The sequence below is a fragment of the Centropristis striata genome, chromosome 2 (genome assembly GCF_030273125.1).
Source record: "Centropristis striata isolate RG_2023a ecotype Rhode Island chromosome 2, C.striata_1.0, whole genome shotgun sequence".
Classification (NCBI taxonomy): Eukaryota; Metazoa; Chordata; class Actinopteri; order Perciformes; family Serranidae; genus Centropristis; species Centropristis striata.
This window is the reverse complement of record NC_081518.1, coordinates 28,098,246-28,242,424: the sequence shown is the minus strand read 5'-3', so window position 1 is coordinate 28,242,424 and position 144,179 is coordinate 28,098,246. Positions and strand designations below refer to the sequence as shown.

General features: G+C 38.2%; 8 protein-coding genes and 1 long non-coding RNA gene across 9 annotated transcripts in view; all 9 read right to left on the bottom strand.

Annotated features, from left to right (window-relative positions):
- The window catches only part of ppfia1 (PTPRF interacting protein alpha 1), a 51,297-nt gene extending 16,201 nt beyond the window's left edge, over positions 1-35,096 (bottom strand). The window contains exons 1-17 of the mRNA XM_059348069.1: positions 33,990-35,096; positions 31,200-31,469; positions 19,066-19,167; positions 17,656-17,820; positions 17,473-17,547; positions 15,658-15,759; positions 14,132-14,365; positions 13,901-14,047; positions 13,160-13,294; positions 10,478-10,561; positions 9,472-9,603; positions 8,141-8,203; positions 7,707-7,786; positions 7,470-7,620; positions 6,061-6,284; positions 4,319-4,550; positions 346-375 (exon numbers count right to left, since the gene is read on the bottom strand). Coding sequence (XP_059204052.1) covers positions 346-375; positions 4,319-4,550; positions 6,061-6,284; positions 7,470-7,620; positions 7,707-7,786; positions 8,141-8,203; positions 9,472-9,603; positions 10,478-10,561; positions 13,160-13,294; positions 13,901-14,047; positions 14,132-14,365; positions 15,658-15,759; positions 17,473-17,547; positions 17,656-17,820; positions 19,066-19,167; positions 31,200-31,469 — 2,226 coding nt within the window. The 5' untranslated portion in view covers positions 33,990-35,096. The remainder of the gene's footprint in view (positions 1-345; positions 376-4,318; positions 4,551-6,060; positions 6,285-7,469; positions 7,621-7,706; positions 7,787-8,140; positions 8,204-9,471; positions 9,604-10,477; positions 10,562-13,159; positions 13,295-13,900; positions 14,048-14,131; positions 14,366-15,657; positions 15,760-17,472; positions 17,548-17,655; positions 17,821-19,065; positions 19,168-31,199; positions 31,470-33,989) is intronic.
- A 1,638-nt stretch (positions 35,097-36,734) lies between these two features.
- On the bottom strand, positions 36,735-43,071 carry LOC131989955 (ZP domain-containing protein-like). Its single transcript, XM_059355341.1, has 4 exons — positions 42,284-43,071; positions 41,963-42,062; positions 37,678-37,882; positions 36,735-37,601 (listed from the first exon to the last, which is right to left on the bottom strand). Exons 1-4 carry the CDS (start codon positions 42,643-42,645, stop codon positions 37,465-37,467), a joined length of 804 nt encoding a protein of 267 aa, XP_059211324.1. The 5' UTR covers positions 42,646-43,071; the 3' UTR covers positions 36,735-37,464.
- A 10,789-nt stretch (positions 43,072-53,860) lies between these two features.
- Positions 53,861-62,799, bottom strand: LOC131981918 (uncharacterized). The gene is made up of 14 exons (XM_059346455.1): positions 62,677-62,799; positions 61,691-61,896; positions 60,633-60,771; positions 60,329-60,540; positions 59,401-60,257; positions 59,184-59,333; positions 58,436-58,577; positions 58,202-58,345; positions 57,950-58,008; positions 56,950-57,140; positions 56,463-56,863; positions 56,207-56,306; positions 54,451-54,632; positions 53,861-54,353 (listed from the first exon to the last, which is right to left on the bottom strand). The coding sequence occupies exons 1-14, from the start codon at positions 62,797-62,799 to the stop codon at positions 54,197-54,199; spliced, it is 3,063 nt and encodes a 1,020-aa protein (XP_059202438.1). The 3' UTR covers positions 53,861-54,196.
- Positions 62,800-70,910: 8,111 nt separating this feature from the next.
- LOC131992174 (CUB and zona pellucida-like domain-containing protein 1) lies at positions 70,911-76,501 on the bottom strand. The gene is made up of 6 exons (XM_059357656.1): positions 76,449-76,501; positions 76,119-76,309; positions 74,500-74,894; positions 74,311-74,407; positions 73,391-73,571; positions 70,911-71,917 (listed from the first exon to the last, which is right to left on the bottom strand). The coding sequence occupies exons 2-6, from the start codon at positions 76,149-76,151 to the stop codon at positions 71,781-71,783; spliced, it is 843 nt and encodes a 280-aa protein (XP_059213639.1). The 5' UTR covers positions 76,152-76,309; positions 76,449-76,501; the 3' UTR covers positions 70,911-71,780.
- Positions 76,502-83,605: 7,104 nt separating this feature from the next.
- Positions 83,606-86,152, bottom strand: LOC131981907 (CUB and zona pellucida-like domain-containing protein 1). The gene is made up of 5 exons (XM_059346444.1): positions 86,087-86,152; positions 85,235-85,629; positions 85,046-85,142; positions 84,610-84,790; positions 83,606-84,147 (listed from the first exon to the last, which is right to left on the bottom strand). The coding sequence occupies exons 1-5, from the start codon at positions 86,150-86,152 to the stop codon at positions 84,011-84,013; spliced, it is 876 nt and encodes a 291-aa protein (XP_059202427.1). The 3' UTR covers positions 83,606-84,010.
- Positions 86,153-88,004: 1,852 nt separating this feature from the next.
- Positions 88,005-89,761, bottom strand: LOC131981896 (CUB and zona pellucida-like domain-containing protein 1). The gene is made up of 4 exons (XM_059346432.1): positions 89,640-89,761; positions 89,451-89,547; positions 89,015-89,195; positions 88,005-88,553 (listed from the first exon to the last, which is right to left on the bottom strand). The coding sequence occupies exons 1-4, from the start codon at positions 89,759-89,761 to the stop codon at positions 88,417-88,419; spliced, it is 537 nt and encodes a 178-aa protein (XP_059202415.1). The 3' UTR covers positions 88,005-88,416.
- Positions 89,762-101,358: 11,597 nt separating this feature from the next.
- On the bottom strand, positions 101,359-106,306 carry LOC131992487 (CUB and zona pellucida-like domain-containing protein 1). Its single transcript, XM_059358092.1, has 5 exons — positions 106,150-106,306; positions 104,639-105,033; positions 104,450-104,546; positions 102,937-103,117; positions 101,359-102,201 (listed from the first exon to the last, which is right to left on the bottom strand). Exons 1-5 carry the CDS (start codon positions 106,180-106,182, stop codon positions 102,065-102,067), a joined length of 843 nt encoding a protein of 280 aa, XP_059214075.1. The 5' UTR covers positions 106,183-106,306; the 3' UTR covers positions 101,359-102,064.
- Positions 106,307-106,748: 442 nt separating this feature from the next.
- Positions 106,749-107,341, bottom strand: LOC131984135 (uncharacterized). Its single transcript, XR_009395525.1, has 3 exons — positions 107,268-107,341; positions 107,022-107,166; positions 106,749-106,861 (listed from the first exon to the last, which is right to left on the bottom strand). It is a non-coding gene; the product is annotated as an uncharacterized LOC131984135 (long non-coding RNA).
- An 8,639-nt stretch (positions 107,342-115,980) lies between these two features.
- LOC131993055 (CUB and zona pellucida-like domain-containing protein 1) lies at positions 115,981-123,747 on the bottom strand. The gene is made up of 8 exons (XM_059358762.1): positions 123,675-123,747; positions 123,410-123,553; positions 122,272-122,330; positions 120,936-121,123; positions 119,910-120,304; positions 119,729-119,825; positions 119,397-119,577; positions 115,981-116,475 (listed from the first exon to the last, which is right to left on the bottom strand). Exons 4-8 carry the CDS (start codon positions 121,092-121,094, stop codon positions 116,339-116,341), a joined length of 969 nt encoding a protein of 322 aa, XP_059214745.1. The 5' UTR covers positions 121,095-121,123; positions 122,272-122,330; positions 123,410-123,553; positions 123,675-123,747; the 3' UTR covers positions 115,981-116,338.
- Positions 123,748-144,179: the final 20,432 nt, after the last annotated feature.

Genomic DNA, 144,179 nt, shown 5'->3' with positions numbered 1-144,179 from the left:
TTATAATATAACATTTTATGGTAAATTTCTTACTTTACTGTAATATGACATTCAGGGGTTTTATTTTGGGAGATATTTGTACCATGAGGATTTTTTTGCAAGGTTGCATGCATTTAATTTATGATTTCACATATTCCAAAAGTCTCTAATGATCTGATTGCAACAGCTTTGAATGTTCGGGATTTTAAGAGGAGTTTAAGTTTATTCTGGATGGTACATTGTGTGATGGGATGAAGAAACTAAAGCTGATTGTGGATTACACTTTGGGTTTTCTTTTGGTTTGGAGATGAAGGGGGTAATAGAGAGGGAGCTGACAGAGCCCAGTGAAGCAGGGCTCTAGTTTACCTTCCTGCGGTGCTTGCGCAGGTCACTAGGCTGAAGCATGGCAAAAAAGGAGAGAGGAGAAAAAGCAGTTAGTGAGACACACAAATAGACCAGCAGCAGAACCAAGCCATGCACAAACACACAAGAGCAGGAAATCAGAACAAGATATACAGTTACCCACGTACACTGGCGCACACACACACACTCAGGGATGGGTATTTAACAGGCCACGGCGCTAGATTATTTAAGACCAGAGGTATTTTATTGGTACTTTAGGTGTTATTTATTATCACAGCAACATCTCCTCTGACTTCGCTCGTTACTCTAAGTGCAATAAAAGCTAACCCTCGATCAACACACCTGTTCAACAAGTGAGAAAGTGATATTTCAATCTGTTCTGTCTGCACTCTCCTATGCACCGCCCCTGTGTTTACACAAGCACAGCGAGAGAGAGAGAATGTGTGTGTGTGTGTGTGTGTGTGTGTGTATGTGTGTGTGTGTGTGTGTGTGACAGTGAAGTTAGCAGTAATGTTATAGCTGTGACCGTAGCAGTTCAGTGTGTGTACATACAGCTCTGGAAAAAATCACTCTCACAAACGTTTCTTAAATCAGCATCTGTACATCTATGGCAGCTAGTCCGTTCCAGTGTTTGTTCCATTCCAACCCAAACCTCCTCATTCTACTTAATGAGACACTGATCAGCTGATCACCTGAATTTTATGAGGAAGATTATAAAAACCACTGCTGTGAATAAATTGAGTGAATTCTTTGCATTATTCGAGGTCTGAAAACACTGCATATTTTTTGTTATTTTGACCGGTTGTCATTTTCTGCCAATAAATGCTAAATGGCAATATTTTAATTTCAAATTTGAGAGAAATGTTGTCAGCACTTTAAGTAAAATTAACATTTTTGTTTCATTCTATAAACGCAAATCCCATAAATAGTAAAACCAGCAAAACTGATCATTTTGCAGTGGTCTCTTAATTTTTTCCAGAGCTGCAAATCCCCAGGATCCGAGCTCAGGTCCTGTGTCTTGCTGCCACCTGCAGGTTAAAGTGGAACGTCAGTGTAGACTCACATAAGGTGGACTGATTATTAAAATGGACTGATCTTTCAGGTGGACTGGGTATCACTCCACCAAGTTTTGCTCCCCACCTTCTACCTCCAGGATAACTGCTGCTGGCTGCTCTAGAAACAGCAGGTAGTTAGTTATGTGATATTCAAAATGTAAATAAATTCTGATCCTTTTCTTAAATTATTTGTTTGAAAAATAGTATAGCTCTTTGAAAAAGGATTTACTACTGAAAAAGAACCGATAACCGTATCAATAAAACACCAAACCAATTACTGAGAACCGATAAGAGTAATATTATCAGTAAAATCCTAACGATACCCATCACTCACACTCACACACACAGTGGAGACCCAGAAAATTGTCAGTTTAATTGTGTAGTAAAGACGTGCAGTTCTTGGGAAAATTAAGTCTGCAGGAGCACCACGGCACTGAGCAGGATTCACTGCAAAACAACCACGCTGAAGGTTTGTCGGGACGGTCGGATGGGTGCAGCCTAACTCAAAGAAACTGATGAAGGAAATCAGAAAGAGGGAGAAGAGGAATCACAGCTTTATGAAATCTATTGAATAATTGTCTAAGTAGTTAGCCAAACAGCTTGCAGGTGAAATCACAGGTGATAATTCCACGAGCTAGTTGGCTAAAAAGAAATCTGATTATGTGATATTAAAGCGCGGGCATTGTGTGACACCAGATGTATGAACCAGCACTGTTCTTGTCATATTTTCCACTGTGCACCTAAAAAGGGGGGAGGGTTTCTTTCCCCGCTGCATTCCTCACAGGCCTGGCATTAGCAGAGCAAATAAACCATCAGCGTGCCACATTTCTATGGGAGTTTCTTTTGCCCCCAGGAGGAGAATACCTAATCACTCATTTCCTCTCCTTGACTGACACACTGAGGCCCGGCAAGGAAGAGATTAGTGAGGTATAAAAGGGAAACAGGAAGAGGAAATTTATTTAATCACCAAAAATGTGCCTTTCCTTTCCTTTCCTTTCCTAGTGTCTTCTTATCCAGGAATTATTTTGACATTTTGAGTCGTTTCACTCTAGTTTACAGTGCATGAGATTAAAAACGTTGTTTCTCAGACATTATCTGCCAAAACTGAGAACAGCACTGCCTTAAGGTCTGTAATGTTTTATCGCACTTGCTCAATATACTTCATGAGCTGTTTAAATTCCTCACTCTCAGCAGAACACTGAGACAACTTTTAATTACAATACTTCTACAACAATTAGATAATAACCGCTCTGCGATCAGGCCAATGCACGATGACAATTGATATCAGTAACTGCATCAAATATGACGCATAAATGAAAAAAAGGTGGTGATTGGTGAGGTTTTTAGCCTCTGGGAAATGGTACTGAAGAAACATGGTACTGCTTGGACTTGAGTTAATTCTTGCAATCACAAGATCACAAATTCCTATAAGGACTGACTCATGAGTAATAACACCTCCAGAGTTCACAGGAAAACCAGTGACGTTTCACTGTCGCACCCTGAGAACCAAAAGTCTGGATGCAGAGGAGCCGGACCTGATGAACAAACTGCTCAGTTATCCAAACATAACAAGACTGCATAAGTTGATAAGTTGAATAAATGTTTTATATTTGTTCTTCTTCATTGTTCATGCTGTGTGGTTTACAGCATTGCAAGATGACTGTAAAGCATGCACGACATTCCCAAACACAGAATAAATTATTCAAGTGCAGCCTTTTACCTCTAGAGCTCTAGTGTTTACATTTTTGTATGAATTTGGCTCCACTTCAGTGTAACACAGGTGAGCAGGAGCAGCTCACAGGTGCAGAAGAGGCATGAGCACTTCAGTTTCTAAACTACAACAACAATGTTTTTGTTCTGCTAGTTTTCACCATAAAAGGGAATTTGGCTCACCGGAGGAATGTCCCTTTAAATGCATGGCTGAAATATCCACATGGATCTATTTTACTGATACAAGATGAAGATTTGTTGAGCATCCAGTTCAAGTCACTTTTAGTTTTGATGATGCATTCACCAACAGCTATTTTAACAACACACACAAAACAGTGTCATGCCCAGTTGCATAAACTCAAGGTAGTTGATGAGTTTATGCAACAATTTAAGTTTGTCCCTTATGCAAAATCTTCCCAAAGCTCAGAGGTACATTTAGGAGCATTGCATAAAACTGTTAGGTTGTCTCCTGTCAAAATACAGCACAAGTGAACTTCAGTCACCAGTGCACAATTTACAGAGAAAAAGTCTATTTTCATTCCAGCTCAAAAATTAATTATATTGGCTATCACATCGGTTATATTTTCCCAACTAAAATCAGTCTCAAAACTCTAGTTTCCTCATCTTTTTCTAAATGCATCTGTGATCTGCAGCCATTCAGATACACTTATGTTTTGGTTAATAGTGTCATAAAACAGGTCCTTCTGCGTAACAAATGCGTCATCACAGTTATTCTTGGTGCACAGTGATTTAGGAAAAAGTGTCCCGTGTGTATTTGGAGATAACAGAAAGTACAGAACGAAGAGGAAGAGGCAGACTGCACCCACCCTGAGGGAAGGAAGGACGCTGTGGAAGATCTGCAGGTACCTGAAAGTATGGTGCATAGCTATAGACCTGAGGACGGGGACTGAAGCCAGTCGCACCATAGGGGAGGTAAGTGACTGTCTGCTGGGAGAGGGAGCTCTGGATGATGTAGGGGTCATAGCAATAATGCTACGAGCAAGGGGCAGTTACATATACACATGGTTACATACTGTCATAGACAAGACACATTAGTCACACTGATGAGGCGACCGCATAAATACACAAAATCAGCATAGAGAAGCACAAAAGACACTATAGTTCTGACTTCATAGTGGGAGTTAAATGTGTTATTTGGTGCTGCTGTATGATCCTGGTTGGGGAACGTGTGAAAGAAAAGAAAGTTTTACCAAGGTCATGACCCCCATGCGGTCCAGTTCTCTGTTAGGGCTGCGGGGAATGCGTCTGGGGGTGGAGTGGCCAGAGCCCGGGGGAGAGCCGCCCAACGATGAGCCCGCACACAGTGACGGGGGGATGGAGCTCATGGAGCGGAAACGTCCTCCCAGGCTATCGCCGCTGCCCACCCTGCACTCAATCTCCTCCGCCCGGATGGCCGTGCTCTCCTTCTCCTCCTGGATCATCCTGCGACGATACAGGATGGAGAAGAAGTTTAATGAACGCACTACACATAACATAAGGTTCCAGGGTATAGGAACCACAGGGTATATACAGAAATACTTAAGTTGAATTTAATACCTTTTAAAACCTTTTTTAATACCTTCACAAAATGTTTTAATACCAAGACAACATTGATCTGCAACTGTATAACGGCAAACTTTTTAACTTCAGTGTTGGAGGTAACTAATTATAAAGTAACTGATTATATTTTTTACTTTTCCGAGTAAGTAAGTGTAATAATGCAGTTACTTGATACTTTTTGCTTTAATAGCAGCACTGACGTAGACACAATTACTTACTATTTCACCCTAACCCAAGAAAAATGTTATTTCATTGTTATGTGTAGGGAGAGTACCACCACTCCACCGATACAAGACAAAAAAGGACTTGTGTAAGTCAAAAGTAAAGTCATGAGTAAAGGAGTAACAAATTCCATCACGATTTAAAGAGGTAACTTGCAACTTATTACAACTGAAACCACAGAACCCAGTGTTTCCTGTAGGATTTTTTTTCAGAAGCAAGGGTAAAGGATTATTTGTCCCCTGGCTGGTGTGAGCGTGGAAATATCAATCAGCAATTTAGAAAATATAAAAAATGAGATTTCACTGCAAAACAAGCTTTAGGACCAGTGTTTCCCACAGGATTTTCTGAGACTATAATGGGGGGACCCAAACAAAGTAGGGGGGTCCAGGGGCATGCTCTCCCGGATAAATTTTTTTACCCTAAAAGCCTAAATTTGGTGCCTCTCGCACATTCTAATGCCACTATTCCATCTTAATCATTGCATATTTTAATGAATTATTGTCAAGGAGAATAAGGGTTCTTCTATGTTTTATTTAAGGCGTCATATTTTGACAGTCTTCTTGTAAATTTTGTGGTGGACTCTGCTAACACATCGATGTGCTCTTATTTTGAAAGCTACATGTGTTTGCTTATTTTGAAAGCGTGTCCTAACACGTTCTTAATACATGCACCATGAAAACAAGTGGAGGCTGACTGGCCACAGTGTGCTTTGTTCACTTCCAGTAACGTTAGCAGCCATCCGCTCTAACAGGCAGTCTAACCCATATACAGTCTATGGTGAAACCTCACTCAGAAACTCAGTGATACTAACAGAGTGCTCGCGATGTTACTGTTGTCATGACATCTCGAGTGTTTGACGTCCTGGCAGTTAAAAAACATAAAATAATCCCCTATTCTGAAGTAGCAGCGGGGATAATATAGCAGCGGCGGGCCGCTGCTACAAAATAAATATAGCGGAAACTCACAGATGCGCACAGAGTTTACTGTCTGTTGCTGCCGTTGCGGTCTTTTGGACGCTGCTGCTGACACTCAACGGCGGATGGTTTGAAAATATAATACCTACTTTTTAATACTTTTTAATGGCCTTTTTTTGCCTAATTTTATTTACTACCTGTTAAAACCCTGCGGCAACCCTGCCTGAAGCTTGAAGGTTTTGGTGTGCTTATGGTACCTGATTTCATTGTTGATGGCGTCCAGCTGCTCCTGCAGCATTAAGGCGAGGGTCTGTGCGTCCGCCTGGCCACCGGGGGACAGAAGATCCACCGAGCTGAATATCGTCTCTCGGTCCTCCTCCAGGTCTGAGGCGTCCATGTCGCTCTCGAAGGCCTGGGCCACGTTGGCCAGCACGTTGGCCTGCTGCATGCGCTCCCACTCCTGCTCATTTAGAGTCTGCACCTGGAACCATTCAGGTGTAAAACAGGGAAGGGAGAGATGAAGATACCAAGAGGAATTGTAGAGAGAAAAGGGAGTAAAAGTTGAAAAAGGCAGGCAGGAGGGGTATAAGAGAAGGAGAGGCAACACAGAGAGATGAGGACATTAGTTTAACACTTCAGTATTTGACAGAAGAAACCGTCACTGTTATCTCCACCACACTGACTTACATGTCGCTGATGTCCAGAGAGGAAGCAAACAGAGAGAAACGGAGAAGAAGAAAATCATCAAACATCAGACAAAGTAACAGGAAACAGGTAGAAGACGGAAAAAGGCAAACGCAACGAAGAACAAATTTAGCCAAAAATAAAGCATGTACTCTAAGCAGATCCTGTAAAAACATTCAATTCTGCGCTCCTCGGCTCAACTGTGAAGCTGTGAATGATTCAGCTGAGACCAACAGTCAAGTGACAAAAATTCAGTGTAATGGGACTGAACTGCAGTGAGAGCAGTAGGACTGCAGTGGAGGAGAAGACAAGAGAGGATGTAAAAATTCAAATATTACAACATGGATTATATTTTTATTTATTATTCTTTATATATTGAATTTTATGTTTTTTACAGTAGGTTGAAGGAGTGTAATATAATTATTTGATCTTATTTATTTTGCTCTAATTTATTTGTATTTATTTTTTTATATATTGGATATTTATGTTAAGTAGTTCAGTACTTATATAAAGATAAAAAAGAAAATTAATTAATGAAAACAAAATCACAACTATTTATCTATTTTATATTTTTTTATTTATTATCTAAATAGTTCAATATGTGTGGAATCTACATTTTTGTATATTTTACATTTTTTTGTAAAATAAAAAATCAAAAGACTTGTAGTGGGTTTTTTTCTTTCTACTTTTACAAGTTATGGCATTATAACATGACATAACATAACATTATAATATGTGTTACACTGAACAAAATACTTTTTTTTCTTAGTTCTCCACACTTTGAACCATGATTATGCTGCTTCCATAGAGATGCAGGATTATATATACTGCAGTGAAAAATTTAACTGACAGGAGCTTCAGAGGGTTAAACAATAATAGAGGAAATATGAATCTTGGTATTCATGTAGCTCAAATTCTACATGAGAGTTGGATGCAAACAAATTTCATTCATTGAGCCAGCAGCAGACAGAACGGAGCTCACCTTGGACGGCTCGTCCCTCAGCGCCGCCATCCGTCCCTTCTGAGGCCGCCTCAGCACCAGAGCGCTGCCGTAGTGATCCGAGTTACTGTCCATCATTGAGGAAGCCGACACTGGATACCTGAAATCTGGAGTGCTGCCCTGCTGAGACCGCCTGGAAAAACAGAATAAAAATCCATCAGAAAGAGTCAGAGGGGTTTAGAGGTGGAAGCTGTGGACTCCAGCAGCTAACTGGCTCACCCGTGAAGTAAGGAGTTACTCCTGCTCCTCCCCTGCTCATTCTCGGCTCTCATGGTCTCGATCTGAATCAGGAGCTGCTCCTGGAGGAGAGGAACATTTACAGACATTCAGTGATCAGTTGGAGGAGATACAAAGTCTGGAGCCTCCATTACTATAATAGATAATCCAGGTTAAAAACATTTCTGTTTTCATGTGCTTATGGACAAGCTCCTTCTCAAATACTTAAAAATGATTACTGTATTAACATACAGTAATATCAATAATTTAAAAGCAAATCTTTATTTTATGCTCCACTCATATTTTATGCCCCATTTTAGTCTAGCTCTAGCTACTTTTCACTTTTTTTTAAAATTGGGTTTTCTTTTCAATTCTATGTTTTAAATTCTGTTTTACGTTAAGTACATTGAGTAGACCTGTGTATAAAATTCACTCACCTTCTCATGGTGAGACTCCTCGATCAGCTTCTTGGTGTGCTCCAGTTCTCTGATCAGGGCGTTCTGAAAAAAAAACAAAGACAAGAAGCTGATGTGACTGCAAATAAACCGTGACAGTGACTGCATCCACACGGATACAGTTGAATTATAACACTGCATTTTATAAAGAAAAATTATCTCTGCCCACGATACAATATATTGCGATTTAACTGTTTAACTGCATTTTGTGTCCACAAAATTAAATTCTGTCAAGAATTGTTTTGTCCAGTAAGAGAAAATCCTCAGTGTATTCATCTCACTTTAGTCTTTTATTTCTCCACAATGAGAGTCAAAGCCACAGCTTCACTGCTCTGAATGTTTTTGAATGAAACATAAAAAAAGCCGAAGTTTGCAGTGTTTTTTCAACAACTTCCAGACACAATATCCTGACACATGGTGCCTATAGATTCCTTACATCTTCAGGATCTCCAGGATATTCATAAAAGTGATTCGATACAAATATCGATACTTTGCGGCCATGAATCAATATAATATTGCCATGCAAAGTATTGCGATACTATGCTGCATTGATATTTTCCCTTTCATCTACCGTCCACACACACACATTTTAGAACCGTTTCAGAGATAATCCTGTCCATACTAACACACCTGACAACACACAACATATCACATGACCAGTGCTTCATGGAGGGCTGATAGCGCCACTGGACACAGAAATTGTCGTGTGAATAATGGCTTGTGTCCTGCACATTTAGACATTATATAAAGGAGAATTTAACTGCACAACAGCTGCTACCTTAAAGAAGGTCATGTCAGCAACGCCTGAAATTTATCATCCATGCTGAATTAAAAACTTGTAATGAGAGCTGATGTTGTTATTGGCAGAAAAGGGCGACGTGATAGCTGTGTGATGAATCAGAGATGGGCATGTCATGACAACGAAGACCCGATCAGGAGGCGAAGACAGATGTCCCTCGTTGTTTTTAAAAAGGCATAGTTTCTGCCAGTCCAGACTTAAACTCAATCCTGTTTGACCTGTTTCCAAAAGTTTCCAAACCAAAAAGAGTTGTTTAAGGGGGTTGAAAAAGACAGGGTAGTGTGGACGCTAGGTGTAAATGTAGCAAATGTATGCATTTTAAAATAAAAACGTGGAAAAAAGTGTGGATGAAGCTGGGGCTGTTAACCATGCACCGTGACACATGATGTCATTACCATGTAGTCATGGGACACACACCGGACAAACAGACAACAAATATTTATTATGACAAAGAATGCAGTAACTGCTGCCTCTTTGCTGCTCTGACTAACTTATGTGTGTGTATATTCTGCACCTTATCCTCCAGAGCAGACATCCTCTCTTTGAGGTGAAGTTGAAGTCTCTCGTTGGACTCTGACAGAAGCTTGTCGACCGTCTCAGACAGACGCTTGTTGTGCTCCTCGTTCATCTTCTCTCGCTGCCGTGCCTACACAAACAGAAAAACAACAATTTTACATGTACATAATGAGACAGTCTCAATTAAGGATGGGAATAATTAAAAGATGGTCTTTAAGCATTTGGTCGATCACGTGGAATTTTTAATCGATCTGTGTATTTTTTTTAACTTTAATTGTATCTCTGGAATTGTATCATTGAACTGAAATACGCCAATAGTTCAATTCTGCAGCTGTACGTCAATAAGCCAATGAGCTGAGAATTAAGTTGAACAAAGCTACAGTTTGCTAACTGAAAGTTGCAATGACAATTATAAAACACACAGAAATACAAGAGTGTTAATTTGAGAGAAACTAGCTTACTGACATTAAAACATTGAACTAATTGACTTTTTTATTTACAGTTTAATCTCACTGAGATTAGTTTGACGATTGACAGGATCAAGTCTCTTTTCGTCCTTTCAAAATAAAAGCAAAAGTTGTAAAAAAAAAAAAAACAGGCCTTTGCATAGTACTGTATAGAGGTGCATCTCAATAAATTAGAATATCATAGAAAAGTTTATTTATGTCAGTAATTCAATTTTTAAAAAAATGGAAATGGCACATTATATAGATCCATTACACACAGGATGAAACATTCCATGACTTAATTCATTTAATTTCTTCTAATTACAATGTTTATGGCTTACAACTGGAAATTGACTTTTCCATCATATTCTAATTTATTGAGATGCACCTGTATATATATCTTTTTTTGCCCTTGTATGCATGCAGCGACTTATCGATTAATTGATTGTTAACGCTATAGATAATGGAGTTGGCAGGTGTCTTCCAAGCGCTCATCCATAGTCTCAATAGCAGTAAAGGTGTGAGTTGTAATGACTCTGCCTCTTCCTTCTTTCTCACCCTAAGCAGCTCCTGGTTCTTCTCCTCCAGCTGGGCCTCCAGCTGCCTCAGTCTCTCCTCCACATTGCCATGGCGTTCCTCTGCCTATAAATAGATTACAATAAAAAAAAAATCATCAGTATATGGGTATATAAAATCCCCTCAGAGCTAATGAGAGTTTCTCTAGTGCTAGCCTTTCATCTCCCCCTAAAGAGTAGTCGTCCATCCTGGAGAAGGACCTCGCTGAGAGAAACTCGAGGTACTGAGTCCTTCAAAAGGAGGAGGGTCACCAACATCACCAGCCCGAGAAGCAAGCGTCTACATGAAGCAGCAGCTGCATCAGGAGGACCGCAGAGCAGCAGAACACACAGAAAAACAAATACAACAACCATAAAACACCACTGTTCTACAAAGGACTACAGGTGTTTATGTGAATACTGACAACTGGCCAATTAATTACATATTTCATCTGCAATTAGGCATGTTGAACAATATAACTACTGGTGTACAACAGCAGATATTATCATGTCTGTTGGCTCTTATTTATGTAATATAAGTGCCAACATGCTGGTAAACATTTCTATTCACACAGTCTGTCCTAGTTTTTAGCAGCTCTAAACGGGCAGGGTCTTTCAGCAAATCAGCTGACACTTCCTGTTTGTGTAAGACAACAAAACATGGGAGTGTTTGACAAAAAAATAAGGAGGGATAACAGCATGAAGCACTGAGCAACACAGCTCACCAGCACAGGAAGCACAAACACACGAAGAGGGCCATGTCAGGGCTCAGAGACACCACAGCATCTTTATACATAATATGGTCTGACACTGAACTGAACCAGGCAGGTCAACTACAAACTAAACATAATGTTTCCTTTAGTGTTTCTGGAAGTGTAAGTCTGTTTCTCTTTGCCTGGTTCAGTTCAGAAACAGAACTAAGTGTTTCCCCACTATCCACAAGGGTTATATTAGGGTTGAGCTCTGTGAGTGACGCTGATCTACCTTCTTCTGAGTCTTATCGCCTTTAGAGCCACACAGAACACACTATGGGGATTGACAAGGAGGCGACATGTGCAGCATGATGAGCAACACAGAAACAGAGCGGAACAGAAAGAGATGAGAAAGAGGAGAAAACATGGTTTCAACATGAACTTTGGCACAATTTTTAAAAAAGTGGTTGGAGAGAGAAAATGGGACAGAAAGCTGATTAAACAGAACACAACTTTTTAATTTCTAGACTTGAAGACAGGTAGACAAACAGATGATATATTGTGTTAGAGGAGGACTAACACAATGAGGGATGTTATATTAGACTTCACAAGATGGGTGGAGAAAAGATTTATGTCAATGTTTTGAAGCTGCATGGAGGCAATAATAAACATACCAAGATATTTCTTTCCATTTCTGAGTATGTCTGGCTATCTGCTACAATCTTTATAATAACTATGTGGCTTTAGCTCATTAAAAGCGGATAAAAAACAGTAAAAAAAAAACACTGAATAATTGCGGTTATATGCTAGCTGAGCTGTTGTTAAAGCTTGCTCAGGTTTGTTTCTCTGAAAACTAAAGATCCAGATGTTCCGGAGGCGTTTACACGGAGTGTCCTCTTCTTCAAAACAAGTAAACAAAGTGATTTAAACTGGTAAAAAGACTGAATAAATGATTTTCATGTTAAAAATCTGTGATTCTTAGATGATGTTCAGCATGAAGATGAAGGGCTGGAACCTTGCTGCTGATAACTTAAGATCCAGACGTCCAATGACTAAATCCTTCATCCCTTCACACCTATAAATCATGTGGTAAAAATGTGTTGTTGCAGATGACCACATTGCTGACACATGCACAAAGATGATGGACACGAAGCATCTCCTTAAATAAAATTACAGATTTCTCTGGTTTGAACATTGTTGGAAACATTTGCGATAATGTCAGTACAACTCAATAATTAATAGTTTAATAGATATATTTTGTAATTGTACATATTATACCTTCAGGTCTGTAATGTAGCACGGGCAGAGTGAAGGTCTGGTTTTGAGAAGGCCTGGTTCACTACAAGGCCTTTTTTTATGCAACATTTTCATGCATTCATGCATTTCAACACATATTGTGCAAATATGCAAATAGGTGTCTTATGAAGTCCATAAAAGTAACAAGAAAAGAAGAACTTAGAGGGTTAAAGTGCAGAATGGAGAGAGATTACATTACTTGTTGAGGCTTCCTGCTTCCTGATAAACTCTAAAACAAAAGACTCACATGACAATATGAATGATTGTTGGCTTAAAGGTCAGAGATGCACTGTGAGCCAGCTCCAATACAAATAAGGTGCTGAGTTGCCAGTGTGGATTCAGCAGCAGCATCCAAGACAAAGACTCAAACTATAAATGGACAAAAACATGAGCCAAATCTCTAAAAATAGGTGCCAGTGGATATTCAGAGAAACATAAACAATGGCTTCCTTTAGCAGCTTCCGTGGGGAGCTCCTGGTTGATGTAATGTAAAGGAAATAATCTAACAGCCCAGGGTATGTCATGTGTGCTGGAGCCCACTGTTTGTTTATGTTGGGATCATAGAAGAGTTAATCAAAGTTGATGCATTTTGAAAGGCGTCTGATAATTAACCTTAAGTGTTTCATTCATCTAAATAAGATAAAACTGTAAAAATGTGGTTGGTACAGAGGTAAAGGGGGTGGTGGTGGTGGTGGTACCTTTGTGAGGGCAGCAACCCTCTGAGCGAGCTCCGCCTCCACCTCAGGCAGAGTCTCTGCCTTGCGGATGGTCTGCTGCAGCTTTTGCTCAGCCAGCTCCAGCTTCTCTTGGAGTTGCCGGTTTCTGTCTTCAGTCTACGACAAACAAAGGATAAGCAAACAGTTATTAGCGAGCATGTTGAAGACTCCGCGCCATTTCCTGGCCTCGGGGTTCGCTTAAAGCTGCACAAGGTGAAGAGAGCGGCTGGAAATGAGACGTACGTCAGGGAGAGAGAGGGAGAGAGACAAAGGCAGCGGGGATGGGTCAGGGTGGGGTGGTCAGGAAGTGAGGAAGAGAGCATTCATATTGACACAAAGACAGACAAAACCCATAAGAAAAGAGGAGAGAGACATCTCCATCTCAGTGGGTACATGTAAAGAAACAAGCCAGTGTCTTTGAGGCTTCTCATTCAGAGCCTGCTGCGCCGGTCACTGTGTGAATACAGCAGGAATTCATTAGCAGGGGTTTGAAAACTGCCAAGGAGAACTGCAGGCGATTCCTGCTGGCACAAAACACTCTGAGAAACACCAAAATCAGCCCATAACTCATCAACTCTGAGTCAGATTATGATGTGTGGATGTGTGTCGATATTATGAAAGTCGACCACACAAATTCAAGAAACCTTGGAAGGAAATTACCAACAAATTGACTTCAGTAAGTCCTAATCTGTGATCAAACAAGTGTTCTTTCTCGGGGCCTACCTGTCTGAAAAGAGACTCCTTGTTGGCCACTTCATTCTCCAGCTTGTCGTTGAGGTCGTGGACGGAGGTGGCCTCCCGCTGAGCTGCCAGGTAGCGCTTCTCCAGGGTGGTGATCCTCTCCTCCATGTCTTCCTTCTGAGCCATCGACTGTAAACACACAAAACAATTGCTCTCATCGTTTCATCTCCACTTTGTTTTATGAGACCAGCATCACACTTCAGGACTTCTCACCTCTCTCAGGTCTCTCTGTAGCCGCGTGTTCATGTCTTCAGACTTGATGAGGTCCTTCCTGGCCGTATCCAGGTCCTCCTCCAGCTCGCTGATGCGTGAAACCATAGCAGCCATTCGCTCCTTCATCTGGCCCAGGTCGGCCGTCTGACGGTCCACCACGTCCTGCAGCTCGCTGACCTTTCCAAAGCCGTGCCCCAACTCCTCCTCCTGACTCAGCGAACCGTCCGAGGACCGCTGAGGGTGACATAACTGTTTACTGAGTGTACTGAACACACACGACAGATAACAAAACTGCCACTGACCTTCTGTACACATCTGACAGGAAAGTGGACGAAATCAAAAGGCAACAAACCAATCAAGAATGTTCTTCAAAGGTTATCCAGCATGTGAAAAACATCCTAAACATAAACTTAAAGACAACAAAGCTCATCAACTACTATAATGCAATGCCACTTAATTTACAGATTTGGTAGCGTAATCAATATAAATTGAAAGACAAATATCTTGATAGCAGTTTATCTGTTTGGTATGTCATAATTTTATATTTGTATCAAGCCTATTATGTACATAATAATCATGAGACATGAGATGATTTTTAATCACTATAACTGCTGTTCCTCATGATTAACTGATGTGTAAGTTGTATAACTTTAACTGCAGAACAAACTGTCAGTTTTCCCTCTTCAATTGTTTATCATCTTACATCATGCATGTGTGTAGATGACATTGCAGAGCAAAGCTAATCATTGCAAACCAGGATCAATTTATCTTTAATAAATAGAAGAACTTAAAGATTACTAATGCAAAGATTATGTGTTTAAAGAGGAGCATCTTTCATGGTTGAAAAATGTTGATCCAATCAGGATTCCTACAGCTTAAGGCAAGTTATATTTATTTATTTATTTTTTTACAATAACCACAAGTGAAGGTACATAACAGTAATCCAAGAGGCATTTAGTACATTATTTTTTTCTAAAGATGTTACTAATTATTTTGAGATTTTACAATGAAACGTAAAAATAAAAAAAAATCATACAATCCAATTTTTAATAACAATAATTATAATAAATTGTATTTATAGGCGCCTTTCATATCACTCAAGGTCACCGTACAGTGACAACAAAAACAATAAATAAATAATAATTTACCAATTTAGTAACAAAATGGGGATGTAATATGATATTTTAGGTACAGTATGCCAGTTTAAACAGATGGGTTTTTGAAAGATTTATTTAAGATGTTTTAATACTAACTAAAGCTTTATTTTAGATTTTTTTTAAGGATCAGGGGAAACCCTGGATCCAATCTGACACCAAAAAGGTTTGCATGATACCCATCACTCCTGCACCACTACGTTCACATTACAAAATATTACAATCAAATGATAATTTATATTGTATATATACTGAATTCATATGAGTTAAGATTTATTTTAAGTAACTGAGCTGATGGTAGACACTTCTCACACTCCTGGTCTCTTGCGTGGCTTTCACACAAACGTCCCAGACACAGTAGAGTAACCTCACCTTGCCATTAGTGCTTGGTGTGTTTTCAGAGTTGTGGTTGACCTCGCTGGTTCCATCTGCCAGCCCTCTCTTTAGGCTGCTCTGCTCCCTGAGGTAAGCCAACTAGAGAAAACAACCGTTTGTTAGCACCTTTCACAGTCATTCATTTTCTGGTGATTACCATCTGAACTATTATCTGGTTAACCGCTAAAACGAGAGCACTGAAGGAGCTTGGTTCCTTTTTATCATTTGTGCTGTTACATTTTCCATTTCACTAAAGCAACTTCTCTGCATTTGTGTGTGTGTGTTTGTGTGTGTACAGAGGACAGAGAAGCGCAGCTAGCAGCTACAGAAACTGAGTGCCCAGAGCTTTGAGTTCAGACCACAAGCATTCTGCAGAGACCGATAGACTCTGTGCCAAGTGGCCAAACAGCAAGAAAACAAAACAGTAAAGAGCGAGCTGCCTCGCCTGAGGAAGTAAGGTTACTAATAAAAGCAGAGTGGCAAGTGGTTGATTTTATGTGCATGTGTGTGTGTGTGTGTGTGTGGTCCCAGGCTGATTCCCAGGGAACAAAAGATGACTGTAGCATGAAGTGCTGCAGCATGAAGCAGAGAGGAAATCTAGGACACTTCCCCAAGATCCTCTGGGCCTTTTGTCAATCTTAATCCCATTCAGGACACAGTGGACTAAAGACCTCTTTGTATTCATGTGCACATGTGTGTACGTAAGAGCTGTGAATCTTTCTCCTAGATTCAGTGTGAAAATGTACATTGAAATTCAGTACAGGAGAGACGTCTCTAAGCTAAATGACCATTGATGCAGTCAGGAGCAATGTGAAGTTGATGTGTTGATCACGTCTGTTTGTAAATGGTCCTTTATTTGCCAGCATCTCCTGGTGTGTTTAAATTTCTTTATCTAGTTTGAGGTAAAGAAAAATACACTTTGACCTGCCGATGCCTGTCATAACATCTCATAAAATAAAGGAGCACATCATTCATTCCTGCATCATGTGTGCAATAAGTCATGGTCGCTGATATGGAACATCTGAATCTGAATACGCTATTCAGGGAAAGCACAAATCATTCGTGAAAAAAAAAAGAACTCTTCTATTTGAAGTTATTATATGAGAAAAAAGCCATGATTGGCATGTTCGTGTGTCAGTATTTTTGTTTCTTAAAATGACCAAAAAAAATTATAACAGGAAGATTTGGAAATAAATATATCAGAACTGATTATATGCCGATATTAAACCAATTTTATTTGCCAGTATAAACCTGCCCGTCTCAGGTCTTTTTTTTTTCCAGATACAGATTTCGATAATTTGTGGGTTGAAAAGATACAAATTCTGATAATGACTCTGTACACATTTAATAACTAACTATACCTTCACTTTATATTTCCTTGACAAACCTTTTAAATCATAGTGCATTTGCAACATTTCACTTGTTGCTTTTGGTATAATAATCCTAATAAAATACATTTTTGTAGTTTGGGGGAAACTAGGTTGTAGTTTAAAGCATGCACAAATACTGCTAAGAGTAATTCCATAGTTCAACAAATGCTATTTAAAAAAAAACGATTTACTATTTTTATTGTGTGGTTTATATGGAAATGTTCAGTCTGGTGTTAAACCTAAATGTTTCACTAACCAGGAGCAAAGCTCAGAATAAAACAGTAAAAGAATACATAAGGGATTTGAATTGATGACTTTCAGCTGTCGAGTTATTCCGGCACATATTCTTACACCACATGAATGGGGTTGTATGAGTGTTTAGTTTGAGTTAAGTGAGTTTCTGATTAGGAAATACTTTTCATGATAAGTTATGTTTGCTTACTTCTTTGTGCGAGATGGTGAGCTGTTCCTCCAGTGCGCTACATCTTTCCAAGGCGACACGTAGTCGCTCCCTTACCTACAAAACATCAAACAAATATAAACAAAGCTGCACAACTTCACAATTTATGTCTCTCACATTTATTTGCCTTATAATGTCAAATATGTGTGTGAGACGCAGTCGTACCTTCTCATCGAGGGCTTTGTGGTGTTCAAAAAGTGACTTAAGGGCTTTGAGGACCTCCACCTCACTGGAGACGCCTGCTGGAGACTGAGCCTGCCTCTTCACCACCGTCATCCTCAGACTGCGCTCATGGCGAGACACCAGGCACTCCAGGTGCTCCAACAGGAGCTGGAGACATACGAGAGACAGTTTAACAGGTTAGAAACACATCAGACTCATCGCACAAGCAGAGAGCAGCAGCCTTGTTGCATAAAAACCTATCCTACAACAATAACTAACGATACAATTATTGCTTATCAACCATTATCAGAGTGCTTTGGTGAAACTGTGATATGTTTAGGGTTGTTATAAAGTTGTGGATCTGGTGTTTTTTCCTTAATAACCACGTGTTCAGGTAGACCAATAGCCATACTACGTACATACTACATAGTTTAACCATTTTTAACTTGTGTTTTCTTGTGTCTATTCTTATATTTGCAAGTCCAACTTTGAATCACATTTTATTTTATTCACACACACATACATTAGACTACGCAAAAGTTAATGAATAAATACGAAATGCATTTGTAGAGGTCATGAAGCTACAGGCTTGTACAGCGGACTGCCTCTCAACTTAATCAAATAAAAACTGACATAATTTAGAACAATACAACAAAAGCAAACAAAAATGCAAGAGTACCAGATTGGCAGAAAAACAAATCAATTAGTGGACAACAATCCAATAAAAACTAAGAAATACAGGGAAAAAAAAGAAAAAGAAAAAAATCTAGACCCATATACATTGGGAAATAAGATCATAAATTAAATGTGAATTAATTTCCTTCCAGTTTTTTGAGCATAACAAGCTCTTGATAAAGTAAACTTTGCTGTTATCTATGCACCATATTTCTGTGGGAGTACATGCCATGTTTCGATTAATTATTCTTGCATGACAGACTGACTCTTCTCACTGCCAAATAGGATTTATATATAATAAAAGCAAAACAGTCTTCAGTGTGGCGCGTGTGCAGGCGTGAACAGGTCCCAGTCAGAGACAGTACGGACTAATAACACGCTCGCTGTGATGCAGTCCTGCTCCTTCTCAGCACAAACAGCTGCCTGTGATGAAATTTATTGTCAGTGGTTGGAATATTTTGCTGATTGAGCAATTTGCAACGCCCACGACTTGTGACAATGGTTTGGATTATAGGATAGAAACTGATTCGTCAACCAGTGTTATGACAACCATCTATACCCAAAACAGAAACATGCAGGAATGTGACGGCGATTTGACTGGAGAATGGAGCCAAACTCTTCTCATCGGTGGTGCACGGTGGAGGTCGAGTCCTGTTTGATTGTTTGTTGCAGTTCGTCCTAAAAGATTAAGAACAGTGTGTGTGTGTGTGTGTGTGTGTATCAGCACATTATACTAACCCGTGTGTTGTTTCTCTCCGCCTTCAGCTCCGCAATCTCCTCCTCCTTTTCCAGAAGCTGCTCCCGGCACACGTTCACCTCCTTTGTTAGTGCAGCAAACTCCTAGAATAGAAATATACAAATACAGTAACATGCAACTGCTACTTACTGAGCTCAGCTGAGCTGTTTCTCAAGGCGCAGTGCATGAGAAATATAAAAACAGGGAGCTTCCAGTTTTGATTGAGTGTAAAATAAATTTTAAATCGACTCCAGCAATCTATCGTCTGTTTCTAGAAAGAAATGCAAGTTCTTAAGACTGCTGATTGTCCAAACTCTTTACTGGTCACATGTTCACAGGTATCATCAGCTGTGTCTGCCGCTGTGCAACACCATTGTTCTGTTTTTACACAAATACATCACACGCTGAACCACCAACTCCAATTACCACACCACTGAGTGTATTAGTTGTAGATGCTGCGGCTGTGGTGATTGGCTGCAAGCAAAACAATACAAAAAGTCATCGTTTTCTAGATCTGGGTAAAAAAAGGGTTGGAGACTGGTATCGTTTGCCTAGTAAAGTAATACTTGGTTATTTATAACTAATGGGTTAATTATAAGTATGGAGGACTGATACTCAGCCTTATCAAACTCATAACAGTACATGAGAAATGTGAAAATATGATTTACTGCTACTTTCTGAGCAGACTTGTTCCAATATACCTCATATCTTTTCAAACAAATGCAGTTGTGCACACACACTCATACACACACTTGCTTTTAGGGATTACATGCATGGTTGGACCTAAAGAATGTGCCATCCTGATTTTTTGCCCTGCAAAACCTCACACAGGCACCCTGAGTAGCGAGGCCTCCTTGCTACGTTTCTGAGGGTGGGATGTGTGCGTGTCTGTGTGCGTGTTGTGTGTGTGTGTGTAGGGGCTGGGGGGGTTGCTGGAACTGATCGTTCTTTTCAGTCACTACCACAACTATTCTCTCTTCCCTTCACTCCAGCCTCGGAGCTTTTCCAGCGACTGGCACAGATTCTGCTTCACTAAAGGAGTAAGTGGGAGTACACTATTGGCTACAAGCGAGGTCTGCACTCTCTTACGGCCAATGACAGAGAAGAAGAGGCAGGCCCAGGGGTAATTACAGAGTGGCTTACTTCCTACATTCCAGAGCAGACGCTGAGGTTGAGTTGTACAGCAACCTTAAGATTTCTCTGTGACTCTAAAAGCCATTTATGACCCTCTTCTTTCCCCCCACAATCCTTACCTCATTTACACAAAATATCATATTGCTGAACCATCCAGGGGGGTCTGGGGACATGGCATCCCAGGAAAAAAAAGTGTACATTTTTAAGTTAAATGCATCAATCTTGTGCACTTTGAGAACTTGAGGTACCGAAAGTACAAACGGGGGCAAACCTGGACCTTCTTCTGTGCTAAACATGGTTAAAAAAATATATTTATCTTGAAATCAGACCCAGACTGGACCATCAAAACCAACCCAGCCACTACTTAACATGCATATGGCCTCCCACTTTACAAACTGGACACAAAACAACAATAATGTTAGATGCAAAACAATCGTCTAATACAATGAACACTCCCCTTATCATATTATCTTCCGAGGTCCTCAATCATGTTTTAGTTGAGAATAGTGTTTACATCAAGCTTAAAACTGTTCAATATATATTTAATAGTTTAATGGCCAAATAAATACATAAAATGTAAATATTCAGATTGAATATGGTGAATCATAAGCTTGTATACATGCAAATGTAGCATTGGGCATTAAAGCCTGATCCCATTCCTCCCTGCAGCAAGGCAAACTGGTGCGTGGCTCAGTGAGCGGGGATGCTGGTTGGAAGTGGACTGAGCTGCTCTGTAAGCCTCAGAACAGGGGAGGGGATTAAGGGGGGTGCACGAATATGTGTGCCAACCTATTAAAGGAACAGCGTACCAAAACACAGAAGAACACACAAAAGCTTTTCAGGGATAACTGTACTGTACGGTCATTTTTCGGCATTCAGCCTCCTGCAGAAGAACACTGCAGAAACTAATTTCTGTATTAATACATAGTTATTAAAACTGCAAGATTGGAAAAATATGAACAAATGTGGAATGTCTCTGCACAGCAATTACATTTTTCTTCTTAATGAATGCAGCTTGCACACATAACATAACGTTGCTAATTTTTACTACATTTTCAAGCCTAAAATGTCTTTTTAAATAGATTTAAGATTATTTGTTCATATGTCATGTGCAGTTATGTATTTTTTAATCTTGTTTCTCTTGTATTAAATGTTATTTTTGTGTGATTAAAACTGCCTCAGAGTATGTCTACTAAAAGGAAGCAAATATTCTGGTGAGATATTCAACTTTGACAAAATGGAGCACAACAAAAAGCAAATAAAAAGCATCGCCCTTGTGACGCTGTGAAGCAAAATGGCAATGTTAGTCAGTATGCCATAACATAAACAAATGATGACAAGATCATTTCATTTAATCATTAAAAGATTATTTCTTTACATGCGTGACTGTGCAGATGAAACAGCAGATCATGTCGCTTTTTTGAAGCTTATTCCAAACCTTGCAAACAGTTAAAATTAAGTACTTTTTAAAACTTTTAAGAATGTATGAACCATACCAGCTTGAATGTTGCCATGAAAAACAAAGCCACAGTGACTAAAACTTTGGGGTTCAGAGGGTTAAAACTATGGTAATTAAAGAGTTTGTGCTCTTGAATTCTGATATGTGCAAGAAAAGGCAAAAAGCTATCTAATTTTATGACATTTTGACAAAGCTTTTTATCTGCAGGCGGATCAGTTAGGCTGCAACAGGCTTCACAGCAGCTCTGGCAACACTGCAAACAGGAAGAAGATCAGGAAACGGTGAAGCTCGTCTCTGTTGTTTCAATAATAAGGACAAGCGTGTCAAACAATATCACGTCATCCACCCCATTGTTCTTTAGGAACTGGTACACTTTATGTATTCTCAAAATGTGGTAACATATCAGAGCACGGTGACGGAGAACAGGCCTGATTGGCTATTTTTCCTCCCAGTACCACAGCGTCGTCAGACTGTGCTGTACTTGGAGCCGAGATCGGAACCAATAGGCCTACCTACTACATAATGACTTTAGCCGTTCTTAAAAGCTTACAGCGCGTGCTGAAATCTGACACTGTGCAGAGGGCATCTGTTCTCCTGGAGGAGGACTCACCGTCAAAAACTAATTAGACACTACAATGGCTCCTATTCAGAGCTGCTTAGCCCGCTGCCCAAACACACACACAGACAGAGAGAAAAAGCCAATCTAATGGAGCTGACTGGATGCTAGTCTGCACCAACTTCCTCCCTTCAGTTTAAAGACGACATCATTGGCATTCCTGTATCACTATGCGAGTGTATCCAGAGTTCAGTCCAACATATGTGCTCCATCACTGTACATGCATGTCCTGTTCATAACCACTATGTCCTCCCAACTTGCTTATAACACTTAAACCACCAAACAACATTAGAGGTCAATGAGCTCCTTTTAATCCACCATTCTGCAGACCAAGTCTTTTTGAATCCCCAAAGTAATTTATTGGTTTTCCATCAGTAGCTTCTCTGCTAGGTCACTTTTGTGCCCATTTTGACAAGAGAGTTTGGCACAGTATGACCTAAAAACATGCATAACTTTTAACCATAGAGTGGGAGACAAATTTCTATGCAGCAGACGTGTAAAAGTTACTCTTATTGAATTCCCAAAGAAATTTCTTAGTCTGCCATCAGTAGTTTTCCTGTTCCTGACAGCTGTGTCAGTTTTCTGCTTATCTCAGCGAGAAAAGGTGATTTTTGACTTTTTTTCGCCTCAAAAAATGCATAACTTTTAACCAGATATAGTGGGAAACAAATTTATATGCAGGAGACGTGTAAAAGTGAGTCTTATTGAATCCTCAAAGTAATTTATTGGTTTTCCATCAGTAGTTTCTCTGCTAGGTCACTTCTGTGCCTATTTCAGCGTGAGAGGCATGTTTGGCACACACAGTATGTCCTCAAAACATGCATTGGTTGACGCAACAACTCATTCACTACTGCAGTAGTTTGCTTGTGTAACAAAATAAGAGCCTCTTACTGTTTGCGAAGACACATTACATAATGACCGGTCCACAGTGACAGTGACAGCCTTATACCTGCTCAAAGGAGACACTTCCAGTTTACATTCATTTACATTCTTTATGTGTGAAACTTTCTCAGCATATGAGTTTTATTCTTAGGAGACATAGGCTGAATTTAAGAGTCCTTTGACATTAAAAACAATATCCAGGGTTGATGAGGCTTTTTTAAAGAATAAAATGCAAGCACTTTCAAAGTACCTTAATCAAAAATGTCCACACTCAAAGTCGTCACTATAAATGCAATTGCAAAAAATGCTCATTAAAAGCTAGATTTAAAGTCAGTCGGAAAAAAATGTATTTTAGGATTTGTATTATCGTCATTATTATTATGATTAGTCCCATTTTATATGGTTTTATACTGTCTATGTAGTACATTCTTCATCTTGTATGTTTTTATTTTATATCTATCATGTATGATCTTTGCTTTGTTTGTATTTTTGAAGCACATTAAGTCCGCAACGGTTGTTTGAAATGAATAGAAATAAACTTGACTACTTGAAATGTCGGTCTATTTACAGGATGGTTTCATTTCAACTATTTTAAGATTTTCGGTTTACCTGAGTGATTGTCTTGATTGAACATCAGATTCTCATCAAAATCAAGAATTTTTCAAGGATCACTTATTAAATTCAAGCACATTCTTGAATTTGAAAACATAATGGCTAAAATTAAGCAGTTTCCAAACTTTCAAGCCTTTGTACAAACCCAGCAATATAGTTTCTGTGACTGTATCAAAGCGCCCACAATTTCATTAGCTCATATAAAGCTGTTATGTTATTTATTTTAGTGTTGCAATCACTGTAAGACTTTTATAGTGAAGTTGCGACATGTTGTAGCCCTCATCACTGATGTTAGTGACTGCTTACTCCTCAGAGTGTCTAAACAGCAGTCACATTTTCAGCATTTCTTGTAAGTGGATGAGCTATACATACTTCAGAGAGGAACTTTAAAACCAGCTGTAGCCACAGTGAGCTGATGGGATGTAGAAGCCCTGACTGCAGATTGGACGACCATCAAAAGTCAGCATATGTGCCACAGGTGTGGGAAACAAGGCAGCTTAGAAGGTCCAGGTGCAGCTTTTAGAAACGGGATAAGGAACATTTTAAAAGCCTGATTCTTCCAATTCTTGGTATGCATACATTTTGAAATGTCTCCAATTTTGAGCAGGTTATGAAGGGCCCGTAGCTATGAAAGTTTTGTTGTTATAGAGTGCACCTGAAAATAAATATTGTTTATAGGTGCAAGAGTGGAAAACATCCTTACTTACTTAAGAGAAAGCAAAAGAGTCATTATTTTAGGAGCTTCAGACCAGGGGTTGAGGGATGTCTACTGAATTAGTTTGTTGAATATTAATTACTATATATACTTTTTAACCTAATCACAGCCAATCCTCACCTTAACACCCGGCCTTTCTTAAGGCTTCTTTTCCTCCTTATTGGTGATGTCAGGATCAGGATTTTTTAGTGCGCATCCAAACAAGCCGTTACGAGAGCCAAACCACAAAAATATGCATTTATCAACCATCAGACTTGAACCGCAAACTTTGTGCATTACAGTAGCACAATTGTCGGGACTGAAGATGGAGACAGGGTGCTTTTAATTCATGATTTTGGGCCTCGTGGTCGATGACTGACAGCCATCAGTGATGCATGATGGCATCATCAATCGGCCCAACCCTATTCAGACCACAAACAGGGGCTCTCTTTCATTGTAAAATACACAAAGTGTGATTGGCTGATGACAGTAGAAAGTGATGTGGACACTTAAAAGGTTACAGCTGTTTTCAGTTGCATGTGGAGAGATCTAGTTTATGGAAGACTTGTATGACTAATTAGGCATTTTTGGGGAACTCCCTAGGGAAAATCTTTACATTTTTCCTATTAAAATTATGCAGTTTCAATTATTTTGGATCAGTATTATGACCATATTGCTGCAAAAAAATTTGGAAAAGCTAGAGCAGATAATAAACAAAAACATAATGAAAGAAGTCTAATACGGACCAACTACAGTCATTTAGATAGTTTAGCTCTCCACGTAGATTTTACATTAATTCAGCTGATGTGGTATTCAAATCGGCATCAGTTCTGCACCTTAAGGTTCTAATGCTCGGGAAAACCCTGAATTTGACTTCTTGTACGGGCTAGCAGATGAAGAATAACTTCCTATTCTAATAGAGAATGAGATGGGACTTAATCTTGAAATTGTTAACACACTGAAACTCTCTCACTCTGCGCAATCTAAAATATCCACAATTTGTTTGTTGAGCAGTGAAACTCTACTGATGCAGTTATTCAATTGGAAATAAAACAATGCCATGTATCATCTACTGTATGGAACTTGGTTTTCTAAAGATAACATCAGACTGACCTACATGTAGCGAGGGGGGAAAGTATGCAATGAAACTGGCCACATTCTTAATCTAATCAGCTACTCAGACACAACATCACGTGCTGCTGCAGGAAATGGCTTTATATAAAGAATCCGTTACAGATTTAAGTTCAGTTTATAAGGCTTGTATGGGAGCACGGCCTTCTCTCTCCTGTCTTGTGTTGGTTTCCTTTAAGTTACTGATTCAGCTCACATTTGGCAAAAGGCAGCACTTGCACTCTGTCACTTTCATGTCACTGTGCAGAACAAGTCCGTCTTTGTCTCTCCGTCTTACCACTGTGCACCCTCAATTCATGCCATTGTGCCACTGACCAGAATATAGAATTTGGTCACTGTGGTTGATCACAAAGTTGCACTCATGATTTTGTTTTTTAAAATGACATAATAGCAAGACTGAATTTTCACTTTTGACACACACGCACTCTCCCAACACTGAGGTCTTTACCTCTGTTTTCTTCCTCTTCTGCTTCTTACTGAATTTAAAAGTTTCTCATCTTGCACAATAGTTTAAGCTAGATACAAGAAAAAGAAAAAGAAGAAGAAGAATTTAATGCTGAAGGACAGAAGTACTTCCTTTCTTTTATTACTTTCACTTCAAAAAGATTTTTCAGACAAAGCACTGCATTGACCAATAAATACATGTAAGCACATAATACAGATAGATGAGTTTATAGCGTGAGCATTACCCCACTATGTATCTCGAGGTTGTGCAGAACAAACCATTTCCACCACGATAACTTCCCAAAGCTGGAAAAATTGTGCTTCATAAAGCGCTGTTGATAAACTCTAAAACTCACATTTCTTCACATTTATTTAGGAGATGTTTTTTTTCCCAAATCAACTGACAATGAAGTCAAACTTTCATAAGAACAAGAGCCAGATTTCCTCAGATAATAGGAGCGACATGACTTAAACTCTCTGGCCTAGGAAGAGCACGGTGCTTTTCTTCAGTGCTATTGGTTTTAGGCTGCTTCCTCTAGTTTCATGCAGGTGTAAACTCAGAGTGCATCCCTCTAAACAGTACACATTTAGTTTTGATCCTGCAGCACCGACTGAGGACCAAAACAGAGAAGAGCCAGGGATCTGTTACCCTTACTAGCCTTCCTGGATTGCATTTCATGCTCTCTACTGTACCTGAAGGCACTGTTTTTTGTACAGAGGCTACTGTTTTAAAAGGGTAATGTTTGGTGCTGAAATTATTATGTTCAAACCATAAACAATGACATGCCTAGTTTACAGCGTCAGACCCACAGGAAGCTCCTGGACTGTTGTACAACAAACAGCAAATGTCAGTTTGACACAGAGAGAAAAAGCTTTGCAGCTACTGAGACAGGAAGTCCCATTACCTTACACTATCTTACAAGACACCCTATCAATTATCTGTAAAGTAAGCAAAGATATTATTTAGGGTCATGGTATATCTGTCTTGTTCATCTGATTTTGATTTTGTATTTATGTCACATGTTGGATAAATCAATGTTTTTATGTATAATTACATCCAAAAGCAACAGATCTCACCTGACATCACACAAAAAACAACACATCACAAGGCCTGTCAGAATTATAAAAAAGTATACATTTATTGTATGATATACAGATACAGATAATTGTGTGTGACTTCAATATCTCCCGTTATGTTTCCATGCAGGTTTGTTTACTTAATAATGTCAGCATCACTTTAGCCAACATGATGTTTGACAAACAGCAGGTTTTACACACTATTATAGACCTGGAAGAAACCTTTGCCCAATGAACAGAAATAATATATAAAACATAATTTCTGCTCTGTTCTTTTATTTATTGAGGATATTTTTACATCTTTTATTTTATTTATTTATTTATTTATTCATGTTGCTATTTGAAAGGTTGTAGTTGCATTAATCCTTTCATTTTATCAGAGGCATAACTTAAATCACAATATTGCTTATCGTTTAAAGCTTGTTCATCAGTTCCTTCATCACACTCACAATGAATTTGACAACTAGACTGACAAATTAGGGCGTGTTTGGTGATGTTATCGGTTTGTTGTTTTGGTAAGCACTTTTCTGGACTTTTACTTTATCTACAAAGCGTGGCGTTGGGAGACGACAGCAGTTGCATAAAGTTTCACTACACGTTTGCCAGTTTGTTCAGAAAAATATGTGTAAAACGTATGAATGAAGCAACATCAAGCGTGCAGCTAACCAACTACTACCACGTCTTTCTCTTTTACTGCCTCAACAATCTTGTAGAAAACAGCTGGAAATCCACTGCCAGCAAACACACACCCACTGAAGCCCACTTCAAGCAGAACTATTATAAGCCTTGGCTGACACAGAAGCACAGAAATTGACTTTACCGCAACATCTGGGCCCTAAAATTGGACTACTAAAAAAATATTTACCATCGAAACTGGTGTCAATGAGCTCTCCACAAGATGGCATTTGACTGTGTGAGTATCAGACAAATTTGGCCTGCACACAGAACACATATAACAAAGAAAGAAAACAGTAAAGAACAAATAAGCACCAACCAACAGAGCACCGCTGGAGTTTGAAAAAGCTGTTGACGTGTGAGCAAGCTGCCCTGGAATGTTTGTGCATTCCAGTGGAAGGGTACTCTCACCAGGAGGGAGGGAACAAGGGAGAAAACTGCACCTCCCCTTCACCTACCTACTCAAGCCTGAAGGGTTAGACTCTCTCCAACATAACAGTTCAAGATGGCACCAGATCCATTCATCTTAAGGGTCCTTGGAATATATCTCACCATTAATCTAAGCCTACAAATTGAGAGTCACTTGCAAAGTGCAAATCATGTCCAAAATGTGGATTCATTCATTCATTCATCCATAAAGGATGAAAACCAGAGTCTAGAGCTAAAGCTAGAGCTTCCCCAGCAACAGACAGCCAAAACATTTAATGCAAGACCTTTGCAGTGTATTGTATAAGAGCTTTTTATTAATGACAACCTCAAATCACAAATGTTTCCATCTGCATTCTGTAAGAAGTTTGCTGACAAAGTGTTCTCTAAAAATAACCACAACAGACACGTAAATTCACAATGTAATTGAGCAATTAGTGGAGTAAAGAAGAAAAAAACACCCTTCGGGTTGGAGATTTGCAGGCAAATTGAGAAAACAAGAAGAGAAAAAAAAGGAATGTTGAACAGTGTATTTTAACAGCAGCTTACAGCATATAAAGTGCTCCGACTTTTTTTTAACAGCTGGATTTTCTCGCCTTCCAGATACAAATCCCAGGAGGCTTGGCAGATAGCCAGATGATCAGCTGACACCACCACAGCAGTGTGCATGCACACGTACAGACACACGCCGAGATGCACACAGAAAAACTCAGCTGCTTCAGTCTGACTGAAGGCCTGGGATACTTCCATGGTGAGCAAAAGGAAGAGAAGATGATTATAGTGGAAGCTGAAATGTGGACTAAAGGTAATTGATAGGGGGCTGGTGTAAAAAGGTTTAAATGAGTTTGATATTGAGCCAAAAAATCTGAACAGGTGCACCAAATTTTACCACTGGATGTTGCCTAATTCAGCAACAGGCAACATAATATTACATTAATCATGTTGTTCTGTTGCTTATTGCTTGTGCAATACAAATTGGATATTACGGCATGATGCTGTTGACGGTTCTTGGTGTCACCTCTTTTTTAATTGAATGTGTCATAATGACAAATGCCAGTCAAACCGGTTCAAGATTGTACACCTTACAGACCAAACTAGAAATCAACCCAACTTCTTGTCTCAATACCTATTATTTTGGCTTCAAGACTGATATTTCCAATCTGTATAAAATAATATCAACACTATATATATATTGTCAAAATAGAAAAAGATCAAAGAATTCAGAGAATTTCCATTGTGATCAGAAACTTTTTAATTGTGCTCATCCATGATTTTTCTCTAAATGTTTACACGTTTACCTCAAAACTAATGGTCTGATTGGTCAAGACTTACGCCTGTTTCTGCAAGAATCTTTTTTTTTTGCCTCATATCCCCCTATAAGTTTTATGCATCTATAGAAAATTAGCAAAACAAACTTATTTATCTAAGAGAAATATTGATGGTGATACAAGTAACTATTTGAGCTGTTGTTTTAGAAAGAAGGCTATTTGTAGCATAAAAATGTATTTTTTGGCCTGGTCAGGGTTCCCATTGTAGAATTATAGAGGATGTCCCAGTATTATATTGTATATTGCGTGTACAGAGATTTGAGATATAATTAATAATAATGAGTGCAGTGTATGTAAAGTCTGGCAGTCTCTGAATACTATTTTACATTGTATGTAAATGTGGTTTAAGCACCTTCCCTCCAGTGTTGTCATCAATTCAACATCCATAAACACCAATAGCTTGTGTGGCTGCGAGTGATGACAGGGCTTTACTTTTACATGTTTATCCCCATATATTTATTCTGCACTACATTAAGTGTCAACTGAATGTATTGGAGTCCGAACACAGTGTCTAAATGTTTTCACTTTGGACGTACTTTCTCTGGCTGTACATCACAGAGCTGCACAGAGAGGCCTTGGCATCCCACAAGTGTGTTAAACATCAGCTTTTGCCATCTGATGTTCCAGGAAAGTTTGGATATTATCAGTTAGAGCAGTGTGTAATCTACTCTGCTTTCTATATGCAGTGGTCCCATACCATCTACAGACAGCTCTGCTTTCAGCACTGTGATCCATCATCTGTCAGATTCTGAGCTGCGATTGCTCACAAGTCCTCCTGGTTCTCTCATTAATTTAATAAAACGTCAATAAAAACTGAAAACCACCAGCATGTGATTGTGAACTTTATATACTGGATGCATAGTCAACCAAAACTACAGCAACGCTTAACTGATTACCGGCCTCTTATGCATCATTAAAAACTGGAAACCTAATCCCCTTGTTTTAAATATTAGACCACAGAGGGTAGAAACATGAGTCCTGCAAGCAGATGGACAAAGTCGGGATCACGATTGCCTCCACAATACGTTATGCAAATAGTAGACATGCTATGACAATTTAATTACTGTAACAGGCTTATTGCATATTAATTATATGCACAGTAGGGTAAAGACATCAGTAAAGCAACGTGGCAGAGCTTTTATGTTTTGCGATAAACATGTAACACCTTCAGATCTATTTGGAAAAGAAATTTCACTTTTTAAAAAAACATAGCTTCCAATGGCAGATGCTGTAATCTTCATATTTAACCATTTCTTAAATCTTCACAACTCACTTGCAAAAACCTTGTTGCACCTTGCAATCAGTCGACCATACAACTTTCAAAACCAGACTCTGGTATGACTTTCTCCATCGAGAGAGCCAAAGATCTGTTAGAGCAGTCATAGCAAAAGGGAGATTGACACTTTGGCTGATGCAGGAAGGGTCCTCAGCAGGGCACTGGTCTCTCTTCCATTAAAATAACATTACAATGCACACTGTGTGTTTTGACAGTGTGAAACTCTGATATTTTTACATTTTTTAAATGTTCATGATGTAAAATGCCAGCATAGGCACTGTGAGAGATGACGAATCTCTATCATCTCACTGTTAACATGTCATATCATCGAACTCTATGGCTGAGTTTTCTTTAAAAACATAAAGCAGTCTCTCTCACTTACCTGTGGCAAAGCGGTGTTAAGTTGTCTCTGCAGCGAGTCCCTTTCATGGCTAACTTCATGCAGCTTGCCCTGAGTCAAGCCCAGATTCTCTTGCGTCTCTCTCAGCGTCTCCAGAAGACGATCCCTCTCCTCCAGCATGGACACCATCAGCGACTCAAAGTGACCCTCCGAGTCTGACTGTAGCGGGGAGCCGGAGCCTCGGCGACCGCTGCCGCCTCCCCCGCCGGGCCCTTCGGCCTCGCTGATGGTAGGCATCACCTCGCACATCATCTACAGCCGCGGTTTGGACAGGACAGAGCAGAGAAAGAAGGATTAGGAACAGTTTGGAGTGAGAAGAAAGACAAGAATTATGAAGTGCAGAGCTGTCAGCACAGACAAAAACATTTTACATAAACAGTATTTAGACAAAGACATTGAAAATATTGTTGTTGTTTTTTACAGTGATGTTAATAAATTATCCAGGGTAAGAAGCAGATCTCCTTCCTGAAGGTTTTATCATTATATTTTTCTAAACCTAATTTATTTTTTGCTGAGAGACACAAACAAAATCTTACAGTCACTGTAGTTTGCTGCCACATAAATACATCTGCTGTTGGCTGATTGGTTGGAGATCTCAACTCAAACCCGTAAGACGTTCAGTCACTGAAATCTCCTGTAATTTATGCTAAATTATGTAAAAGTCAGAGTAAAATTGTATTCTAAAATACCCAAACTATACCCAAACTATTCCTGTCCAAGGAGTTCAGTTTGTATTAGTTGGAAATCCCTAATGCCTTTCATTCATTCTCCTCCTCAAAAGCCATACCAATATACACAAAAACAACAAAATATAAGAAATAATGACTTTAACTAAATAACTAAGTGAGATCAAAATTACATGTTCTTTCCTCAAACTCATCAATACATTTAAACATAGTGTACAACTCACCAGATAGTTAGAAACACTGAGGCTACATTTCAAATCCAATTGGTTTTAAATCTGGTTTGACAGATTTGAGGGCAAGTTTAAAAGTGCTCCTCTAGAGTCGCTTCAATCAGCATACCATTCAGACGTGCGGACTGGCCACTAACTGAACTTGCTTACCGATTATTACTAATGGTTAACTCATACTGGATTTTAAAGTTACTTTCTCAGAGTAAACAGTCAAGTTAACCGACAATGGTGCCGTTAAATAAAATAAGCCTTAAATCAATTACAGGCCACTAAGAAAGCTGTGTTGTCTGAAGCTTGTTTGCAGCATCCAGCAACAGCTGGGCAGGAAGGTCTGAGAATTAGAGCCTCTCTACACACCAAGGAGCTTAGGTTCTGTGGACAGACTGCGAGACCAAAAGCCAAGAATCATGTGAGCTGGATTTAACATACCTACAAGGAACAACAACTTACAAATTGGAACAAGTAGAGTAGGAACTTAGTGGCAGCCAGAGGTACCCCTTCATCTTATTCTTTGCATCGCCTGAGATGCCAAAAGCCATTTGCTTTCACAAACCACTGCATTCGGTTCAGTGCACCAATACTCGACTGCATCTTCCAACAACTGTGTTCAAGAGAGAGAGACCATACCCATTACATGAATTAACCTGACAAATATCGGCCCGCCATCCTTGATAAACTGTAATTACACATTATTTGCTTCAATTTATAAACCGCATTTCTGGTGGAAGGATGCAAACTTAACCTAATTTATTGGAAGCAAAAACACAAAAACCAACGCTCCATATCCAGGTCAAGCCACTCAGGCTCAACAGTGTTTATGAGGGGGAGGGTCACACAGCATCATGGCAGGGAGTGACAGATGGTGGGTCCAGTGTAACTTAGCACACAGACGTCACATACGTCAAAAAGTAAAGATGACAAACCAACCTCTGGAAGCAGGAAACTTAAACAGACTAAACAACCACTTTAGCCAGGAGGATTTTTTTTCCACATGAGACAAAGATGAAGTAGAGAAGAAAATCTGACAGTAGACTGCAGGCTACACCACTACGTTTAAGAGTAATTTCTTATTGGGATTATTAATCCTCTCATTACATTTGCAAGTTTAAGGGTTGACAATGTACTTTTTGACCACTTGCCACTGCGACTGGTGGCAGTGTTAAACTATATGTGCAAAAATAATAAAACAAGATCTACAATATCCATGCAACAGGCTATGTTGTTACATATAGTTATGAAATGAAAATACTGACATCCTCTCTCAGACACTGTAATTTGTGCAATTATAACTATGTATTTGCAAGTAGGGTCGGATATTAACTTTTTTTCACTCGCTACTTTCTTGTTTTAACTGTCAGTATGAAACTTAATGTAACAAATAATAAAATAATATCTAATTTCTTTTCATATAGTTAATACTGACATTATATATATCTCTCTCCCTCTCGTACACACACACAAACACGTTGTAAAAATAACTATTTCTCAAGCTGAAAATGGATGCTTATTTTTTTTTTCATTTGACTAGCAACTCGACAGATTACCAGTGATTTGTGTTTGGGATTTTTTGGCTGTTAAGTGAAGCAAATCTAGCAGCCAGTAGCATATTTTACCAGCATTTGCATGGTGCTAATTCCCAACCTTGTATCAAACTAATCAAATTAACTCCGGATTAGTTTGGCCTTGTAACAATCTGCAATTAGGGTTTCTGTCATGGAGAATCATGGAGCAGAAGTAGATGTACAGTTCAATCAGTGTTATCCACTATGATGCAGTCAACACGTGTGTAAATATGATACTAATAAACAACTACGATGCCTCAAGGTGTTTAATGTTCACCTGCGTCTGTGTCTCACCTTTGAAGAATATTGTTATTCCAACAGCTTTTATAATCCACGTTATTTTCTGATGCCAAGCAAACGTCAACAAAGTCCAGGTACTCCAGCTGTAACCTTGTCAAACTTGACAAATATCCAGAGTCATTCAGAATATAAATTCTGGGAGTCTGGGATGCATTAAGGCTGTGAAAAAGGGTCTTCTCGGTGGAAAAAAAGAGGATAATATCCTAAAGGCCTCAAAGCGTAACCCACATCAAGTGAGCAGGGGGCACTATTCCAAGTTTGGCCGGCTAACTCAGCGTTAGCATGCTAGCATTAAGTAAGCTGGTGATCTCGATGATTGCATATCTAGATTTGGAAGTAAAGTGACTATGTTTGCTCTTCAAAACAAACGCCCATCCTCGAAAATAAAGTTCACCTCGCCGATGATAACAATTCACAACAGGTAGACATGTGATGGTACAGTTAGGTGACGTGGAAACAGCTGTAGCCGGGCTAGCTTTAGCTAATTTGAAGCACAGTTCTTTGGCTTGAAGTCAGTTTAAAGTCGGCAGCTAACGTTAGCTACTAGCCTGCTAGGTAGCTAACGCTCGCTAGTTTCATATACTCAGATAACGCAAGGTAATCGACTAAAGATATGCTCTATTCCATATAAAAGTAGACAACATGATATAATATCTCACAGCTATTTGTGTTACATTATCGAAAAATACTACAACAAGTTTTAAAATTCCTGAAATAGGTCTGATGAAGTGATTAATCTATCAAGTTAGCATCAGTTAGCTTCCAGTCGAGTCGCGTCACCACATCAACTGCCCGACTCGGAAACTTCCAGCTAACATCAGAGACGTTTTCATCCAAACCGCAAGTAAAAACTTTGTATTCCCTTCGTTTCCGTCCGAGTTTCTGGTGTTCTCTCGGTGTTTTCCTTCGTCGGTTGCGGTCTCTCCCTGTCGCCACTGCCCGCCAGCCTCGGCAGTCGGGACAGCCAATGGTGGGCTCCGAGTGTCGCTAGCTCCTCATCAGCCTGGAGTCAGTCAGTCCGGGGGAAGAGACGAGCGGCCCGGAGGAAGAGCTGCAGCCTCAGCCTCTCTCCTGTATATATATCTATGCTCTCTCCTTCCTCTACAGCACTAAACACTGGCTCACACTCACAGGAAGAACCGAGGAGTGACTTGGTAATTAACAAGCTGATACTCTTGGCAACGTTTCCGTCCATGCATCCAAATGGAGAAATTGTAACCGATTTTCATTGTGTTATTTTTAATGGATGTTGTTGAAAAAAATCTTGTAGCTTTCTGAGCAATAGAAATAAAACATACAAAGTTTCTCCTCAGCGTTTCTAAACGGAAAATATGAAAAAAAAATATGTGAGGAGACAATATTTGCCTCTATATTTTAAGTACTTTTTTGTTGTGTACTTTTTGTTTTTACATTTGTTTTTGATATATGCCTGAATTTTAGAATATGATTATATATTACTATGGGACTTACAAACAACTGGAAATATATATTTAAAAAATGATATATGATATGTGCCTCTATATTTGAAGTCCTTGCTCCTTTTTGTTGTTGTTTTTTGTATATTTTTGATATATGCCTTAAGATTAGAATGTGCCTGTTTAATTATATATTACCATAATACTTGACAAAGTTATCCTTTCATGAATCCAAATGGAGAAAAAGAAGCAAATTTCCATTGTTTTGTTGTTGTTGAAAACCATCTTTTATCTTTATGAACAATGAAAGTAAAACATGCAAAGTATCTCATCAGGGTTGATAAAGAACTGAAAATGTTTTTCATATTTTTCTTTATTTTAATTCCTTGCTCCTCTTTTGTTTACTTTTGTTGGTTTTTGATATGCCTCAAGGTTAGTATATGACTGTCTAATTACATATTATTATTATTATATAAAAAACTTTATTTGAAGTCCTTGGTCCTTTTTTGTTTTAGGTGTATGTTGCAAGTTTGTATGGTGTAAAAAAAAAAAAAACAAGAAGAAGAAGAACTGCAACTACGGAGACTATGCAGACTATGTTAGTCAATATTATTATTTTATATACATTATGCTTTTTCTCATCTGATTCACCCTGTATAATGAGATGTTTTAATTTTGTTTAGTTTATATGCTTTGGTGTTTATAAATTAATTTTCTCCAATTGCGTGCGTGCGTGCGTGTTTGTGTGTGACCTACATTCAGCTGAAATTTCTGATAAACGCAATAAAGAGAACGGTGGCGCCATCTGGTTGTGGATCAATGTAATGCGACTTGTATTTATGACTTAGAATATAGAATAATGTTCCGTTTTACCAGGATAATAAAATTACTCTTTTTTTTCATTTGGAAAGATGGTCAATATGGGTTTGGAAATATTATAATTCTACATTTTTGACAATTTTTTCTCTAGAGTTTGGAACAAAGTTGGTCTGAAGGTAATTGAATGTAGAAAATACTAAGTTCTCAGTGAGAACTTAGTATTTTGGGAGGGTTTTAAAATTGAAAATTTGATGGGTGCCTATTAGCTGAGTTTCACTTTTTAGCTGATAAAAAATACATAGGCTGAATAAAGGATTCAGTATTTTACACCAAATTTTATTTCTTGACAATGTGAAGAAGAGCTGAAACAGAAGCAGACTGATAGATCGGAAAATTAAATGTAGCCTTCTGGAAAAATACTAGAATACTAAAGTACCCAGAAGATTTTAAACATGTGCTGAGGGAACTTTGACATTGATGATATAAAAAAACATATAGGCCTATATATATATGCAAGAGAATATATGTTTTTATTGATCCAATAAACAAGTGTATGATAATAAACTGAGCCCGAAAGAGCTTTTGTCATATGATGGTATTTCGTACTCAAATCAATCAGGATACTTGTTATAAATCAAACTGTAATACACGATAGTACAAACATTTGTAAAGCTACATGGGATCCCAACATGAACAACATTTTTACATATTCAGAAATGTAATGAAAGAAGTGTGTGTTTGGGGGCGGGGGGTGTTTATTCTAATTCAGTGAATTAATACATTTCAGTCTAGTTTTTCTCTCAAAGGATATTGTTTTAATTTTGTTTCAGTAATATTCATCACTGCTCATTTTAGTTTGATATCTTAGAGTAGGCCTACTGGTGGATCATCCTGTAAGTTTTGTATTATATATATTCAATTAAAAGAGCACCAAAAAAATTTAATCTAATTTAATCTTTAATTTAAAAGGGAGTTTGTGTCTGTTACATGCTACTGTGTTTTAGTCTTGATTAATATAAAACTTCCTTTCTAGGTTTTCGGTTCACACTTGCACAAATTTTTCTGATGAATGTCCTTCTTCTATAGCTGAAGACATTTCCAACGGTGCTTATATAAAATCTGTTCATTTAAATGGGACCATAAAACAGCAGCATGAGCAGGATATCAGTTCTGTGTTAATTACATTTGACTACTTGAAGCTATTTTTGATGGTTTTGCTATCAGATATTGAGTATTCAACTTTCATATTCAGACAGATGTTGGTATTTGACCCGAGATATCTTGGTTTTGTATGTGACCGCTGCACAGATCATGCCAACAGCTGCGAGGAGACATCCAGCGATGAACACCAGGTTCAGATTCAGGCTGGCCACTGGAGAAAAGAGAAGCACAGTTTCACTCTGATGCTGTTGGATTTGCCGTTTTGAGAACACTCCACGTTTTCTCACCGGGGCGTTCGCTGCTCTCTGCCGACCTCTTGAGGCGCAGGGGACCCTGGGAAATGAAGTGTCTCAAACTCTGGTTGGGAGCCTCTCTCTTCACTTGGTGATGTTGCCGACTGTCTCTCCGGGCTCTGGAGTTGATGCATCCCTGTGAGCACCTGGTGCTGGGGCTCTCTACTTCACACATCAGGACCGAACAGCTGATGAACACCTGAATGCAACAAAACAAGCCGTCTCTTTAAGTCTAATGGTTTATTTATTTTATTTTTTATCTCCGCCAGGTCGAAGTCTACGGAGCCCCCCAGGGGACACGGGGGAAAAAAAAGATGGGTGAAAAAAAAAAAAAAATGATGGGTGAAAAAAAAAAAGGACGGACTTTTGCGAGATCCCGAGATACTTTTGCGAGATCCCGAGATACTTTTGCGAGATCCTGAGATACTTTTGCGAGATCCCGAGATACTGACGAAAGAAGAGGAGCAATGGAGGAGCGATATTTGCCTATTTTCCGGCGTTCTAACTGGAATAGCGTCACGAAAACCGCACCAATTTCCCCCAGGATGGTTTTATTTTGTACAGAAAACTAAGACTGACATTTCACAGGCTTGATCAACTCACCAAAATCAGCGAGTCTGGCGAAAGATTAAAGTAACCGGGCGAATATACGTCCTAGTGCTCAACGGCAGCCAGAGTGCTTAGGGACCGTCGCAAAAGTGCAACGTCTTTCTTTTCTATTTTTAATAACTCACTGGAAATTCATCTAATAAACACCAAACGACTTCTGATGTGTTCATGAACTCACTGTGGACTTCCCACACCCTTTATTTTCAATACACACCTTTTCAATTCCTTTTATTCAGTGTGTACAATATTTAAGCCTTTTATTTTGTAATAGCTCTCTTGTTTTTATAGATATCAACACCAAACCACTTCTGATGTGTTCATGAACTCATTGTGGATTCCCCACATCCTTTATTGTCGTAAAACAAACACTTTAAATTTCAGATACCATTCCTTCCAGTGTGTCATCAATCATAAGACATCTGTAAGACAATGAATAAAAATGTAATTTACGTATTTAATTACTGTGCAGCCCAATTTATATATGACTATGTTCAACAAAAGACAAAGACTGCTCTTAGTATTTTAACTCCTCACTATTGCTTGCTATAATTGTTCTCGATTTTCTGTTTTGGAAAGCATCACGAGCTGATGGTCAAGTACAGATGCATACTTGTGGCTGTAGTAATCATATTTTTGTTTATTCACTTTGCTTTAACAGCTTGCAATTAATGCTAAACTACCTGAAAGGTATGTGTCATGCTTGAATGACAATTTGCATGCTTGACCTGAATTAACAGCAGAAATTTTGAAGAAAAAGAACAGTGAAGTCAAAATAAAAAATGAGAAATGTAAAGAAATGAATGATGTCTAAGAATCTTGTAAGGGTTTTAAAGGAAAGCAAGAAGCTGTGGAAACTTCATAGTGAGTTCATGAATACATCAGAAGTGTTTTGAAGTCGATATGTAGAAAAACAAGTGAGTTATTAAAAAATAAAAGCCTTAAGTATGAATAGAATATACACGCTTATTGCTCCTTATATCTAAACAACTTGTAAAGGTTTTGCTTGAAACTAAAGGGTTGTGACTGATTCAAACAGCTATCAAATAAGAAAGGCCTTATATATGAAAGAACTATACACACATATTACTTGTGCCTTTAAAAAAGGGGGTTTATTGAAAATAAAGGGTTGTGGGAAATCCACAATGAGTTCATGAACACATCAGAAGTGGTTTAGTGTTGATATCTATAAAATCAAGTGAGCTATTACAAAATAAAAGCCTAAGATATGAAATAGTTATATATACTGATTACTTATGCCTTTTAAAAAAATTGAAAGAGTTTTTAATGACAATAAAGGGTTGTGGGAAATCCACAATAAATTCATGAACACATCAGAAGTGGTTTGGTGTTGATAGGCTATCTATAAAAACAAGAGAGCTATTACAAAATAAAAGGCTTAAATATTGTACACACTGAATAAAAGGAATTGAAAAGGTGTGTATTGAAAATAAAGGGTGTGGGAAGTCCACAGTGAGTTCATGAACACATCAGAAGTCGTTTGGTGTTTATTAGATGAATTTCCAGTGAGTTATTAAAAATAGAAAAGAAAGACGTTGCACTTTTGCGACGGTCCCTAAGCACTCTGGCTGCCGTTGGGCACTAGGACGTATATTCGCCCGGTTACTTTAATCTTTCGCCAGACTCGCTGATTTTGGGGAGTTGATCAAGCCTGTGAAATGTCAGTCTTAGTTTTCTGTACAAAATAAAACCATCCTGGGGGAAATTGGTGCGGTTTTCGTGACGCTATTCCAGTTAGAACGCCGTAAAATAGGTGAATATCGCTCCTCCATTGCTCCTCTTCTTTCGTCAGTATCTCGGGATCTCGCAAAAGTATCTCAGGATCTCGCAAAAGTATCTCGGGATCTCGCAAAAGTATCTCAGGATCTCGCAAAAGTCCGTCCTTTTTTTTTTTTCACCCATCATTTTTTTTTTTCACCCATCTTTTTTTTTTTTCTCCACCCATCTTTTTTTTTCCCCGTGTCCCCTGGGGGGCTCCGTAGAAGTCTGGCCCTCATACTACAGGTGCATCTCAATAAACTAACGTATGATAGAAAAGTCCATATACAGTCGTGGAAAAAAATATTAGACCACCCTTGTTTCCTTCAATTTCTTGTTCATTTTAATGCCTGGTACAACTTGGTACAGCCATTTTCCATGGTTTTCTTGATAATGATTTTGGTTATTATCAAGAAAACCATTGGGAATGGCTAGATAGCAGCTCTTAAATTAAACTCTTATAAGCTATTTTTTGTTGTTATCATTAAATTTTTAGGCCTTAAAATGAAGAAATTGAAGAAAAGGGGTGGTCTAATAATTTTTTCCATGACTGTAGATGGACATACTTTTCGGAGGTCAACATTTCCATATTAAACATACTTTTTAAAACGGGTCTTTTTTAATATTCAAAATTTTATTTGAGACACTGAATTTTAGGTCTTCATTAAATGTAAGCCATAATCATTATAATAAGAAGAGACTAAATAAATTAAGACGTGAAATGTTTCATTCTATGCGTAATGGATCTATATAATGTGTTATTTCCACTCTTCGAATTGAATTACTGACATAAATGAACTTTTCTATGATATTCTTATTTATTGAGATGCACCTGTGTACAAGGCATAAAACATTTTTGCATCATAGCTTATGGAAGTCTATGGAACGACTACATTTTGACAACTTCAAGTCTTCAAGTTTTGAGTTTCCCTAGCTAGGCTTTCTTTCGATTCCAAATTTCCTGAGATATTTATTCGGTGTCCAACTTCTCATTTGCACTTGCGTTCTCGCTACATTCTGATAAAATCATTATTAATAAATGGTCATTATGACCTATTAGTAATGCTGGTAGGCTAGTTTAGACTGTAGGCTGTTTTATCTTCTTGTAAGGTTCAAATTAAGGTTTGTGGCTCCATTCTGGCTTTTTCTCTCTTTTTTTGACTAACAATGCTTTTTACTAACTTTTGTTAGTAAAGTTTGGCGACCCCTGTACTATAGCTCAATCAGATTTACATATCTTTTTTGCACTCTTATGACTGTTGCAGGACACGTTTTGGTCTAAGCAACACATGTGCGTCGCCAAACCTCTTGCTTTTCATTCACTTGCCCCGGGTGTTTTACCGCAAGATTACACTTAATTTAGTTTTATAAAACAAGGTTCAGGAGCAAAGATCACGCTTCAAACACATCCCACTTCTGCACAAGTCTTCACCTTCCCCTCTGACTCTGTTCTTCCCTCTTTTCTTTTACCTCTCCATTCTCTCTCTCTGTTTGAATACAGGAACCACTGGGGCCACGATCTGTATCTGTGCACGAAGAGACGCCTCCCCTGTTTAGATTCTCGACTCCCATGGTTCTCTTCTTTCTCCCAGCCTTGAGCCGACACAGAATTGTCTTTGCTCTCTACATCCATCCGTCCATGAATGGGATGTCTCCCCTTATTCCTTCATCACCTCATCTTCCCGTCCTTCTTCGATCCTCACTCGATCCTCCCCTCCTACATCATCTCAGCTCTACATATGCATGACACTTTTCTGAACTCAAATCTATATTGGCATAGAGAACATTCAACATTCAAACAAACTGTGGCTGAATTAACCACCACTGCTGCTTTGTAACCTTCATATCTGGACTACTGAAGCATTTAGAGTCCTCTGCTTGAGTCATTTTTCACCTGATCATGCTGGCCGATGAACTTGAAGGCCTCCAAGCTGAACCTGAACTGTCTCTTGTTGGAAGAGGAATGGACGTTAACAGTCGAGTCCTTTTTACACCTAATCAGAAAAAAAAAACAAGCAAAAAGGTCAGAAATATTCCCTCTGTAACTCACAGAGGGCACTATTATAGGTGCTAAGGTACTGCAGGTATTTACATGATGGGACAAAAGACTACAATTTATATCATAGTTGATCATTTAGTTCCAACCTCTCATATAAAACAGCAAAATTACATTGTTATGTCCTCTGTTGCCACTAGATGGAGCACTCGTGCTTACCCGTCTTCAATGATGCTGTATGATGGCTGGAAGTTCTTGTAGTCATATGGTGTCGCTCTGCAGTTCTCCACAAACAGCTCCATGTTACTGAGTGAGGAGGTGGCCTGGATCTGCATGAAAATCCTGCTCCTCTCCTCACATCGCAGAGGGTATTCTTCTGGAGCGAAAGGGGCTCGGTATTCCCCGTTAGGGAAAAATTCAAAGTTGTAGGTGAATGTGCCGAAGCCTTTTTCCTCCACTAACACCTTTTCCCTGTGAGCGTAAAAATTCTGCGACACGTTTCCACGTTTGGGGTATGTGCAGACAAACTTCAGCTCCATCAGGCATTTCCTGGTGATGATGTCTGCTGTGTTATCGACCATGATGATTTCATTCTTGAAAATCAGGTTTTCAGCATCTTCCTGCAGAGTTAAAAGGTTATAAACTCCTCCAAAAGAAATTTGGGAACATAATTTTTAAGTCAATTATTTCTCCCCTTTAATAATACAATTTGTATTATTGTTTTATTATTTGTAAGTATTTATATATAATTGGAAAGCCTGATTAGCCACCTTTACAAAAAGGTACAGGTACAGGTAAGGATTGTGCATTTGTAGAATGAGCAACACAGCTAAACGTGTGGGTAGTGCCCAAAAAAAAGTGCCAAATCCCCTGCAGTATTCTCCTGTTGGTGTCCACTCTTATTTTGAGCTTTAGGTGCTGCAGGTGTGAGACCTGATTGTGATCTAATTGACAGCACTTGTGTATGGGTCCTGCAGCTTTGTTGAGTTTGTGTGTGTTGCACACTTGTCCCTTCAGGATAACAACTTGAAGCTGGTGTTCTTGTACACAGGGTGGCAGCGTTATTTGCTGTCAACCCTGGTACCATTTCTAAACTTAGGACCTAGGTCTGTGAGACCGGTGAAGTCAAAGAAACGCTCCTTATGTCTCTGACAGTAAATAAAGTGTTGTTTTGTCTTTATTGCTGTGGTGGGGTGCAGTCATCCAATCCACCTGAAGATCAAAACCAGAGCGATCAGGACAGAACAAGAGACTACTGCAGGGAATTTCGGCACATTTTTTGGGCTCTGACACAGAAGCATGATCCTTACAAGTTGCACCTTGTTGTAAAGGTGACTAATCAGGCTTTCAAACCATATATAAAACAACACCAATTACCAGGGATGGAAGAAGAATTCAGATCCCTTACTTAAGTAAAAATACTAATACCAAACTATGAAAATACTCCACTACAAGTTAAAGTATTGCATTCAAAACTTACTGAAGTACAAAAGTATCAGCATCAAAATGTACTTAATGTATCAAAAGTAAAAGTTCATTTTAACTAATTAATATACTGTTATGAGGTTTAATTTAAAATAAAAAAATGTCTAATCATTTTAAGTTGATCATGTTTTTCATGTTAAATCCTGAAAAGTAACTATAGCTGTCAACTAAATGTAGTGAAGTAAAAAGTACAATATTTGTCTCTGAATGTTATGGAATAGAAGTATAAAGTTACATCAAATGGAAACACTCAAGTAAAGTACCTCAGAATTGTACTTAAGTACAGTACTTGATTAAATGTACTTAGTTGCATTCCACCACTGCCAATTAGTATTATTAAAGTGGAGAAATAAGTGTCAGAAGTAAAGTTTATATATTCAGTCTTCATACTGCCAGAAGAGAAGAGCACAGTGGGTAATGGTTACCTTCAGCTCAGTGCCGCAGGAGGTGAGCGGTATGTCGAAGACGAAGTGAGTGTTGTTGGAGCTGATCTTGCAGGCACCGTTGGTGTCTTCCCTGAGCCGCAAGTTATTCAGGCGGAGTACGGGGTATTTAGTTTTCTCGACACCTACTTTCATTTTGGTCTCACCGCAGATCACAGTGGATTCAGCTGAAGCAAGAAAAATCGATTCAGAAAGAAATACACATGATGAGGAAAACTATGCAACTGATTGTGATAAAACCTGTATTAAACGTTTTTGGGTTTTTTTTGCATGAATTGGTATTTACACAAAAACATTAAAATTACATTACAATGTACATTGATATTCAGGAGACAACACAAACAGAAAGCCTGAAGAAAAGCAAGAAAAAAAAGAGAGATACATACAAATAAAGGAATAAAAGCAAGAAAAACACAAGAAAAGCAAGAAAAACGACCAAAGAAGACATTAAACATGTCAACCCCGGTCATAAGAAGGTGAAAGCTGAGAAGGACTCAGACCTGTGGGTGTGGGAAAAAATCGATACAGCATAGTATCGCAATATTTTGCATGGCAATATTATATTGATTCATGGCCGCCAAGTGTTGATCCGGAGGCCTTAGGCTCACTTTTAGGAATATACTGGAGATCCTAAAATCATATGAAATTAGAAGATGTAAGGAATCTGTAGGCACCATGTGTGTCAGGATATCAGGATAAAAATTGAGAGCAGTGAAGCTTGTTGATTTTGATAGTTTGATAAAATGTTGCAGTCCTTGTGGTCTGTACGTATTTGATATCAGTCCAGTTCAGTTTGAATGAATGCTTTGTTGGTCAGTCTGTGGGTTTGACTCTCATTGCGGAGAAATAAAAAGACTGAAGTGAGATGAATACACTGAGAATTTTCTCTTATTGGACAAAACAATTCTTGATTGAATTTAATTTTGTGGACACAAAATGCAGTTAAACAGTTAAATCGCAACATATTGTATCGCAATACTCACCATATTGCAAAATGCTGAAAATCGCAATAATATCGTATCGTGACTCATATTACTCATATTGGGATAAAATCGTGTCGTGGGGCCTCTGGGGATTCACACCTCTAACAGTTTCTGACACCTGCATTAAAGACCATTAACACGTTTTGTGACGATCAGACGGATGCTCAGAGGCCCCACAATCTGAGGTGAACAGAGCTCCGGGTCAGTCATGATTTTAAAAGTCTAAACTGAACAAGGAGCCAATGGAGAGAAGCCAGGATCGGGGTTGTGTGATGTTATTGGTTAAAACCAGGAAGAAGCAGACCTGCTGCAGTTTGAACCAGCTGGAAGCCAAAACAAAGTCTAGTTACAGTCTGGATTAGCTCAGAGTGTGAGAGCATTGGTTTCATTTTGGAAATTGTTGCTCATTTGAAGAAAGCTGGACTATTGTCACTCTCAGTGAGACTGACAGGGTTTGGGTGGACTGAACAATGGGATTTATGAAAGATTTGTTCCCGGAGACAAAGTGCCTGATCATACAGAGTGCATTTTAGCAGCTTGGGACCGATTGTTGTTTTAAATGAGAATGAAATGTTTCTTTCATCACATTTTTGCAGAACAGCCTTGAACCTCTTCGAGTTGAACGTTTTTTTTCTAATTGCTCAACATCACCTGTTTTTTTTCTCATTGTTCAAACGGATGAATTAAGAGGCGAAACGTCCTCGACTCATCCCAAAATTAACTTTTTTGGTCAAAAATCTTCTATTTGAGCTCTACAATAGATTATTTTGAAAGCAGACATTTCTATGTTACATCAGGAAAAGTACAGGTGTATTTATCAACATTTATACTGCATTCCACTTAGAGGAGGCTCCTATGTTTTTCATGTGAGTTACTTGAGTGTTGTCATCTTTATACACATTCTATAATATATTACAAATTCTGGAGTTTGAGTGATTTGCTAAAATGTAACTTAAGAAACAAGAGCATCCTTCTTTTCTAACCCTCTTTTGATAATTCTTCACTTTCCAGATGTCAAAAATACTTGTTTTTGCCCATTTTCATTCCTTCCTCCTTCAGTCTCTCCTAAATACCTGAGTGGATTTGTTAAAACTCAGATGTTCTATTTGACTTTTATGTCCTTAAGAGGGTCGACAGAGTCCAGGAAAGTCTGACAGGTAAAAGGTTGGACTAGCTCTTCTGTGTTAAAACGTGGATTTAAAGCAGATAAGGAAGAAGCAGTAAAAAGCTTAGAAAATCTGCGATACAACAGAAGTAGCGTGTTTAGAAATATACTTTACATTACATAATTCATATTTAGTTTGCTGCTGTTATTAGAATATGTAATTAATTGGGTGCTTTTATTACCAGGACACCAATGACACAGCCAACACACCAGCCACACAGCAAATACTGTGCCCTTTAACATCTCTGTGGAGAAGATGTTTCTTCTCTTTGTGTGCTGATTTCACTCAAACAGTAATCTGCTGAAGGTGAATGATCAGAACCAGACTGACGGCTTCAGTTGCACCACAACCACATTCCCTCTGCACAAGGGGTTCTGCATAAATAATATAAAAAGAATAAAGATAACTTTAAATAACATAACAATGTATATACAGTACATATGAAAAGCTGCTTTATATAAAGCTATATGCCGATGACAGTGTGCAATGCAGTGCAAACTGACCAACAGCAGCGAAATATCACGACAGTGTACAATCAACAAGCATGTGGAGCTGAAACAGCCAAATCACTCTGAAGCAGCATGTTTATGTCCATTAGCAAGGCATCTGTAAAATCATAACACACCAATTTAACAAAAAGTAGTTGAGCTGAGCTACATGAGCTGCACATGCCTTGTTATGTAATGAGCAGCCCCTTAATTCGGCCGTTCAGCACATTAATGTAAGTAACACTGAAAAAAAATAGGCAAGCTTAACTATAGAAATATATTGAAAGTATCCGACAAATTTGCACCCTCCTTCCTGTAAAGTTTACTAACACACACCAAGGCAAATGATTCGCAGTGGTGGAATGTAACCAAGTAAATGTAGTTAATTAAGGGAGACCGGGTGTGGTATTAACACTTTTTGTTTGTTTAAGAGTTCTCACATTGTGACACAAAGTACTCTCATTTGTCAACTATAAATAGCAATGTTTCCAACTTCTCCAACTATATAACCGAATTCATTAATTCATATCAAATACAACAATGTCTACTGCTATCAAGCTGCCCCACTAAAGAATTAAAAAGGACAAAATTCCAACAAATGCACATTAAAAACTAATATGTACACTAAAGACCAATTCCTATAAAGATCTAACACACTATCCTGTGTGTGTAAGATCAAGTAACAGGACAGCACATCCTCTCGCTGCACACTGAAGACTGTTTGACTGCTTTGACTGTCCAAACAGAGCAGCTGTGTTGATCTACAGGGCTAAGGAAAAGTGAAGCCAATGTGCAAGTGCCAAAAACTGTGATTTCCTCAATTTCCACTTAAAGCTGGCTCCAAAATCTAGAAGATCTTTATTGACCCCATGCTAACATATCCAACTTTACAGCAGAAATAAACATGTTTACTGCTGGGAAAATTTGCAGCTAGTTTCCTCCTGCATGATAACTGTGGGTTACACACATTTCAGTTATATTTATTCTTAAAGTTTTGCATCACCCATTTAGAAGAAAATAGAATAATATGATTTGGGGCATGGCTACTTAAATTGACAGGTCACTAACAAGGCGAGCCGTCATCAGGAGAGAAGCAGAACAATGCATATCCACAGCAACGTGTCAATAAAGTTTTATATATATATATATATATATATATATATATAACTTTATTTTATATACATTATACATATACAGTATTTTGGCTGTAAAATCTGTACTCTTCTTCACACAGCTATTAAACTTCACATGCACGGTCAGGCAGGAAGTTGTCACACATAAAACTGATCTCATGAGTCTAAAGTCATCTGCTCTTGGTGAACGTGGTGCTGTTACAATCGTCCCCTGTCTCAGGCCTGTAGCCAAATTCAAGATACTTTACTTGAGTTTTTCCACATTATGCAACTCTATACTTGTACTCCACAATCTCAGAGGTAAATATTGTATTTTTTTTTACTGCACTACAGTTGTCTCAGAGCTTTTTTCAAATTATGTGTCGTTTTTGGATAAAGAGTTCTACATCTTTAGCTAAATAAACTCTTTAAAAACCTTCTCGGATCAGCTGCAAAAGTTATCGTCACAAAGCTGAAAACAGCTGTTTTTTTCTCTCGTTCTTTAGAGATACATACAGTCATGGAAAAAATGATGAGACCACCATTCTTCAATTTCTTTTTTTGATTTTAATAACTGGTACAACTAAAGGTATTAAAATGAACAAGAAATTGAGAAGAAAAAGAAAAACAGTGGTCTAATATTTTTTTCCATGACTGTACATAGATAGAAACATATGATGATCTTCGAGAATATTGCTGCACATTAGACTACCCAGAAGTATATAAAGGAGTTCAAATGAGCACAACCTTCAGCATCTACAGCAGTAAAAGGCAACTCTCTCACTCACTTAAGTCTGACGCACTTCACAGCCGCTGACAGGATGCAACGTCCAGGAGAGTCCAGCAGACGAGTCTGACTGTGAACAAAAGAAACAGAGTGAGTCTGGTTGTAGCTTGATTGCCCCAAAGTCTATGTGAAGAGGCACTGATCAGGTGGGGAGAGAGAAAGTAAGGAGTGGGCAAATGCATGAGGAAGTCATCACATTCTTCCTCATCTCCAAAATTTGCATAACATTTTTCCAGCTGCATGAGCTGACGAGAGCTGGGTTTCAATATTAAAAGCAAAGCTGCTGGAAAATAATGTGTACACAGATTATGCTATTTTTATACTAATGAGAAACAGTTCGACTATTTGTACTAGTAATTGTATCATGCAGACTGTTTGTTTGTGTTTGTCTATTTGTTTGTGACTGTTATTGTTACAGTGTTTGATTATCATCTTCAAATATGTCCCTTTATTTTTTACAATGAAGTACATGGGTACTGCATTTCCAGAGAGCTTCATTTTCCTTTTTTTTGTTGTTGTTATTTGCAAGTTCACTTTCTTACATCTCGAGAAACATACTTGTTAAAACGCTGAGTCCAATTATGAAATAAGAACTTTTATATAAATTCATGTTATTAGGGTCCCGGGGCAATCGCACCGAGCACTGGTCCCATACAGCAATAGCTGTAGGGACCAGCATTCCTCTTCCGGACGCAATTTCGTCCCGCTACTAGTCCTACAACTTAAAGAGTTGCAGGACAAATAATATATCAAAATGTGCGGTTTGATCGGGATCGGTGTGCTATTACTTTTCTCTACGCAATACGAATGAGCGAAAAAGAACAATCATTGGAGATTTTTAAACGTCTACTTCTCCGGCATAATTTCACCTAGAGACTCCATTTAAACTTTAAACAGTAGACACAGGTCTTGTGTATCGGTGTATTAATCCACGTTTCGATAGGTCATATAGTTTTTTATCAATCCCTGTTCAATGACCATGATCATTTTTGGAGAAATTCTGAGATTATAATGGGTGTGTATTGCACGAAATGTTTGTGTCAGAGTGTGTGATGTCATCGCTCAGAGTGTAGAGGGAGAGGTAAAACTGTCAAAAAAGAAATTTTAAAACTGCGCTCCAGGCTGCAAATTCCACTCTACAGAAATAATTTATACATAGAAACGTAGGAAAATTTGTCTTCTCACTCACAATCCTCTGGTAAAGCTGTCAGAGTTATAGTTTGGGCGTAAGACGCAGAGATGCGCCACCAAAACCATCAACAGCCTCATTGGGTCCCATATTAAAAATGCAGGAAGATTTCTGAAAAAAAGTTTTTTTAGATCGCTCTAACAAAGCTATTTTTTCATTTTTCTTAAAAAAATATATATGTAGACGTTCAGGAAGAACTCAGGACGCTCAAAGTGAAGTCGGATCAATGATAGGTATTATGGTTTTGCCAAAAATGCTTTCTGTTCGAGGCCAGAAATTTCACTCTGCCCACCTCTGGCTGCTTTCATTGTGCCAGAAGATTCCACAGCTGTTAATTCTGTTGATTGCTCTGCTCTGATTGGTCGACCCCAACACTTTGATGCTTTGATGTAATTACAGTTACAGATACACGCACACACACACACACACACACACTGGTCATTTAATGTAATATCAGTTAAAGATACACGCACACACACACACACACTGGTCACTTAATGTAATAACAGTTAAAGATACACGCACGCACACACACACACTGGTCATTTAATGTAATAACAGTTAAAGATACACGCACGCACACACACACACTGGTCATTTAATGTAATAACAGTTAAAGATACACGCACGCACACACACACTGGTCATTTAATGTAATATCAGTTAAAGATACACGCACGCACACACACACACACACTGGTCATTTAATGTAATAACAGTTAAAGATACACGCACGCACACACACACTGGTCATTTAATGTAATATCAGTTAAAGATACACGCACGCACACACACTGGTCATTTAATGTAATAACAGTTAAAGATACACGCACGCACACACACACACTGGTCATTTAATGTAATAACAGTTAAAGATACACGCACGCACACACACACTGGTCATTTAATGTAATATCAGTTAAAGATACACGCATGCACGCACACACACTGGTCTTTTAATGTAATAACAGTTAAAGATACACGCACGCACACACACACTGGTCATTTAATGTAATATCAGTTAAAGATACACGCACGCACACACACACTGTTCATTTAATGTAATAACAGTTAAAGATACACGCACGAACACACACTGGTCATTTAATGTAATAACAGTTAAAGATACACGCACGCACACACATATGCGCGCGTAAGCTCGCACACTCCAGATGCAAATGTTTCACACACACACACATTTTGAGGTTAAAGGGCATAGGTTGCTGTATAAATAAATACTTGAAGAGGAATGTTTGTTGTAGGTGTGCTCCTTGTATATTATATAGTATCATAACATTACTAGTATTAATTGTTTGAAATCTCTGAAGAATCTCATCATAGTGTACACACACCGGCAATAGCCCCCGTGGCCCTTTCAAAATTTCCCCAGAGGAAATTTTCTAGTTGATTCATGTTATCCATCCAGAATATCAGATTAAATAATTTGATTCTGTCTGTTTGTTAATTGAAATTTAAGTCTGCACCAAGATATTTTTATTAATTCCTCCGAGTATTTTAGATAAGCCGGTAGTGGGTTTCTTCTTTTTAAAATGTGCAAATAAAACATAATTCATATAAACCATTAACTTGTTATTACATTTATATATATTACTGTGCATATGCACTTTACTGCCTTTTGCACTTCTGTTTAGATGCTAAACTGCATTTTGTTGTGTAAGTACCTATACTCTGTGCAATGACAATAAAGTTGAATCTAATCTAATCTCATCTACTTGTTGTTTGTTATATGCATATGACATGAGTTTGCAAGCTTGCACTGTCTGCATTATGTCTGCACCATGTTATCGTCCAAAGGTAAAAAATCTGCAGTCAGTCATGCGCAATATCCTGCAAACTAAAGCCATGGAGACACAAGAGTCCTATCAAGTGGTCAGATACACCCTGAAGGCCGTGCATGCGTCGTTCATTCTACACAGCTCCTGGAAGACAGAGGAGATCTGTGAATGTACCGATGTGCAGAAATATTAAACGAATTGAGCCAAAGGTACAGAGCTCCCTTCAGAGAAAAAGTCTCCTCGCTGTCCAAATCCAACACGAGAAAATGTGGCTGTGACAGCAGCTCTGGGCGCCACATGCAAGTTCCTCTGTCCTCTTGTGAAAAAGTTCCATGTGGAACTTTGTTTTTTAAGACATTAAAAGCTTGCACATTTAAATCTTGAAGTTGAAGAGCATTCCATCAGTTTGCAAGGTAAATAGAAGATAGAAAATATAGTTTTTATCAAACATGTTCTTGTCATAAGTCATACTTTACCATCCATGTGCTGTAGTAGAGCCAACACCAGTTTAACCAGATTTATACTATTTTAACAACATTTTGATTTCATGGTGGTTTACATTAATTTTAAGACAGTTAAAGTTGTTTTGTGGGACTGTGGTGCTCCATGTCATATTCTTATTTGCATGTTGAACTGCCATTGACAGCATATTGTCCACAGTGCCAGATTCCTGATGAGTTTTTTTTTTCCATAACTCTGAAACCAGGCGGTGATTTGTGGTCCTGGTTTGAGGCAGGATCTGGAAGCAGGGTGAATAAGATCCTTGGAAGTATCGTCCAGAATTCTGAACCAAGAAATGTTTAGTTTCGTTTTCTCCTGACATGCTGTAATTCATCAAGTAGCTTTCCAAAAGACACGTGGCAGCTTTTTCTTTTGTATCCAGTCTGCCTGCAAGTTAAATACCTGTCCTTTACTTTTACTGCTCTTCTGTGTGCCCAGGCTTTACATTTTTTTTAACTGAAATGTTCATGTTAATTAAAAAAAAGGTGATAGGTGAACAGGAACTACAACTATAAATGTCAAATAAATGAAGTTCAGTAAAAAATACAATATTTCCTCTGATATGTTGTGGAGTAGAAGTATAATGTAGCATAAAATGAAAAATGAAGAACAATGATGTACTGATCTTGCATGTGAAATCTTATAGCTGTCTGTCACTGATTTGCATGTTAAACCAGCATATTGTGAAGACACTGTCCGCATTGTCTTGCTTCTCCAGTGGCATAAACAATGATGTGTTTTTTCCACCAGAAACCTGGTGATAATTTGTGGCTCCAGCCTGAGCCAAGGATCTGGGAGCACCGACCAACATTCAGATCATGAAAGAAAAAAGTTTAGTTTCGTTTTTACCCTATGATTCATCCAGTCGTATGATTCAGATGGCAGCTGGAAGGGACTTTTTGTTCTTTCCACACAGTCTGCCCGAGAAGAGAGCACAGGGTACACATCAATGAAAATCTATCTGTCAGTCAATCGATCAATCAATCAATCAATCAATCAATCAATCAATCAATCAATCAATCAATCAATCAATCAATCAATCAATCAATCAATCAATCAGGGGCCTAAGTGACGAGCCCAATGGACCCTCATCCTACGGCTATATGTCTTCTGGTGCTCAGACCAAACCTACACACACTCCTACACTACCCCGTTTTTATTGTAATCGCAACTTCATTTCATACCTGTAAAGTTTAATCTCTCTCGCTCTCTCATGCACACACACACACACACACACACACACACACACACACACGCTTGTCAGAGCCTGAGAGAAAACCAGCATGACACATTGAACACATCCACTCCTCTACTACACAATATTACATCTGACACATTGGATTTTGTATCTTACTGTTATTGTGTAAAATGTGTACTTTGTGCCTTGGCAGTATTGTTTTGAAACATTCATGCCAATAAAGCCTTTTGAATTAAAATGGAATTGAGAGAGATAGAAAGAAGGGGAGGGGGATTATGTCTTCATTTTCCTCACTGTGTTGGTTAAAACTTGGTTCAGTCCTCACTGCGTGGAAAGGATGACACACACACACACACACACACACACACACACACACACACACACACGCACACACACACACGCACACACACACATACACACACACACACACACACACACACACACACACCTTTGTCCCCTGTGTCCTTCACAAAGAAAAATTGATCTGTTGTGAGTTATAATAACACAATGAGGTTCAGCAACAGAAAAGGATTAAATATAATCACCTTTTTTTACTAACCTTATTTAAATTTAGTGAAAATGTAGATGTGACTAGGAATGGAAGAAATGTGTGTTTGTGTATAAGAAAGATAATTAAAGTGGACAATGTGTAAGATGATATATGTTTTTATTGATCCATCAAACAACTGTACTATAATTGACCTTTTACATGGTCACATTTGATAGAATGAGGGCTTAACATTTGAAATCATACTGTAATACCAGTAGGTACATTTCTTCATATTCTCTCAGTATTGAACAATAAAATACTTCATTTCCTGTTTGAGTTTTCCTGTTTAAAATTCCTTCATTTAAATGGGTACAAAAAATACATGAATGAACTCAATTTGTGATAGTAAAACTAATCAAAACAGCTTTATAGTCAAACGTAATTATTACAGAATTAATTACAGGGAAAGTAATGTTCTGCTCATGCTGCCGTCTTCAGTTTTCATATGCAGGCAAAGGCTGATATTTGGCCGGGGAAGTTTTGGTTTTGTATATGACCGCTGCACAGATCATGCCAACAGCTGCAAGGAGACATCCAGCGATGAACACCAGGTTCAGATTCAGGTTGACCACTGGAGATAAAGAGGATTCAAATTAGATATTATCCAAAGTCTCACTGGGACTCAAACAAGACAAAATGTGCTGTTAAGAAAACAGTTTTCTCACCTGGGCTTTCGCCTCTCTCCTCCGCTGACCTCTTGAGGCGCAGGGGACCCTGGGAAATGAGGTGCCTTAAAGTTTGAGAGGCAGACTCTCTCTTGCGGCGGAGATGCTGCTGATGCCCCGACGCTGTGGAGTTGATACATCCCTGCGAGCACCTGGTGTCATGGCCCCCAGCTTCACACATCAGGACCGAACAGGTGATGTACACCTGAACGCAACAGAACAAGCTTTCATTAGATCAGAGGACAAACGGTCGTCTTTGCAGAGCTGCAGTCAGAGCTCACATACAAAATCAAGTGTCCACTTCATTGATACAAGTCTGAGAAATAAAAAAAGGGTTGAATTATTGCCATCAGCACTGAGTTTATTAAATAAATATACTGTTTCAGTTGTGATCAACATGTTTTTGGTTAGTGATGGGAAAAATTAATTGATGATCGATTAATGTTCGTTAAGAATTTGGTCGATCACATTGAATTTTTAATTGATCTGTGTATTTTCTTATTTTAATTTTATCTCTGACCGTGTATCAGCATCACTAAACTGAAGCCTTACGTCAATAAGCTAATGAGCTGAGAATTAAGTTGGATCAAGCTACAGTTTGCAAACTGAAAGTTACAATAACAATTATAAAACACAACACAAAACACTTAAATATGAAGATTACTGTGAAAACTAACCTCATGCCTCTTCGGGGGCTAAAACATAAAACATTAAACTCCTTGACGTTATCTTTACAGTTTAGTCTCAGTTGAGTTAGTTTCTACAATTGACAGGATCAAGTCTCTTTTCATCCTTTCGAAATAAAGCGTCTGTTATCAAAACAGGCTTTTGCATAGTACTGTATATATATATATATATATATATATATATATATATATATATATATATATATTTTATTTTCCCCATGAAAGCATGCAGCGATTAATCGATTAATTAATTGTTAACGATTATAGATAATCGAGTTGGCAGGTTTCTTCCAAACGCCAATCCCTATTTGTGGTGTAACAGAACACACTAGGTCGAGAATCAATTGTGTTTTTGTTTTATTTTGTCCTATAATCACATCTGAGGCCGTATGTCTTGGACACTCAGGTGAAGACAGAAAAATAGCTGTCAGCTGATCACCACCTGATGGGGAGTTAGAAACCTGAAAATGACTCAGGAAGGGAAATACAGTCTTGGCTCAGGCTGCGTTCAGCAGGGGGAAGGAAAACTATGAAGAACTTTGAGGAAAGGGGCCATTTGAGGTTATTTAGGCATCCGATGGGGATGCTTCTTGGGTGCTTCCCGTTTTAGGTTTTCCACTTTAAACTGGCACAAGGTTTCCCAGGAACAACCGGAAAATGTTGTTGGACGTTCCAAGTCTGGATTACTTTTGTTAACCTGCTGCCTCCATGACTCGGGGAGGATGGATGGATCGTTATGTCTGATCACTTGTTGATGAATTGCTTATTTTAGATTGCTCAACTAATATTAAATTCAAAAAAGTCTTGTATTATACAATTTTTGACATTAATAATGTTAGGGATATTTTGGATTTAGTAGCTGCTGATGAGATAAGTGACTCAGGTGTTTGGTTCTCTTTTTGATTGGTCGAGTACAAACGTGTTGTCTTATGTTGTGCCTCTAATAAAGTCAGTGTTGACTGTGTGCAGGAAATCAACCTTTTTTCACGTGATAGCATATACTATAGAGTTTATTTAGTAAAACCAGTCAATCACGAATTGGACCTTTTCAGTGAAGCATTTAGAGATATCACAGTGACATTTGCAGCCTCACCTGATCGTGCAAGCCGATGAACTTGAAGGCCTCCATGCTAAACTTGAACTGCCTCTCATGGGAGGGGGAATGGATTTCAACAGTTGAGTCCACGTTGCACCTGGTCAGAGCAGAAAAATAAAAAAGCAGTAAGAATTATTGCCTCTATAACTCATGCCTTACAATCTTAACATTATACACTCTCAATCGACTGTCTACAAACGGGTCATCTCTCAATAACCTCATATACTTTTCATATGAAACAGCCAATGCTTACCCATTCTCAATGATGGAGTAGGTTGGCTGGTAGTTCGGGTTGTCATATGGTGATGCTCTGCAGGACTCCACAAACAGCTCGGTGTTGTTGAGTGAGGAGGTGGCCTCGATCTGCATGTAAATCCTGCTCCCTATGTCATACACCAGAGGGTAGGACTCCGGTTGAATCATGTTTCGGTACTGGAGGTTAGGAAAGAACTCGAACTGGTAGGTGAACGTGCCAAAGCCTCTCTCCCACACTGTCGTGTTCGGCCTGTGCACCCCGAAGCCCATCGTCACGTTTCCACGTTTGGGGTACTTGCAGTAGAACTGCACTTCCAGACGGTGTTTCCTGGTGATCAGGTCGTTTCTGTTGTCCACGGTGGTGATTTCGTTCTTGAAAAACAGGTTATCATCATCTTCCTGTGGAGTTAAAGGTTAAAAATTCAGTGCTCATGCATGAAAAGCTACCTCAGCAACAGAGAGAAGAGCACATGACGCTGCGTTACCTCGATCTGAGTGCCACAAGTGTTGAGGGGGAAGATGGCGATGACGTGAGTGCTGTTGGAGTGTCTCTGGAGGCTGCAGACGGTGTTGGCGTCGTCACTGAGGCGCAAATGATCCTCGTGGAGTCCAGGGAAGGAAGATTTTTCAATCTCTACTGTCATTGTGGACTCGCCACAGGTCACGTGGGATACAACTAGAGCAAGAGATGAAAAATACACATTATGTAGTGTTTTTAAAAAAATATGGTGTAACCTATTTTATTGAGTGGACTGAATAATGATGGTCCGGATATATTTAAGTTCCTTTTGTTATCTTATTTTGAAGGGTAAACGTCCGGGGTTGTGTTGTGTTGATGAGATGTTGAAGGCGGGTGGAATAAGAGTATTTTTGGCCACACATATATATCCTCTATAAGTATAGGCATAATGCTTGGCTACAATGGCATGATTAAACTTGCATTAGTTATGACAATGTAGACAGTGAAATATCATGTGCCCGAGTCATCCAAACTAATCAAATCATAAGAGCTACACCCACACCTACCCTTTCCCGTGGAAATTAGTTCATTTCATAGCCTGTTAAAATAAGAATTGCATGTATTCCAAAAACTGTTTGTTTGACTGAATAAATTCAGAATGAGTGGACAAAAAAACTGAAATATTCCCAGTGAGACATTAGATATCTTGTCTTTTTTCTGTATTCAACCTTAGGCACGTAGCTCTCTAGCTTAAACGTAAGAAAACAGCAGCCTTTTTCTTTGCGATCGTTATGTTATGCATTATTTTTGGAAACAATCCTGTGGGTGAGAACAAACCACATCTGGTTTGGAGGACTTGTTTGTGTTTTTATAATATTTTTCCCAGTGTCCCGCCTAGTGTGTCACACCGATAATAACCAGAATTGTTATTTTTTACGCAAGCAATGACTCTGGTGTTGGTGTGGATGAGACAATGTAACAGTCGTATAACAAAATATTGACATTGAAGTAATCTTTAGACTCACCTTCGTCAACCCCGACTGCCACCAGAACGCACCTCATCTCAGACTGATAGATGCGGGAACTGAAAGGCAACAGAGCAATGCTTGTTACGATCTCTGTTAGACTGATCTGTTGGTGTTAAAAGCATTACCTGAGTTTTTGTCTCCCAATTATAGGATTTTTAAAAAGGATTTTCTCTTTAATTTAACATGACAGAGTATAGCTTGATTTGCAGATGATTGTTCCAGCTCAATGAAAAGGATGTTGAGGCTTACCCGGCTACTGACTCCACAGCAAAGCATACTGGGAAATAATCTCCCAGGTCATCCTCGATAGGCGTCCACCTAATAACAAACTCGTCCTGTGCGGTCCTGTGGCTGCTGATGTTCAGCGGCCCACTCATAATGATGTCATGTATTCTGTATGAAAAGATTATTGTTCATGTTATCTTACTTGCTTAAATGTAGATGAATATTTTGCCGCCACGGACCACGTTGATTCTCACTTACGATGAATGTGTAGCTTTTGCTTTGACTCTGATCTCCACTTCGTTGTTGACCTCTGCTTGGATGCGGTCTCTATGATCAGGTGTTGGGTGCACGAGTTTTGGCAAGTATTGTCCCTCGTGACATGAGGGAGCAGGTGGGTCCACTGGAGTAAAAACAACAACAACAACAAAGATTAATTTCAATGTCACAGTAATCAATGCCTGGGAAAACCGCCCGGTTGCTGCTGTCTTCGGGTCAAAACTCTATACAGCTATTTTTTTTTCTCAAGTTTTCCTTCACTGGTTGAGAAAATATATCTACTTCTACAGGCTAAGAAAAAGCTATGAATATTATATGAATTATTTCATTAGTAAGACTTCTACACCACGTCTGGACCACAAAAATTGTGTTTCTGCTTGATAGAAAATAAAAAAAATTGGCAAATCCTCCCAAGTCATTTATATGAGCCACTTAAGAAAGAATCTGTTCGTATGAGTGGTTCTTGCATGAGGAATATGCAGAATTTGAAGTAGAGTGAGTAACATATTCTCATCCTAACTTATTTTTAGCCTTGGGTGTATTCACAAAACATGACTAAATAATGGCTACTGTCTTTTGTGACGAGACACGTTAAGGTGTTGCCAGAGCTGCATGAGAGTCTCCACCCAATGAAAACAGTGCAGCTACAGGTTTGTTTCATTTGTTTGTGTGGATTGACTCATTGAAAACGCGGTCACACAATAATGACGACAAGCAAAACATGACTCACCAAGTAAGGAGAACTGCAAAGGTAGTCTGCTGAGAGGATCGGTGCGGCGAGATAGGAGGTGAGGATTGGTTGTAGTGGTAGTGTACCACCACCAGGGGTGTGTAGTTGTGGTTGGTGGTGTGGTTGTGGGGGGTGGAGGTGTAGTAATTGCTGGAGTGTGCCACCACCACCACCAGGGGTGTGTAGTTGTGGTTGGTGGTGTGGTTGTGGTTGGTGCAGTTGTAGTGGCTGGTGCTGTAGTTGTGGTTGGTGCTGTGGTTGTGGCCGGTGCTGTGGTTGGTGCAGTTGTAGTGGTCCACCACCACCACCTCCAGTGGTGTGTAGTTGTGGTTGGTGGTGTGGTTGTGGGGGGTGGAGGTGTAGTAATTGCTGGAGTGTGCCACCACCACCACCAGGGGTGTGTAGTTGTGGTTGGTGGTGTGGTTGTGGTTGGTGCAGTTGTAGTGGCTGGTGCTGTAGTTGTGGTTGGTGCTGTGGTTGTGGCCGGTGCTGTGGTTGGTGCAGTTGTAGTGGTCCACCACCACCACCTCCAGTGGTGTGTAGTTGTGGTTGGTGGTGTGGTTGTGGGGGGAGGAGGTGTGGTAATTGCTGGAGTGTGCCACCACCACCACCAGGGGTGTGTAGTTGTGGTTGGTGCTGTAGTTGTGGTTGGTGCTGTGGTTGTGGTTGGTGCTGTGGTTGTGGTTGGTGCTGTGGTTGTGGCCGGTGCTGTGGTTGGTGCAGTTGTAGTGGTCCACCACCACCACCTCCAGTGGTGTGTAGTTGTGGTTGGTGGTGTGGTTGTGGGGGGTGGAGGTGTAGTAATTGCTGGAGTGTGCCACCACCACCACCAGGGGTGTGTAGTTGTGGTTGGTGCTGTAGTTGTGGTTGGTGCTGTGGTTGTGGTTGGTGCTGTGGTTGTGGCCGGTGCTGTGGTTGGTGCAGTTGTAGTGGTCCACCACCACCACCTCCAGTGGTGTGTAGTTGTGGTTGGTGGTGTGGTTGTGGGGGGTGGAGGTGTAGTAATTGCTGGAGTGTGCCACCACCACCACCAGGGGTGTGTAGTTGTGGTTGGTGGTGTGGTTGTGGTTGGTGCTGTAGTTGTGGTTGGTGGTGTGGTTGTGGGGGGTGGAGGTGTAGTAATTGCTGGAGTGTGCCACCACCACCACCAGGGGTGTGTAGTTGTGGTTGGTGGTGTGGTTGCAGTGACCATATACATGCTTCTCTTTCTCCTCGTGTTCAGTGGACTCCTGGAGGATCGGGATCCATCACTGTAGGTCAGAGCGATGTTCCTTTGTGGAAAGTCCTCCACCATCATCTCAAATGCATTAATGGTGTGGTAGGCTCTGGCGTAGTTGTATTGCAAAGTGCACGAGTCCTGACAATGTGAACAGTTAGCAGTTAAATGAGGTTAAGCACCACTCAGGTATGCACCATGTATAGGAATATATATATATTTTTTCCACTAACTTGATCTAAGGAGAAGCCTGAAGGTAGGTTACACCCGCTGCACTCTATATTTCTGACATTTCCATATCTGCATCGAACTTTATCGCCATCAGGGTCAAAGGCCATCGGCTGGTACGTCCGTGGGCAGTTCTCTGGAACTCTTCAGAAACAAATACAACACAAGTTAATAACAGCTATAGAGCAGGAAACAGGGGAGGATTTAGGGCAGGGCTAGCTTGTGACTGACAGGTCACTACCACAGAGCACTGTGTGTTTCTGTCTTTAAACTGTGACCCTTTCAACTCTGACTATTTTCACTTCATCAAAGATTAACTGGAACATTTTGGTCACTAAAAAGGTCTTCAGTTCATCTTCAGTTGGACAAACATCATCAGACATCATGGAAACTGCATCATATATTTTCATACCATCTTTGGGTGTAGTGGAGTTCATAACACAATACATGCAGAATCACAATTACTTTTACTGTAATTAATAATAAAACGTTTATTTTGTTTATTTGAAAACTGATTTTTTTTGCAAAAACTGGCTCTTCTCAACAGCAAAAAAATTGAACAAACTTATTTTAAAATGGAAAAAATAAATAAAGACTTTAAAAATTGTTCAGATGGGATATGTTTTTGTTTTTTGCTAACATACTGTCAGAAAAAAAAATCCTAGTAAAAATGGTTGCAGTCAATGTTTCAAGGCACCTTGCCTTTTTTTTTTTTTAACCACTGGAGGGCAGCAAAGTAGGACATTTCCCTCAGGCTCTTACACAAAATGATCAGTGGTTGGCTTACCGTAGGAAAGGTAGAATGCCGGTGTTTGGTGATCTGTTTGGTTTTTGGGTGTCAGATCTTCTCCCCAAATCCACTGAGGTCAGTAGTCTCCAATTCCCAACCCCGTTACGATTGTAGACCCAGCAACAGCTAGAAGCCCTGGTGTGTGTGGAAACAAATTTGTGTTAACCTGGTTGACTTGAAGCAGGGTCAGTGAATATGATGCTGCACACTAAGTTTATTTTAAGAACAGCAGTTTTATTATAAATATGACTGCAAGTCACAGAAAAATCTCACCTCAAATCAAAAGGCTTGTCACTCTGGAGGATTCTTGTCCGGACTGTTTCAGTTTCACACCACTGGCTGTTAGACCGCTGTGTATTGGTGCTTCTGTCGATAACACCTCTCCGATTATTGGAGTTGGAGCCACAGTGTCCACGGGAACAGAACCAGAAGTGTGAGTGGTGGCACCCATCATAGGTTGATCTGCTGCGAAACTCCACCTGTTGTAGAAGATCATATAATGAGAGATGGTTACACCTATGCAGCTTGAGACGTTTTCTGTATTTTGCAAACAAACGAGTTATATCACTTTATAATATAATAACACAAAACACAAGAAATATCAGTGAGGTAGGTAATTGGATCTTAAAATAAATGTGGTAACAAGAATAAAAATGTTTAAAGATAACAATAATAATGGTAAAAATGGATACAACAGAAAAATCTAATGGGATAGAAAAGCCAATTCCAGTGTCAAATATCTGTAGATTACTCAAGTAAAAATCTGTTCTCATCACACTTTAGCTTAATAATAATAATAATAATAAAATATATATATATATATATATATATATATAATACCATATTGTGTGTAAAGTGCATCAACTTTAAACACATAATGGTCTTTTTATGAGAATCAATTAAGCGGTTTGGAGTGAAAATGCAAAATAGAATTTGAAAAATTAAGAAAATGCTTTTGAACAGCTGAAATTTTTAAAAGGCTGCCATGCTTTCATCAACATCTTGTAAAGATATTAATAACTACAATATAAGTGTTGTGTATTTTATGTGGCTCTTTTCAATGAACACAAAGATGCTTTTCAAGATAAAATTTAAGGTAAAATGTTCTAAATAAATTGCAAAAGCTGCAACTGAAACAATTGTAAAATTTTCTATCTTGCACCAAAATAATCAGAGAACTCAAAAACACAACATAATGATTAAAATAAGTGATTCCCATTCATCCATTATGCATGTTGCATATAATCAGAAGTTCTCACCGTGTGTGTTCCATCAGCGTTTCGTCCCTTGTAGGTGTAGGTCTGACTTCCCCCGTAATTGTGCGATGCAGAGGCCAGTGCGACCAGGAGCAGCTGAAGCAGGAGCACCTGTGTGGAAGCCATGATGCCCGAAGCTCACCTCCGTCTCCAGATCTCTGCCACTCACATCCACCTGCAGCATCTTTATATACGCTCTTGGGCTGGCCCGAGCTGCTGGGAAAAGGCCTGCCAACTTTAATGGCATGTGCACTATGTTGTTAGAACAAAAGGCTGGCAAGACTGGTTTTTACTAATCACAACACACAAGATTGAAAACCTTTATTCTTCTTTAAAAGGCCTGCAACAATGCTGTGTGGCGTAATAATGAAACATAACTTGTGTGAGAAAGAATGAAGAAGACATTTCTCCAGGCGGAATGAAAATTCTTTGCAAATGTGACAGAATTGAAACCTAAGAGTTGGAGTTTAAACTGATGTGGTTGCATCGACAGTTGAGCAAATACATTATTTTGCAAACATTTATATTTCTTTAAAGGTGCAATATATAGTACAACCATCAGAGATTTGCATCCACACAGCTCTCACCTCAGGGGTCACTGGGCAACAGCACATGTGCAGTGTTAGTGGAGCTATTTATCATAATTAAGATAAAAAATAACAATGCATTTTATGCGGCCTTCTCAATGAACACAACGATGCTTTTGAAGATTAAAAAATTAAGGTAAAATAAAGTTGATAAATTGCAGAAACTGCAACTGAAACAAGATGCCAGATGTTCTGTCTTATATATCTTAATGTATCTTAATATTCAGAAATCAGAAACACAAAATACTCTTTTCAACACGTTGGAGAGACGTGATGATTACAACATATTGTTATCATGTGAAATCACTGTTTTAATGCAAACAATTGGTGTTTTAAACTTATTGTTAGTGTTGTAAAGTGGTTTGGTTTGAACACCAAAGCCACTCAGATAAAGAACTTGGTCAGGATTAAACAATGGCTGAATATGATTTCAAACAACAGGACATGAAATATAAACCTGTGGTCATATCGAGGCATCAATATTAAATTGAGGATTTTTAACAACCAGTTAAAGGTTCCTTGTAGTGCCCTAAAGTTCTAAAATGTTATCTTATGAATTGAGTGCAGTACCACAGAGGAGCATTTAAAGCAGCTGCTTCAGTGTTCGTGATACTGCAGAAAGAAAAGCAAAAGTAAAGAAAAACTTGATTGCCTAATCTTCTTTTTTATAATATCACTGGACCGTGAGAGATGCAGCAGAGCTGGTTGTTACAGGAAGAGGAAGGCGTGTTATTGTCCTGAATACCATTCAACTGATGTTGTTGATTAAAAAATAAGGTATCAAAGAGGTTTTTATTCACTAATTAAATCAACAAAAACTGCATTTATATGAGGACTTTTTTAAAAAGCATGCATAATTTTTTTACCTTTTTTTTTTTTACTGCATTCAGTTCTTAAGGCTACGTTTAAAGGATTTTAAGGGACAACAAGGAACCTTTAACTGGTTATTAAAATATCTCAATTTAACATTGATGCCTCCATATGACCACAGGTTTCAGATTTCATGTCCCGTTGTTTAATATCATATTCAGAAGCATTTTTGTGTTCATTGAAGAAGGCCACATAAAATGCATTGTTATTTATGATTTTATTTAAGATAAATAACTCCACTAACGCTGCACATGTGCTGTACCCCAGTGACCCTCGAGGTGAGAGCTGTGTGGTTGTAGGAGAGGCTTATAAAGTTGGCAAGATACTGAACCCCAAATTTCTCAGCTCAGACTCCAAGAAGCCCGTCGTGGACAGACGAAGATCCGGTTCCACTGATTGGAGGGTTTCAGGTAACAAACCTGTGCAAAACTGCCAGTCTGAAGCTTATCAAACTAAATCTACAAGGAAGTAATCGGATGTCGTTTTGCGTGCATCAAAAGCTGGAAGTTACATAAGAATGTGCAATAAGCTGGACGGTAAGCAGGGCGGTGTCAGCTCATGGTCCAGTTCACCTGAATATCCGAAACTGTTTTCACAGACTGAAAGGAAAACTTTATCTTATCTTTAAGTGCAGAAGCACAGTGTAGAAAGATTCTCACACAAGCACATCATGATGCAACACATGATTAGAATGAGAGTCACCTGAAGACATAATCAAAGATGTGAACTAAAGTTACACTGTAAAAATAAAGAAACATTAACAACATAAACAAAACAAAAAGAAAAAGTTACGTCCAGTAACAGCAAACAACTATTAATTTTACAGATATTTTTCTTTAAAAATACGGGAAATATGCAGTAAATATCTGTATTTTTATGTATTTATGACGGTAAGTGTTTTTAGCTGCCTTACACATTTTATTTCTTAATTAAATTTAATATTTCACTGTAAAATAATTTAGAAGTTGCCTTAATTTTACTTTTGTATTTCTGTGTTTTTACATAGAATTCGGTGTAATTTAACATTCAAGGCCATTAAGCAATTGAATAAAACTGTAAAAAATAATCTATAATGTCCCATTATATTAATTTACAGATGTCAACTTTTATTTTATGGTTAATATTTGTATTTAAATGTATTTACTATAGTGAATTTCTGTAAAATAACCCTTTTTTAAACTCCCAACTAAGGCTTTAGAGACTTGTATTTGTTCTGATGTTGAAACTAGGGTCTTCTAATAAAGTTTTGTGTTTTCCAGTAAACTTTGGACCAAAACAAAAAGAAAAAGTTACGTCCAGTAACAGTGTCTCTGACTGCAAGCTTGATCTACAGGACGACAATTCTTTATGAGGCTGTTAAAGTGTTACACTGCCAAGGACTCGGTCTGCAAGGCTGCAATTTAAAGCAGCTGATGAAAACCAAACTGCAAAAAAATAAATAAATCTGCTGCAGTGTTGCATGCTCCTGACATGATTAAACAAACAAATAGAGTTTGGGTAATTCCGGTCGGACGAGCATGTGAGTGAGGAATGCTGCGGCTTTGATTGGCTAAAGAAACACCCACACACAGCTAACTGTTTTAAATTGTGCCTCATGATGTCGGGAAATAAACGCACCCTCATCATACCAGTTTGTCCTGCTTCATCCAAACATAGATGCTTTTGTGATTCAGTTTTTTTCCTTTTTTTTCCTCCCCAACAACTAAAAAATGATCAAAAAACACACAAAATTACCCCCCCAAAAGACAAAATGATCAAAAAAGACGTAAAATTACCAAAAAGACACAAAATGACCTACAAAATATATAAAAAGAGCAAAAAGATAAAAAAAAAAATAGACACAAAATAACCCCCCCAAAAATAAGTAAAATGGCAAAAAAAAAGACACAAAAGTAAAGCATGTGATTCAAACATCTCTTAACTTCCTGCATCATGTTTTTACCGAACTATGTCACTTCCAGTAGTCTTTTAGAGCCGAACCAGGAACTGTTTGGCCTTTACCTTAGAAAAGTGCTGACGGATCACAAATTCAACCAAACTGCCGCCTAACCTTACGATGATGCCTGCAAACGGTAGGGTTGTTTGTTTAGAGACGTTCATACGACGTGTCATATGCATACAAAATCTTATTTTATTTGTTCCATTGTTGTTGTTTTTATACTTGTTCTCAGTGTGGACAGCCCTTTAGTTGATAAACAAAAATGTAAGAGCATAAAACTTGCGGATATGGAGAAAAAAAAAGAAGAAAAGTATTATTGAGTATGAAGAGGAAGAACATTTTTAAAATTGAAATGATTGCCAGGAATAAAAAGTATGAGGAAGTTGGACTATGCCAAAACAGTTCTCACAAGAAGATGAACGAGATTAACAGTAAATATAAGTTAAGGTGATTTAAATAGACGCTGAGTGAGGCAACACAGCTGGAAAGCTGCCAGCTCCACTCAATAACACTTCCAGTAATTCGACATCGTCCGGGCAAAGCTGCGGATATAATATTATTCTTTATTGTTATTATTTTATGGCTACTATAGTTTGTTTCTTTGTGTCCTACTGATCTATTATATTCTATGGTTTCAACACTTTGTCTCATTTCATTGCCTTATAATAATTTAATAAATAATGTACATAGAAAAATCATTTTAAAAATCCTTTAAAAAAATACCCTTTGACTCTAAAATTAATTAATTTAATAAGGGTATTTCATATTATCTAGCCATTTTAGTTGCTTTTGTATATTATTTTATTTTATTCATTTACGTGATGAATGTTGTGAACCTTGATTCTTTGCCTACCTATTTTACTTTTGTGGATTACATGACTTTTGTATTTACATTTGTTTGTTGTTGATTTTTTTTTATATTGGAGGTGAGATTTTCTTATTTGCACCACTTGCTTCTTTTTTTCTGTTGTGGTGTTTCTGATGCTTGTTTTATTGTGCCAGAATAAAATAACAAAGAAAAAATAAAGGTGGAAATAGCCTACAAATGTGTGGTGATTTTTATTTAATAATAAAGTTCTGCTGGTCAATGAGAATATGGGCAATGTTAATTAATAAAAAAAAAAGTTTCAGTGAATGAGACATGTTATATATAATGTTTATATGTGCATAGTTATCTTTGGCCACAGCCAAAAGGTAACAAAAGATCAGTTGCGTCTTTTCACCTGCAGGTTTGTGTACAACACCGATTGCAATTTACAAAAAACAAAGATTATTAGTTTGAAAGTAAAATTAAGTGATTTTGAATCAATTTAAGTCATGTCACAAAATGTGCAAATCATTGCATTCAGTTTTTTGTACAATCAATTCCAGAACTTAACAAGTTCATAGTCAACGATTTAATGAACAACAAATAACCACGAATAACCACGCCTGCTCTGTCTTTGGAAATGTTTAGGGAGGAAACAAAGCTTAAAATAACAACTCCAATTAGATAGTTTTCTGTAACAATGTGTGTTGGTGACTTACTGGAAACCTCGCCTACATTCCTAAAATTAACATCGAGGTCATGGTCATTCCAGTACTACCTTCTTTTCATGAATGTAGAACATGCTTACAGATGAGAGGAATAGTTGCATTTTTTTTTGGGCAATTAGATGTTCTGGAAACGCCCTTATTATTCTGGAAACCCCCTTATTGTCAACACAGTGTCTGAATGTTCCAGGTCTCTAGCTTGTGGTTGTAAAGTTTCATGAGGCTGTGATTATCCTAGAGGTCACAGCAGCTAATTTTATACACTGAGCTCAAGTTTCACTCACTAACATCATCACACATGAAGAAAATTGGGCTCATTGAATCCACAACAGTCTCAGCTTTCCAGTCAGACCCAATTTATGCAGCTCACAGACTGTTTAGGGACCCCAGGATGCACAAAGATTCACATACAGAGTTTTTAGAATACAAGGTTTCCCCCCCCAAACTGCATGGGTTTTGCATGAAGTGGGCATGTCTGATAAAGAGGAGACTTGTGGGGACACATTAAATCCATTTTTATTCAAATGTCTTGAGGTCAGAGGAAAAGGGACTGCTTTGAGTTTCCTCCTGCCTTCCTTAAGTCTTTTAAATTCATGTGTATCAGTATGTTAACTGTAGCTTAATTCCAACACTGTTTAGGGTCCCCAGAATGCAGAAATATTCAAATACAATTGAAAATTACACATTTTAGTGCATGAGATGAACATGTAGTGGGTATGTTTGTAAAGGGGAAGCTCGTGGGCACATTGGAGCTTAAATTACATTTCTTGAAAAAAAGGATAAGAAGTTAGAGCATGCCATAAAAAGCTTCCATAAGAAGACGTGGGAGAAGAATTGAGGTATCAATACAAATTTCAGAGTGTGGATGGTTGAAGGTTGGACTAAACATGTAGTTAATTTTAGATGAATGCAACTGTGAAGTGATGCAGCTGGAATATGGAACATAGCCTGACTAACGCCAGACTATATCACAAATGAGATCTAGTCTGGCAACGAGCTATTCATTTCTCCATAGAGGAGGCGTGGTTTACGATCCTCCAGAGCCGTTTATTGGGCCCTACGAATGTCTATCATAAGTGTCTGTACGTAGCTCTTAGCCAATCGTATCAATTATACCAGATGACGTATGCAGAGCGACAGAAATTGATGTTTACATTGCCAGACGAGCCCATCTCTACTTTGAGACTAAAATGCTCAATTCTGCTTCTGCAACGTTTTTCTGCAGCATGTTCTGACTCTGGCTGCTCACAGTCTACCGGCACTGTGTGTGTGTGTGTGTGTCTGTGAGAGAGAGTGTTGCTTGCTGCTTTGCTTCTCCAGTTCTCGCTTTCTGCAAGATTATTTATTTTTACACCTAATTCCCCCTCATGTCATTCAGCCACACACATCCACTGATTTTAGGGGCCAAAATAAAATAACAAAGAAAAAAGAAAGGTGGAAATAACCTACAAATGTGTGGTGATATTTATTTAATAATAAAGTTCTGCTGGTCAATGAGAATATGAGCAATGTTAATTAATAAAAAAAAGTTTCAGTGAATGAGACATGTTATATATAATGTTTATATGAGCATAGTTATCTTTGGCCACAGCCAAAAGGTGACAAAAGATCAGTTGCGTCTTTTCACTTGCAGGTTTGTGTACAACACCGATTGCAAAGGAGGTGCGATGGTGTTTTTTTTTATTTTATTTTTTTTACAAAAAACAAAGATTATTAGTTTGAAAGTAAAATTAAGTGATTTTGAATCAATTTAGGTCATGTCACAAAATGTGCAAATTATCATTGCATTCAGTTTTTTGTACAATCAATTCCAGGACTTAACAAGTTCATAGTACGTCGATTTAATGAACAACAAAAAACCACGAATAACCACGCCTGCTCATTGTTTGGAAATGTTTAGGGAGGAAACACAGCTTAAAATAACAACTCCAATTAGATAATTTTCTGTAACAATGGGCCTCATTCACGAACCATTCTTAAGAACAAATTTGTTCCTAAGTCGAATTTACGAAGATTTTACGAAGATTGTGACATTCATGAAGTTTTTTCTTATCCAGGATTTTTCTTAGGTAAGAACAAATCCTACGAACACTCAGCAGTACTCTTAAGCACATTTCAGTGCTGACATGTTGGCATGGTTGTGTTGTCTTCTTTTGTTAAGTTCAATAAAATACATTACAGTGAAATTTCCGTCATATTTATGTATTTACTTATTCATTTCATTTTTTTTTCCATTTTTCATTTTATTTAATTAAATGTGCCAACGCTTTAACATGAATCAAGTAAATTGGAAATCATGCCGTCCATTAGTGATACCACCCTATTTACAGTACAGGTGGCATTTCTCCATCCACGGCCTACAAAACAATGGCATATATATTGCTGCTGCAGGAGGGCTCTGTCCGTTCTGGTTCTGTTGTAAGTTGGCTCTGCAGGGCTTCATGTGTGATGAAAAAAATTAAAAAATAAAATCAAGCCAAGGTTGCAACCCCTCAGTCCAATACTAAAGACATATTTTGAGCTTACACACTATGGTAAACTCCTGCCTTACAGGGCACACATTATATATATACATATATATATATATATATATATATATATATATAGATGTATTATTCCAGAAAATAAATTGTTTGTGTTGTTGCAACCTGCACTAAAGCTGCTAAATTTAATTTTCTTCCTCCGAGTGATCTCCTGCAGCAGAACTTCTAGTTCTGAACTGCTAAAGTTTTTTTTTCTTTTTACCTGTGCTCCAACGGATTTACGCTTTGCTTTAGGCATTCTGTTGCTGTTTCCTCTGTGTGGCGTCTACACACGGCCCTGCAGTCCTTTTTATGGGCCCTTTTTATTGGCATTAATGGGCGGTTAGCTATGCTAATCCTATGTTAATTAGACTCACCTGGCACACCTGCTCTATTTACGAGGAGATGGCATTCATCAATTTAAGAACACGGCTGTGAACAATTCAGCGGCTTAAGAACACGTTGATAAATCTGACGTAGGGTCTTCTTAGAAATCTTCTTAAGAAGGACTTAAGAAAGAATCTAAGAAGATTCTTAAGAAGATATTGGTGAATGAGGCCCATTCTTAGGAACATCTTATTCTTTTTCTTAAGTTTTATCTTAAGAACATTTTTGTGAATCCGGCCCCTGTTCTGTGAGATTGGGTGTATGTTAATAAACCGTTAAGTTTGTAAACTGCTTATTGATAGATTTAAAAGGAGTTAGTGACTCATCAAAAAAGCATCAGTGAGCTTTTAATGACTCGGACAATGACGTGAATGTGTAAAATAAGATTTTATTCTTCACTTATTATAGCTGTATATAACCTGTATATAAACTTTAATTTTTCACCCAAAAACACCTGTTTAATATGTTTTACTCCAAACCTTGGAAAAAAAAAATTGAAAGCTATGTTCCTTCACATGTTCAGATAGACTTCATTGTTGGTCAGGTGTTGGAAAGTAACTTGTAACTTGTACTTTTATTCCATTTTATGTAGCATCATCTTCTCCGCTACATGTTAGAGGCAAATACTGTACTTGTAGCTTTGGTTACTTTAACATGAAAAAACTGTTAAAAAATGATTTAGTCAGAAAAGATCAGTTAAAAATTATTTAGCATTTTTATATTAATCAAAGCATATGGCAGTATATGAAGTTGTTAAAATGAGAACAATAAATGCTGCTTTCATAAATGCATCTATAACAATAATCCAACAATATATTTGAAATATGTAAAACAATGTGAGCATAATGAGTACTTTTACTTTTGATACTTTCAGTACATTTTGCAGGACTTTTAATTGTGGTGGATAATTCTGCAGTGTGGAAGTACTTTTTCCTCAAATAAAGTATCTGAATACTTCTTCCACCACTGGCACTAATGGACAGCCATATAGAATAAGATACATATTTAAATCATACTTCATCATCAAGTTGATATAAAAAGTCATTACAATGTTTTACCTGAAAAATCCCCAAAAAATATTATTCATGAGAAGCCTGTGTATACTTCTTTTCCCAGTATGCTATTTACTCACTACACACTTCCTGCTGTCTCAATCTTTGAAAGTAACTTTACACATTTTGAACTCAAACCACCACCACCCTACAAAAAACCCACCAAAAAACACAGATTATAGCAGAAGTGTTGTGGATCAAGACGTCATCTCTGTCCTCAGTCGGTCTCAGAGGTTGGCAGCTGTTGGTAGTTAGCTTTGGACCTCCTCGATCCGTAGATCACCACCCCACACGCCAGGAGGCAGCCGATAATGAAGACTAGGTTCAGGTCAAGATTTAGGCTTGGGCCAGACGCTGAAAAGCAAAATAACAGGTACAATAACATAAGATGGTAAAATATATCCTAAATTATCAGCATTAGTAATTACCAAAATCATGTTTTATGTTTCTGTAATTGTTAATACAGCAGTATGTAGAAGCTCTTTAACCCAAATGATATTTTTAACGCTAAAATATAACAATTATTATTGTTATCCATGTATTTTCAAATTAACTGTTTTACAATAAAACCCTGTAAAAATAGTAAGACACATTATTATTTCTTGATTAAGAGTCAAATTATAGTGGTTGAATGTTCTGCTTGATTAATTTCTGATTATTTATATATATATATATATATATATATATATATATATATATATAAATAATCAGAAATTAATCAAGCAGAACATTCAACCACTATAATATTATATTATATATTATATTATATATATATATATATATATATATATATATATATATATATATATATATATATATATAAATGTATGTGTATTGTATATGTGTAAATGTATATTTTTAAGATTCACAGATTTGGAGCTCAATCAATCACCAACACTACTTAATATGTAGATATAAGGGTTTACATATGAAAACTTTGGTTTTGGGATTTAATTAACATCTGTGAATCTTAAAAATATACATTTTGTGGACAAAATATGCACGTGGATTGCCCCCTACAGGTTGAAACTGAGCTTTACCGTTACATTCCTAATCTTAGTGTAATTCTCTATATTTGGTATCTGACGAAATGACTTATGATGCAGCATAGCTTCTTTTAAATGCATGAAAATGTGTTACACTTTACTTAACGCCAACAATGAAACATCATGATTAGCTATACTGCATTATAGATGCGTCTATATGAACCTCACTTTACTTAAAGCATACATTGATAATTTATTTATACTTATGGCATCCTATGAGTTCTTATAACAATTGATTGTTGAGGTGTGTGTATAGAGGGGTATGAGTAGTTGTAATGTATTATAAGCCTCATCAGTCAGCCTGTAGTTTATAACCAGTCAAGAGCACTCATAAGACACTTGGATTTATAAGTCATTATAAGCTATATTTATAACTGTTGATATAGTGCATCATGAAGCTTTATATGTGTTTATGAGTGCAGTCATAATGCATTATGATTGATTATAATGAGCATTATAATTCACTATGAATGCGCTCATAATGCACTATAGATGTAGTCTTCCTAGAAAGTGTTACCACAACTTTATTCTTATAGCACCTTTCATACAAGCAAGATGCGGAATAAAGTGCTTAACAAAAAAGAAAATGCATGGCAAATACCAAAAATAAACATAAATACTGGATGAATGCTATAAATCGTGTAAATAAGAGAGGAAATAAAGCACACTTGGTAATCATTAAAAAAAAAAAAAATAAGATGAAAATAGAATACTTAGATTGCATAATACAAGATGGAAAATAAATAAAACCCATGTTAACTGTGTGTATGTGCTCACTCACCTTGGCTGTCAGAAGTTTTAACCAGGTGCAAAGGACCCTGGGAAATTGAGTGTCTGGAAGTCTCGGCCACAGCTTCTCTTCTCCTGCGATGGTGCTCTGAGCCGGACTGGACGCATCCCCGAGAGCACCTGGTCCCCGCAATGCCGCTCTCACACAGCATGACAGAGCAAGTGATGTACACCTGCAGACAAAATGTAGACAGATGTTACGAAACAAAGCAGACCAACAATATGTTCCACATGTGATGGCAAAATCTCAAACAAAAATTCTGAATTTTCGAACTAAAATTCAAAATTTTCAAACAAGAATTTTGAATTTTAGTTAACTAAAATTCTGGATTTCAGAACTAAAATTCTGGATTTTTTACCTTAAAATTTGAAATTTTCTAACTAAAATTCTGAATTTACAAGCAAGAAATTTGAATTTTCAAACACACAATTCTGAATTTTTAAACTAGAATTCTGAGTTTTAATACTAAACTGCTGAATTTTCAAACTAAAAAATGTTGCAAAAATAAAATTTAAGTTCTTTTGTCTGTTTACTTATGAACTTAAAATCATATAGTATGAAAACCAGGATAAATTAAATGACTGGTGAAGATAGAAAGACTGTGTTGCTCCAAGGTCCAGTGGCTGTTTCGTGGGGTTCTATTTCTTTTTATACTAAATCCATTTCTTTCAGGTCTAAGAAATATAATCAAAACTTAAATTCACTCAGTATAAAATTTTAAAGTGCAAAATATTAAATATAAGTGCAATCCATTTACCATTTAGATTTCCAAAGTAAACATTTTGAATTTTCAAAATAAACTTCAACAGTTTTTTTTGTATTAATTCAATAATTCCCTTTCCTTCCAAAAAAAATGCTGACCAAATATCATAAAGATAAGATATATAAAGATAAGATATATTTATCTTTACCTCATCATGAGCGCCGATGAACTCAAAAGCTTCCATTCCAAATCTGAATTGAGTTCTGGAGCTGGGGTAGATTTGCGCTGTGTTGTCTTTTGCACACCTGTAACATTATGCAGATGCAAATAGTTTATAACTAGAAATAGAAGCATTTTCATAATGCCACAGAGAAACCTTTGCACTACAGACGCCTACCCGTGTTCGATGATGGTGTAGCTGATGCGAGAGTTTGGGTTGTCATACGGCGTGGCCTTACAGGACTCTACAAACAGCACTGTGTTTGGGATGGAGGTTGTTGCTTCGATCTGCATGAACATCATCTGTTTGAGGTACACCTCCACCGGGTAAGTGCTGGCATCAACTTGTGTTCTGAAGCGCTGGCTCTCAAAGAATTCAAACTGGAAGGTGAAAGCACCGAAGCCCTTCTCTGAGAAGGCGTACGGGTTCTTGTGCTTGAACCCCAGAGTCAGGTTGGTTATCTTGGGATAGACGCAAGAAAAGGCTATGTCAACATCATGCTGTCTGGAAATTACTTCTTTTGGGTCAGCAGATGTGATCTTGTTCTTGAAAATGATGTTGTCTTCATCCTCCTGAAAATAGAAAATAATTTAATTAGCAAAGGAAGCAATAGTTGTTACTACAAGTCAATAGTTAAATAGTGACATGTGCAATTTGTATTAGTCTTATTAGAATAAAGAATATTATATATTTAACAAATCTAAGCGTACTTTGGTGGCAAAGACATTTTATCCATCTCAAAACCAAAAACTAACTTGCCAACAAGCCAGTACATAGTTTTGCTGAAAAATGTATTTCTCTTACTGGCATGTAAGCTAGTTTTCTTTTGATTTAGAGAATCATCTAAAATATAGTATAAAGCAGGGTGTTCTGGCCTGAGTAAAAGAGAAACCTTCAGTTCATTTTGCAACCACTAGGTGGTGCTGATTTTGTTTGCATGCTAGGAAGCCATCTTGTTTTCTTTGCACTCCATACAATCTGCACCCATCCTCGAATTGGATTCACTTAGGGGAGGACTGTCTGTAAGTTCTGTTTCTTGAAATGCTGTTTGTATTAATGTTCTTGTCTTTAGTGAAATGTTTTATTAAGTGACCTAATAACCAGACTGAAATCCCATTTTTTGCCAATTAGACAATCTCCATTTGGGAGGTTTGGAATATTTTGTTTAATATTCTGTGTTTTGTCACAATATTTTAAGTTGACCTGAAGAAATATGCTGAGGCCAACTTTTGAATTTGTGACTATTTCACTGAAAGAAACCGATGTGTTGATCGATTCAAAGGTCCGCCACCATCACTTTGTGCAATTGACCTATGGCTAAGCCACACCCCCAAACGCGATGAGCCAATCACAGTGCGCATAGCTAACTCAATACACTCGGACATTCTCTGCTTCCACATCCATTGAAATGCAAGTCCGTTTTCAATCATTTTTATGTGTTTTTTGTTGAGATTTTAAGTTTGAAATGGTCAAACGGTGTGCATGGGGTACTTGCAACTCTGACACAAGGTATAGCCCAATAATATGGGAGCAGTAACCCGGTTCCCTATGGCAGTGATTCCCAACCGCTGTTCCGCGGCACACAAGTGTGCCGTAAGAACCTCTAACCTGTTAATGAAGGCCCTTTTGGTGACTTCGAGATGATATTTCATTTTTCTGTCTCCAAAAGTGATTAATTGCCTCCTGTGAAATTTCTCTGACTGTCACAGCTGCCATAGCGCCTGTCACCGAATGTTGACAGTTTGTCCTAGTGAGTGGAGGGGGCGGGGCTTAGCCATAGGTGAATTGTGCTGTACCTCGAGGATGGTTCCACATGTGTTCAGAGACATAGTAGCCACCAGGTGGGTTGTGTTGGAGCGTGTGCTCAGTTAGCTGCAGTTAGCATCTCTGAAGTCATTCAGATGCAAGATGTCCTCGTTGCGTCTTATGAGGTAGGACTTCTCCACCTCCACCTTTATTGATGTTTCGTTGCATGTCACGACGGTCTCTAAAAAAAGACTTTGATCAAGGCTTTGAACTCTACATCTATCCACCTGCTATTTAACATATTCAACATATTCATGGTCTACATTATATATAAATAAAAACCAATGTATATCCTAAGAGTTTAAATGTAATCAACTAACCATGGCGTCCAACATCAGCAGTCACACAGCGAAGCTCTGACTGATATCTTTTTTTATTTCTGGAATGTAACACAAGATATGAACGGTTTTACCAAGTAATTCATAATGCAAAAATGCACATCTATGGAAGAAGCAACTAAAAAAATGGCTATGCCCATGAAGTCAAACCAGAGATTTCTTGAGAGATTTCTGTCTTCTCCTGTAGCAACGAAGCAAATAGGAAAATGATCATTCACTTCATTTTCAGTTGGTGTCCATTTTATGATGTATTCTTCAGCGGTGATTCGATGCTTTGAGATGCCCTTTGGTCCAGTGACAATCAGGCCATAAACCCTGCAAGAGACAATGCAATGTTTTCACAACTAAGTAGTGTTTTCACAGCAAGTCACTTTAACAAGTCACTATTGCAAAAATAAGAACCAGCACATTTTGAACACTTATTAAAAGTGTAATATTAGTGCACATGACAAACACAAAAAAACACATCTCTGTGAAATTATACAATGATACTATAACATTTCCTTACTTGGCATATAGTGCTTTGGATCTGACTTTGATTACGAGGGTCTGGTTGACAAACGCAGGAAGGTTCACTCCATTTCTTGGAGTCGGTGCCAAGAAAATAGGAAAGTAAACCCCATCAAGGCATGAACGGGCATGATCTGAGTTCACTGGAAATCAAAGGAGAGGTCAGACAGACTTTAATATTAAAATCTGTGTTGTGTGATTTTATTATATATGTGTATATATATATATATATATATATACATACATAAACATGACCATACCATAAATAGTGAACTGCACAGGAAGCTTGCTTAAAGGATCAATTGTTTTCTTGTAAGGTAGGGTTTTATTGGCCGTGGCTGGAGCAGCGTTGGTTGTGATTTTGTGGGGGTGACGTTTTTGCCTCCCAACTGAAAGGGGGCGCTTTACTGTGTAGGAACTGTTGGAGTAAAACAGCTTGATGTTTCTGTTGGGATAGTCCTCGACCATAACCTCCATCGGATGGTATCCAATCTTATGACTGTATTTGTACTGAAGGGAGCAGGTATTCTGACAAACAGGAGAGATACTTTCATTACATAATAACTTTTAAATCAATTTCAGTACATTATTTGTTGTTGTTTTCACATTTGAAAAATCATGCAATATATATATATATATATATATATATATATATATATATATATGTCATACAATCTGTTTGAACCTCCAAAATATGCTGAAGCTAAGTTTCAAAGTATAAGATCTGCTAGAGGATGTGAATTCTGCACTAACTAAAACCCCTGTGACCATCACAGAGACCAACAAGCTGATACACAGTACAGCAACAGTAATCCTAGAGTTGCTTGGGTAAAAGATAGAAGCTTTATCCTCTATGGAAGGGATGGCTAGGGGCTAAGATAAGGGCACTACGGAGAGAGGTTAGCCAGATAGCTGAGTTGCAGAAAGGCAACAAGGACAAGAAAGGGGCACCCAGAAAATACAACACACTGTCCATACCAGAGGCACCAGCTCTGGCCACCCGACTGAAGAGATACACTAAAGAAGCAGAAGCCAGGAAAATAAAGGACATCCAGAGTGTAGTTTCAGTGGCAGGGAAGTAACACCAGGTCAGATCCACCAAGAGCTGAGATGGAAGAATACTGGAAAAACATATGTGAGAAAAGAGCATCACAAAAAAGCAATGCTCAATGGCTAGTGGAACTAAGAGCTGACCACAAACATGGATACTGGAATGCCTAGAAATGTATAACAGGACAGGACATGAAAGGACCTTAATCAAGAACTCCATGGGACTGTGGAAGATGACCCTGGAGGCCAACTCAAATTGCACAAGTCAACAAGTGCAGCATATAGCAAGGAGATGCTCTGTCTCCACTGTGGTTTTGCATAGACCTGAACCCCCTCACCCAGATCATCACAAATACCCCTTTTCGACCAAAGCAGTTCCAGGGCTGTTGCCAACCAGCAATTAACCTGTTTGCTTTTCCACAGGCTAGAGAGCCACATCATTACTGTTTACGTCTGTATATGTCTCCGTCCTCTCGGCAAGTATAATAACAACATCGGCAGACTACATCGTCTCTTTACAAATGTTGCTCTTGGCTTTGTGTCCTACATTTGTATCCAAACATGACGAGACGTAACATCTTAAGATGTTATTGTTGGACTTTGTTGCAATCAATCACATTGCAGTTAAATAAATCAAATGAATGACTGACACATGTTTTAGTTGGTCTCTGAGCACTGAGTTGGTCTTGTTGGTCCTGATAATTTTTTTTTCCACCCTACCTGATCCAAAGAGAAACCTGTAATCAGGCCACACAGTCCACACTCATGAGTACGACTTTTCGGTACACTGAAAAAAGAACCAACTTAATTAAATTGTTTCATTTGGTAACACCTAAATGAATCAAATTAATTTAAAATCAGTTGTGTTAATCTAACTTATTAAATTAATTTGAAAGAACTTAATTCATTTAGGTGTTACCAAATGAAACAATTCAATGAAGTTGGTTCAGCTATTTTCTTTTTTCAGTGTATCCTGCATCTGACGCGGTCACCATCAGGGTTGAATGATTGTGGGCAGTTCCACTGTAACATTGTAAACAGAAACAGTCTGAGCCTAAAATACTATCTATATATAACATTTTTGGACTATGCCTTTGCAGAAAACATTATAAAACATAGAATATTAGAACCAGTTGGTAAACCCACATGTCATTTTATTTGTTTTCTGATTCATATCACAGAAGCATTTTTTTTCAATGTTGGGTTTTTGGCTTCACTTGGGACACAAACAGCAGCCTCCCGTTTGTCCTGTTTGTTTGACCCATCCATCCACCTTGACCTCCTTTCTACCAAGCAGCAACCCTTGGAGCTGAAAAAAAAAAAAGCCAGCCAAATGCCAAATCCTGCAGTTCCTCAACTAGCCACTTTTTTTTTAAGCACAATAATAAGACAAAATAAAAGGATAAAGAGATGACAACAAAAGGAAGGTGCAAGGTAGTGGCAAGAAACCCAAAAGGGCTTATACAGGGCTAAAGTTAAATCAATAACAAGTAATTAAAAAAACTAGCCACTTGAGGCTGGTTTCAAAAACGGGCAACTCCCCGGGCAAGACAAGAAGTCTTGTCGTATCGAGATCAATAGAAAAATGAACCTACTTCTGACTTGATTTATGACCTCAGTAAACATTCTCTTATTCCTTTATGATTCAATCATAAGACATTATTAGTTATTCAAATTAAACACACACACACACACACACACACACACACACACACACAAACACACAAAAAATGTGTGACAGCCTTTAAACTTATGTCTAATTGAGGGAGAGCCACTTTCAGTGACAGGCCAGCTGCTACATTCAGCCCGCCTCAGCTCAATGACGCTTCACCTCTATTCCCATTTTTGGATTAACTGCAAGTAAAGCAGAGTCAGAACTACCAAGATGGCAAGAGACATTTTCCTGACCCCTGGAAGTCAAACTTTTTTTTGCTTCATTCACTACCGAGCAACTTTTATAGGGATTAAGCAGAATCCTGCCTCCAACACTCTGTACATATTCTGGCTTTTTATACTACTTTTTCTCAGTTCCTCCCACCTTCATGCTCCTTCCTCCTCATAATTACAACACTGGTATAGACATTCATAGTTCCCAGACAATGTATGCTAATGAATGTGATGGTCCTCTTACCTTTTTCTGTAGCACTTCAAGAACTTTAAATACACAAATTGAAGTAACTTTAGTGAGACCCTGCTGTCTTTTTCCCAGTACTTTTTTCAATTGAAAGGCTTGCATCAATAATGCCTTTCCCATCAGGTTCAGCTGTACTTTGTGTGTATTGTAAAAATGGTAAAATACCTGCCTTATAAACAATCTCCTGTATATTTTGGCCACATAACTGGTTAAAGACACTGGATGAATTTTATGGGATCAACCAGGGGCAGACTGGCTATCTGTGTGATCTGGAGAATCACAGAGCGGCCGGTACTCCAGGACATTTACTTACAGTAAATGCTTATCAATATGAGAGTGGACACATATGCTGCTTTATGCAAATGCATGTGGGGCGGCTGTGGCTCAGTTGGTAGATCGATCCCAGAATGAATTCCCAATGGTACAGGTGGCACCAGTGTGCCCTGGTAGCCTCGGCCACCAGTATGAATGTGTGTGTGAATAGGTCAATGAGCGTATTGTGTAGTGTAATGCGCTTCGGATAAAAGCGCTATATAAGTGCACTCCATTTACCATTTATTATTATTGCAACAATCTAAAGAATGCCAAATACTGTCCAGGATAACCTCAAAGGTACTGCATGCTCACAAAATATAAGCTGAAAGCAAAGCATGGCAAACAAGAAACACCAGCTGAATGTAACACGACTCAGTAATACTAACACTATGTGGTGTCCAACTGAATGCTAAACATCCTGTTTAAACAGCTCAACACAAAATGATTGACCTCATGCATCACAACAGACAAATTGTACAACAGGTAGCTGTGTGTGAAGATCCTTCACATTTAAAGTGAATAATCTCACACAACCAACTGTAACTGTCTAACCTCAAATGGGTATGATAAAAGCTCACAGAAACATTCCCTTTTACTAAGTGGGATCAAAACAGGGTGATACAAAAACTACTGGGTGGGCAAAGGGTCATACTAACAGAATGTACTTGTGTTAATCGTGTTATTATCGCGTTAACTTTGACAGCCCTAGTTATATTACATTTTGAAGGAAAGCTATCTTCTTCTTATGGCACAGTCAAGCCAACTTTCACTGATGGCCTTTAGAGTTGCACAGGATTTTTATTAAATGTGTGATTTTTCTAATTCTATGACAATCAGTCAGTAACATCAATCATGATGTGGCATGAAACCCTCTGATGCTCTTTGCCTGACACCAAAAGTTTTACTTACCTCATAGGTTTTGTCTGAATTCTGTCCTTTTGGGGTGAAGGTCATTGAACCCCCAAAGGTTCTGTATGAGGTCGTCGTTATTGCAGATCCAGCTGAGACCATAAGCAGCAGACGCAGCAGTAGTAAAGTGAGCGAAGCCATCCCCCCGAGTGCCCTTTCTTCAGCACTATCTGCACCTTAAATACTCTTCTAACAGGAAATGACAAGACATTTGTATCATCTTCATAATTTGAAGCATGAAGTTAAACTAGTTTCACTTACCCGTAATTCAGATTATCTAAGATGCGCAACCCTACCTCCCTCGTTTTGGTCTCTCTAGTGGGGAGTATTTCAGAACACAACACACTTTTGACCATGCATTTTCAGTGATGCAAAGTTTTGCAGAGTTGTATAGCCCTGAAATGGAGAAAACGTGACAAATTCCACTCTAAAGTGTCCTTCTAGAAGAGACAACGTGATGCTACGTCCTCTAGGGTGCCCATAAATGCATAAAGCGTATTTAATTGCCCCCAAGTGTGCCTTTCCAGAGGAAAAAGTCAAGAAGTGCCCTCCAGAGTAACCGCCTGTAAGAGAAAACTCATGATATAGTGCCCTCAATGGTGCCTGTAAATGATGAAAATGTAATAATTGCCATCAAGGATGTCCTTCTGGTAGAGATAACATGACATCTTAGTGGACATCAAGTATTTGATGGCTCACAACATTCTGCAGGTAAATCAGAATAAATCTTAAATAGTTGTCAGTGTGTTGGAAAACCTCAGTCTTTCATACTTACTGCCCATTAACAGACTTAATCTATAACTCCCCATCTTCTAAAGTAACCCTGCAGCACCAATGCAGTTTCTATGGGATACAAGCAATGTACTTTTCGAGGCAATGGTGATGAGAGGCCTTACACAGGTGGCAGCTATTTCATTATGTGGGAAGCAGCTAATTGTCTTTTGCATCACGTTCATGAAACTGACATTGTCATGCTCCAGGTTGCATTGTAAGAATTACCACTTACAGTAAATGCTCATTGTGCAACTCCCTCTTGCAGATTTACGGGAAATAGGTCACCTTTTATTGTTAGCCTTAGCAGTAATGTGCCTACACAAACATTGCGAGTGAAAACAAACTCCCAGTTATTCTTAAAGCAAATGACTGAAGTTGAGAACGAGCAGTCCACACTCTGTAAAGATTAAATAATGATGATGAAACATGACGATAAACCTGTCTGTTTTGTAAAATAGTGAGAAACTTCTGGTTTTAACAGAAACTTTTATGATTCTGACTTGTCAGGGAGTGTCCTGTGTTTCTAGGTTAAGTGAGATTTGAGAAATTCTTCAAAGAAAGATTTGAAATATAAAATAATGAATGGGAAGAAATCTGCAGCTCCTCCTGCTTTTACATCAGTATATAAACTTTATATATAAAAGACTCAGACAATAAATATGTTTACAATCAAAATTTAAGTAATCATTCACTGGCATTATACTCTCTGCTGCATACATTGTGACCACTTTGAATTGAATCTTGTGGTGTTCATTTCTGTTGTAACCAAATAATGGTCACAAGGATGGAAAGTTCAATCACAGAAGTGATGCTGGCACGATGTCAACAGCAGTTCCAGTAATTCAGCATTGTGCTTTGCAAAGCTGCAGGATGACATTACAATTTCTGTTTTCACGTTAGCTGATGCTTCAGATTCCTGTACTGCTTCATGAGATTAAGGTGGTTGGATGCCAGTTTACAAGAGCGTTCACTACACTTAAATATCATTATTATTATCATAACAATATCATTTGTGCAAATACAATAGCCTCAATTTTAAATCTAATTGCAATCTTTCTTAATAATATAAGGCAACACCAGACAAAATTATTTGGGTTTACGTTTTATGTTTACCTTTACATGGTTCAGATACACATCATTGTTGGTCAGGGGTGGAAAGTACTTTACTTGAGTAATTCCATTTAATGTAACTTTATACTTCTACTCCACTTCATTTTAGAGGCAAATATTGTACTTCACTACATTTATCTGACAGCTTTAGTTACTTTTCAGGTCGAGATTTAACATGAAAAACTTGATCAGTTATAAATGATTTTGCATTTTTATAAATGTAACCACATAACAATATATAGCCTTGAGAAGAGTATAACGCTGTTGCTGCTACATAAATGCATCAATAATAATAATAATAATAATAATAAGGAATATATATAGCAATGTGAGCATAATGAGTAATTTTAATTTTGATACTTGAAGTACATTTTGATGCTGATACTTTTGTATTTTTACTCAAGTAAGCCTTTGAATGCAGGACTTTTACATTAGTTGAGTCAGTGTGAAAGTACTTTTATTTACGTAAAGTATAATTTGTCAGTAATACAATTTGTCAGTAACAGTGTGAGAAACATTTTAAAATGACTGTAATGCTTTACCAAAAGCCTCAAAAATAATATTCATAGGAAGTCTGTATATATTCATTCTACACTAAGATTTTTTCCCCCAAAATATTCCATTCACTCACTGCACACTCTATGAACTTTACATCTTTTTGAACTCAAACCACCACCCCAAAAAGAAACAAAAAACCCAGACTATAGCAGAAGTGTCGTGGATCAAGACTTCGCCTCTGTCCTCAGTCGGTCTCAGAGGTTGGCAGCTGTTGGTAGTTAGCTTTGGACCTCCTTGATCGGTAGATCACCACTCCACACGCCAGGAGGCAGCCGACAATGAAGATCAGGTTCAGGCCCAAATTCAGGCTTGGCCGAGACACTGAAATGGAAAAAATATCAGGACAGTGAGAACAAGTCTACTGATTTATGTGTCCAGTTCTTAAACTTTAAAGTTTGGATCAATCAGGATGCTCCAACTGCTGGTGAATTTTCACACTGACAAATTATCTGCTTAACCACAGTGTATCTGATAGTGTGTGTTATATCCAGTCTGGGAATACACCACAGATGCACCGATACAACTTTTTCGGTCCTGATACTGATACCCGGGCTCAGGAGATACTAATTACCGATCCAAATCCAGTTTTAATGTGCAAGCTTTGCTAACTTTGTTTAAAAAAATGGAAAGCGTAAAGGTCAAAAAGTACACAGTTAACTTAAACAAATAATTTATAATAAGACTGGAAATAAAACACAATTGGTGATAATAATTCAGCAATTCAGTTTGAACTGAATTGCTGAACATGATGCTAATGTGAACTGTGTGTATGTGCTCACTCACCTTGGTTGTCAGAAGTTTTAACCAGGTGCAAAGGACCCTGGGAAATTGAGTGTCTGGAAGTCTCGGCCACAGCTTCTCTTCTCCTGCGATGGTGCTCTGAGCCGGACTGGACGCATCCCCGAGAGCACCTGGTCCCGGAAGCACCATTCTCACACAGCATGACCGAGCAAGTGATGTACACCTGCAGACACATCGTATAAGTGAAGTGCATTTTATGACCAATGTACACAACAATATGCACACAGGTGGCTAAACTTTTGGATTTTCAAACTAAAGTTTTTATTTGCAAACTCAATAAAACAATTCATTAATTCCTTTTGTAATCACGTTTTTATTTTACTTGCAATTTAAAAAGGTTCTAAGCAAATATCATAAATATATCTTTATAATGATATAACATTTTTAATAAGATATATTTGGGTTTTAATGTCCTTACCTCATCATGAGCGCCGATAAACTCAAAAGCTTCAATTCCAAATCTGAATTGAGTTCTGGAGCTCGGGTAGATTTGCACTGTGTTGTCTCTTGCACACCTGTAACATTATGCAGATGCAAATAGTTTATAACTAGAAATAGAAGCATTTTCATAATGCCACAGAGAAACCTTTGCACTGCAGACGCCTACCCGTGTTCGATGATGGTGTAGCTGATGCGAGAGTTTGGGTTGTCATACGGCGTGGCCTTACAGGACTCTACAAACAGCACTGTGTTTGGGATGGAGGTTGTTGCTTCGATCTGCATGAACATCATCTGTTTGAGGTACACATCCACCGGGTAAGTGCTGGCATCAACTTGTGTTCTGAAGCGCTGGCTCTCAAAGAATTCAAACTGGAAGGTGAAAGCACCGAAGCCCTTCTCTGAGAAGGCGTATGGGTTCTTGTGCTTGAATCCCAAAGTCAGGTTGGTTATCTTGGGATAGACGCAGGAAAAGGCTATGTCGACATCATGCTGTCTGGAAATGACTTCATTTGGGTCAGCAGATGTGATCTTGTTCTTGAAGATGATGTTGTCTTCATCCTCCTGAAAATAGAAAATAATTTAATTAGCAAAGGAAGCAACAGTTGTTACTACAAATCAATAGTTAAATCGTGGCATGTAAAATTCTTATTAGAATAGAGAATATTATATATTTTACAAATCTTATGATACTTTAGTGGCAAAGAAATTTTATCCATCCAGGCTCAATCCCCCCCCAAAAAATCTAACCAGCCACAGGCCACTACATAGTTGTGCTAACTTAAAAATAATTTATTTTTCTTACTAGCAAAAATACTTTAAGCCATAAGCAGCAGACGCAGCAGTAGTAAAGTGAGCAAAGCCATCCCCCCGAGTGCCCTTTCTTCAGCACTATCTGCACCTTAAATACTCTTCTAACAGGAAATGACAAGACATTTGTATCATCTTCATAATTTGAAGCATGAAGTTAAACTAGTTTCACTTACCCGTAATTCAGATTATCTAAAATGCGCAACCCTACCTCCCTCGTTTTTGTCTCTCTAGTGGGGAGTATTTCCCCACACTTCCCACACTTTTGACCATGCATTTTCAGTGATGCAAAGTTTTGCAGAGTTGTATAGCCCTGAAATGGAGAAAACGTGACAAATTCCACTCTAAAGTGTCCTTCTAGAAGAGACAACGTGATGCTACGCCCTCTAGGGTGCCCATAAATGCATAAAGCGTATTTAATTGCCCCCAAGTGTGCCTTTCCAGAGGAAAAAGTCAAGAAGTGCCCTCCAGAGTAACCGCCTGTAAGAGAAAACTCATGATATAGTGCCCTCAATGGTGCCTGTAAATGATGAAAATGTAATAATTGCCATCAAGGGTGTCCTTCTGGTAGAGATAACATGACATCTTAGTGGACATCAAGTATTTGATGGCTCACAACATTCTGCAGGTAAATCAGAATAAATCTTAAATAGTTGTCAGTGTGTTGGAAAATCTCAGTCTTTCATACTTACTGCCCATTAACAGACTTAATCTATAACTCCCCATCTTCTAAAGTAACCCTGCAGCACCAATGCAGTTTCTATGGGATACAAGCAATGTACTTTTCGAGGCAATGGTGATGAGAGGCCTTACACAGGTGGCAGCTATTTCATTATGTGGGAAGCAGCTAATTGTCTTTTGCATCAAGTTCATGAAACTGACATTGTCATGCTCCAGGCTGCATTGTAAGAATTACCACTTACAGTAAATGCTCATTGTGCAACTCCCTCTTTGCAGATTTACGGGAAATAGGTCACCTTTTATTGTTAGCCTTAGCAGTGATGTGCCTACACAAACATTGCGAGTGAAAACAAACTCCCAGTTATTCTTAAAGCAAATGACTGAAGTTGAGAACGAGCAGTCCACACTCTGTAAAGATTAAATAATGATGATGAAACATGACGATAAACCTGTCTGTTTTCTAAAATAGTGAGAAACTTCTGGTTTTAACAGAAACTTTTATGATTCTGACTTGTCAGGGAGTGTCCTGTGTTTCTAGGTTAAGTGAGATTTGAGAAATTCTTCAAAGAAAGATTTGAAATATAAAATAATGAATGGGAAGAAATCTGCAGCTCCTCCTGCTTTTACATCAGTATATAAACTTTATATATAAAAGACTCAGACAATAAATATGTTTACAATCAAAATTTAATTAATCATTCACTGGCATTATACTCTCTGCTGCATACATTGTGACCACTTTAAATTGAATCTTGTGGTGTTCATTTCTGTTGTAACCAAATAATGGTCACAAGGATGGAAAGTTCAATCACAGAAGTGATGCTGGCACGATGTCAACAGCAGTTCCAGTAATTCAGCATTGTGCTTTGCAAAGCTGCAGGATGACATTACAATTTCTGTTTTCACGTTAGCTGATGCTTCAGATTCCTGTACTGCTTCATGAGATTAAGGTGGTTGGATGCCAGTTTACAAGAGCGTTCACTACACTTAAATATCATTATTATTATCATAACAATATCATTTGTGCAAATACAATAGCCTCAATTTTAAATCTAATTGCAATCTTTCTTAATAATATAAGGCAACACCAGACAAAATTATTTGGGTTTACGTTTTATGTTTACCTTTACATGGTTCAGATACACATCATTGTTGGTCAGGGGTGGAAAGTACTTTACTTGAGTAATTCCATTTAATGTAACTTTATACTTCTACTCCACTTCATTTTAGAGGCAAATATTGTACTTCACTACATTTATCTGACAGCTTTAGTTACTTTTCAGGTCGAGATTTAACATGAAAAACTTGATCAGTTATAAATGATTTTGCATTTTTATAAATGTAACCACATTACAATATATAGCCTTGAGAAGAGTATAACGCTGTTGCTGCTACATAAATGCATCAATAATAATAATAATAATAATAAGGAATATATATAGCAATGTGAGCATAATGAGTAATTTTAATTTTGATACTTGAAGTACATTTTGATGCTGATACTTTTGTATTTTTACTCAAGTAAGCCTTTGAATGCAGGACTTTTACATTAGTTGAGTCAGTGTGAAAGTACTTTTATTTACGTAAAGTATAATTTGTCAGTAATACAATTTGTCAGTAACAGTGTGAGAAACATTTTAAAATGACTGTAATGCTTTACCAAAAGCCTCAAAAATAATATTCATAGGAAGTCTGTATATATTCATTCTACACTAAGATTTTTTCCCCCAAAATATTCCATTCACTCACTGCACACTCTATGAACTTTACATCTTTTTGAACTCAAACCACCACCCCAAAAAGAAACAAAAAACCCAGACTATAGCAGAAGTGTCGTGGATCAAGACTTCGCCTCTGTCCTCAGTCGGTCTCAGAGGTTGGCAGCTGTTGGTAGTTAGCTTTGGACCTCCTTGATCGGTAGATCACCACTCCACACGCCAGGAGGCAGCCGACAATGAAGATCAGGTTCAGGCCCAGATTCAGGCTTGGCCGAGACACTGAAATGGAAAAATATCAGGACAGTGAGAACAAGTCTACTGATTTATGTGTCCAGTTCTTAAACTTTAAAGTTTGGATCAATCAGGATGCTCCAACTGCTGGTGAATTTTCACACTGACAAATTATCTGCTTAACCACAGTGTATCTGATAGTGTGTGTTATATCCAGTCTGGGAATACACCACAGATGCACCGATACAACTTTTTCGGTCCTGATACTGATACCCGGGCTCAGGAGATACTAATTACCGATCCAAATCCAGTTTTAATGTGCAAGCTTTGCTAACTTTGTTTAAAAAAATGGAAAGCGTAAAGGTCAAAAAGTACACAGTTAACTTAAACAAATAATTTATAATAAGTCTGGAAATAAAACACAATTGGTGATAATAATTCAGCAATTCAGTTTGAACTGAATTGCTGAACATGATGCTAATGTGAACTGTGTGTATGTGCTCACTCACCTTGGTTGTCAGAAGTTTTAACCAGGTGCAAAGGACCCTGGGAAATTGAGTGTCTGGAAGTCTCGGCCACAGCTTCTCTTCTCCTGCGATGGTGCTCTGAGCCGGACTGGACGCATCCCCGAGAGCACCTGGTCCCGGAAGCACCATTCTCACACAGCATGACCGAGCAAGTGATGTACACCTGCAGACACATCGTATAAGTGAAGTGCATTTTATGACCAATGTACACAACAATATGCACACAGGTGGCTAAACTTTTGGATTTTCAAACTAAAGTTTTTATTTGCAAACTCAATAAAACAATTCATTAATTCCTTTTGTAATCACATTTTTATTTTACTTGCAATTTAAAAAGGTTCTAAGCAAATATCATAAATATATCTTTATAATGATATAACATTTTTAATAAGATATATTTGGGTTTTAATGTCCTTACCTCATCATGAGCGCCGATAAACTCAAAAGCTTCCATTCCAAATCTGAATTGAGTTCTGGAGCTCGGGTAGATTTGCACTGTGTTGTCTCTTGCACACCTGTAACATTATGCAGATGCAAATAGTTTATAACTAGAAATAGAAGCATTTTCATAATGCCACAGAGAAACCTTTGCACTGCAGACGCCTACCCGTGTTCGATGATGGTGTAGCTGATGCGAGAGTTTGGGTTGTCATACGGCGTGGCCTTACAGGACTCTACAAACAGCACTGTGTTTGGGATGGAGGTTGTTGCTTCGATCTGCATGAACATCATCTGTTTGAGGTACACATCCACAGGGTAAGTGCTGGCATCAACTTGTGTTCTGAAGCGCTGGCTCTCAAAGAATTCAAACTGGAAGGTGAAAGCACCGAAGCCCTTCTCTGAGAAGGCGTATGGGTTCTTGTGCTTGAATCCCAAAGTCAGGTTGGTTATCTTGGGATAGACGCAGGAAAAGGCTATGTCGACATCATGCTGTCTGGAAATGACTTCATTTGGGTCAGCAGATGTGATCTTGTTCTTGAAGATGATGTTGTCTTCATCCTCCTGAAAATAGAAAATAATTTAATTAGCAAAGGAAGCAACAGTTGTTACTACAAATCAATAGTTAAATCTTGGCATGTAAAATTCTTATTAGAATAGAGAATATTATATATTTTACAAATCTTATGATACTTTAGTGGCAAAGAAATTTTATCCATCCAGGCTCAATCCCCCCCCAAAAAATCTAACCAGCCAACAGGCCACTACATAGTTGTGCTAACTTAAAAATAATTTATTTTTCTTACTAGCAAAAATACTTTAGTAGCAAATATGCTAGCTAAAATAAGGATAGTCGTGTCCATAGACTGCATAAAAAAGTAGATGTAGCCTCCGTGTCGACTGAAAAGTGAAGCCCAGCTGTAAACCTGCATTCTTTCTGATGTCCAGCAGGGGGCGACTCTACTGGTTGGAAAAAGGAGTCCAATTGAAGTTTATGTGAAAATTAACTTCTCACTTGATTTATTACTCAAGTAAACAGTTTCTTCACTCCTAATTCTATAACTTAGTGAATTATCTAAAGTACATGGTAAAGCTGAGTATGCTTTAGGGCGGGGTTATCTTGTAATCATTGGTGTGACCACTTAGACCTGTCAGTCCTCCATGTTAATGTCTTACAACCGTGATTTGAAAAAACATTTTTGAAGTCTAAAAAACAGTATTTAAATAGAATGCAGTGTTAGCTGGTATGCTAGCATTTTCTATGCTACCTGGGACCGCTAACTTGAACAGTGACTTTGCACACTGTAGCCAGAAGCCAGGAGCTGTCAGGCTGCCAGTATAGGAGGGTGTGCATATTGTCTCCAGGATCTCAGTTAGGTTCACCTTCTCATCCAAATAAGTTCACCTCTGGCTTCTAAAACTAACATGGCGACGGCCAAAATGCCAAATGCGAGGGTTCAAGATGGTAGTCCACAAACCAGTGGGTGACTTCTGTTTTTACAATTTATGCTAGTGGCCAATCTTTGGTGAAACTTTTAGAACGGTGCTAAAGTGACCCAATAATCAGACTGAAATGCTATTTTGTCATATTAGACAATTTCCGTTTGGGAGGTTAAGAATATTCTCTTTAATATTCCATGTTTTGTCACAATATTTTTTTTAAAACTGTTACAGTTTTGGGTGCTGTACCTCGAGGATGGTTCCACACGTGTTCAGCGACATGACAGCCACCAGGTGGGTTGTGTTGGAGTTTGTGCTCAGGCTACAGTTAGCATCTCTGAAGTCGTTCAGATGCAAGTTGTCCTCGTTGCGTCTTATGAGGTAGGACTTCTCCACCTCCACCCTTATTGTTGTTTGATTGCATGTCACGACGGTCTCTAAAAAGAGTGTAAGATTACATTAATTTGTTTCTTTGTGATGATGTAATCAGGGTAAATTCCAAGGCTTTTAACTCTACATCTATCCACTTGATATTAAATGTATTCAACATATTCATGGTCTAATTGTGATAGGTTGAGCTTCCTCCCTCCTCTGCCTGTTTGTTGCATTTGTACAGGTGCAGAACGGAGCGTAAAAGGGGACTAGTCAGTGATTTGCTGTGTTTTAATCTGTGTGTGTCTTTTGCTTTGCAGTGTGTGTGATCCCCCTCCTCCTTTCTGGTACCTGGTGGTGGCCTCTCTCCCCTTCACCTCTCGCTTTCAACATTGTTTGAAACTAGAAATTCACCTATCTGCTCCTTTTTTTCTTTAAACATAAGTTTTAACCTGTATTCAGTGTGGTATTCTCTGGGTGAAAGTTCCAGAGTGGCGTTGTCGCATTGTCAGGGGTATACAGCTGCCCACATAAATTATATAAAACTTAAAATTACTGTATATCTTAGAGTTTAAATGTAGTCAACTAACCATGGCGTCCAACATCAGCAGTCACACAGCGAAGCTCTGACTGATACACTCGGTGAAATCTGAAATGTAACACAAGATATGAAGTGTTCCACCAAATTTTTAAAAATGCAAAAAGTAACATTGAGGGAAGAAGAAACTGATATGAAGTCAAACCAGAGATTTAGTTGAAACCTGTCTTACCTGTCTCTTGCTTCAAAAAGGAAACAAATAGGAAAATGATCGTTCACTTCATTATCAGTTGGTGTCCATTTTATGATGTATTCTTGTGTGGTGATTTGCTGCTTTGAGATGCCCTTTGGTCCAGTGACAATTAGGCCATACATCCTGCAAGAGAAACAATGTTTTCAAAACAAGGTAATGTAGGAAATTTCTAAACAGCAAGTCAGTTTTAACAAGTCATTATTGCAAAATAAGACCCAGAAGATTTTGAACAGTAATTAAAACTGTAATATTAGTGCACATGAGAGTTACACAAAAGTGCATCAATGCGAAATTATACAATGATTTTATAACATTTCCTTACGTTGTGTATTGTGCTTTGGATCTGACTTTGATTTCGAGGGTCTGGTTGACAAAAGCAGGAAGGTTCACTCCATTTCTTGGAGTCGGTGCCAAGAAAACAGGAAAGTGATCCCCATCAAGGCATGATGGGGCACGGTGTGAGTCCACTGGAAATCAGAGGAGAGGAGAGACAGGCTTTAATATTAAAATCTGTGTGGTGTCTTATTATGTATGTATGTTTATGCATAAACATACATATACATGACCCTACCATAAATAGTGAATTGCAGAGGAAGCTTGCTTAAAGGAGCAATTGTTGTCCGGTAAGGTGGCGTGGTTGGAGCAGCTGTGGTTGTAGCTGCTGTGGTTGTAGCAACTGTGGTTGTAACAGCTGTGGTTAGAGCAATGGTGGTTGTAGCAGCTGTGGTTGGAGCAGCGGTGGTTGTAGCAGCTGTGGTTGGAGCAGCGGTGGTTGGAGCAGCGGTGGTTGGAGCAGCTGTGGTTGGAGCAGCGGTGGTTGGAGCAGCGGTGGTTGGAGCAGCTGTGGTTGGAGCAGCGGTGGTTGGAGAAGCTGTGGTTGGAGCAGCGGTGGTTGGAGCAGCTGTGGTTGGAGCAGCGGTGGTTGGAGAAGCTGTGGTTGGAGCAGCGGTGGTTGGAGCAGCGGTGGTTGGAGCAGCTGTGGTTGGAGCAGCTGTGGTTGGAGCAGCGGTGGTTGTGATGAAGTGGGTGTCACGTTTCCGCCTCCCCGCTGAAAGGGGCTGCTTCACTGTGTAGGAACCGTCAGAGTAGGACAGCGTGACTGGTCTGTTGGGATAGTCCTCAACCATGAGCTCGATCGGATGGTATCCATTTTGACCACTGTATCTGTACCGTAGGGAGCAGGAATTCTGACAAAAAGGAGAGATACTTTAATCACAAAATATACATTCAAACTTTTACATAAAAATCAAATTTAAAATCTACCCATCCATCGAGTGACAATACCTCACAACACAGTTATAAAAATAGATAGGTATTTTGCCGACTCCTTACCTGATCCAAAGAGAAACCTGTAATCAGGCCACACAGCCCACACTCATAAGCAGATGATCTTGTCGATATCCTGCATCTGACGCGATCACCATCAGGGTCAAACACTGACAGATTGAATGATCGTGGGCAGTTCCTGGTTACTCTGTAACATGTAAACAGAAACTGTCTGCGTCTTAAAGAGTATCTGATCAAATACAATTTTAGCTCAGCAAAAATAATGACTTTCCTATCAGGTTCAGCTGCACTTTGCATGTATTGTAAAAAAAATGAAATAGCTGGTTTATAAACAATCTCCTGGATAGTTTAGGCACCTTACCAATAAAAGACGCTACATGCATTGTTTAGGATAAACAACGTGTTGTGCTAATAAATGCGATGCAACAAACCAGCAATCATCGAATACCAGTGGCGGGCGGTGCATTTCACACTTAGGCCTTCAGTGATGTCCAACTTAGTCAATAAATACCTTTCATTTTGCCAGCATTTATATACGGTGGCCTGGAAGTGCAAAACACTTTTACAAAGCTTGAGACAAATTTACATTTGAGAAAACACTTTTACAAATGACAAAACACTTTTACAAACACTGAAAACAAATTTACAAGTGGCAAAACACTTTTACAATTGACAAAACACTTTTACAAGTGACAAAACACTTTTACAAACGACAAAACACTTTTACAAACACTGAAAACAAATTTACAAGTGGCAAAACACTTTTACAAGTGACAAAACACTTTTACAAATGACAAAACACTTTTACAAACACTGAAAACAAATTTACAAGTCCCAAAACACTTTTACAAATGACAAAACACTTTTACAAATGACAAAACAAATTTACATTTCAAAAAACAAATTTACATTTCAGAAAACAAATTTACAAGTCCCAAAACACTTTTACAAATCAATTTTCAACCGGAAAAGGAATGTACCGGCACCAGGGCTGAACCTGGACGGGCCAATCACCGGGAGCGACAACTCTTAGTCCCGCCCACCGGGGATGCATGGAGAGACGCAAGTGAGGGAAGCGAGGAGAGGAGAAACGATTTAAGAGACATGAGACGTCCTTCCCTCCGGAGCGTCACGTGAAGCGACGTCCGTTTCTAATGACGGCGGCAGCGGATCACAGCTGGATCAGCTGTCAGTCGCTTTAACAGCTGGAGACATGCACTAATAATAATAAGTGTTTTCTCTGTTTAACAAACACCTGCACATGAATAACAACCTGCATTGTGTATTTATACTGTGAACTGTGTCCAGCTCAGGGTCACGGAAATGCCTTTATATTATTTATTTATTATTATTTTATTAGGACGGCGTATTAGGGCCAAGTGTGAAAAAAAAAAAAAAAATACGGACCGGGGGAAGGGGGGTAAAACTGGTCCATGCCTCACTGGGTTCCTCCGGTGCCACAAATGCAAGCACACACACACTTCAAAGATGAATAAAGATTCCATAAACCCGACTCCATGGCACGCGTAAAGACGCATCACATGAGGATGACCGTGAGGAATGAAGGCTGGGAACAATAAACCTGCTGCTGTGAAAAAAGTTTAGACGAACGTTACACACTGTAACTTTCAACAAGAAGCAGAGGAGGTCTGACCAGGTCTGGTCCAGTCACCGGGAGCGACAGATTTATTATTATTAAAGTAAAAAAACAAACAAACAGTAAAGAGTATGAGAGTCTGTCCGTCAGCAAGAAACACTTTTACATTGTTTGTCATTTCCATCAGTCCGACGTGAGGCTGATCCTTGCTGGGTGACATAATTTACATTTTACCTGAATCATCTAACCTAATTAAATATTGGCCGGTGTTCAGCGGACACAGTCATGTTCTGGGATATCAAATAATTAATTTATCACCAAGATCGTCTACTACGACGGCATATTAGGGCCATGTATTTAAAAAAAAAAAAAAAAAAAAAAAAAATATATTCTCCAGGGGAGAAGGGCCCAGCCCTCATTTCATTTCATTGATTTCTACCCGCGGGATGTCTCTTCTTCTCCATCACTCGCTCTGTTTTGGATGTTTTATCAGAGTGATTGTTTATGAGTGATCCGACTGACGCTCCCTCCTCCTCGCGTTCACACGGAGCGCTGTCTCTCTTTCAGACCTCCTCTGCTCCTTGCTTGACAGTTACAGTGTGTAACGTTCGTCTAAACTTTTTTCACAGCAGCAGGTTTATTGTTCCCAGCCTTCATTCCTCACGGGCATTCTCATGTGATGAGTCGGGTTTATGGAATCTTTATTCATCTTTGAAGTGTGTGTGTGCTTGCATTTGTGGCACCGGACGAACCCAGTGAGGCATGGACCAGTTTTACCCCCCTTCCCCCGGTCCGTATTTTTTTTTCACACTTGGCCCTAATACGCCGTCCTAATAAAATAATAATAAATAAATAATATAAAGGCATTTCCGTGACCCTGAGCTGGACACAGTTCACAGTATAAATACACAATGCAGGTTGTTATTCATGTGCAGGTGTTTGTTAAACAGAGAAAACACTTATTATTATTAGTGCATGTCTCCAGCTGTTAAAGCGACTGACAGCTGATCCAGCTGTGATCTGCTGCCGCCGTCATTAGAAACGGACGTCGCTTCACGTGTCGCTCCGGAGGGAAGGACGTCTCATGTCTCTTAAATCGTTTCTCCTCTCCTCGCTTCCCTCACTTGCGTCTCTCCATGCATCCCCGGTGGGCGGGACTAAGAGTTGTCGCTCCCGGTGATTGGCCCATCCAGGTTCAGCCCTGGTGCCGGTACATTCCTTTTCCGGTTGAAAATTGATTTGTAAAAGTGTTTTGGGACTTGTAAATTTGTTTTCTGAAATGTAAATTTGTTTTTTGAAATGTAAATTTGTTTTGTCATTTGTAAAAGTGTTTTGTCAATTGTAAAAGTGTTTTGGGACTTGTAAATTTGTTTTCAGTGTTTGTAAAAGTGTTTTGTCATTTGTAAAAGTGTTTTGTCACTTGTAAAAGTGTTTTGCCACTTGTAAATTTGTTTTCAGTGTTTGTAAAAGTGTTTTGTCATTTGTAAAAGTGTTTTGTCACTTGTAAAAGTGTTTTGCCACTTGTAAATTTGTTTTCAGTGTTTGTAAAAGTGTTTTGTCGTTTGTAAAAGTGTTTTGTCGTTTGTAAAAGTGTTTTGTCATTTGTAAAAGTGTTTTGTCACTTGTAAAAGTGTTTTGTCAATTGTAAAAGTGTTTTGCCACTTGTAAATTTGTTTTCAGTGTTTGTAAAAGTGTTTTGTCATTTGTAAAAGTGTTTTCTCAAATGTAAATTTGTCTCAAGCTTTGTAAAAGTGTTTTGCACTTCCAGGCCACCGTATTTATAACACCAGGACTGGAGAGTAGTTAGAAACACACTTAAGCACTACTAGGCATTGCATCACCTCAGTTGTGTACAAAATGGGCTATTATCCGGCGCATTTTAAAAATCAACAATACCGCATTAGAAATTAAAACATATCTGATATGCTACTGTCAAAACTTAAAAATAAAAGGGTCTTTAAAATTATCTTTCCAAAAAGTTTTATTAAATGAGTCCACAAAGAATATGCAAGCTTTAACAAGATTGTACAATAAATAGCAAAATCGCAGTTTAATATCAGAAAGACACTAACAAGACGGCCATACTTTGGCGACAGCGACACAATAAACAAGTCTCTTTGTGAAAAAACGTTTTCATGTCAAAACGTGATGTATCACGACTTTCTGTGACCTGTTGCTTTGAGTACAACCTCACAGCTGCGCCAATGCGCCAGATTATTGACATACCGCTAACAGTCCCGGCCGGGTGTGACTCTGTTGATCTGCATCACTGCCGTGGCTCAAACTAGTAAGTATCCATATCCAATCACAGGACGCGTAAATGTCACGTTCAACGTGAGGCCAGCTAGAGGGCCTTACTGACACAACTCGTGATCTGATTGGCTATCGCAACTATCTATCAACTGTATTTGCCCGTTCACTTACAGTGCACAGACGCCCGCATTGTTGATTCTGAAGGCCCGGGCAGATTTCATACAGCCTGGCAACACAAGATAGCTGAATTCTGATTGGATAAAAACTCTAACCTAAAAACAACAGCACTGGAAGGAGCATAATATGACATGAGGAGAATATGAATACTTTTAGATATTTAGGAAAAGTAAATGAAAAATTAAATTAACCTTTATCATAATCATGATCATGATTTCTGGTTATGTTAGGCCAGCAGAGAAGGCCTTGCTGGTCCTGACGGCCCACTACTGTCAAATACTAAAGAGTGAATTGTGGTCCTTACCTGAGCATCGGCAGAATGGTAGTGATGGGAGATCTGTTGGATTCACCAGTATCAGATCGGGTTCCCAGATCCACATGTGCCATCATTCTCCAGTTAGCACGTCCGCTTCTGAAGTTTGATATCCAGTAGCCCTTACCAAGGGAAGAACTCCAGTGACTTGGGTAACTGTTTGAAAAAAAAAAAAACGGTAATAGACCTTAAAAATATTGTTACATTGTCCTCATTATTGAAATATCTCTTCAGTTTTATTTGTACATTACTCGGAGTAGAATTGACATTCTCAAAACAACTTCAACCTCCACGTCAAATCGTCACCTGCAAATGTTTTGGAATATTCATGCAAATATGTACAACTGTTTTTGATTTTGAGCAAGTTAAAGGCTTTTGCAGGCAATCCATTGTGTGTTTGTACAACTTGTTTAGAGAAATGCACTCACTGTCAAAGATTGCAAAAGTTGATTGAGATTATTCGAAAAATGTACCAGATCAACTGAGTAAATTGTGATTGCGGTATGTAACAAGATGTCATAATGAGATGAGAGCTTTGAACTATTGTTCCTCTTGTAAAAATAAACAAAGTATTTATAAAATGTGTTATATAAACCTCAAGTATTAAGTATTATCTCACCTTATCTCAAAGGGAAGGTTGCCGTTGAGTCTTAGTTTGTTCACAACATCGTATTGGCACCAACTGAGACCAACGGAATTCTGGGAAACAATTGAGTTGGTGGTCTGGGTTCTGGTCCCACAGTTACCAGATATACACCTGTAGTCATTCACATAGCAAGAGAATGCAGTTTGCGTGTTGTGAAGTTCCACCTGCGTAGACAAATATGCAAAGATTAGCCCTAAAGCAATCAACCGTGATCATTCGTTATGTTACATTTTAAAGAAAAGCTACTTTCTTCTTATGGCACAGTCAAGCCAACTTTCACTGATGGCTGTTAGAGTAACAGAGCATTTTTATTAAATGTGGGATTTTTCTTTTTCTTCTTTGACAATCAGTCAGTAACATCAATCATGATGTTGCATGATACCCTCTAATGGTCTTCACAAAAAAATTAACTTACCTCATAATTCTGTCCTTTTGGGCTGAAGGTCATTGAACCGCCAAAGGTTCTATACACGTCCCTGTACCTGGACCATGCAGATCCAGCTGAGACCATAAGCAGCAGATGCAGCAGCCGCAGAGTGAGGGAAGCCATCGTCCTGAGTGCCCACTCTTTAGCGTGATCATTACCTTAAATACTCTTCTACCAGGAAATGAAGACAACATATTTGTATCATCAGCATGATGAAGCATGAGGTGAAACTAGTTTCACCTGCCTGAGTTTGCGAAGGTTACTGGAATTCATAAAACACTGCCAACTATTGAGAACAGAAGGAACTTTGTTTTTAGAAGTACCGCTGCCAACTGTGGTAGTGCAGTGATTCAGTCAACAAAACTTCTGGTTCTATTTAAACAAAGATCACACTAACAGCAAAGTTCCCAGAGACGATAAGTGTGTTTTTGTTGTCTGTGCTCATTTACTGGTTGAGAATGTGCAGAGGTAAAACATTTTTACCTTATATCCAGTCCAAAATTACATAGTTACTGTATATTGGATAATGTGAGGTTTTTATCATTCATTACGTTGTTCACCATACTCCATATTAAAACCCTAAAGGTTTTTATTAATTAATTAATTTCCAACATTTACTGTATTTCCATAATTTTAACTGTGACATTAAAGGTACATTTAATGAAATATGTTGGAAAGATGGTGTTTTTTTTTTCTTCAGTTTGGTGTCTCTAGTGGGGAGTATTTGATCATATAAAGAGAACACAACAAACTTTGAGCATGCATTTGCAACTCTGGGAGGTGGTGGGGCAGTGACTGCCCCCCTTGACGCGGCAAAAGTGTCTTCTTGGATGCCCCCATGGTAGAGAAAACTTACGGGCCCTCTGCGGTTCCATTCTTTTGGAGAAAACATTACGAAGTGCCCCCCAGGGAGCTCTTAAATGGAGAAAATGCAATGAATTTCCCTCTTGGGCGTCCTTCTAGTAAAGACAACGTGATGAAGTGCCCTCTATTGTGCCTGTAAATGGAAAAATAATAATAATTGTCCTCAGTGGTGTACTTACGTTGGAGAAAACCTCTCAAGACAGCCTAGTCTAGAGTATGTCACTGTTATCATCTTTTCTCCAAGGTGGGCCTGTTTTTGCACCTGAACAAAATGGAAAACTGAATTTCCGAATTTATTTATCAACCAAACCCAGGCGGCAATGGTGCACTGGGGGCATCCTGAAACGTCAACTTTTCAGAAAAGCAACTAATTTATTGTTATTTGTCTCGCAGCAGGAGTTGTCCTTCAGAGGGTTGTGGCTGCTAAAACCATCACTCAGCACTCTGCTTGAGAAACATCTATGTCTGTATTGAGGTCAGACAAAAGTCATAAATTATATCACAAGAAATCAATTATCTCCGACTGAAGCCAAGCTACAATGATTCCTTTGTTTATTTTACAAGAACACTGCTCTCTGTGGCAAGACTTTAACACACACCTTCTCTTCACCTGCGGTTTTGACCAAAATTGCTTTCCAACTAGTCATACAGTCACGGTTTCATTTTTGTTTTGACACATTTGATGGCAGGACAGGTGGCAAAACATACATTGTTCAAGTGTTGACTCTACATTACAGCTATTACATTTCTAAATGTACGCAATGTATGCAAGAATAAAAACTGTATTGGTAAATAGCAATAGCAATTAAACCCCTAAATTCTGCTCTTTTATTTCAAGAAACCCAAAATAATAACAATAATGCCTTCAGGCTGCATTGTTAAAATGATAACTTATATTACATTACGCTGATGACGTCCCACTCTCCTTTAGAGCCAAATAACTGCAATAACTAACCCAGCCGTACATCAAGTATTTAATGGCTTATCTGTCAATCTTATGTTGTTCAAGCTAGTTTAAGAAACCAGCTCTGAGCACAGAGATTCATATCCCCAACAGGTGTTTCTCAAAAGACTCATAAGTTAATCTTTACTGAACCCTTATTGTTGGGTTATGTAAATCAGGACTTTAAAAACCAATAATTTGTACTCAGCAGACACTCATGCAGAATGCATTCTTGTTTTAAGTCAAGCCAGTATAAACATACATTGTGCTCCTCCTTTTTTTGCAGATTTATGGGAAGTCGGTCTCCTTTTATTGTCAGCTAGCAGTAATGTGCCTACACAAACACTGCAAGTGAAAATTAACTCCATTTTATTCTTAAAGCAACTCTGTTCATAAATGGCTGAAGTTGAGAACGAGCAGTCCACACTCTGTAAACATTAAATAATGATGATGAAACGTGACGATAAACCTGTCTGTTATTTGTTAATTTAAAGATTTTGTTTCTACTAAAATAGTGAGAAACTTCTGGTCTTAACATAAACTTTTATGATTCTAACTAGTCACGGAGTATCCTGTGTTTCTATGTTAAGTAAGATTTGAGAAACTCTTCAAAGAAAGATTTGAAATATAAAACACTGAGTGGGGAAAAACCAGCAGCTCCTCCTGCTTTTACATCAATATATAAACTTTATATATAAATGACGCAGACAATAAATATTAGATGGTTACAATCAACTTTTAATTTTGTTAACATTGTTTCAATGGTCACAGGGATTGGAATTTCCACCACAGGAGTGATGCTGGTACACTGCCAGCTCGAAACAACAGCAATTCCAGTAATTCAGCACTGTGCCTGTCAAGCTTCAAGATGGGATCTTTTACAATTGCTCATGCTTCAGATTCCTGAGCTGCTTTATGAGATAAAGGTGGAATGATGGCACTTTACAGGAGCCTTCATTACAATTAATAACACAATAATTTCTGCAAATACAAATGGCACATTTTTTTTTATATAAAATTGCCATGGATTGATGCACCACAAGATTTATATTTTTGTTAATAATATAGGGCAAAGCCAGGCAAATTTATTGGTGTAGCACAATGGCAAGAAATACAGTAGATCTTAATGATTTAAGATTTAAAGAGTTTAACAATGTCTTATTTCATTCACTCATCAAAAAGCATCAGTCAAATCTGAATTAGCTAAAATCATTGTGCACAAACAGCCAAAAATACAATTATCCGCAACAGTGTGAGAAACATATCATATTCATTATCAAGTTGATATATCGAACAACTACGATGTTCTACCAAAAGCCCCAAAAATAATATTCACAAGAAGTCTGTTTATACACTTCCTGCTGTCTCAATCTTTGAAATTAACTTTACACTTTGGAACTCAAACCACCAACACCCTAAAAATGATATATAAAAAAACACAGACTATTGCAGTAGTGTTGCGGATCAAGACGTCGCCTCTGTCTTCAGTCGGTCTCAGAGGTTGGCAGCTGTTGGTATTTAGCTCTGGACCTCCTTGATCGGTAGATCACCACTCCACACGCCAGGAGGCAGCCGACAATGAAGACCAGGTTCAGGCCCAGATTAAGGCTCGGCCGAGACGCTGAAATGGTACAACAATATACAAAATTGTAATATCAATTTATATCTCAGGCTAATGTGAACAGCTAACAAGCCTACTGATGAATGTGTCCAACACATTAAAACTAAATGTAAGATTCCAGTATTTGGATTAATCGTAATTGCCCCCCTTGCTGGTGAATTTGTAGAACAAAATATGACAATTAAAAGTGAAGAGAATGAAGAGAGTTGAGACAGTTGGTTGCTGTGGTGCTGTTGGGATCACATCAGACCACAGATGGATGTTGTTTATTTGTCCATGCTAAATGACATGAATGGAAATGCAACAGCATTTCTCATTCCAGCCTCTAAAAATGATCGTGGTCCCCTTTGTTCTCTTGCAAGGAAACAGCCAGAGAACTCACTTCCCCACGATGCTTTGCATTTTATGACCCCTACAGATGTGTGATGGCATTGGTCAGAAGAACATCTGTCACCATAGGAAGTCCCCATGGCTATAAAATCTCTGCAATTGCATTTCTATTTGCATCAAGTTCTATATGAACTATTGCAACATAAGTTATCAGTCTTCATTGTCATTGTCGGAGTCAACATCAATCATTTCTATATCAACCGCAAGTTTATTAGGTACACTGAAGTAAAACTGATGCAGTCTAACAAAACAGTCCAACTCCACATCCCCCTTTAATGAAGGTTGTAGTGTTCAATTTGTGTTGAAAGTAATCAACTTAATGATCATTTTGTAGGATGTGCTCACCTTGGCTGTCAGAAGTTTTAACCAGGTGCAAAGGACCCTGGGAAATGGAGTGGCTGGAAGTCTCGGCCACAGCTTCTCTTCTGCTGCGACGGGTCCCTGAGCCGGACTGGATGCATCCCTGCGAGCACCTGGTCCCGGCAACGCCGTTCTCACACAGCATGACAGAGCAAGTGATGTACACCTGCAGACACATCATAGACTAGATGTTACGAAACAAAGCATGAATGTAATGCAGACCATAATACAAGTGCATTCAACAATAAACAACACACAATAAGTGCTTAAAGGTGCCAAGTGCTGGGATCTTTCCACATGTGAACTTGTACAGCATTTCTCATTCACCTCTCAAAATGGCATCTGGGACCTCCATTTTGGTCCTTTGGCAAGAAGGCAGCCAGAAATCTCTCCTTCCCCTGATGCCTGTCATTTATGACCCCTACAGCTGTGTGATCACCTCATTGGTCAGGAGACCTCTGACACAACATCGGGACTACTGTAAAGAGCCAGAGTTTTCCTTCCCTCTCCCTATTTTCCTTTGCCTTCCAAGACGACAACAGATCTCCTGCAGAGATCTCCCTCAAGAGACAAGGAATCCTGCAACCTACTCTCCAGACTGCTCTTCACATCTAAAGTTGGATTTGTGAATATAGCAATCACTGCAACAGCCAGAGAAGACTGCCTCAATGAACAAGAACGAGCAAGACTTAATTTGCCAGACAGCAAATTATTGGAAGACAGTGTGCAACCAAATCTCCTTCCAACGCCTTTCTACATAATCCTTCTCATTTATGGACTGGTATGTACTGGACAGTAGATAAGATAATCAGCAAGGACAAAGCACAAATTTTGACCAGTAATTAATGATTTGGTTTATGTGTGTTATTTAAGTATTATTAGTGGTATATCTGTGTAGCCACATCACTTAAAGTTAAATATTAATCTTGCTTTACACACACACACACACACACACATACACACACATATGCAAATTAGACTGTGTAGATCCCTATACTCCATAGATTGTGTGTTGTGTTTGCTTCATTTTGTTTATTTAGAATAAATACCCTTTGGAATATACACTCTGTCCATTTAATGTTGTACACTACGAACAATATGTCAGCCTCTTCTATGAAAATAATTACACATTCCTTCTACCACTACTAAACATGAATATGGTGTTTCATTATAATTATAAAGTAAGTTATTAATCAGTGCTCAGAATGGATAGTTTAGTAACTGATTTAGGTGTAATGGCTATCTTTTTCCTCTGTTTTAGGGAGTGGTACCCCATCTCTGGTGACTTAGAGTAAACCAAGTCATATAATTTATTATAATTAAAAAATATTTCTGATAATTATTAATCATTCTGGCCATCTTACCACACTTTGGAACCGTGAGACCAAGAAAAGTTTAGGTTCATCCTTACATATTTGATTTCCCAATGGGAAATCAAATATATGTTTATTTTTTTTAAATGTATAATAAGATATATTTGTGCTTTAGATATCCTTACCTCAGCATGAGCGCCGATAAACTCAAAAGCTTCCATTCCAAATCTGAATTGAGTTCTGGAGCTGGGGTAGATTTGCACTGTGTTGTCTCTTGCACACCTGTAACATTATGCAGATGCAACTAGTTTATAACTAGCAATAGAAGCATTTTCATAACGCCACATAGAAACCTTTGCGCTGCAGACGCCTACCCGTGTTCGATGATGGTGTAGCTGATGCGAGAGTTTGGGTTGTCATATGGCGTGGCCTTACAGGACTCTACAAACAGCACTGTGTTTGGGATGGAGGTTGTTGCTTCGATCTGCATGAACATCATCTGTTTGAGGTACACCTCCACCGGGTAAGTGCTGGCATCAACTTGTGTTCTGAAGCGCTGGCTCTCAAAGAATTCAAACTGGAACGTGAAAGCACCGAAGCCCTTCTCGGAGAAGGCGTATGGGTTCTTGTGCTTGAACCCCAGAGTCAGGTTGGTTATCTTTGGATAGATGCAGGAAAAGGCTATGTCGACATCATGCTGTCTGGAAATGATTTCATTTGGGTCAGCAGATGTGATCTCGTTCTTGTAGATGATGTTGTTTTCATCCTCCTGATAACAATTAAAGAATTTAATTAGCAAAGGAAGCAACAGTTAAATAGTGACATGTCATATTAAAATGAAGAATTGTATACAAGTTATATATAACAAAGGTTCTTGCAATTTAAAAAAAATATGAGTTAAGCTAGCTAGCTATTCAAGTTGGGTAGAATTAGCTTCAGCTAGTAGCTGTTATGGTACTTTGGTGGCTCTTGGGCAAAGAATATTTTATCCACCTAATCTAACTCTCTAACAAGCCAATACATAGTTGTGCTTTCTGAGAAATAGCTTCTTTTTTTCCTGGCAAAAACGCTTAAATGGCTAGGAAAACAAAAACAAGCATAGGCCTACTTGTGGCTTGCATTCTATATTATGTCAAGCAGGGGCGACTCCACTGGTTGGAAAAAATAAGTCCAATTACATAGAAGTTTATGTCAAAATAAACCTTCTGATTTGATTTAGTAAAAATGATGAAAAATTAGTTTATTGCCTCAGTTGTTAGTTTCTCGTGTTCTTCAGTAGGGCATGATGTTCATTTTGTAAAGTATGGTCTTATTTAGAGTAAAATAGATGATAAAGCAGGGGATGAATTGGGGTGGGGCTAACTTGTGATGGAAGTCACAACCACAGTGACCTGTCAGTTAGGAGAGAGGTCTGGCAGTGCGTAACCACATCACCCTGAACTTGTTTTTGGGTGTGTTTTGGGCGGGTACAAGACTCAGTGGTTGGTTTGGACTTAACTTGGAATCGATTGGACCTGATTTGGTCTTGACTGCAGCCTTGCTAAGGAGTCGGCTGTTGATGTTTTTTGGGTAAAAAAGGCCTATATTTTCGATTGGCGAGTCAAAATTAGCACCCCAATTACAGTTGCAACCAAGTTTACTAGCTAACGCTTGCATTAGGTGTTATCTTAGCAATTGCTATGCTAACGGTACCTGGGGCAGCTAACTTTACACGCTGTAGCCGGAAGCCAGGTGCAGTCAGGCTGCCAGTATGAGGGATATAAGACATATTTTAGTTTTTTTTTTAATTTATTACTGAATCACTGAAAGAAATCAATGTGGCGATCGATTGAAAGGGCCGCCACCATCACTGTGTGCAATTGTGTTACAGTTTTGCATTCAGTACCTCAAGGACGGTTCCACATGTGTTAAGCGACATGACAGCCACCAGGTGGGTTGTGTTGGAGTGTGTGCTCAGGTTGCAGTTATTATCAGTGAAGTCGTTCAGATGCAAGTTGTCCTCGTTGCGTCTGATGAGGTAGGACTTCTCCACCTCCACCCTTATTGTTGTTTGATTGCATATCACGATGGTCTCTAAAAAGAGTGGTGAGATACTTAACTCATTTTATTCCTCTGTGATGACGTAATCACGGTAAATTTCAAGGCTTTGAACTCTTCATCCACTTGATATCAAACTTATTCAACATATTCATGGTTTAGATTATATATAAATAAAAATTACTGTATATCTTAGAGTTTAAATGTAGTCAACTAACCATGGCGTCCAACATCAGCAGTCACACAGCGTAGCTCTGACTGATACACTCGGTTATATCTGAAATGTAACACAAGATATGAAGTGTTTCACCGAACAATTTATAATGCAAAAAATAACATTGAGGGAAGAAAAATAATAATAAAAAACTGATATTCCCATGAAGTCAAATCAGAGATGTATTTGAAACCTGTCTTACCTGTCTCTTGCTTCAAAAACAAAGCAAATAGGAAAATGATCGTTCACTTCATTTTCAGTTGGTGTCCATTTTATGATGTATTCTTCTGCAGTGATTCGGTGCTTTGAGATGCCCTTTGGTCCAGTGATAATCAGGTCATAAATCCTGCAAGAGAAACAATGTTTTCATAACTAAGTAATGTAGGACATAATTTCTAAACAGCAAGTCAGTTTTAACAATTCATTTTTGTAAAATAAGACCCAGGAAATTATGAACAGTGTAATATTGATTTACATGAGATCTACACAAAAAAGTTAATCCTTACGTGGTGTATTGTGCTTTGGATCTGACGTTGATTTCGAGGGTCTGGTTGACAAATGCAGGAAGGTTCACTCCATTTCTTGGAGTCGGTGCCAAGAAAACAGGAAAGTAATCCCCATCAAGGCATGAAGGGGCATAGTGTGAGTCCACTGGAAATCAGAGGAGAGGAGAGACAGACTTTAATAATAAAATCAGTGATTTATTATGTACAATATATACACTGAATATACACACATAAAAATGGCCATACCATAAATAGTGAATTGCAGAGGAAGCTTGCTTAAAGGAGCAATTGTTGTTCGGTAAGGTGGCGTGGTTGGTGCAGCTGTGGTTGGAGCAAGAGTGGTTGGAAGAGTTGTGGTTGTAGCAGGTGTGGTTGTAGCAGTTGCCGTTGTTGGAACTGCTGTGGTTGGAGCACCTGTGGTTGTTGCAGCTATACCTGGAGCAGGTGTGGTTGGAGCAGTCGTGGTTGGGGCAGGTGTGGTTGGGGCAGCCGTAATTGGAACTGCTGTGGTTGGAGCACCTGAGGTTGTTGCAGCTATGGTTGGAACAAATGTTGTTGCATCAATGTTTGGAGCAGTGGTGGTTGGCACAACTGTGGTTGGAGCACCTGTAGATATTACAGCTATAGTTGAAGCAGGTGTGGTTGGAGCAGTTGTGGTAGGAAATGTTATGGTTGGAGCACCTGTGGTTGGCACAACTGTGGTTGGAGCACCTGTAGCTATTACAGCTATGGTTAGAGCAGGTGTGGTTGGAGCAGTTGTGGTTGGAGTAAGTGTGGTTGGAGCAGCGGTTGGGGAATCCGTAGTTGGAGCAGGTGTGTTTGGAGCACCTATAGTTGTAGCAGCTATGGTTCGTGCAACCGTGGTTGGGGCAATGGTTGTGCTTAAGTGGGTGTCACGTTTCCGCCTTCCTGCTGAAAGGGGCCTCTTCACTGTGTAGGAACCGTCAGAGTACGACAGCGTGACTGGTCTGTTGGGATAGTCCTCAACCATGAGCTCAATCGGATGATATCCAGTGTGACCATTGTATCTGTACTGTAGGGAGCAGGAATTCTGACAAAAAGGAGAGGTACTTTCATCAAAAAATATACATTAACACTTTTAAAATCTATCTATCTATCTATCTATCTATCTATCTATCTATCTATCTATCTATCTATCTATCTATCTATCTATCTATCTATCTATCTATCTATCTATCTATCTATCTCCTTACCTGATCCAAAGAGAAACCTCCAAAGAGACTACACAGCCCACACTCATGATTAGATGAGCTTGTCGATACCCTGCATCTGATGCGGTCATCATCAGGGTCAAACACTGTCATGTTGAATGATCGTGGGCAGTTTCTGGTTACTCTGTAAGATGTAAACAGAAACAGTCTTGAGTCTGAAGGAGTATCTGATGTCTAACAATTTTATTGTTCTCTGTAGTGGAAATCTGATATACCTATATGATATAGGTTGTTTTATCTGTTTCTACTGTCTAACATGAACTGCAGGAGTGTTTCATGTTTACGGTGTTGACTTTTGCCGTCTCCGCTTGTTTGACCAATCCATAGACCTTGACCTCCTTCTTACAAAGCAGCAATCCCCGGAGCTGATAAATGCAGTTCCTCAAATCGCCACTTGAAGCTTGTTCCGAAAGCAAGTCGAAAAGCAAAACTGGTGCAGAAGTGTATTAAACTTGCATTCCATCCAATAGCCAGCAGGGGGCAGAAAGATCTAAGTTTGCATGCTGCAAGTCAATGCTGTGAGGAAAGTTGAGTCAGAACTACCAATATGGTGGGAGCTACCACAGTGGGCTCAAGCCCCCAGGATGGGCTCTGGGCATTCATACCTCTTTGACATGACAGTTCTGGAAGTAGCTGGCTCGACTGGCAGAAGCCTTTGGTGAGGGCCAGACTCAGCAACTTTAGGCTCTCTTTATATAACCATAAGTGAGCTTCATTGCTACTCTTCAGAAACCTCTGGGTAATATCACCAACAATACATCCATATTTTATCTAGTATGGGCTTAAATATCTAAAGAACTACTTAATAGATATTTGCTAATTCATTTGTAGGTCCTCTTCCTGTATCTCTAGCACCACCAGCATGTTATTAATGTATACATATATTGAATCCCTGATAGATCATCTGGGGCTCACCAGCAATCATCAAAAGAGTGAATTGTGGTCCTTACCTGAGCATCGGCAGAATGGTAGTGATGGGAGATCTGTTGGATTCACCAGTATCAGATCGGGTTCCCAGGTCCACATGTGCCAACATTCTCCAGTAATGATAACTGCTTCTGAAGTTGCGTAACAAGTAGCCACGACCATAAGAAGATTCCCGGTAATTGGGGTATCTGTTGAAAGAGATATTTCAATGACGACAATATAGCAGTATTTTAACGTCTATTACAGTTTATTTCCGTTACATTTGTACATTTCTCAGAGCAGAATTGAAATTCTTAAAACACTTTCAACCTCCACGTCACATTGTCACTTGCAAATGTTTTGGCACATTCACGGCAAATTATGATGTACAACTGTCTACTAATCTGTCAAACATATTTATATACATTTCTATTGGATTTTTTTGTAAATGTTAGAAAGAATGTTTAATAAAAACTGAGTTTTTTTTGTGAAGCTTTGGATCAATCAATTATCAACATAAACCTTCAGTTAGGAAGCAAATAGATAGATAGATCACAACACAAATAGAGCACAACACAGCATTACATTTTCTGACAATAGAAGAACAAAAACACAAACAGCGTCAACGGTGGGTAAGAAGAGTAAGGCTCAAAGTATATATTTAGTAAAGTACTTGTTGTTTTGTTGTTTTGACAAAACACAACATATTTACTTTTGAGATATGAAATAAGGATTTTGTGCAAGTTAAAGCTTTTTTTTTTTAATTGATTATTTGAGAAATGTACCAGATCAACTGAAGAGAACTGTAAATATCATAGTGGAATATAACAAGTTGAGATGGGAACTTTGTCTCCTATAGTAGAAATACAGGCATTATCTCACCTTATCTCAAAGGGAAGGTTGCCGTTGAGTCTTAGTTTGTTTACAACATTGTTTTGGCCCCAGTAGAGACCATATGTAACAAGGTATGTAACAAGGTGTCATAATGAGATGAGAGCTTTTAGCTATTGTTCCTCTTGTAAAAATAAACAAAGTATTTATAAAATGTGTTATATAAACTTCAAGTATTAAGTGTGATCTCACCCTATCTCAAAGGGAAGGTTGCCGTTGAGTCTTAGTTTGTTCACAACATCGTATTGGCACCAGGAGAGACCATAGGAATTCTGGGAAACAATTGAGTTGGTTGTCTGGGTTCTGGTCCCACAGTCACCGGAGGAACACGTGTAGCCATTCACATAGCAGTGGTACGTAGTTTGAGTGTTGTGAAGTTCCACCTGTACAGAAAAATATGCAAAGATTAACCCTGTATCAATCAGCCCACAAGTTGTTAAACTTGTTACCACCTGCACCTAAAGCCAGCAAACACTGAGTTGGTGTTTAATATCTCATTTAACAACATGTGGTGTTGTATTACATTTTAAAGGAGAAAACACAGAAAAATGTAACTTACATTATAAATTCCGTTTGAATTCCGTCCTTTCGAGGTGAATGTCATTGAACCGCCAACGGTTCTATAATAGTCCCTGTAGGACCATGCAGACCCAGTTGAGACCATAAGCAGCAGATGCAGCAGCAGCAGAGTGAGAGAAGCCATGGTTCTGAGTGCCCTCTCTTCAGCACTTCATCTTATATACTCTACTACCAGTATATGCAGGCAAACATTTTTTTTTTATCATTTGCATCATTCAAGTATGAAGTAGGATTAGTTTCACCTGTTTGTGTTTTCAGAAGTAACTGGAATTCAGATGTATTATCTTATCTGAGCGATCCTTTCTCTATTGTGTTTTTGAAACAGAGGGGACAGAACAGAACAGAAGAATCTTTGTTTTAAGATGCACTGCTGACAACTGTTGTAGTCCAGTGATACAGTGAACAGTAAAACAGTAAAAGTTCAAAAACACCCACTTTATTAATTCTGGTTACATTTTTAACAACGATAACACAGAAAGTAAAGTTCCCAGAGACGAGAAGTGTGTTTATTGTGTGTGCTCATTTTCTGTGTGAGAATGTGCTGAAGTACAACATTTTTACCTCAAATTCAAAATGAAATCACGTCCAATTTTAGAGATACATGCCTCCATGGTAGAGAAAAATATAATAGAATGCCCTCTGGGGTTCCTTTCTACTGGATAAGACCTGATGAAGTGCCCCCCAAGGTGCTTTGGAATGGAAAAAATATATAAATTCCCCTCCAGGGTGTCTTTCAGTAAAGAAAATGTGTTGTAGTGTTCTCTAAGGTGTCCATAAATGGAGACATGATAAAGTGCCATCTATTGTGCCTTTAAATTGAGAAAGTGTAACAGTTGCCCTCAAGGGTGCCTGCAAATGGAGAAAACTTGATGAATTCCCCTCTATGATCTCCTTCTTGTAGAGACAATGGCCCTCATTTATCAAACAAGCACGGATGAGCGTATATTTCGTCTTACAACAGGGTTCACGTGTGATTTATCAAATGATCGTATCTCGCCAATCACAGCGTAAAATGATCAACTGTTGATAAATGTGGCGGCTCGAAACAAGCATAATTTAAATGCCACGCCCTAATATATACCCGATTCAGATGGCTCGCCTCGAGAGTTTATGACACCGAAGGACGCAATACGGCCAAAAGGAGGATTTTTCCCCCCGCTAAAGTCAGCTTTATTTGCAAAATGCACCATTTATAGATTACAACAGGAGAGAAATAGACATATTACAGAAATACGCAGCGACGGAAGTTTATGAAACAAAAGTACTTGTAGTAATAAACTCAACAAGTTCAGTGAATATTTTACATTTGGAGCACAGATTTAAAGGTTTTCACAGCTTTTTGGTTGAAGGAGGTAAACAATGTTTTAAAGTAAGTTTTAATGCAAAAAGAAGAGGAATTTCTCAGAGGCAGAAAGTGAAACGCTGACGTCCAAAAGCTGCAACACAACAAACTGCTTTTGTTTGGCAGCATAAAAAGTGAAAAGGAAGGATATCAGTGGTGCTGTCAGCAGAGTAGTGGACCATTAAACTCCTGGTGAGGTTTGAGTAATTAATTTACACATCGTGATATATATAGCCTAATAATCTATATAATATCCAAATATTGTTATTATTATGATGGAGAGATATTATTCACTCTTTACATTTACTAATAATGATGTCCTAGTCAGAGGAGCGTGTGGCAGCAATGATTGGAAATGTTTCTATTCGGGCAGAACCGCTGGTGGAGGAGACGCTGACGCTCCGGTGTCTGAGCCGGATTACAATAAATAGCAGAAGACAACAACATTTCATGTCTCGGCTAGTATTCTGTTTAAAGAATTTCCCGGTGGCAGGGTGAATTTATTTTTAATCAGGTTTTAATGATAAATGATGTAGTCTAAACACATTTTGCTTTGTCACCATTAAAAAAACAAAACACAGCAGATTTTTATTAGCTCCAGCATCGACACTACAGTCTAAGATCAATTCTCCGACTCAGACGTGTGGACTTCACACTGACTCAAATTTGCGTATACGAGCTGAGAGCAGACGTGAGATCTGATCGTACCCTCGGCTTACATCCAAATTGATAAATGCTCACTTTCTGTCGTACGCTCGTTGTGATAGATGAGGTCCAATGTGAGGAAGTGCCCTCTAAGGTGCCCATAAATGGGGAAAAAACATGATAAAGTGGCATCTATTGAGCCTGTAAATTGAGAAAATGTAACAGCTGCCCTCAAGGGTGCCCGGTAAATGGAGAACACATGATAAAGTGCCCTCAATTTTGCCCTTAAATGGAGAAAACTTGACAAGTTATCCGGTAAGGTATCCTTCTAGTAGTGACAACATGATGAATGGCCCTCTAGGGTCCCTGTAAAATGGAACATTTTAATGGATTGCCCTCCAGGGTACCTGTAAATAGAGAACAGACAATGAAGCGCCCTCAGTGGTGCCCATTAATGGAAAAAACATAATAACATGCTCTCTAAGTTGCCTGTAAATGGAGAAAACTTGATGAAGTTCCCTCTAGGGTCTCCTTCTAGTAGAGACAATGTGATGAAGCGTCCTCTAGGGTGCCCATAAGTGTAGAAAACATAAATCAGCCAATGAATTGGCCTTCCAGTGAAGAAAATTATTAAGTACCCTCTAGGATGCCTGGAAATAGAGAACACATGATCAAGTGCCCTCAGTGGTGCCCTTAATTGGAGAAAACCTCAAAGACAGCCTTAGTCAGTCACTGGTATCAACTGTTCCCCAAAGTGGGCCTTTTTTTTGCACCTGAACAAAGAACAAAACTGTATTGGCAAATAGCAATTTATTGAAGTTTGATTTTTTTTAAAATTTTGCACAAATAATAAGACAAAAGTATATAATAGTGACACATAAAAATGACGCAAAATTAGAATAATATTAAAAGTAAAATAAAACAAAGTGTAGAAATGTGTGTGTGTGTGTATGTGTGTGTGTATGTGTATGTGTGTGCATGCTTGTGTATGAGTCAGTGTACTACTTAGTGACCTGAGAAATCAGAGCAGCCACTTAACTGCTCTTGTATGTATTCAGAAAAGGGAAAACTGTATTGAACTATCAAGTTGATCATTCCAGAGTATTGTTCCTCTGTATTTTAAGGAAAATTGCCCAAGGGTAGTACGATAGTGAGGCGGATGTAATCTTGTTAATTGTGTAGTATTGTACCTATGTAATTGTGGGTCGACATGGAAATATACACTGAAAGCTTTAGGAATGGAATTTGGGATATACATATACTTAAAGATAAAAATGCATATATGGTTTATATTCATCTGAAAAATTGTCATTATTTTGAGTTTTTGGATAAGGACCTAGTCATTTTGAAAATGTGGCAGTTCTAACAAATCTTTTCTGAACAAGATAAAATTCTATGGAGGTTGGAGGCATATGTACTATGTTGCAGTATATAAGGTGTGGATAAATCAAGCTGTAATATGAAGTAAGTAGACAGTTCTGATTAACCAGGTCACAAATTTTCCTGATGACACTAAGCGATCTGGTAACTTTACCACATACCAAGTTTATGCGCTCTTTCCAGCTTAATCTCTCATCAACCAGTACTCCTAAACATTTTGTGGAAGTAACCTGGGAAATTTCTGTTCCATTGATTATAATTTTTGTTTCATATTTGCAGTATTTCTTGTTTCTATTAGCAAATATAATAAAATTAGACATTTTATATTTAGAGATCATTTATTAGATTGAAATCAATTTGAAATTTGTTCCATGTCACTGTTAGCATCGGAGATAAGGGAATTAAGATTTTTATTTGTTAAAATCATGTTGGTGTCATCAGCAAAAAGTGTGGGAAGTAAGGTGGAAGATACAGCAGGAAGGTCATTAATATATATGAGGAACAGCAACAGTCCCAGAATAAAACCTTGAGGGACTCTGCACATTATTTTAGTCCTACCTGATACTGAACCATTCACAAATACATATTGTTCTCTATTATATACATAGCTGCACAACCATTTCAAAGTCTGTTCATGAAAACCATAGTGCTTCAGTTTTTTTAATTTAAATTACATGATTGACTGTATCAAAGGCCTTGGAAATATATATATATAAGATACCAAGAGCAAATTCATTATTATTCATAGCTGTATATATTTTGTCAACAAGTTGTAATAAGGCCATGTATGCCGAGTGTTTCTTTCTAAACCCATATTGGTGTTTATAGAGGATATTTTGTGCATCTAAATGTTCTAATATTCGCTTGTAGACCAGTTTCTCTAAAACCTTTGAAAAACAGGGCAGAATTAAAAATTGGACGGTAGTTTGTGAAGCTACTAGGGTCCTCAGATTTAAAAAGAGGAATAATTTTAGCGACTTTCATACTTTTAGGAACAACTGCATTCTCCATAGACTTTACACAAATGTATGTGAGTGGTTTTACAATATGAAAACGAACCTCCTTAAGCAGTGATGCACTTATTTCATCATGACCTGCTGCAGAATTATTGAGATCAGCTATTATTTCCTGTACTTCAGCAGCACTTGGTGGATCAAATTGCAATACAGAGGGATAATGACCATGCAAGTAGTCAAGTGGACTTCCAGCTGTCTTCTTGATTCTACAAGAGAGAGAAACACCCACATTAACAAATAAGTGATTAAACTACAGGATATATCATACGGATTGTTTACTATTCTCCTGTCACTCAAAAATTGTGATGGGAGTGCAGAAGATGCTTTCGTTTTATTTAATAATAGATTGATGTTTTTCCAAGTGGATCTAATATTACTAGCAGATTCCTTAAATTTCTGAGCGAAGTAATTATTTTTTGATATAAATGAAGTAAGTGGCTGAATTTGTTTTTATATTTCTTGTAATTTGTAGAATTTAATAGGTATGGGTTTGTTAAGAATTTTTTATATAATTCATTTTTTTTGACAGAAGATTTTTTTAAGCCAGTGGTAAACCAAGGTTTGAGTTTTGACCAGGGGAAAACATTCATGAAAGACTGAATTAAATTAGTCCATAAAGATTTAATAGGCTATTTCTACATCAGATTCTTTAAGAACATTTTCCCAAGATATGTCACCAATCAAAGATTTAAAATGATCCGTATTTTTCTTGTTGAACAGTCTGCATTAGTATTGCAGTATCTGGAGTATTTAGCCCACAAACTCTTATCTTTTTATTTTAATCAATCCAAAAATACATAAACTGCCTCCAGGTTACATTGTTAAAATTATGACTTTTTTATGTTACTCTGATGACGGCCTGCTATATAATTTGAACATGTGGTCATTAAATAAACCTTTATGATTCTGACTTATCAGGGGGTCAATACATAAACATTATATATAATATAAACAATAAATGAGAGATGTTTGCGATCAACTTTTATTTTCATTCATTGATATTTAATTGGATGCATGCATTGTGACTTTTTTCAATTTAATCTATAAGGTGATTAATGATGCTGATTATTGTCCCTTCAAACCCTGAATAAACGTTAAATCACATCTGAGAACAAAAAAACAACAAAAAACGCAAACTTCTTTAACTCAAACCCTACTACTTCATGACTGCAATGCCAAACAGCATGAAGGCAACATACATTTGGAAGGTCAGAAATGAGAAAGTGTAAACTACAAAAAGACACACAGCAAAAATGAAATTATAGTTGTGAATCTGTGGATTCGTCCTGAATAATTTGATTGGATTATAGACAGGACTTTCTGGCCTCAGTTTGTCTCAGCACTCGGCAGCAGTTGGTATTTAGTTTTGGACTTCCTGGAGTGGTAGACCACCCCTCCGCAGGCCAGGAGGCAGGAAGCAATCAGCATTAAGTTCATGCCCAGATTCAGGCTCGGGACAGGCGCTGAAGAGAAAATACAGGTAAAAGGACACAGAAATAAATCAGATCAGACAGTGTTATTGATCAGAGTGAATAATTATGAGCTGCTTACACACAATGTTTATTGTATCCAATAATGTAAAGCATGACGCACTGAAGTTAAGCTCTGTAACTTAATGTGGCCAGTCAAAGGACCAAGGTTATTATAGTTAAAGAAAGTATGAAAACTAGAATTGAAAAAATATATTTTTTAACAGAAATAAAAATAAAAACAAGTTTTTAAAAAAAACGATAACTAACTGAATAGGTATTGTGTGGTTACAAAACTAACTAAAATTATAGTGAAAACGTCCTTCTTTTTCGTCTTTGTCAACGTTTTTTCATACATGATCCAGTGTTTCTATTTCTCCAGAGATGAGTGAGTGTATTCCCTGCTTTTAGGGCTTCAGGGAGAGGCGCGAGTGAAATTATCGTAATGACATCATATTGGCTGTAAAGAGCAACTTCTCAGCTTTCATAAAACATTGGAATTTTTCCGATAGCGTAAACCGTGCAGTTATTATGGTAATCCGGAGTGCGCTTGCACAATCGTGTCGCCGGCGCAACACTCTTTAAACTTGGATGTTTTGCTTTCACTGTGTGCAAATAAAAGTCTTCAATTCACCCATGATATTACAAATCACATTTTTTTGCAGATACATATCGGGGCAACAGTGCATAATCCCTTTTGGTTGATATGAAATGTATTTATTTAGCTCTGACCAAATAGCTGCTGGTTAGTGAACATTCAGGAACACATTGGTAAATATATATATATATATATATATATATATATTGTATAGAGAAACAGTGTAAAATATATATATATATATATATATATATATATATATATATATATATATATATATATTTTACACTGTTTCTCTATACAAGGCCAATATAGCAAAATATTTCCTTATTTTGCTATATTGGCCTTGTATAGAGAAACAGTGTAAAAAATTATATCAGTAGGCCTAATGAAACTCTTCAATACATTGGTAAATATGTTTACTGAGACTGGGATGTCTACACTCGAACCAAAATTCAAAACACTTGGAACTATAAAAGTTAATAAGCTTATTGGGGCTAAGATGGATAAGCCAAAGGAAATAAAGGCTAAATTTATTATGGCCTATTTGAATCTTGCACCAAACCCATAGCCCATTACAAAAAAACTAAAACTAACACTAATACTAATAAAAACTAAACTAAATCTAAGCATTTCCAAGAAATAAAAACTAAACTTAAACTAGCAAACTCACTCTAAAAACTAATTAAAACTAACTACATTTGAAAACAAAAGTTCACAACGAAATTAAAACTAATACTAATGAAAAATCCCGAAGTATTATAACCTTGCAAAGAACTGTAGTTTATAGCACTTCTGTGTTGGAAAGAATATACTGCAGTGGACGCCATGTCAGTTTGGATCCTAAACTAGCAAAATAAAACAGACTAATCAGAAGAGGTGGCGTTAAGGTTCGACCAGCAACTCTGTGGTTTAAAATAGCCGTTGTTAGTGTGGCTCCGTCTAGTTTTACTTTAAAACGCACACTTCAATTATGGAGCGTGAGGATGTAGTTGACGCGTGTCCTGAGCCGAAAAAATTCCACAGTTTCTTTCTTATGGTTTATTGAAAACCTTTCATTTGAGCATGACAAACAATAAACTGCAGCAATCCAAAAAATAATATTAATTATGAGCACGGTCAAAAACCAGTGTGCTCTCCTCGTCTCCATAATCCCAATTAAAACAAAGTATGCAATTGTGACGTTATACACGTCTCAGCCAATAAGAAGAGTGCACTCACTACTAACCAATAGGCATTCCTACAGCCTCAATAAAGAACTATAAACTATGAACTACAAATCTGAATCATTTATCAGCTTCTCCACAATGTACAAAATGGCTCTAACAGCCTTTTTTAATTTTTTAATGGAGTCTGGTGGGTTTGAAGCATGCATAGATAACTGCTTAAAATATCCTACACTTCAACTTAGTTCCATCCATCCATTCTCGTCCGCTTATCCGGGGCCAGGTCGCGGGGGCAACAGGCTAAGCAGGGCATTCCAGGCACCCCTCTCCCCAGCCACAACATCCAGGTCCTCTTGGGGGACCCCGACGCGTTCCCAGGCCAGGCGAGAGATATAATCCCTCCACCGTGTTCTGGGACTTCCCCGGGCCTCCTACCAGTTGGACGTGCCCAGAACACCTCTAACGGGAGGCGCCCGGGAGGCATCCTTACCAGATGCCCAAACCACTTCAGTTTGATTTTTATAACTTGTTCCTTTTTTAGGTAGCTAAAATAAGTTTTGCTATGGCCCCATCCACAGTATTGCTGTGTCTTCAATGCCACCAGACTCCTTTGACTAAATTAGTAATTTTAACTTGCAGAACACAACAGTTGTTGGTCCACTCCTAACCATTGATCTGCTTGTTTTTTTCTGTTATTGTGTGACTTTCGGTCTCTTATCTGAACTAACTTGTCCATGCCGGTACTCTGCTTTTTTGCGTCTAAATAAGGAGCTTACCGACTGCCATCAATACACATGCCAGCTATTAAAAGAAACCGCTAAATTTGCTATGGATAAGGATAGATAAGTAGCAAAGTCATCATCTATAAACCTGCATCAGGTTACATTGAAAAAGGGTTCCAGAAGGGCTTTGGAAAATATACTTTGATGCTAAAATATACAGATATAATTAGACTAGGAAGCAACTGAAAGATATTAAAACCTATAAAATAATGGTTCCACTCTTTCAATATCATACTTTTTAATCTTTGGGCGTGGGGAAAGGTATCAAATATTTTTTTTAAGTCAAAAGGCAAGTCAAAGTAAAGTTAGGGGTCATTGTGAGTGCAGCTGGAAACACACCAACAAACAGTATACTGTATACACACTCACCTTGACTGTCAGAGATTTTAGCCAGGTGCAAAGGACCCTGGGAAATGGAGTGGCTGGAAGACTGGGCCACAGCTTCTCTTTTGTTGCGATGATTCCCTGAGCCGGACGGGACACATCCCTGAGAGCACCTGGTCCCGGGAAAGCCAGTCTCACATAGGATGACTGAGCAAGTGATGTACACCTGCAGACACATGGAGGTTAAGTCAGTGTTGTTGATTAGCTGTAGCTTCCCATTATGTTAAAGATGTGCTAATGATTAGGTAATATTTAAAACGCAGGGCTTATAAATGACTTATAAAGATAAGTATTTTTATATTTATTTTTCACAATACCTCAGCATAAGCACCAATGAATTCAAAAGCCTCCATCCCAAATCTAAACTGAGTCCTTGAGCTGGGGAAAAGCTGCAGTGTGCTGTCCATTACACACCTGTGAAAATGCAGTAATGATAATTATTATTGCAACTGATTTGATACACAACAAACTGGATGCGTTTTCAGTGCGCACACCAACCCGTGTTCGATGATGGTGTAGCTGATGCGAGAGTTTGGGTTGTCATACGGCGTGGCCCTGCAGGACTCTACAAACAGCACTGTGTTTGGGATGGAGGTTGTCGCCTCGATCTGCATGAACATCATCTGTTTGAGGTTCACCTCCACCGGGTAAGTGCTGGCATCGACTTGTGTTCTGAAGCGCTGGCTCTCAAAGAATTCAAACTGGAAGGTGAAAGCACCAAAGCCCTTCTCTGTGAAGGCGTACGGGTTCTTGTGCTTGAACCCCAGAGTCAGGTTGATGTGCTTTGGATAGACGCAGGAAAAGACGACCTCAACGTCATGCTGCCTGGAAATTACTTCATTCGGGTCAGCGGATGTGATCTCATTCCTGAAGACGAGGTTGTCCCCATCCTCCTACAAAGACCAAAGCCCATCATGTAGAGAATAGACTTTTGGTCAGTTCTGAATACAACATAAAGTAACTTAAAGAAGAAACACAATCTCTTGTCACCAGTTGGAATCATGTAGCTTTCACAAGTTTGGAAATTCTAATTTTTTATAAAACCTAAATCATTTTTGGTTTGCTGTCTGTTTTAGTTTGTCTTACATTTAGCAGATGAAAATGTGACAAAGTTAGCAATTTTATTTCTAAAAAGTGACCAGTGACAAATTATGTACTATCATATATTATATACTATTATGTTATTTTGAAAGATGGAATAATTTAATTTTGGCACAAGACCAATATACAATTGCACAATATAGAAACTGTTTGGTGACACCTCAACACAAAATGCACATTTGAATATTGCATTGAAAAGTATTTTATCCAGGTAAAAGAGCAAAAGGTTAAGTACAGTATCGGTTGCCAGCTTCTGAAGTTGCTCAGTGTCCTGGAAAAATGTTTTTATATATGTTTACCACCTGTCATTGTATTACTGTTATATATTTTGGTTGTTTATGACTGGCAATGAAATTAATAATATACCATACACACATTACACTGATCACAAGTAAACAACTTTGTATCACAGGAGTGTTGTACCTCCAGTGTGGTTCCGCAGGTGTTAAGGGACATGATAGCGACCAAGTGGGTTCTGTTGGAGTATCTTTTCAGGCTGCAGGCAGAATCAGTGAAGTCCTTCAGATGCAAGTTCTTCTCATTTCGTCTGATAAGGTAGGACTTTTCCACTTCCACCTTCATTGTTGTTGTACTGCAGTGGACAGTGGTGTCTAAAAGGTAAGAAATACAGTATACAACAATTTACTTCAATACAGCTGTGGACAATAATGACTAGTCAGGTTGAAGAAAATGTTATTTACACTGACCATATATTTATAATGAAATCAGTGGAATTATTGGATGTGAGAGTTGTGTTTTATGAGCTGTGAATCGAATTTAGATTTGTGAATTACACAATTCTTTTGGTAAACAATGTCTAATATATGAAGCTAATTTCAACGTTTTGCCTGCCCAGTGTACTACATGGTAGTAGGCAGCTGTTTTCAGCCAAATAAATATCAATGTTGAAAGTGTAAAAAGGAAGCACATTCACATTATCACTTTCAAAAAGTGATCATGCCAGATGTGTTCTCATTTTTTCCCCCATTGTCCCTAACAGGCCAAAAATGATGTCATGTAATGTGAGCCAGTTAGAATGTTATTTGGTAGCACTCTATGAACTCAACTCACAATGATTCCAATCATCCCCTTTCATGGAAATAGTGGTATAGCCTTAACCTAGTAACAAGCATAAGGCTAAGCACAAGATTTTAAATATAATCAATTATTTGGTTTAATGTGTTTTATTGCGCTGTTCTCTTTCTAACCTGGCACCACAAGATCATATATAAAATACTTTGAATTGCCTTTTCCAACACAGACCTACAACTTTGAAGAGAAATTCAAAGTTCATGGCACATGGTGCTTTGTTCTGACCTCCACATCAACTGCATGAATAGTCTGCTTAGATTAGACATTGGTGTTTTGTTTTACATTGGTGAATAAAGGCTTTTTAAAATACACATGCTGTCCATTTAATGGTGTACATGAATGAATGATGCCAACCTATTCTATGTAAAGAAGTCCAAACTCCTTCAACCTTTACTACTTATTACCAAATTAAGTATTAATCAGATTTTCAAATTGATAGTTTAATAATTTTATGAGACTGATTTAGTCAAATTGACTATCTTTTCTCTGTTTTACAGAGCGGTGCCCCACCCAGAGTTGACTTAGATTAAATAATATAACTAATAATTATTTTTGGTAATTAATAATAATTTCCTATAGACACCTTAACACACTTTTGAACTGTGAGTGATGCTCAGGTTTGACGCATAGTAACCTCAACACAATTAATAAAAACAATCAACTCAACCGTAGTGTCCAACATCAGCCGTCACACAGCGCAGCTCTGTCTGAAAGATTCTGTTGTGTCTGGAATAGATCATAAAGCTGGTATGAGTTTGGTTGCCCATCATTTATGTGGAAATAAACATAAACAAGAATGAAACACATGGCTAAAAAATTAAAAACATTAACAAATATTACTATTTTTAAGCTTTTCAACTTTTCAACTCTGTTAATGTTTTGGCTAAACCTACTCGTAGATATTGATTCAGTCATATCATATCATATCATTGATCAACATCACTGTAAATCTGCCAGTGTTAGCAAAAAGGCAAATTTTCAACTATTGTCCCTCAACCTGATGTTACATTGGCCAGTGAGACAACAATTTAAACCAACATGGTCTCACAGGAATCCATGAAATAGCCACGGATTTTCTTAACTCAAAATCCGTGGAATAGCCACGGAATCACTCAAATTTCCGTGAATATGACACGGATTTGGCTACAATGCAAGTTAATGACGGTCATATCCCGTGGCTATTCCAACATACAAAGTGATTAAGTACATTCACTGAGTAAATATTTAGAAAATAAAACATATATTTCTCGCTAGAAATGTGATCAAAATCCATTTTTATGCAGAAACTAAGTCAAAATATTGATTTTTTTCACTAAAAATGGGAGAACTGTCCGCCATGTTTTTTGTTCTGACCGCCGGGACCTTGAAAGTCACCTGACTTGGAACAAACCAATAGGAAATCCATGGAATAGCCACGGGATATGACTGTCATTAACTTGCATTGTAGCGAAATCTGTGTCAGTTTCACGGAAATTTTAGTTATTCCGTGGCTATTCAACGGAGTTTGAGTTAGGCGAATCCATGGCTATTTCACGGATTCCTGTGAGGCCAGGTTCATTTAAACATATAAAGTTAGAAGTTAAATGTAGCTCAAAAACATAATAATTCATTTTAAGATTTATATTTTTAAAGTGACAACAACTTAATTGCTAAACCAACAACAGTATCACAAGTTACTTGAAGATCATACGTTTATATTCAAAAATAGCTATTTTACCATATTTATGTAATAAGCATACAAGGGGAGGCAGATAGCACTGTAGCTTTATCTGTTGGAAAGAACTGGAAAGTTTGTTTGCACTCACCGATCTGTTGCCTCAAAGACAAAGCAAAAGGGGAAATGATCATTCGCTTCATTTTCAGTCGGAGTCCATTTTATGGTAAATTCTTCGGTGGAGGTTCTGTGCTTTGAGGTGCCTGCAGGTCCACTAACAATGAGGCCATATATTCTAAAAGTGGAAAAGTGGTTTTAATCAACACTGGCAGCAATGTTATGTTACTTTATGGAACGTTAAAAAAGACACACACATCACATACTGTGCATCATAACTTAGATATAAGCTTCCTTACTTGGAGTACTTTGCAGTAGCTCTGACTCTGATTTCCAGTGTTTGGTTCACAAATGCCAGCAGATTGACTCCATTACGTGGAGTTGGAGGCAGAAAAATTGGGATATAATCACCTTCAAGACATGACGGAGCACGGTGGGGGGAAACTGGAGGTCAACAAAAAACGACATTGTGAATGAAGCATGATTCCAAAAATGCTGGAAACTTACTCTACAAATACACAATATAATATGTAACTTTATCAACTGTATGGATATTTGTAAATACATGCTTATTCTGCATTCGATTCCTGCAACACATTTGGAAAAAGTTGGGACAGGAGCAACAAAAAAATGGAAACAGCTGTTCGTAACTTGTTACAGATAAGCAGGTGAATTGGTAACAGGTGATAGTATCATGATTCGATATGAAAGGATTGTCCTCAAAAGGCTCAGCTGTTCACCAGCAAGGATGGTCACCACTTTGTGGAAAACTGCATGGACAAATTATCCAACAATTAAGAATGTTTCTTGACTTACAACTGCAAGAATTTGGGAACTTCACCATCTACAATCCCTAACAAAAATAAAAGATGTAGAGAATCCGGAGAAATTCCTACATGTAAGGAGCAAGGCTAAAAACCAAGATTGGATACCCATGACCTTTGACCCCTCAAATGGCACTGCATTAAAAACCAACCTGATTGTATTAAAGATATTACTACATGGGCTCAGGAAGAAAACAACTGTCAAGAAACAGAGTTCATTGCTGCTTCTAGAAACGTTGGTTAAGACTCAACCATGCACACATATCAACAACATCCATAAACGCCGCCCACTTCTCTGGGCCCCAGCTCATCTGAAATGAACTGATTATAACATGGTCTGATGAGCCTGCATTTCCCGTAGTTGCAAATCATGGACATCGTGCTAATTTCAGTGGACGATTCTGAGACACATTCTGCAGGGTTTTAAAGAAAAACAGTGCAGAACCTAGACCGGCCCCCTGCAGCCCATACCTGCCCCCCATACCTGCCCCCCACTGAAAATTGTGGTGCATTATGAAGCTCAAAATAGGCGAACGGAGACCCCTGTTGAAGTCGTCTAGCAGCAAGAATGGGAAAGAATTTGACTTTAATTTCAACAATTTGTGTCCTCACATACTAAGTGTTGTTGAAATAAAAGCTAATGTATCACTGTGGTGAACACGCCCCATCACAACTTTTTTGGAAGTTGTTGCAGGAATCACATTCTGTATATGTCTAAATTTACGATTTAAGAATAAATATATTGTAAACTATTTTGCTAATTATCATACTTTTTAAAAATATATATATTTCTTTTCTTGGAATAGTGGTTGAACATAGTTATTTCAACAAGAAATAAAAGCACTCAAACCATGTAATAAAAACTGTAGAGGAATTTTGCTCAATGGAGGAATTGAAGGTTGGTAGCGATTCATGGTGGCACTCAGGACAGATGTTGTGGGCTGGGCTGTTGTTGTTGTTGTTGTTGTTGTTGTTGTTGTGGTTGGTGCAGCTGTGGTTGTTGTTGTTGTTGTTGATGGTGGTGCAGCTGTTGTGGTTGTAGTCGTCATTGAGGATGCAGCTGTAGTTGTTGTACCTGCTGCATTAGATGGACCTGAGACAGATGCAGTTTCAGTTGTGGGTTGAGCTATGGCTGTAGATGAAGATGTTGCAGAATATGCAGCCTCTGCGTTTGTTGTTGCAGCTGGAGTTGTTGCTGTTGTTAATGCTGCAGCTGTGGTTGATAAAGTTGTAGCTCTTTGTGCAGCGGTAGTTGTTGCAGGTGTATCTGTTGCTGCAGCTGTGGTTGCTGGAGTAACAACTGTTGGTGTAGCTGTTGTTGTTGTTGTAGTAGTGGTACCGGTTGCTGCAGTTTCAGATGTTGCTGCAGCTGTGGTTGTTGTTGAAGGTGAACTTGTTGCTGTTATGATTGCTGCAGCTGTGGTTGTTAAAGTTGTAGCTCGTTGTGCAGCGGTAGTTGTTGCAGATGTATCTGTTGCTGCAGCTGTGGTTGTTGTTGCAGGTGTTGTGGTAGTTGTTTCAGGTGAACTTGTTGCTGTAGTGATTGCTGCAGCTGTCGTTGTTGCTGAAGATGAACTTGTTGCTGTGGTAATTGCTGCAGCTGTGGTTGTTGTTGTTTCAGGTGAACTTGTTGCTGTTGGGATTGCTGCAGCTGTGGTTGTTGCTGAAGGTGAACTCGTTGCTGTGGTGATTGCTGCAGCTGTGGTTGTTGTTGCAGGTGAACTTGTTGCTGTTGTGATTGCTGCAACTGTGGTTGTTGTTGTTGCAGGTGAACGTGTTGCTGTTGTGATTGCTGCAGCTGTGGTTGCTTCATCTGTAGTGGTTGCTGAAGTTTCAGATGTTGCTGCAGCGGCAGCTGTGGTTGCTGTTGTTGGTGCAGCTGCTGTTGTTGGTTCAGTTGGAGTTGTTGCATCAGTTGTTGTTGCAGCTCTGGTTGAATTGGTATTCAAGGGCAGCGAGGATACAGTGGAATTGGTAGTTATGTCACGTCTGTGCCTTGCACCTATTGAGGGATTTTTGAACGTGTAGGAGCCATCCGAATAGGAGACAGTAATGTGCTCAGTGGGGAAGTCCTCCACTATGAGTTCAAAAGCTGAACTCCTTCCAATGTGACGAGTGGAGGTATATGACAGGGTGCAGGAGTTCTGGCAGAATAAGTAAAGACCATTATTTTCAACAAATAAATGGCTCCATCACTATCTTGGCAAACGTCATATCATATCTCTGCAAATGTAGTTCCTCTTGCGATCATTATCTCAAATATGTCTGCTGTCTGTTCCTAATCTAAGCACCGGGACGATATAGGCATTGATACTTTTGGCAACAGACTCTTGGATTAAACTGAGAATTTTGATATCTCTGGCCAAAGTTAAAACTATTTTAAATTATATAATACATCATCAAAATATGTTTCCCATTATCTTCCAAATCTTTCTTTTCTTGGTCATTTTTGTTTTAGCCCTGAATGTGACTGACCGATCACAGCCTTTCTGAAGAAACAGATTGTACACTCAGTTAATTATCTTAAAATACCAAAAGGCAGGTGTGGTTTAACATTTAATAAGAACAATTTATTTTAGTGTGGTGTATAATGTTATGCTGATTATGCAGCACATCCTGTGTATCTCTTTTCACTTCATCGACACTTCCAATGGCTGTCGTTAAACAGTTATTTAATTGCTATTTACATTTGCCTGTAAAGGAAAATGTGTCTTTTACCTCATCCAAGGAGAAACCCTCAGGTTGGTAGCACAAACTGCACTCAGATGCCGCAGATGATCCGAACCTGCACCTGACTTGGTCACCGTCATGATCAAACACCGGCAGGCTGAATTTCCTTGGGCAGTTCGAGGTTATTCTATGAGAAAAATCAGGAATCTATTTTTGAATGCAGTTCGGCTGGGTGCACGTTTTATTGGTTGTGTATCAGCAAACAAATGTCAGTAACACATATAAACATTACTTAACAAACCTTATAAAGCTAAAACTTGCAACAAAAAAATAATACTACAACCTTGGAGAGTACATCTTTAGCAGCAAACTTTAGATTTAAAACAACAACAACAAGGAACTTGCATTTTGTGTTTGATGACCCCTGTGGACAAAAGCTGTAGTATTTACATAAGCACCAACGCCTTGCGTCGTCAAGATCTCGATCTGGCTGCACCTACCTTTGTTTTGTAAACACAACTTATATTTAAAACTATTTTTCTTGGGTAACGCTTTATATTAGGGTCCTTGTAATAACCATTAATTAACAAGTAATAAGGCCCTTGTAAGTCCTTACAAGATGCTTATTAACATTATTGTGTGTTTATAAGCTTATATAAGTGTTAATAATGGCATTACAAACACCCATGACCCACCCATTATGTCTTTGCCATGCCTTTATTAATCTTATTTTGTTTGCTTATTGATATTAAAATATACTTTATTGCTCATCTATTATAAGTTAACTATAAGTTAACTATGCTTTTTGCAACTACCGGATCTAAAGCGAGAACAATGCCTTATTACTTGTTAATCAATGGTTATTAAGGACCTTATTATAAAGCGTAACCTTTCTTTGCATAGTAGTGAGGTGATGTATATGTTTATGGCTATGATTTTAACTATTGATATATTGATGTAAAACCATGTTACGCAACTTATTTGCTAAATATAAAAGACGTTTTTTACAACCCTGTATCTTTAAAATAAATTGAGACATTGTCTGAAATGTAAATAAAACAGAATGCAATGCATTACTACTGTTTTACTATTCTGTTAAATATAAAACTGTCCAAAGACAATATATTTTGAGTTAAAAATGATGAAACATTGATTTTATTAAGTTTACCACATCATCCCAAATTTTGGGGGAATTGAGGTTGTACATACAGGTCGAGGAGGAAGAGGGACAATTCAGGATCAGTTTTAAGTCTTTTCAAATCCCACAATTCAATCACTGGCCCTTTCAGTTTTCTATTTTTCCCGATGATTGTTATACTTTTTCCTTTTAACTTGCTAACGTTCTACTGACTGGCAAACTTTGTATGCTGGTGAAATGTCAACACCGGCTCTTCTGGTGTTTAATAATAACTATAGGATGCCACAGAAAGGAGTTCTTATACCCGGAAGTAAGTTAGCATGTTAGCTTTCTGGGGTCTAACCTCGAGCTGGAGAGATGTTCATGTTTTGTTGTGCAACTTAATACACGTTAGTAAATACCCCCACATGTGAGTTTTTGAGTTTTTACGTGTCCTTTAAAAGCTGCTAACAAGTCCACCTCACGGCTTCTAGTCATGTTTTTCAAAGCTATTGCAAACTCTTATAGATTGTAAATTATGTTAATAAACTATTCATAAGGCTACGTTTTGGCTAGCTGGTCAACCAGCTGGTTAGCCTGTCGGACAGTGTCTGGAGCTAATGGTAGTGACGTAGAAATCAGGCAACCGTGGTGTAGTTCTCTTTAGCATAACGTTAGCTTTTTTACTTCTGTCAGCTGCATTAATTACCATAATAAAAGTGGTGTTCATCTGTGAAGATTATCCTGCTGAACAAAACATGCCAGCATCAGAAATGTGTGTTTGCCACAAAACTTATTTTCTGCAATGATCCAAAATCCCAGAGAAGAATTCTTAATAGACTCAATGGCGATACTACTTCCTGGTTGGCCTACAAAAATACGTAATTTAATATGCTCTGTATATAGAAATAGTCAATCTTCTCATTGATTCTCTGCAATGTTTAATTTCTCTGCACATATTTACATTTCCCTGCACATGCTTAATTTATATGCATATTATTTAATTTCCTGCAAATGTTTAATATTTTAGCAAAGGTTTTAATTTAAATTCAGATTTAGATCTATCTGATGTCTGCTTGTTTGCTTAAGTAGGACATATAGAGGCATCCGAATTACATTTCATAACAAGTTGAAAACTTGTTGTAAAGTGTCACTTTCAAAACAGCCCAGGAGACAAATGAATCATGTTGGTCATTACCGGAGCGGAGGAAAATTGGTGATGGTTGGAGATCTGTTAGATTCACCAGTATCGGACCGGGTTCCCAGGTCGATATGAACCCCCATACTCCAACGAGCTCGAGAAGCTTGAGTGTTTGGGTACCAGTATCCTACACCATAGTAATGGCCAACGCTGGTAGGATATCTGCATGGAAAAACGTTTTAAGGTGATGTTAGTGCTAAAAATGTTTTCGCTGATTATAGTGTTTGCTTATGCTACTTGTATCTTACCTAATCTGAAAGGGTTGGTTGCCGTATATTTTTCGCTGGCTCACTACCTCACGATGGCACCAGGTGTAATGAAGAGAATTGTGAGATATGGTCGTAACGCTGCTTTGGGTTTGGCTACCACAGTTCCCATTGTAACAGCTGAAGGAATTCTGGGTGCAGTAATAATTGGTTTGCTTGTTGCGAATCTCCACCTGTAAAAATGTAAGATAAAACACAATTATGTAAAAAATGAAAATCGGAATATTCGTCACTATTTGCTGTGTTGATCTTATTATTAATATGTTTTCCTTGTAACTGACAAGAGGAACAGGTTTGTTGTTTGGAGTAGCAACACTAGGCGTGTAATGCACTCGCTCTGAACATTATCACGAGATGGAAAGAATGAGCAATAAAAATAACAATTGGCAGTGTAATTGCAATTTTAAATGCCAAAACTCCTGTTTGAGCTCCATATTAGAATGCTTAATCTGACTTCCTTTAAATCCATGTTTAAATTGCCTCCACACATTTCAGTTAAACACATTTTCCACCTTGTATCTTTTATTGCCTGATATTTATATATCTGTTTTCTGTCTATTCATTTTGTTTTACAATAGTTTGTCAGCTTTTATATTGTGTTCTGTTTGTTTTTATAGTATTACCTTTGTGCCTTTGTTCATAAAATGTGCTATACAAATAAACTAGCCTTGCCCCACCACAAAGAGGATTTTAACCTCTTGAAAAACTGGTAAACAGCACAGCTTTCCTCTCAGAATCACCTGATTGGATCATTCATTCATTCTCCTTAACAGCTTATCTAAACTTGGGTCTTAGGGGGCCGGAGCCGATGCCAGCTGACTTTGGGCGAGAGGTGGGGTTCTCAAGACTATCACAGGGCTGACACATAGAAACAGACAACCATTCACACTCTCATTCACTCCTATGGGCAATTTAGAGTCACCAATTTAACCTAAGCTGCATGTTTTTGGACTGTGGAAGGAAGCTGGAGGACCCACCACTGACAGATGACCAACTTAAATGCACTGAAACACACAGTGATATAAATTACAGATTTATCTGGTTTATATGATGAGAAAAAACACATCACAACAAAATATGTAAAACAAAAGTTGAATCGGGTTTTTTTTGTTGGTTGTTTTTACTTCTGATGCAGAACAGGTACAATTTAGTAAATCTACTCCCCATGCTGTCAGTAATATCTTAATCTTGAGCTGCCAGATCCAGTTAACTTGCAGGTAAAAATTGTTGGATTTTCACAGCACATAGGTCAAATAGTCTTTACCTTCAATACCTTCAAATTGAACTTACCGCATACGTCCCGTCTGAATTCTGGTCTTTTGGGGTGAAGGTCACTGATCCACCGGAATAATCGAAATAACGACGCCATGCAAATGCACTTGAGACCAGAAGCAGCAGCTGCAGCTGCAGTGCCAGCGTGAGAGAGGCCATGGTCCCTAAGATGCTGCCTCCTCCTTTGTGCTCGCTCTTCATACAATGGTTCTTATATACTTAAAGGAAATAAAGTTTTTGATAGGGAAGTTGCTCTTAGTAAACATGATGACAAGCCAAGGAATGACTGACATGTACCTATTGAATTACTTTGCTTCCCATCAGGACATGACGAGCGGCCAGTTTGGCCGGTTAACATGCAGAAATGCAGCTGTAATAGATATTCAGTTATTGTAAGCAGGAAAAAGAATACAGATTGCCACAAGATCCACACAGTGAAAGACATCATTGTTGTGAAAATATAATCAACAAATGAATGGCATTATTATTATTATTATTATTATTATCATTATTATTATTATGTGTTAAACTGACAAACTATCAGTGGATGTTAACAGAGAAAGATAAGGAGATGCCACCAGTAACAATATTATGTGTCTCTCGACTTTCAGACTCCTCTGCATCATCTCACATGCAGGTATCTGATATAACTGTGTGTCCCTGGTCTGAACTTTCAATTCTTCCTTTATAAAAACCAGTTTTTGTCATGGATGTCACGTGGAGAGGAGAGCAGAACACCAACTGAGCTGCATCTGAACAGAGGCATATAGTTTGGATTGATTGGTTATTATTTAACCCTATAAAGCCAAGTGTATCATATTTGATACAGAAGTTTTTGAGACCTATACATCATCAGTGTGATATTTTTTTCCTGAAAAACCTGATGTATACATGTGTACAAAAAACTGAGCAACAAATTGCACAAAAATACAAGATATAGCAAAAATGATACGCAGGTTCCACTGGTGGATCAGTCATTGCTGCGTGAAAACTTCATATCAGCAGATGTATGATGTTGTGTTATATGGAAAAAATATTTTGCATGTTTGAGGAAAATGTTAAAAGAAAGTAAAGCCTTAAAAGGTTAAAAATGTTGGGTTTTATATGTTTTTGTTAGTTCAAGAAAAACAAACTGTGAGCAACAAATTGCACAAAAAGAACTGATGTATCAAATATGATACAAATTAGAATCATATATCCCTATTGTTTCTGGATTTTTTTTTAAATTATCTGTCAGCAGGTTCAATAAACACTCAAGTTTAAAAAAAAAAAAATCTGTTATTCTATTATTTAATGGTTCAGGCTTTATAGGGTTAATCTAACAACTTTTTTCAATTTAGTGTGAAGATTAGTTTACTTTGAATAATTGTTTATTTTAAAGACCTCTGAAGTCCAATCCCCACTGGACTCATTTTTACAAGCATTTTTTAAAAACTGATCTCACAATATTATGTGAAATGACCACGACTTATTAACACCAAATTTCTGGAAACAATGGCAATGTGAAGTCAATGGGGATCCTTTTTGTGCTGGGTACACGTATTCTCTGGTTTAACAACACCACTCTGTGACATAGTATTAAGTAGGGCGGGAAGGAGGGGAGGTGGATGGGTTGAACAAACGGCAAACTTTCACCCAGGAGAATGGGGTTTGTGTCCCATGTGAAAACCAAAGTAAATAAAGTAAAGTAAATTACTTTTTTACATAACTAATGTTCTTTAAGTAACTTCCTTGGCTCATGCGTTATGAATCAAGTTTTTCTTTACGTATCTATGTTACGCAACCTCTGTGGCTCACTTCAACCTTATTTATTTACTTTTTAAAATGTCTTTTATAACGCCTAACCAGGAAGGTTTTTGCCCTAAAGGTCAGTGGGTAGCCTCAATTCACAGAAACTGCAGCTTTTCTTTTTTTTTTTTTTTTTACAACCGTGAACCTTAAAGGTGTATGTGCACCTGAGGCCATTCTTTAGAGAGTTTCTGGAATGCATGTCTCAACTTTATGAGGTAAATATAACTTAATTAATCCTATAAATGAACCCATTTTGAAAATTCTTACCTATTTTTTAATTTTCTCCCCCCTTTCTAGATCACCCTTTTTACAGCCTGTAAAAATGTGTATGCAGACAAACTGCTGAACATCTTGGATCCTAAAAAGCAGCTAGTGAGGTACAGTGTGCTTTTTATGTATGTATAATGACATGGGTGCTATTTTTAGAACGCTCTGCTGTTTCACAAAATCACATGAAATGACCACAACTTCTTTCATGTAATTCTGGGAGATCAGGTTGCACAATTCACATCAATTTACATGCTGTAAATGAGTTCAAATCACAAATACAGTGGGACATTTGTGTGATTAAACAGCCACCCGTGCAGAAAACACTTCACTAAACGTGACAGAAAACACGCCCAGTGGGGATTGCAAAGTCGACTGTATACTTGCTCACACGTCTCGCTCCCAGTAGGGATTGCCAGTAAAGCAAAATGTGGCAATGTTTTTCTCTTTTCTCGTTCTTGAGAATTGTTGAAATTGCCCCAGTGAGTATTAGCCTAAAATATTTTGTATTATATTATCTGCTTGCATTGTAGAAGCTAATGTGTGTTTGCAGGGTTTTTTTAAAATTGATTTTATAACAATAAATCATGTGATGAAGTGATAATCTGTGAAGCTGTTGTTGTCTTTTGTTTTCCTCCTCCAGACTGAGTTGATGCCAGGATGCTTGTGTCACGTACACATGCCAGGAGTGGAAAGTTTCATAAGCTCAGTTGAAAGATATGTAGTCCCACACAATGACACAAAGAATGTCTTTTATTTCTTGTAAAAAAAATTGTTTTTCCAATGCACTAAATCTGAGCCTGACCCCGTGAAAATCTGCTGCATGCATCAGTGCACATCCGTCTATATATTTTATTCTTAAACTGCCCTTTTGCTTATTTAGCATTTCTGCAAGTGCCATGGACACCGTGCCGGGAAGGCAGCTCAAGATTAACATATTACTGACAGCATGGGGAGTACATTTACTAAACTGTACCTTTTCTGCATCAGAAGTCAAAAAACTATTCAGCCTATATTATATATTTTGTTGTCATGTATTTTATACATTATATAAACCAGATAAATCTGTAATTTAAATCAAGGTAACTCGTTCATTTGGTCACCTGTCAGTGGCGTCTTATCTTCCCTGCATCAGCATTTTGCTTGTCTGCCAAAAGCTGACAATCCAGTTTTAAGCCACATTTTTACAAGATACTTTGTAGATCTTGATTATTTCTTTTTACCTGCATAAGGGATTTTAATCATCGGACATCTGGATCTTAACTTATCAGGGAAACAAGCTGAGCAAACGTTATCAGCAGCTCGGCTATCAGCCTCTCCAGGACGTCCTGTGTGCACCAAACTGCATCACAGAATCACTGATTTTTAACGTGAAACTATGTCATTCAGTGTTTTTACTGGTTTTAATGAGCAGGAGTGTTTGTTTTGGAGAGGAGGAGATCTCTGTGGAGAATTATGCTTCTGCTAAAAATCCTCCTGAACAATAATTTAAAAAACCTAACCAGGAGTAAAATGCAATGACAGTACTTCACGATGTCTCCTGCAGAAAATATATATTTAAATAAAAAAATTGAGGTACTTTCCCTTTACTTTATTAGTTGTATTCAATTCAACTACATGTCAGAGGTAGCCTGGCTAATGCCAGACTATATCACAAATGAGATCATAGCTAAACCTCCTCCAGCTGTAACGTTAAAATGCATGTCAAAGTATTCATAATGTTCAAATAATCTGACAATTCTCTGGACGGGATCTTACTTTAATTCTTAAAGCACATTTTGGTGTGAATAGTTGGTAGTTTTACTCTTGAATGTGAGCCCTTTACTCATAACAAAGTACTCTTATAGAGCAGTACTGCAGCTTTTACTTGTTGTAAAAAACAGTGAGTGATGTCAGCTGTGACGGAGTGGTTAAGTACTTTCAGGTTAATCTTCCAGTAAGTCTCATCTCTGTTTGATGCTGTCACATTCTTGCTTGACACCTTAGTGTCACATGAACGATCCGTTCTGGGAAGCAGTCGCAGTCTTAACGCCTCGTTAAGAGGCTGTGAGCATCTGATGATGATTTGTAGATAAGTGTTTGAAGATGAACAAAACAAATACTTTTCATTTTACATTCTGCCTTTTCTGACAGATGGAGAACTCAGATAGCAGTCAGCAGAGCTGGACCGGGACAAAAAGCAGCACTGGCATTTTTACCCTAACCGCCCACACATATCATATATATTTACTAACTACTAAAGTGCATGTCATACAACTAAACATGAACATCTCTTAAGCTCATGTTAACCATTTCAGCTTCTTTTTTTTTCTTTCTTTATTGCACGATTTTGTAACCCATTTTTTATTTATCACCCAATTTGTCCTACGTCATGACCCTGGGGGTGCTACCTGGGAGGATTCCCATAAGGCACCCCGACCGACCCGAGGCTCTATAGCGACCAGGATCAATGCAGGTTTTTGTAAGGGGATCCTCGGGGGACACAGGGAGAACATGCAAACTCCACACACCTTTTGCCGACACTGACCAGCGCTACTTACGCCAGAGACATGGAGTTGGGGACACGCCTCCAACGCCCATAGCGTCCTGGCGGGATTCGAACCCAGGACCTTCTAGCTGTGAGGCGAGAGCGCTATCAACTGCGCCACCGTGCCCCCCCTTTATTTCAGCTTCTAACGCTCTTCCATAGCTCAGCACACAGTGATCAACCGTGAATCCATGAAAATCGTGGAGTTCATCAAATACCTTGGACTCATCTTGGACAATAAACTGAACTTAGATCATCACACCACTGACACACACAAACACCGCCAACAAAGACTCTCTGCCATCCGCAAACTTAAAGCACTCTCTGTAGCCTCCCAACTTCTGTTATTACTTTACAAAAGCATAGTTCAACCCGTCATCCTCTGCTTCTTTAACATGTTAACCACCTCAAATAGGAACACACTAGCACGCATTACACATCACACCTCAAAAATCATTGGTCTCCCTACCCCAAATCTCTCTGACCTCAACAATACAGCCATCACACGGAGAGCTTTCAGCATAGCAAACAACCCCAGCAACCCCCTGAACTCATCATTTGCGCTGTTACCATCTGGCAGCAGCTACAGGACCGTGGCCTGTAAACGCACTCACTACAGCAGAAGTTTTGTATCCTCTGCTGCATCAGCTCTAAACAAACCACGGTTACCCCTGTAACCACCAGTGTCTGTCTGTCTGTCCGTCTATCTATTCTGTGGTGGATCCTCTTACCACTTCAATGTGCTCTTATTTTGAAGGCTATATGTGCTGCTGCTAAACATGTAAGTTAGTTGAGAGCATGTGGGAGCATACGCTTGTTGTTGTTATTCTTGTTTAGTAACAGTATTGAAATATATATAAAAAATTTGCAGAATATTTCCAATAAAATAAAAACAATAAACATTCCACTCATTGGTTCCTACAGAACAGGGGGGATCATCTCTGTATGGCTGTGTGCACATGGCCTATGAGTGATTTATCTTTTTGATACTGCAGCCATCAAATTTCAGGAATTTGTTGAGGGTTTTTTTATTTGTTTTTGTTTTTCACAAATCAATTACTACCTGCAAAGATTGATAGAAAAACATGAAGGATATTGAAGCAAATTGCAGTGTTTCTGAATAATTTTTGTTACATATACTTGATTATATAGGATTTATGAAACTCCAAGCTCTATGTAAACTCCCTGTTGTTGGTGTTTTTAACATCAGCGTGCCAGGAGAGATGAGGTTTTGTTATGTGTGAGAGAGTTGTTTTTTGGTCCAACAAGCTTTGAACCACATGGTAATGTTCCCGTAACAGGTGCAGCACAGGTGAATGTAGATCACATTTCAAGGTGTGCGAAGTGTTCCTGTCAAGCTGACGGGAAAACATCAATAACGCCTCAGAATGAAGACAAAGACTCATTGTCCTCTGTGGCTGTTTGTTTATGTAAGTTAGTATTTTGTAGCCGAGTCAATTAAAAACAAGATATAAGTCATATGCAGGGGAAAACATCAAGAAATAATTTGCAAATGCAAAATTTGTGGACAACTTAACATTAATATATACTTGTTAACGAAGACAAAAATAAAGAATTTCATTAAATCGTCTTTGTCACAGTGGATAAGACGAAACTCTGATCGAGGATGATTAATTTTCACCTGAAAAATGTATTAATTAGGCTAATTATCTTGTGGGTTTCTTTCTATTAAGCGATGACTCTAAGCTCAAAGTTTGTAGAACAGCTCAGCGCCAGCAGAGATTTGTGATGTCTGTCAGTCAACACCTGTTGGATAAGAGTGTCGCAAGCCTAAAGTATGTGGAAGAGCAAGAATTTCATATCACTGGGTGGCAACAGACATTGTTTTGGCTCCCAAACAAATAGGTCACATTACTTTTACTGTAAATGAAACTCCGGGAAATAGTTCGCAAATCTGTACAGATAGCTCAAAGAAGTGGTGCTTTGTTACTGTGCAAAGTCAATAGGTATTCAGGGAAATTGACATTAAAAATTGTGTTTATTTATATTTATAATATATACTCTTGTATGTGCTTGTTTTGCCTCTTTTTGTAGAAATGTGCCTTTTTGTATCATTTTTTTGTAATTTTGAGTTTCTTTTTAGTTTTATTCCTTGTCATAGACATTCCAAGTCTCTCTCTGGGCTGTTTATGTTTCTTTGTAGCTGTTTTGTGGTTGTTTTATCACTTTTCATAGCTAAGTCTCTGTAGGCTCTTTGTAGACTTTTTTTTTAAATCTTTTTGCATTTTTTTGGGCCTGTTTGTAATCCCCTTGTGCCTCTCTGTTGCTGTTTTATGTTTCTTTTTGTCTCTTTGTGACTTTTCTTTTGTCTCTGTGTCTGGTAGGGCCGTTCACTAATCCATCCATGAGCAACACACTAAATAGCTAAATATTGTGACATACATACATACCAAAACCTGCTCATTTATATTATATTCCTCTTTATATAGAATTGGGGGTTGTGTGCAGTGGGTTTTTAGGGGGAGATAGCAGGTCAACAGTAGATGTCAAGCGGACGTGGTGTTCATCAATGGAAGGCTGGAACCTTAATTTGATATGCAGCTCAGCACTGTTTCAAGTTTTTCTGGTCATAAATCATTTAACTAATTAATTAAACCTATTAAGGCATAAGTTGTTGCAGCAATTTATTGGGTTGATTTATCATGTTTTTTCATGTTAAATCTCAACTTGAAAAGTAACTAAAGCTGTCAGCTAAATGTAGTGGAGTAAAAAGTACAATATATGCCTCTAAAATGAAGTGTAGTAGAAGTATTAAATCACATAAAATTGTTCTTAAGTTCAGTGTTTGAGTAGATGTACCTAGTTACATTCCATCACTGTCTCTGATTCTAGCTTGTTCTGCATCAAACTGGAGGCAACAGTAAAAGAAAAAGATTGGATTGCACACTCTCTTCAGGTATCGTTCTTGTGCAGATAAGTCTGTGCTCAGAAAGTCCAAAGTTTCCAGCAGATGTTCGTGCATTCGACAGTATATTTAGTTCCAGTTCACTGCACTTTGGCTGTCAGCCGCAGAGTTTACAACAAAGCATACTCTCCTCACGTGTCAGATGATTGACATAAAGTGAAGTAGGGCACCTATATCATTAATCATCACTGATAATAAAACACTCAGCGCTCTTGTGAAATTATATTTTTATATTATATTTAATCACTGTACAGCATTGACCTATAATCTGTGTTGTTTGTGGTTTTTGAGCCGGTGGAAAATGTCTTCCATTATCCTCCTATTAAATGTGATAATGTTATTTAATCACAGCGTGCCTTGACTGCCTTCACATCAGTGTGACCAGAAGAAACCACTAAACTACTTAAGTTTGAGTTCAATCCAACAGCGCTTGGAAATTATAGTGATGCTTTAATGTTCTCTGTTACATCTGAAATATCATTGTATGCAGACAAACCACACTGGTTACATTACATTTTTTATTTTAAAAGAATTTAACCTGGAAGTCCCATTGAGATTAAAATATATTTTACAGAGACCGGGCCAAGGTGTCAGCCACACAGAATCACAGAAACATTCAAAAACAACAATGTATAAATCAAAGATATTTAAGATATTCTTTTCACCAGGAGTTCACGGGGTTCATGACCCATGTGCAAACAAAACAAAACAACTTTTTACATAACTTTGTAACCTAGGTCAGTGGTTTTGTAGCCTAAAGTCACAGAAACTGAAGCCTCTTTTGCAACCACAAACCGTACGTGTATGTTCAATGACGTGTAATGTTTTAGAACGCTCCGCTCTGTACCGCCAGCTGTGAAACAGTCATTTGGGTCGTTATGGGTGGTGCTGTTGCTCATTCAGGTTGGAGAACTAGTTGAAATGAAGTATAAACTATGTGGAGAGTGGAGGTCAGATAACTCCTCCTTCATGAAGTCGGGGATCGTGGATTGGCCCCGAGTTGTATTTTTTCTAGTATGAGGTTGGATATTTTTCAAGTTTCTAGTTTCTAGTCTGGAAAATAATAAGTACAAAGAAGAATGGCTGGGTAATTGAGAACAGGTGACAATAATCAGGGGTGTGGCAGGCAATCACCCAAAGTGGACCTGAACCTGTCCCTTAATTTTCATTTCCTCTATGAGGAGAGAGGATAGAGGAGGCATATGGAGGAGCCACAAGCGAGGATACATGCAAGCATCCTATGCGGAAGTCTTTTAGCAGTGGCCCTGCCTCCTGACTTATTGATTAGACGCTGCAGCTGATCAGACTGACCTTATACATTAACATCACTGTAGTTTCAAACCAGAGTGAAGACAGACCACAGATTAAACTCAAGTGTGTAACCACAAGTTTTATATTTTATTTATATGATTCGCCATGCAGTTAAAATCTGTTTTATTATGGCTCTGAACAACAAAAAGACCACAAACATATTTCTACATTTATAAGAAATTAAAAGAAAGATCGCTCTAGAAGCTTTTTCCCTTTCATGATCTGTCATTTCCACCATTCAGATTTATTATGGATATTATTAGTAAGTAAAAAAAAAAACACTTTTACATGGTTTGTCATTTCCATTCAGTCCCACATGAGGATTATCATTCCTGAGTGTAGGTTTGATCTGAGTGACATCATTTACATTTTACCTTTATCATCTAACCTAATAAATTAAATAAACCATTGTCCTGTGTTCAGCGGACACAATCATGTTCTGGGATATTAAATAATATATTTATCACCAGGGTCGTCTACTACGACTGCGTATTAGGGCCATGTATGAAAAAAATAAATAAATAGGGACCCAGGGGAGAGGGGCCCAGCCACCATGGCATGCATAAAAACACATAACATGAGGTGATGGTACTACATCACATTCATTACATTTCATTCGTTTCTACCAGCGGGATGTCTCGTGGTTCCTCATGACTCACTCTGTTTTGGGTGTTTTATCAGAGTGATTGTTCATGAGTGATCCGACTGCGCGCTCCCCTCCAGCCTCTCGTCACACGAGCGCTGTCCTTCAGACCCTCCTCTGCTCCTTGTTGACAGTTACAGTGTGTAACGTTAATATAAACTTTTTTCACAGCAGCAGGTTTATTGTTCCCAGCCTTCTTTCCTCACAGGCATTCTCATGTGATGCGTCTTTACACGTGCCATGGTGGCTGGTTTAGGGAATCTTTATTCATCTCTGAAGTGTGTGTGTGTGTGTGTGTGTGTGCTTGCACTTGTGGTACTGGATGGACCCAGTGAGGCATGGACCAGTATCACCCCCCTCCCCCGGGTCCCTATTTTTTTTTTCATACTTGGCCCTAATAGGCCGTCGTAATATACAGAGGAAAATAATAATAAATAAATGATATAAAGGCATTCCCGTGCCATGAGCAGGACACCGTTCACGGTATAAATACACAATGCAGGTTGTTATTCATGTGCAGGTGTTTGTTAAACAGAGAAAACACTTATTTTATAACTATTATTATTAGTGCATGTCTCCAGCTGTTAAAGCCGACTGACAGCTGACCCAGCTGTGATCTGCTGCCGCCGTCATTAGAAACGGACGTCGCTTCACATGACGCTTCAGAGGGAGGACGTCTCATGTCTCTTAAAACGTCCTTATTTTCCTTTTCCCATCTTAAACTTTTACAGTTCTTACTGCTAGCTCATTCATTCGGTAGCAACACAGGAAGGAAGTACAAAAAAACTGCCCTTCAGAGTAAAATCTCACTATACAAAACAGACGGAAATTATGTCCAAAACAGGCATATATATATATATATATATATATATTTATATTAGAAACAATTAGAAACAACACAAATTATTAAGTTTATGCAAAATGGGTTTGCTACAATGATCCTCTTGAAAAATCATTTCCACCCTGTTAATTACAGTTCAGTGTTAACTCTTCTTTCGTTTGTTTCTACTAAAATAAATACTCATTAGTGGATTTTAACAACAAAATGCAAACATATTCAATCGTGAGTTGGGTTGCAGGTGCAATGATCTGGACAAAAGTTGTGATTTAATATAAATCACATATGAACACATGTGCATCATATAAAGCTGTTATCTGTTAAATGATTATACTTTATGTTGTGACTTGACTTGGAACTTGATTTGCCCGGGACAAAATGACTGAAAATTGTACTTGCTTGTGACTTCTTGAGTCACATGTTCGGCATTGTACACTTTTCGGCATCTGGAAACTTTGAGGTCAGAAGTTGAAAATTTCAGCTGGGAAATTCCGACTTCCAGCATTGACTGGAACAGCGTTTAGATTTAGATCAAGCCTGTGAACTTGGCTCCACCCCTACCTCAACTCTAAATACCGGCAGCCACTTTAATGACGCGGCTGAACCTGTTTTTGTTGCCCAGAGTCTTGTTCCTGTAGCGCCCCCCACAGGGAACAAGCTGTACCATTTTACAAAAGCACATTGAGTTCAGAGGCACAGGGATTATATGAGTTAAGCTGCAATTTTTTCTTAGATCTTCTACTTCTTTTTGCATTAATTGTGTTTATTTTCTCATATCTCATTTCACATAACTTTAAGCTATTTCAGTATCTGCATGTATCATGAATTCATCTTTTAAGATTAAGATTAAGATTTCCTTCATCAGTCCCACAATGGGGAAATTTCCAGGAATACAGCAGCAAAGTGTGTGTGTGTGTGTGTGTGTGTGTGTGTGTGAGAGAGAGAGAGAGAGAGAGAGGTGTGTGTGAGAGAGAGAGAGCGAGGTGTGTGTTTGAGATGTGTGAGAGGTGTGTGTGTGTGTGTGTGTGTGTGTGTGTGTGTGTATGATATGATGTGTGTATGATGTGATGTGTGTGTGAGTGAAATGTGACCAGATCACACCAATCAGCTGCAGGTCTGCAGGTGAGCCCACAGGGGTCGTCAGCTGGATGCAGGACCACTGTTTTTCAGAGTGCAGGTCCTGACCTGGTCCTGACCCCAGAGGGACGCCAGGGGTCAATGTCTTTTAATATATGTCGTTTATAACAGAAAACACTGAATGTAATGAGTAAATAGGCATTACAAAAGAGAAAAAAATCTAAAAGAAAATATATTCAATGTTGATATTACTGTTGAATATTAAGGCAGAAATGACAAAGAATGTGTTTGATTTTTTACAGAAGAATGATTTTTGATTCTTAATAAAATGATATACACTAGCATTCAAAAGTTTAGGGTCACCCAGAAAATGTCTGTGTTGTTTTCCATGAAAACAAACTGTTTATTCATGAAATGAGTTAAAAAATGAATTGAAAAAATATAGTAAAGACATTGACAAGGGTAGAAATAATAATTTTAACCTGTACAAATCTCCAGCTTCATAATTTCATTGCTTCTCAAATCAGCACAGAACAGCTGTGCTAACATAATGCTCAGCAGGTGTTTTAATGATCAACGAGCCTTTCAACACTATAAACAATGATTTACACAATGTGCCACTAGAACACAGGACAATATATAATTGATATTTCATAAGAAGTCGTTTCCAGCTTTAATAGTCATTTACTATATTAACAATGTATACACTGTATATGTGTTATTTTAATTTTAAAATATTGTGCTTTTCTTTCAAAAATAAGAACATCTCTAATGACCTAAACTTCTGAGTGGTAGTGTACACACACACACACACACACACACACACACACACATATATATATATACCACAATCATGTTTTATGTTTCTATAATGGTAAATACAGCAGTATGTAGAAGCCCTTTAACTAAAATCATATTTAATTTTCAAATGTATGGTTTTACAAAGAAAAACTGTAAACAAATAACAAAAATAGAATGTTCAGCTTGATTCTGCTCAAATATGGCTATAAAAGACTGAATTCAGTTTGTTATTTGCCAAATAAATAATAAACGTTTTAGTTTTAAATTAGCTTTTAAAAGATTTCTAAAAGATTTTTTTTTATATTTTTTATTCAGAAGATGCTGAATCTGAATCACTGTAGTGGAGGATAATCTGAGCAGATCATTATTCCCAAACTGAGCCGCGATTCATCAAATAATCCCGATAATCAGCCTCAATTAACATGTTAGAAATGAAAACAAACCACTAACACACACAGTGTTATTTTATTATGTGATTAAGTCATGTAAATATAATGCAGATTTCCCCTTTTATTCAAAACAAAATCCCATTTAAATGATAAAAATGTATTATTTAACCAATACAGATATTAGTCAGTTGATCTAATCTGATTTAAAGTTACACACACACACATCACATGTCTAACTACTGTAATTAGTCCACCAGGTAAAGATTTAGTACGTCTGAATACACAACATATGTAGTTTAAAATACCAGAATGTCCTTCTGCACCTGGTTGCATTTTGCAGTCTGCAGCCAAGCATTCAAAGATAAATGTCCCAATTCTATGCAACAAGCATGCAACAGTAAGTGCGATGTAAGGTCAGCTGCAGTACGACTAAAAAGTATATAATTTGGAATCTAGCTATGTTGTGTTTACATATTTAGGATGTTTTAAAGACAAATTATAGGCAATAAAAGCTGCTGTCGGGTATTTAAATAAAGGGTCTCAGGCTAAACAACAAAAACATCTATTCTGGTCAAAATAAAGGTTATTTACTATGCATCAGTAATGTTGTAACTACAGATGTCCAACATATTTAAAGCTACTGTTTTCCAAGTATGGACCAAATAAAATAAAATGCGTCAGCTGTCAATCCAACTTTTCCATTTTATATGTGAATACACCTATCTTATGTTATAAAATGAGAGACTGTTGAATCCTGAACAAGCCAAACTCAGAAGCTCATTCAAATATTACTGTAGCAAGAGGATTAGTTGGGGTTTTGGTTTCTTTTCTTTGTAATCACTTAACCAAACAAACACCTTTAGTTGGTTGCTGGGAACATTTTT

Coding starts and splice junctions, on each gene's coding strand:
- LOC131989955 (XM_059355341.1), bottom strand. CDS start 42,645: ATGGTCGATAACACAGCAGACATCATCACCAGGAAATGCCTGATGGAG. Junction 42,063..42,283: donor TACAGCATCATTGAAGACGG/GTAAGCACGAGT, acceptor TTTTCTGATTAG/GTGTAAAAAGGACTCGACTG. Junction 37,883..41,962: donor TCATCGGCCAGCATGATCAG/GTGAAAAATGAC, acceptor TGTTGCATTCAG/GTGTTCATCAGCTGTTCGGT.
- LOC131981918 (XM_059346455.1), bottom strand. CDS start 62,799: ATGGCTTCCACACAGGTGCTCCTGCTTCAGCTGCTCCTGGTCGCACTG. Junction 61,897..62,676: donor ACGCTGATGGAACACACACG/GTGAGAACTTCT, acceptor CTTCTACAACAG/GTGGAGTTTCGCAGCAGATC. Junction 54,633..56,206: donor TCATCGGCTTGCACGATCAG/GTGAGGCTGCAA, acceptor TGTTGCGTTCAG/GTGTACATCACCTGTTCGGT.
- LOC131992174 (XM_059357656.1), bottom strand. CDS start 76,151: ATGTCTCTGAACACATGTGGAACCATCCTCGAG. Junction 73,572..74,310: donor TCATCGGCGCTCATGATGAG/GTAAAGATAAAT, acceptor TTTTGTCTGCAG/GTGTACATCACTTGCTCTGT. Junction 71,918..73,390: donor TAAAACTTCTGACAGCCAAG/GTGAGTGAGCAC, acceptor TTTGCTTTTCAG/CGTCTGGCCCAAGCCTAAAT.
- LOC131981907 (XM_059346444.1), bottom strand. CDS start 86,152: ATGCATGGTCAAAAGTGTGGGAAGTGTGGGGAAATACTCCCCACTAGA. Junction 85,143..85,234: donor TACACCATCATCGAACACGG/GTAGGCGTCTGC, acceptor ATAATGTTACAG/GTGTGCAAGAGACAACACAG. Junction 84,148..84,609: donor TAAAACTTCTGACAACCAAG/GTGAGTGAGCAC, acceptor TTTCCATTTCAG/TGTCTCGGCCAAGCCTGAAT.
- LOC131981896 (XM_059346432.1), bottom strand. CDS start 89,761: ATGTTCATGCAGATCGAAGCAACAACCTCCATCCCAAACACAGTGCTG. Junction 89,548..89,639: donor TACACCATCATCGAACACGG/GTAGGCGTCTGC, acceptor ATAATGTTACAG/GTGTGCAAGAGACAACACAG. Junction 89,196..89,450: donor TTATCGGCGCTCATGATGAG/GTAAGGACATTA, acceptor ATGTGTCTGCAG/GTGTACATCACTTGCTCGGT.
- LOC131992487 (XM_059358092.1), bottom strand. CDS start 106,182: ATGTCGCTTAACACATGTGGAACCGTCCTTGAG. Junction 105,034..106,149: donor CATGTGGAACCGTCCTTGAG/GTACTGAATGCA, acceptor AATTGTTATCAG/GAGGATGAAAACAACATCAT. Junction 102,202..102,936: donor TAAAACTTCTGACAGCCAAG/GTGAGCACATCC, acceptor GTACCATTTCAG/CGTCTCGGCCGAGCCTTAAT.
- LOC131993055 (XM_059358762.1), bottom strand. CDS start 121,094: ATGAAGGTGGAAGTGGAAAAGTCCTACCTTATCAGACGAAATGAGAAG. Junction 119,826..119,909: donor TACACCATCATCGAACACGG/GTTGGTGTGCGC, acceptor GCATTTTCACAG/GTGTGTAATGGACAGCACAC. Junction 116,476..119,396: donor TAAAATCTCTGACAGTCAAG/GTGAGTGTGTAT, acceptor TTTTCTCTTCAG/CGCCTGTCCCGAGCCTGAAT.